Here is a 144,179-nt window from a genome sequence, read left to right on the forward strand (position 1 = left end):
AGTAGTGAGACCTGATATTCAACGCTGATAATACATACATTGATTTGAAGGAATATTTTCATACAACTAAATACTTCACATTCACAATTCGACGATATGCAGTTCTCTACAGTACGTTTTCATCAATGACAATATTTGTAGCTGCAAAGTTAATGCATCAAAGTGAAAAACATTTTTCACGGCCACAAGGAACTAATATATACATGTACACGTGGTTTGGTTCAAGAAGAAACTTCATTGCTATACGCAGAGACTATTAAGTGATGTTAACAAGAGTAAAATTATGGTATTTTACTTGAACTCTTTGTGAGAATCAGAATCACTCAAGCATTAATTTTATGGACAAATGTTAGTGCTGTAATTTTATCTATCGAACACTTTTATATTCTTATTTTCAAATATATAAATTCATGTACATACAGTATTACTCAAGGACAGTTACTGATATAGTGTATATATTTTGATTAACTTCAAGTTTCTAATTAAATATTTACTGTGATAGTTGACATATATTATAAATAAAAACGACAGCGATATTTACATGATGCACTAAAGTCAGAGACGGTGAACTTTACATCGAAAATATGTGTGCAAGTGTAACTCGGATGAGTATCACAAATGTTGCTGATTTTGTAAATATTAACTTCAAAATATTTAATAGTGTTGTGCAGTGTCAGTGTTTATAGGATTGATTAAATACTACCTCGTTAGTGTGTTACTGTGCCACAAACCTTTTAACTAGTGTTTACATATTTTAGGCATGGACAATCATAACGTCAACGTGTGTGACGTGTTTGACGTAAGACTCACAATCATTGCTTGCATGAGTCAGCATAACAAACTCACATGTCAGTGTTTACTTTTCATACGCTGACAAGTATTGTTTATTTATTTTGTTTATTTATTGGTCATTTTCTCCATTCCTTTTTTCTTTTTCAAGAACTATATTAATCAAATTACATATTTTTGGTTATGGTATGTTAATTCAATAATTTTGGGACTATATTTTATAATAAAAAAACAAATCTCTCCATAGAAAGGATCGATATGGAATACAACTTTAAATCTTTCATATTTAAGTGAAAATCAAAAGATTTTCTTTAGGGGGTAGAGGAGCGTATCGTGCCCAAGGTATTGGGTAAGCATAGCATAGCAGGTAACAGAGAAAGGAATGCTGAATAAGTAATCAGGCAAAGGTCGGGTGATTGACTTGGAAGGCGTATGTGGCATGAGTGCTGGAATTGTCAGGAGGTGTGATCAGTTGGCGAGAATAGGAGAGAGAGTAAGGTCTGCGGATTGTGAGAGAGGAGGAAAGTGGAGAACGATTATTGGACGATGGTGTGTGATAGATTCGATGTCTGACAGGGAGGTCAGACAAGTGATAGTTGAGAGGACAAGCTAGGAACAATCTCCATATATTTGTAAGGCAAGTAATATCCTTTCATTAACCAATCCATATCGGTTCAGTCATGGAGAGTATAAAACCCATATTTAATCTAAGCTAATTTCTATCGCCATTCCTTTAAAAGGTAACCTCTTGCATTTATCACATTCAGGCCAAGCGAGTGATAACCATCTGAGAGATGAATGAGGAATAGCTACATCACCCAATTAAATCTAGAGGTTCTTGGTTCGATCCCAAACGCAGCATGGGAGTCGCGTTACGACTATTTCAATTAATTTAATATAATTTAAACATTATTATTTTGAGACAATTGGTTCGGACCCCCCGAAATACATTCCGAGATACGTGCTATAATATATAACTATATTATTGTTATTATATTCTTTGGTATTTTGATGTTTTATATTTTCGCAAACTGTTAGATATTCAAATCAATTTGTAAAATGTAAAGTAGAGATGGTTAAAGTGTAAGAAAAGGCTTGTGCCTTAACTTCGCCATCCAAAAGAATAAATAAATAAATAAATAAATGCATATTTCATACTATATTAACAATTATTTTCTTGTAATTTCAGATATCGGCTGTAAGCTGAAAGTTACTGTGCATGTGGCTGTAACATTATCCTGGCTTCTTGTATTGTGTTGGAGATAGCATTGTGGAAAAGCTACCAAGTTACTTACAAGTGACCACTACAGACAAGAAGCGTGCGTGTGTGTGTACGTGTTTGTGTGCGTGTGATATGCCATCGGCAGTACATGGAAACCTCAATGAACTGTGGCGGCAAAGTTTTAAGACTTTCTGCAAGTCGAGCTACTCATATATACCAAAAGAAAATTTTGTAATGCATCATGTAAACTACGTTTAAAGGTATGTTTTCAATTCGCCCAGCATAATAGCCGAGTGATTCCAAGCACCATACTATCTGGTTGTAAGATTGCATTTGCAGCCTTTCTGTAAAAGGTGCATGGCATGGTGGTAAAAATGTTGGTAAAGCATAAGAAGCATATTCTACATGAACAGCAAGTGTGGCGAATGAAAATATGGATGATGGAAGGGTGTCATGGAAGAATGGGATATGTTTCATAATAGTGTCAATAATAAGACATGTGAAATTTGTTTGGAGAATAACATTGACGTTCACAGTGAAAAGAAAATGTATATTTTAGTGACCTGTGTAGAATTTGTATCTACGATTGCCAGTTTCTATGTTGTACATAGACGGATAACAAAAAATAAAGAAAAAGAATGGACCCACATGATCCCAAGTATATTATGTTGTAAAATACTAATTTATGTTATCTAACCTTAATAAAAACACTTTTATTCTTCCCCCAATACCTTTATCCATTAATGCATGCAATACATTCCACAAGTAGGACTTGAAGACTTTATGTAATTTTTGTGTGACTTGACCCGTAGTGAAAATGTGTGTCTATGGAACTACTGAGGTGAATATAATTACCGTTGTCGATTTGTATAATATTATTTCATATGTAATCAAACGATACATGTATAGGAAAAAATTATAAAGCTTGTGAGAGATATTAAATAGTTATGATACGAGTTATTGAACATAGGTGTATTTGAGAAAGACAAAAAAATGACAAGTTATACCTCGTTTGGCGTTATTTGGCATAAATTCCTTAGCAGATTTGTTTAGAAGATTCTGTATTTTGTGAATAAAAAAATGAGGTCTGTTTATTTTCTTTTGTTATATTGTTGCGTACTACAATGGTTCTGTTGGTACTACTATAAATTAAATAAATGATGAAATTGCAAGCGATAACTTCTTAATGAATTGAAGACTAAAATTGGTAAACGATGTAAGTGCCACAATAATTCAAACACAGTTTTCCACGTTAAACTGTGAAATTTGCCATGCTTTATAATGTGGTAAACGTGAAAAGTGGCTGGTAGCCCTCTAAGTAGTTCAAAGGGTGTGTAAAGAGTGTGAACGTTCTTACGGGCTGATGTACGGAACGATGCGATTTCCCAACACTTTCGCTTTTGGCACTTACAACGTTTACCACTTTTAGTCCTCAATTCTTTCTTTGAATACGTTCGTTCTTCACGAATAAATGTGGAAAATAGAATAGCATAAATTCATAGTAATAGGATTGTACAAGTCGTGCATTCTACAGGATGTACAAAATGATTTGTTAGCTAATAAAGTAAGAAATAGAATTGGTTTGTGAAAGTTATGTATCTGCGTTTTATCTCAATCCGTAACTTTTGATATGTGCACAATTTCAGAAAAATATGATCGTCATAATGTTACATTTCAGAGTTTGTTCAGTAAACATCTGGGTTTAACATGCAAATTCATTGCTTTGACAATAGTAGTCTTGTCTGTTCTGTATTGAACAAACGTTGCTCCAATGGATGATATTCCCCCACAATTCATTGCACGAAAACACACCCCATGCCATATTTCAGGCAGAGATCCTGCGTTGAAAACATGCCGGGTAAGCATTGTGCATGTAGTCTTTGCTGAAGTGATTAAAGGTATGATTATCATGATCATATGAGGAATGTAAACTATATGTTTAGTATGTAAATAAGCGGTGGCTGTGCCCAAGTGTGGAACCAACGATTGAATGATAAATTGGAGCATGTAATAATGACAATTCGCATTGAGATACATGTTTCTTTATACTGCATATTTGCAGAAGATACAATTCAACATGCAATTGTATCAATATCCGCTGTATAAAACACAACATATTACTAACTTCGTTGACCCTACAAGGGGGAGAATGAGTTGCTACAGAAGTCTAGTTCCGAGTTTCAGACATCAGTCTATTCCAGCTTGTAAAAAAACTAATGAACAGATACCCATGCATACCGCTACTTCCTGCAATTCACCAACTAACTAGGTGGGCCTTTCCGATGGCGGCGTAACCCAGATCCTGGCTCAGATAACCTGTTGGGCACATAGTGTTTCGGATTCCACTTTAAACTGTAGGTCCAGTCCCGATTAGCCATCAAAAGGACATAAAACAGAATATCTAAAAAGAGGGTTGTCTGAATTCCAGTTTCCACTTTTCGTAAATGAGGATAGGAATTACCCAGCCTCTTGGACACTACAAACGCATCTTTGATATCTGGTATCTGGGATTTTATATTATTTATCTGAAGTAGTAAAAAAAAAGGTTTTCTTACATACAATAACAGAAAAAGAGCAAATGCTCTCTAATTGTGACGTCCATTCTTCCAAGAGGATAAAATTGACTGACTAACTGTACCTGTTACACACAACTAACAGAACAGTGATATTCTCTTTAGTGAAGTTACTTGCAATGCTAAAGATGGAAGTATAGAATCCTTGTAAGATTCCACTAACAAACAAGTGAATTTGCACTTTATTCGAAATCTCTGGGTACTCTTTTGTAAAGTAGCAATAAACGCTAGTCCAAATTGCACATGTGCAAATGGTCCAACAAGCTAATCATCCCATCAGATACTTACATGTTTCCATCCACAAGTTGTATTACTTCAATTTCCACATTGTGCTAAAGCTAAAATAGCAGTATAAAGTGATTCCCAAGCAAGTGGAAGATTGGCCTAGTGGTTAAGGCGGCTGCTCCACAATCATAAGGTCGAAGGATAGAATCCTCCCATGCATCGGCGAGAACTTTTTCAGAGACATGTGATCATTTAGAAGTTGTATTATTTCGATTTACAAATTATACTGAAGCTAAAATGGTAGTATACAGTGGTTTCCAACCAAGTGGCAGTTTGGTCTACTGGTTAAGACGGCTCCTCCACAATCATAAGGTCGAAGGATCGAATCCTCCCCTCGGCGAGGCCTTTTCAGAGATGTGATTTTTAGTGAAATGACAAGTGACAAATATCTGAACTAACATAAAAAAAATTCTAAAATACCCCTGTTAACTCGCTCGATAAGGGTGTTGCTCACAATTTCCCAAGACCCATCCCTTCAGTGACCATTGTCTTTGATAGGTGATCGGAGATGTGTGTGAAGGTGGTTGTGGACTCTGCGAGCCCCGAAGGCTGCCCCGTAGGGCCGGAGAATGGGGGCTTGCATCGCCCACGGAAAGTTGTGAGAACTTAGGCAAACTGGATGGGAGAGAAGAACAGAGAAAATTCAAAACCAACGATAACCTCTGGGATTCGAACCCGGGACCTCTGAGGTAGGAAGCAACACCCTTACCGATTGAGCTAACCACGGCATTCACTCGATGTTCTTTGGAACTTCTATTTCTATCCAGTTTGACTTGAATGTTGCCTGAAAAAAAAAAAAAAAAAAGATCCAACTTTCTCGGAGTAGATTTGAACTCGCGTCCTTTCGGATTCCAACCAGCGCTCTTACGAACTTTTTTTTTTTTAATTTTCTTTATAAGCTATTACTTACACAGATTTTACATTTGGACGTGAATTTCAAAGGATCACATGTAGGAAATTTGCATACAAGGCTTTACAGATTATCTGATCACTGTGATAATATTGTTCACTGGCATAGAATTTGAATGACAGTTTTTGTACATGAGGTTGGTTGCCAAGCACATAATAGACATAATGTCCTATGAGAAATTGCACTGCACGTGTTCTTGTAAGAGGAAAGTACTGAAACTCTGGAGTTAATATATGGTTCACCGTGAAGTCGTTCGGGGAGCGGCGGCATATGATTCCAAGTAACTTCTAAAGGTGTTTCCAATGTTCCACGACTGTCACACATGTCGTCAGTCGATGCACTAAGGTGTCGTCCTGTGCACATTTGGTACAATGGTAGTTGCCAGCCATAAGGTATCTCTGCAATCGTACTCTAGTGACGATAGCATCGTGTACAGTTAAGTACCATATGGAGCGCACTCGATTGGGGAGGTGGGTCGCAGCTATGTTTCTCCACACGATGCTCCAGCGCACATTGGGGAATAATGGGACAATACACGGAATATGTTTCATCCAGGTTTGCAGCATTTTTGATAAAGATTTGACTTATATCAGAAGGATCCACACTTGGAAGGAGCATCAACATGTAACAAATTTCCACTATGGTTGTTCGTAAATAGAGAAATTTAGTGGGTATAACACCTGGGTAAATTGGGGCACATAGTTCCACTTCATCCAGCATGGAGCATAGCACACGAGCCGTAATGCTATCTTGATGCTGGACTATCATGGTGATATGGCGGTGCAAAAATAAGGTTTGCGCTTGTCGGTCGATACTCAGCAGGTATAGTCCTCCAAGGCGAGTTGGTAGGCGTAGTGTGTTATGAGCTACATGGAACAGGTGACCGTGCCAGCGAAAGCGTGTGATCATTCTCCGGATTCTCGCAGCCGTTTGGGTAGGCACGTGTAGTATTTGCGCCACATACCATAGTTTCGAGAGTGCATAAGTGTTGACATATTTGATTCTAGTGACAGTTGGCGGAGTCGGTTGAAGTGTAACACTGCTTATATTTTGGGCACTATGGTTTGAAATGTGTGGTTGGAAGTCTCGACCAGGTTTCTCGAGAAGTAGATCCCGAATACTTTCAATACGTTCGTCACGGTCATTGGGACAGAGCCTGTCCAGTTCCATGCCATTGTCCCCAAGGGTAGTATTTTTGATTTATTTCAGGTTGAGACACAAGCCTGTATTTACTCGTAATTGTTCCAAGATTTCCAATAGGTTAACATAATCCTGGTGATCACGCACCACCACTGTGACATCGTCGGCGTATGCAAAAACTCGGTAGGTCATGCCATATGCTTATATTCCTTGTAGTCGTTGATTTATTTGGTGTAGGAAGGGACTAAGAGCTGTACAGAAGGCGAGGAGTGAAAAGGGGCAATCTTGCCTAACAGAGCGCTGAAGAACAAACGGCGAGGATAATGTTCCATTTACACACAAATGTACCCGAGCCTGGGTGTATAGGCTCTTTATCGCTTCTACGAAGGATTCTCAGCATCCAACGTGAGTTAAATGCCGAAATAGATAATGATGATACAATGAGTCAAATGTTCCTTTGAAGTCCAGGGCCACTAGAGCTGCTTCCGAGTCGGGGACTTCATTCATTACAGTAACGATGTCTCGTATGCTAGTGAGGGTGGTAGTTATATTACCATTAGTTCCGTGCACAAATTGATGGGGCCTAGTAGGGTAGCTGCATAGTGTTGTAGTCGGCACGTTAATACTCGTGCGAATATTTTATAATCGGCACATAACAAAGTGATGGGGCGATAATGTTCAGGTGTTAAGGGATGTATCACTTTCGGGATTAAGACCATGACACCTGTCGAGCTTGTACGACCTAACTTCTTCTGCGCAAAACATGCATTGAGCCACCGTAAGCAAGTCTGCCATGGTAGGCCAAAATGTTTGAAATAATTCAATCGGTAGTCCGTCTATGCCCGGGATTTTTCCTTTTAGAGCTTGTTGGATGGCCGCTTCCACTTCTTCCTTAGTGAACGGTTGGTTTAAGATGGCTTCATCTTCCCCTGATAGCGTGGAGATATCAGGGTATGACACGTGTTCTTCTTCCGCCTGGGATGCCTTAAATTGTGCTGCAAAGTGTTCATATAGGCATGTACGAATGTCTGAGGGTTGTGTGAGGCATTCGTTCTCTTGTTGCAATCTCGTTATGAGTTTCCTTCTCCCACTTCGTTGTTCTGCGCTTACATGGGAAATACTGGCTTGTTCTTGGGGGTCAATTGTTGGGAGACGACTTCTCACCACGAAACCTGCCATTCGCTCGTGGTGCATCCTCAGTAGGACCGACTGTATGCGTTTCAGTTCCTGCAGGACTTTCTCGCCCCGTATGAGTTGTGTCGTCAACTCGTGAAGTACGCGATAATAGAAATTGTATTTCTTATAGAAATGCGTGTGCATCATACATATGTATGCTATACAAAAATGCTTCATTGACGGCTTCAGGAACGTGTCCCACCATGTAATGATGTCAGTTTGGCATCAGCTTAAAGATTTCCACTTTTGTTTGAAGGCTGTTCGAAATTGTTCATCTTGAATCCGACTATTAACTTTCCAGTATCCCCGTCCCCGAACTGCAGTTTTGGCGTCGATTGCCATGTCTAGTTGCACACTGGGGTGGTAAGTGAAGCAAGTGGGAAAAATCTTTATAGATGACACTTTGGGTAATAAGTTCGCACTTACATAGAAACGGTCTAATCGGCTGGCTGAGTCTGGACGTATGAAGGTGAATCCTTCCACTTGTTGGTGCTTGGTTTCCCAGACATCTTTTAGGTGAAAGGCCGCTACCAGAGTAGTGAGACTAAGGGATGAGTTAAACCCTGGATATTGATCTTGTCGTCGTAACACACAGTTAAAATCCCCAGCAAGGACAATATGTTGGTGGTTGCCCCCTAATGCTGTCGCCACTTCTGTTGCATAGAAGGTGTTTCGTGCCTCGCGGGCCACTGATCCTGAAGGCGCATAGATATTACAAAACCAGATTTTACCTATTTCGACGCACGTAATTCGCCCAGAGGGATGCAGGAAAGTTTTGTTAACAGGTATACTTTGTCGTACCAAAATGTCAGTACCTGTGGCGTTGTATGTAAAATTATTATATATAGTGTAGTCGTGGCCACATGTAAAATCGTCTGTACCGACCTCTTGAAGGAAAAGAAGATCAAGAGCACTTTGCTTTATATAATCAGTTAAGGCATGGTGTTTGACTGTAGAGGATAATTTGTTCAGATTTAGTGTGGCAAAATGATACACGGGAGCCGTCATATAGCACACTAATGATATAAACAACCAAAACATTGCATGTACTTACAGGTTTTCTAAAGAATCAGTATTTAGAATGTTCGTCATCGTGGGGTTGGGGGGTGTTTCCAAAGGGTTGGGCACACTTGGGGTCAGACTTCACTGGCGATGGTGAACGCTGTTCGTTCGTTTTCTTCGCCGGGTGGGTGTGATTCTGGTCTGTGCTACGTGGTTTCTTCCTCTTCTTCTTTCCCAGTATGGGTGAAGATGGGGTCGGCAATGATGGGGGTTCTAGTCAGGTCCATGTTTGTCGTCTGCGAAGAAACTGCATCTACTGGTGGTGAGTTCTCGATGGTTTCCATAGGAGTCATCTGCGTAGTATGGATACTTAGCGGCATGATTGTAGTCTCGTCATTGGGAGATACTGGAACCTCCATGGGATCGACAGAATTTTTAACACTAGGCAGGGTGCTGTTTTCTTCGGTCGGCGTTGAAGGGACATCCTGTATTGTATCGGAACTGGCGCCTACAGTTGATTCAGTTTGCGTCTTGGTTATTGTAACTGGAAGTACTGTCTGAGCATTGTGTATCACTTCTTCAGCGCTGTTGAGGATGAATGGGGTGGGTCGCACTCTCCCTTCGTACGAGTTATCACTTGTGCGTGCTGTTGGCCTCTGGCGACTAGGGCATTGGTTAAAGAAATGATGGACCGCATCACAGTAGGAACACGTACGCTCTTGACCATTGTACGTGACCCAATAACGGCCGCCACTGATCGTAACGTATGAAGGTATCGCACGGGACAAGTTCATCTTTACCAATTTTCTTGCGGTTCTCACTGGTTATATGTGGTCTTTTGAGTACGTTTCGTCATCAAGGAAGATCACCTGTCCGTAGTTAGTTAGTACAGAATATATTGCTTCATCTGACATTTCACTCGGCACGTCATGCAGCCGCACTATCACATGATTTTCATCTGCCCACTTCATTATCACTTCATGTTCGCCGTCATCGTCATTATACATATACACTCCTTTCGACTCGCGTAATAACTATTCACCCGTTACTTTAGACAATAATTTCACAAAAACACATTTTCTATAATAGTCTACTTCTATACTTACAACCTGTTATGGTTTCAGTTTCAATTTCGTACTTATCCAGCGACGAAGTTCATTTGACGAGGGCTTATTTCTCACTTCTCTAAAGTTCAATTTCAACGTGTCCACTCGCTTGATGGCCATTTTCAAGACTTCAGTTTTGTTCGACTGGACGATTACGTAATAAACGCACGCTGTCTCAACTACACGCTACGGGAGAGAGCACCGATTCAACTTCCTCCTTCCGCGGTTCGCGCGAGACTGCCAACTGAGCTACTGTGGTATAACCAACCAAAGGTTGGCTATACATCACCAATTATACAGGTACCACTCCACATCAACAAAAATACAAGGCTATTTCACTCCATATAAAATTAACAGGAGTAGACATTCCCAGATATATTAAGATTAGCAGGAATTAGGCCTAAGTAGTAAAAGCATGCTGAAACACCCCAAAATATTATGTAAATAATAAGTCCCTGACCAAAATTCATTGGTTATCAAAATGACAACATTTTGTGTGTAGGCATAATCCAATGAGCACATGTTGCATTCCAAGCAACTTTTTTATTAGTAAATATATTTTCGGGATAACATTTGTACAAGCACAAATTAACTTGCCTTCCCTGAAAATAACCCCAATTCACAATTATTAGCACAAATAAACCCCAAAAACATAAAAAAATCGATGTTTTTGACAAAAGACAATCGGTCTCACAGCACCAGTGTCATCTGTTGAGAGCCAGTGGAACTAGTCCCGACTAGACTGCCATCTAGCGGATTTCTTAAGGTACTTGGTGAAAGCAAGTAGTCCAAGGTGCTGTGGACCAATCAGATGGCCTCCTGGGTGTGGCTTCCAGACAATAGGACTGGGATAGTATCTATCATGAGAGGACACCATCTTGAACTCACTTGTTGATTAGATCTGAAACAGTACACATCGCTCCAGCAGTTTGGGTCAAAGTAGGCCATTGGAGAGAGGAACAATGGTGCGGCCATTGTGTCCAAAGTGTGGAATACCTACTAAGTGCACAGAACTAGTCCAATAGTGCATAAAATGGACAAAGTGCAGGGTTTAAAGTGTCCTATAGTGCATGGAACCTGAAACCATTAAAAATCGGGACAATTCCAAACCACATGGTATGGACAAAGGGCCTTCAGAGAACCAAGGTGATTTGCATCCAGAGGCATCCATGTTTATTTAGCACATCCTTTGTTAGATATCTCCCTGGAACAGTGCATTTATAATTAAATAACCATCTGCCTTATGACCCGGTTATATTTCTAGTGTAAATTCTCAGAAATCCCCCCCATTCAAAGTTGGAGTAGAAAGTGTGAAATTTTCAAAGACCCATGTGTGATGAATTGGAAGCAGACTATGTAAGTACCATGCTCTTGTTACCTATTTGTTGGTTGTCTATGTAAAAACACACCTATAAGTTTGTTCAGTGCTTGTGTATATTTAAATGTGAGAAATCCAAGAAGATTAAATGTGTCATTCCAACATCTTGGTTTATTAATTCATATTTGGGTGGATAAGTCCGGGAAGCGTGCTACTCGCTCCGGATTAAATAGGCTAAAAGTCCCTATGATAAACCAGCAATCATTCCTCGGGTGGATGCTGATCAGCTGGGGACATCCTCCATGTATATGGTCATAGGAGGACAGTGTAGAGCTCCACGGGGATAAGTACGTCCAGGTTACATAGCCAGGTAGATTTGTAAATTCAATCAAGCCCAAAGTTGGTGAGTAGGTTAGGTTCACCTATCCTATTACCGGCAACGTAACCTGGAGGCACGGATCCCCGGACCATTCGCGTCTCGCGGATCGCAGTGGAACACCAACAACCTTTGATCAGGACTTCTATTTCTACCCAGTTGGACTAGTATGTTACCTGGAAAAATGATCCAACTTTCTCGGAATAGATTCGAACTCGCGTCCTTTCGGATTCCAACCAGCGCTCTTACCAACTGAGCTACGGTGGAACACGAAGAGTCTTGGATCAAAACTTCTATTTCTACCCAGTTTGAATTTTCTGCGATTGTTTACACCTAGATCGTTTGAGATGCATGGTCAGGCCCGTAGACAGTCAGGGGCAAGGGGGCTGAGCCCCTCCTGGAACTTTCTTCAGCGCTCACCCTGGCACTGCCGTCAGGCCCCTTGACGTTAGGTAAAACTATATTTTGTGTAATTTGTTTGCAGTGAAGAGTGAAAATGTAGGCAGCAGATATTATTTTGCTCACAACTTTGGTGAAGGATAAATTCACAGAACCTGAACAGCAGCTATTACATTCGTTCATTTTAATCATAAGAAGTCTTAAATAGCGACAATTATATAGAATATTCTCTTCTCTAGACTTTAGAAAGTTGCTTCATAGGGGAGCTTCTTTATCTGTACCTTCGCTGCCCCTGTTGCGAGTTGCGACCTCCCGTTTAGACAGAAACCTGTAACTTTGACACGTCAACATGCAAATTCCCTCGGTATCTGCGTCAAAGGCCAGTATGGAACGAAGGGGAGTTTTATTGTTTCGGCCTGGGGGTGGAATGTTCGCTAGGCACAATGACTGAATACTGTCCATTTTTCTTGTGTGATATAAATATCTGTATCATCAATTAGTAGTATGGAGTGTGTAGCAAGCGATGATTTCAGTAGCAGTCAATTGACACTTTAAGCGATATTTTATAGGATATAAAAGAATGTAGTATTTGTATGATATCACTAATATATATATATATAACTTAATGACCCCCTACTCCCCGCCCCACGCCTCCCCCCACACACATAATTTACCTTCATTTAATACTGTTAAACTTTTGAAAAATAGACTTTGTTTATAAACCCGTGAGCTGCCCCTGAAGATCAATTCTAGCTACGGGCCTGTGCATGGTATAGGCTGCAATGTTTAGATTGATATTTTTAGTATTTAAATAATGTAGTTTATGAGCTACTAAGCATATCATAGCATTATATTCCATTTCAGGTAATAAAATATGTTGGCTCAATGGTTTCAACCAAATAATGTTTGTTTTGAACTACAGATTATTTACCTTCCGTGGTGAAAGATTGTATACCTCCATCTTAAAAGCGTGCAGAAGTGACCAAAATCACATAAATGTTTGGGGTGGGGAGAGAAAATTGACAAATACTTTTTTATGTGTAATGTAGACACCTTTTAAAGAACTGGGGCTTGGCAGAAAGTGTCTTCCACCCCTTAGGAAAGAGTGATTTTAATATATTTGATTCTAGCGTCGTCATCGAAAATGGTTAAACTACATATTATTTACCTTCCTGGGCAAAAGATTGGATATCTCCATGTTTATAACAATTTTAATATATTTGATTCGAACGCCATCACTGGGAAATTGTTGCACTACATATTATTTATCTCCCTTTGGAAAAGATTGGAAACTTCATATTATAACAGTTATTTTAGTATAGTTGATTACAGCGCCAACATCGCGAATTTGCTGAACTACACATTACTTACCGCCCTTGGGAAAAGATTGCATACCTCCATGTTAAAAGAGTGATTTAAATGTATTTGATTCCAACGCCATCATCGGGAAATGGCTGAACTACAGATTATTTACCTACGTTAGGGAAAGATTGGACACCTCCATGTTAAAAGCGTAATTTTTTTAAAAAAAAACAGCGCCATCATCGGAAATGGCTGAACTACACATTATTTACCTCCCTTGGGAAAAGATTGCATACCTCCATGTTAAGAGTGTTTTAAATATATTTGATTCCAGCGCTATCATCGGGAAATGGCTGAACTATAAATTAATTACCGCGCTCTGGGAAACAATACATGCCTCTATTATCTGTAGTTCAACAATTTCCCGATGGCGCTGGAATCAAATATATTAAAATCATTCTTTTAACATGCAGTGCAGTCACTTTAGACGATATTTTTCGAAATAAAGGAACTAATTCATAACAAGCTGAAATTTGGTATGTAGAGTCTTTATAGCATTAATAACAACATACCAAAAGTCCCCGTCGATCACCCGTACGCTAAGGCCGCCATATTGAAAAAGGGCGGACAATGAAACGTTTCACGAAATAAGAGAACTATGTGTCATAACAAGCTGACATTTTGTATATCGAAGAATGAAAGTTTTCACGGAATAAGGGAACTATAATTCATTACAAGCTGAAATTTGGTGCATAGCTTCCTTATAACATTAATAATAACATATCAAAAGTCCCCGGCGGTCACCTTGCCGTTAAGTCCGCCATATTGAAAAACGGTGGATAAATTCAAGTTTTTAGTAAATAAAGAACTAATTGACAATAGCTTGCTGTTGGATATATATCTTTCTTATAACACTAGTAATATCAATTACAACATGTTAAGTTTTCTGCAGATCATTAGGTAGGTAACGGCGCCATGTTGGAAGCACGGTGGATAATTTCAATATTTCGCATGAGAATGGAATTGACTTGTAACAGAATGGGATTTGGCAAATGTGTTTGGTATGTAAGGTATGGCAGTATTCTGTAACATTTGCCGTCTCGTCAGGCGTTCTATTGTTTTCACGTGACTCGTTCTGTTCACAAACTAAATCACATGGTCACTATCGTAATGTACACCTGTAGTTAACACACCACAAAGACATATCTGATTCAGAGAGTTCGTCGCTTTCATCGATGTCATGTTGGTCATCGTCGTCTCTGGAAACACTGAAAACAAGAAAAGAATGTACTTGGTACGGGAAACACCTTGGCAAGGGACATCTGAAGCCTGCTTGCATGCAACATGCAACTACATTCTCCATCACAGTTTTTGGTAGGGATATTCAAAGATTCACTCTTGCCCCAGTGGGTGAGGTAATAGAAAACAGTGCACGGAGCAAGAAGGAAAGCACAAGTAAACGTCAGACTTTTAATTAAATACAAAACATATTACATTACAATGAGCTCAAATGTTGTATTTGGAACACACATTTTAAAGAAAATTTGACACGCTATTATTATTGTCAATGAAATAATTGGAATGTAACTTGTGGTGACTCTGAATGAGAAAGTCCTAATAATGTACTTAAAAGTATAAACACACAAACACTTATAGAAATAATAAAAGAAGTAGCAGTGGAATGTAAAAATATCACTTTGAGTAGTCGCACCCATACAGAGGATGTGATGGATCAAAGTTTGAGCACTCCTCGTAAGACCACTGCTAGCAAATTGCACAACAGCCTACATTTCACCTTCGTGAGTTTGGGCAAACAATTCAGCACAGAATTGGCACGGTGTATTATGAATGTTTTTAGAGATATCATGTGTTGTTTCATCCACTTGCATAGAAGAGGTTTCACAATGAGATCCATGAAACGAACGTATTTTGATGGATTGTTTACCTGGCACTTCTAGCTCCAATGATGAATTTCTATTGGCTCGGCTGGCACATTTTAATTTACTTGCTCTTTCTACAAGCGTACTCGTATTTTTATGTGGTGGTGCTGTAAGAACAGTTGATTTTTCCCCTCGCCCTGTGTTAGACTGCTGTAAGAGAGGAAGCTAAAATCTGTAGAGGAGGAACAAGAGTGCACGTTCCTTCTTGCCCCGTGCTCTCTTTCCTGGCATTACCATCCTTGATAATTGTGACTACAAGCTCCCGGCTGGGAACGTGATCTTTTTCAATACCATGCCAACGTAATATGATGATGATAATTTGGAACATAATTGATTTATTTTAATTAATTTGTAACAATTATTATTGTATAATAATAATCATAACCATTATTATAATTATTATTGTCATTCATCTACAAGTACCCAATCGGCCAACCCGAAACGTAAAGCTCTCCCTTTTACAGCGGCTTCCCCGCTTATGCAATGACTGTAACAATCGCTAAGAATGTACGTGTAACTTGTGATTGAACTTCTTGGCTGTACCTATAGTGTAGTAATTTGAAGACAAAGAAGCGAAATAGTTGGACCACGTGGTTCTACGTGATCTAATATGGAATAAGGTATTACTTACTGCATCTTCCAAGTGATAGGTGTTTATATCTCTAGTACATATTATTATAGCTCATAATTTGTACTTTACAACAATGTACTTAGTTTACACTTTAATCTAAAGTCCTGTTTATAACGAAGGAAAAAAATAACACTGAGAGGTAAACTCAATGTGGCCTATATAATAATGTATATCATGAAAGACATGCGCAAATGTGACATTTGTTACTTTTATGTTCACGTAGAGTATGTAGGAGTCACTAAGGATGATGAAGGACCTCATTAGCCCAGACTGTAATGTGTAATCCATGGTATTCTGATGACATGTCATTTCCTTGATTATTATTTTGTAAATTATGTTATTTCTTTGTGTAATCTCATTATGTAGTTATGTAAATAAAATGTAAGTGCACCAATATACTTATCTACTATAAAAACAACATTGTAGTGCTTTATTTACAATTTGTGTTGCATTTTTTATGTGAAAGAACAAAATACATTACTAGGCCATATTGGGTACATATGTACCTAATATGACTTAAACGTTACTTTTTAACAAAATCTTCATTGCACCTATGTTATTATTTGGAACTGGCTCCAATTTTCAGTAAACGTCTAGAAATGTTCCCTCTTTGGAATCTTACCATTCGTTTTACCTTTCGGACTTTGTACACCATTAGAAACAATCACATACCTTAGATAGGAAAAGTTGGGTTCAGGTAGCTTAAATAATAAAATGAGAACCATATGAAGGTAATGACATTGATTCACGTTTCTATTTATCTATATGTACGTACACAACTGTGTCCTATCGTCATTTAATATTTCGTCCTCATCGTCGCGATTACCTTTAGAAGTATAGAAAAGCGTTGTAAAAAAAATGGGAACAAGCTGTCTCACTATACCCTACAAGACAGCTTTCTATGAACAGATCACAGGGACGCCAGTATTTCAGACAGCATCGAGAATTTTAAACCTTTTATCTCTGTATCCAATCAAGTCAGGGGGATAGAAATACCCTGACTTTTCTTTGCACCTGTTTTTCAACCGTCTCAACATTTGCCCTCGCCTTGGACAGCTGAATCCTGGAGAAATAAATTGTCAGAACTTTCTTAGCGGAGGGGGAAGTCGAGGACTTTGTTTCAGGCCTTTGGGGTTCACAGAAACACTTGGCTGTTGTGCTCGTTCTGCCCACATCCACATGGCGTTGACTTTTCAATTTAGAGAGCTGTATGCACACGCTCGTCCACACGACCCGCACTTGTTCAGTTTGTCACAGTTTTAGAAAAGCAGAGGTGGGCTCAAGGTGGACGAATATTTTCAGGCGGGCCGAACTTGAATCATCATGACTGCTAGGATCCCCCTTTCTTCCCATGAGCCCCTCCCCTGGCTACGGACCTGGGGGAAGAAAAGTATTAATACCACCCTCCACATAATTCTAAAAGTAAACTGCTCAATAGAGCCTCCCCGATAGCGCAGTGGTAGCGTCGTCGCCTTCTAATCAAGGGGTCTCGGGTTCGATAATCGGTGGAGGCACATAGTGGTTCGGATCCCACTTTCAACTGTAGGTCCAGTCGCGATTAGCCTTACAGTGCATAAAGTGGACTTAAAACAACCAATCAATCAAATTGCTCAATATTTGAAAATACATTTATCATCTATTAAACATACATAAAGTATTTTTTGTAATATATATATACGTGTGTGTGTGTGTGTGTGTGTGTGTGTGTGTGTGTGTGTGTTATTTATAGAGTACAGTGGGATCCACTAGTATTGCTCGGCAAATTGTCCATGACTATTTTCATTAATTTTTCTCTTAACTCCTATGTGTTTTTAAGCGATGGATTTTATGTATGCTGCTGGTGCAGAAGTTGTCAACAGCTTGTTTGAGTTTCCTTTTAATTCTTGAAGCTCTTATTGGGCCAAAGAAAGTGCACGAACATGGTGATGGACAATTTGCACGGTAATATTCAAGTATCCCACTGTACCAAACTAATTCCTTTACTAACTGGTTAAAGTATCAATAAATTATGAAATAGTTTTATATTATGTATAAGTTTTGTTTTCAATTAATTTAAATCAATTTTATAGTAATGTTTGTCTTGTATTCTTCTTTTACTTAAATTGTGCGTAAATTGTTATTAGTGTATATCTCTCGAAATTAGAGAAAGCATGCATGCAGCGCTCACAGCCACACTACTATACTACTATATTTCGATATTATCCACAGTAAAGTATATTTGAAGTTAAAACTAATTCTTATCTTTGGTTGTTACAACGAAATCTCTCCCCCCTACCCGCCCCCTGGTTTTTTTTTATGATAAGGATTTTCATTTACCTTCTTCTAGCCAACAAGCGAAACCAATTGATACATTGTTGTTGTTCTAGCCAACAATCGAGCAATTATTACAATGTTCTAGTCAACAATGGAGACCAATCGTTAGATTATTCTACTCAACAATCATAACCAATTCATACATTGTTCTTCAATCAATTGTTCACAGCAGCCTATTAGTCTTCCCCTGTAACCACAAAGGTAAGAAACGTCAAAAATAGAACCTATCCTGTTCATTAGTTAGTTCGTTAAAACAAACTGGGTATATGAAACTGTTTTGATTAGTATCCACATAATATCGTGGTTCTAATAAAAGCAGCTCTATGCAGATGAATGATTTTATGCACACAACCGACCTCCATGGCGATATGGTGAGCACAGCGCGTTGCGACTTCAGGGCTCCCGTGTTCGAATCACAGCTTGGGCATGGGTCTTTGTGAATGTACCTACACCAATTTCATATCATCACTCATCGTCACGTAGCGATTATCCAAAAGTAGAAGAAATGCGACGCTAAATAACTCAATCAAACACACACCAAAACAACGGCTGAAAATATTTCACATATGCCGCCTAACTTGTGGTAATTTAAGTGTAAATTTGCCCTCCCCCCCTTTAAAACCCACGAGAGAGAAAATAGATGAACCTTTGCGCAGATGCAATGCCATCCAGGGTAAGTATGGCTAGAAACATTGTCTAATTTTTTGACCAGCATGTCCACAAGAATGCAGGAAGTATCCGGACATGTACGTTTTTGTTTGATCCTGTGTCGTTTCGTTAATACGGGTTTGGAAAGCAAAGACTCGCATTTTGTGGTGGTGCCTTGTTCTTCACTTTGCTCAGCAGCTGCTGAGATTAGGGGGGAAACCATCTGGAGAAATCTTACCGACATGTCGCGAGTCTGGCACGAGCTATGGCTTCAAGAATGATGAAGCCCTCTGGCTACAATTAAGGAGGTAGCTAGGATTCGTCTTACACCTGCCCGTCCCTGAAAATCATTTGGAACACCTGCCGCTACTGCGCATGCGCGTGCACCATCTGCCTACCCAAGTTATAGCCTGCTGTGTGGCCCGTGTTGTGTTTTCAGGAGATATCTTGTTGGTGCCGTAGAAAGTTCGGGGTAGTTGGTTGGTGGCGATCGACAGGAGTAAACATGTTTTGTGGTGCGGTGGCTGTTCTGGTGCTTTTCTGTGCGACTACCAGTGCGAATCTTGCCGAAACTGTCGAGTCTTTGGAGAAGCAAGTGCGACAGTTGGTGGATCAACGGGTTCAAGATGCGAAGCGCATGGACTTGCTAGAGCGAGCGCTGGAAAGGACTACTGTTTCCAATCAGCAAATTGTGGAACTGAAGGGCGAAGTGGAAGTGTTGAGGTATGTGCGAGAATCTTTATGTTTTGTTTGTTTGTTGTGGCAAATACTTCGTGTGTTACTTGGCAGTCTTGTGTCTAAGATCTTTCTTTATTTTCCAGCAGTTCGTACCGTTGTAGGTTCATCATAACCTTTTCTGTGTGTATAAATAAAAAACGCCTTGATTTGCAAGAATGTACTAGCTTTATGCAATAGTTGATGTTAAAGGAATGCGAAGTAATTTTAATATTGGGAATGTAAGTAAATTGTACAAATGAAGTGGTAACCAATTGGTTCTAAAGCTTTTTTGTTTGTATAGGCCATATTTTACGTCGCTTTTCCTCCACTTTTGCCCAATCGCGAAGATAAGGGTAAATGATTAGATGAAATTAACGAAGGGACATTTACACAAAGAAATATGCCTATATACAGGATTCGAACCTGGAACTTTTGTCGGCGATATCGTGATTCTACTGCTCAACACGCTTGGTCATCAAGCCGGTTCTTTTTTTGTTGTTGAAGCCATGGTAGAAATGCAAGTATGAAATAGTGTATCGGTTGCTAGTTCTTCTGTAGCAAAGCTGATGTTGACAATTTGGAAATTGTATAATTGGCGTGACCACAAACCACGAAGGGGTGTATGGACGGATGCCTTCTTTTTGAAAAATCGAAAACCACGACCCAGGGCAGAGGCGGTGGGTGCTTACAGACTACCGTGTGGTACTGTCTTGAAACCAGTGGCGTGACCAGGGTTATAACCCCCTCCCCCCTTTGGCTCAATATTCCTAAAAAAAAAAAGAACGTCAAATTTAGGAAAATATAACAAAATTGCTGATTGCATCAACAATGCTACCGGCAACAAGCGATTGGCTTCGTGCATAATTTAGCGAATATCTATTAATGAGGGCTGACTACCAAGAAAAAGTATGCGTAACCCCTCCCTTTCCAAAATCCTGGACACGCAACTGCTTGAAACGTAATAATTTTGCAGAAGGTTCAGAGCGAAAAACGGGATCCAAAACTCCATACATAGCAGCTCTAGTATGAAGAACATCCGTGCCATGTTTTACACTCAAAACGAACAATTTTTCTTAGTTTTTGATCATCGAGGCATCTCTAGGAAAACGGCATTTTATCCAGCATATATGCAACCCCGCGACACATTCAAGATTGCCGCTGAAAAATGAAATCGATAGTATGTTGTGGAAGCAGTAACATACCTGCAGATGCGCTGACATGACAAAGTCGCAGGTTTTAAGCTCTCCCAGTTAAATGATGCACGTATCACTAATTATTCATACCAGTGTTGCATATTCCACTTTATGCTGTACCCTTTCCATGATTGGCTACTGGATATGTCGAATATTTTTTTTTTGTCCTTTTCCGACAGATAAAAGAAAAGTCAGTGGCAACCATGATGCTGAAGAAATAAAAAGTACGTTTTTCGAAGGTTTCTAGGGTAAAACAGAGCAAAACTTTTCACTTTATTTGAGCGATGGAAAAGTTTGTTTGGCTTGTAACACTGCATACAAATATAAAATATAGTTCGTCCCCTAAATTAAAATCCTGCATACTCTACTGCCACTAGAAGGCCATTTTCTTATGCATTATATCCCAAAGGTGCAAGGCCTCCTCGATGGCGCAGTGGTAGCGTCGTCGCCTTGTAATCAAGGGGTCCCGGGTTCGATACCTGGTGGAGGTACATAGTGGTTCGGATCTCACTTTAAACTGTAGATCCAGTCCCTATTAGCCTTACTGTGCATAAAGTGGACTTAAAACACCAAATCAATCAAACCAAAGGTGCAAGATTCAACTACAAGTATTTCTAAGAGCTCCTTACAGAAAAATAATTTATTTTAAAAGTCCATTTATGCTCAGCTAGTCAAATCGCGCCCGCCGAACCACTATGTACTTTCACCAGATGTCGAACCGATAACCCTCGATTGCAAGGCGGCGACTTTACCACTACGGGAGAGAGAGAGTGCTTCTAGAAGATGCTGTTGCGAAGCAAGGAAAAGATTCACCCTGTTTTTAAACAATAATACTCGATCTTATCGACCAAGTTTTCTGTGATGTGCGCCCATGTCCTCGTGTTATGCTCTATCAGTTTGTTTACTTTTCCCACGCGACAGTGTTGCCACAACCAGAAAGTACAATTTCCCTGTAGGAGGTGCAAAATGTTTCCCATTTCATCCAAATATCCCCTTCATTTTAGAAAAATTACAATCATGTAACGACATGGTTTCACATACGAATTACAATTTTATTCAATAGACGAGAGAAAATATGAAGGGAACAATAAAGATTTTTGGCACTTCGTGAAAGACTAATTGATTTAGTTTATTTTACTTCTCTTTTCTTCCACGTTTGGATAATCGCGAAGAAGAGGATGAATGATGATGTGATTAAATTGATGAAGAGACGCTCACAAAGAGCATCCATGCCCAGGCCGGGATTCGAACCCGGAAACACTTTGCGAAATCCAACAATTTCATCGCGGCGATGAGGAAGAATGGTGATATGATCAAATTAATAATTGACACTCATAAAGAAAACCAATATCCACGCTGAGGTTTTTGAAACCGTGACCACTGGCTTGATTGGTTTTATTTTCCCCTTTGACAATTTTCGTACAATAAAAAGTACACCAAAAGAGCAACATATGGATTGAAATATTTCTGATGCTTGTGGTAACGACAATATCCATAAGAAAGCGTAGATCAAAATTCATGGAAGAATATGTTGCTGGTACAGTGGTTGGCGAAGGGCACTGCGAATATAGTTCTGGATTCAAATTCCGAGAATGGGATAATTTTTGTTTGGTTTTATCGTCATACTCCATCCAGTTGCCGAGGGGGGGAAAAAGCATGTAAAACAAACATGTACTCATTCTCAGGAATATATATAAATACAACACTTCAATCCACAATAATATGGCGTCTGGGCAATAGGAAAGGGTGTGCAGCTGTTCACCATAGCCTTAGACCCGCAAGTGGAGAATGTCCATGCATGGTATCTCTGTTGCAAAGTAACTGGATGGGACGTGAAGTCAATTAGGTGATAAGGATTTCAACAGAGTAAATATGAAATTACAGTTGACAGGTTTCCCATGTCACTTATCTCAAACAGTAATGTTAAACGGTGCGGTGGATAAATGTATTCAAGTAGGTGATTGCGCAAACGACAGATAACAAGCATCCAGTGGCAGCAACTGAAGAACAGCTGAACTGTAAATTCGAATCCAGGAAGGGAAAAGACAGTGGCGTGTCCAGGATTTTCAAAAGGGGAAGGGGTATATATTTTCAGTAGTCTGTCCTCATTTTGCCATCATTTCCTGCCTTTGACGTTGTTTTTTTAGTAATACTAGGCCAAAATGGGGGTGCGGTTATGACCCCACCACCACCACGCTGGGAAAAAGTAAGATATGAAGTGCAATTAGATTCATAAATGTTGCTGGGCAAATTCTCAGCTTTTATTCATTTCCGTCTACATCTCGCGTGTTTTTAAGGAACACTATTTTACTGAAAATGGGACAGAGCTTGTCAAATGCTTCCTTGTCACTTTGTTTAAATTCTTTGACTCTCATTGCGCAGAACTTAAATAAATGAGCATGGTGACAATTTACCTGCTAAAATTGATGTACCCTACTGTACGTCAGCCCCATCGCAGAGAAAATACGTCATATGTCACTGCTTCAGATCCAAATCCAGTAATTTTCTTTTACTTCATCTAGTTGATGACTTATATAGTGTGGAACCAATGGGACAACTGATGAACACGTTTCCTCCACGAAAAAATAATTCCTCGAAAATTTCACCATCTTTTCTCGAATTACAACACTGCTTATCGTGAACCGATCCTGTTTCGTGATTTTATTTTTTAGCAATTTTGCAACCGCACTATGGCTAGGAATAGGAACCTTAATTTTTCGGTGTCTTTTTTTCAAAACTGGTTATTACGTTTCCGTAGAGGGTGGAAAAAAGCGGGAAACATCCATTTACATATAGATTCATGTAGCTGCCAGAATTATTTAATGTATAACACGCACTATATTTTGCTTTTGGATATTTTTTTTTTGGAAAACATGCGCGTTATGGATACGTAATTATGATACATTTTATTTTGTTAAGCCTAAAACTGAAGAATGATGTATTTTCGCGGCATTTTTCTTTTTGTAAGCACAAAATGTGTTGAAATTCGCGGAAATACCACAATTCGCATTTCATGCCACGTTTCCGTTATTTCGCGATTTCGAATGGACGAAAATGTGTCATGTCACTGCACATACGCAAATACTTTTTTTTTGTAGCAAATATTTTCGGGGTTTTCGCATTTGCGAAAAATCAAGTATCCGTAATGGGTCTCCCTTATCACATAACGCAATACCAGCCTTGCGTTCTGACGTCAGACGCGGAGTGCCTATGGCAGGCGCGGCTCGTGCATAATTTTCCTGGGGGTTCACCAAAATTATGTAAAGTGGACTTATCTAAACCTTTTGAAACACTACACGCTTTTGTTCGTAGAGATAGTACTGGGAAAATTTTCAAATTTTGGCCGGTAGATTACTGACAAAGTTAATTTGCTTTATGTTCAGATAACAGTGACAGCACCAAGGAGTGTGTGTGTAGGGGGCGATCATTTTAATTTAAGATGTTCGTATGGTATTGTATTTAGGGGTATCTCAGAATTCAGAAAATATTCTCGCCTCAATTTTGCCTCTTCCACTCTTGCCAACTCTTTTCTGGTCCCACCACTGTCAAATAGACTATATTATTGGAACTGGATCCTGAACCTACAGTTAAAAAATACAAATCTCTGCCTGCTAAAATGAGTATGTATCAGTAATCGAACCCAAGACCCCTTGATTACAAGATAATTCTTATATAACTATTCGAAAGTATATCGCTAAATCAAAGCGATTAGATTCCATTCTATGCAATATGTTAACTTCTCGCACAGCAACAACTACACTCCTTCCAATACACAATCCACCTCACTTCACTCAACGTATCACTATGCCATATATATTTCAATCACCAGCCATGCACTTCAAAACAAACTAACAAGTATGGAGACAATGACACGTAACAAAGTTAAATGCGCGCGTCCCTTCGAACACCCTCTCGCGCCAGAGTATAACTGATCGCACGAAACCCAAACAACTTTTTGGTCGTCTTCTGACGTAAGTGCGAAATGCCTTCATTGTTAGGTTAGGCTTGAATAAATAGCAAATATTACATTTTTGGTCAAGCACGGTAAGCCCCGAAAATTGAGTGTATATATTCTAAGACAACTAAACCTAAAAAGCCTAACATGTCAACGAAAGCATTTAGTCTGACGTAAGAAGACCAAAAGGTTGTTTAAGTCTTGTCCGATAAGCAACCCCTCGCCCTCGCGCTATTTTTGACTTTTCGGCTCCTTCCACCTGAAGTGTTTCCATCTTAAAGATGAAAACTCTGAATGTGTAGGCAAGTTGTTTTCTATCATGTTTATCTTATTTGTCCCATCATCTTTACTTCTAGCTTTCGTTCGGTGTTACCTCTACATTTATATTACACCCTCTTCATTAATCTAATAAGTGTTGTAAAATATAAAAATACAAAGAGAATGCCAAATGAATTCAAATTGAAACACATAGTGCAACACTAGAAGAGAGAAGAGCGTGATTCACTCCAGCTCGCTGGTGATCCTACGAACTGCGCATGTCCGTTTTGACTAGACGGCCTTCCTCGAGTCTCAGACTGCATGTATTTTCGCCATATGTACGCGTCGAGCTTCTGCTAGCCGTCCTATGCTTTTAGCATGGTAGGGGTTGCCTTGCGGAGGTTCAGCGGAGGCTTTGCACGAAACGGAACTAGAGGGGAGCTGAGTGGCTCTGGCCCGCGGTTTCTCCTTCTCACGAAGAGAATTTGGCACTCTACGCTTATGAACTTCTCAGTTATTGTTTATTTTGTATATTACTGGGGGTTCACTGCACATTTGCGCTATACAGCCAACCGCGCCTGGCCTATGGTCACCCTATATAATACTGAAACTTGAGATTTATTTCTGGTAGCAAAACTCATGTTTGTCTCCCTAATAGCCATAAAAACAAATGTCCCCGTTTCTTTCCAGGCGCTCTGTACAAAGCCCCACCAACCAGCTGCGTAACGACCACCTAACGCTTCAGTGGCTGCACGAGGCTGTAAGTGAACTCCGACACGAGTTGAACGAAGTTGCTTCAGCCCAAAATCTCTCCGCAGAACTACAGCAGAGGCAGCAAGTGGAATCCGACCTAGCCTTGCTCCGTTCCGACGTAGCAAGTTTCAGGAAGGATTTGGACGAGCTGAGGGCGGAACAGCAGACGACGACGGCGGAATTTTCGGAGCGTGAATCTGAAGCGACGAGACGGTGCGACATGCTGGCTGCAGAGGTGAGCATTATGTTGTTATGGTTGCTGGGGTTACGTTGAAACGTGACCGCTCTGGGGGAAAATGGAAAAATGAATGAAGAGGCAGAGGGGGGGGGGGGGCAGGAATATCTTTCTAAGAGGCATGGGCCTCGAAAGGGGGCGGGGAGGGTTGAACGGGTCGGTGGACCCCCTGGAAATTGACATCGTTCATTTAAAGATACATGAAAGCTGAAAGTTTGTTATTCTTATTGTTAAGAACAGAAATAAGCTATATTCTACCATTTCATCTAAAGAACAAACGTTTTGCAATTTTCAAAATTCTATTAATTACAGTTGTAGGTAAGAGGGCACACAACAAACTTTATGAAAAGAACTTAACATTTAAAGCCTTTTTTTTTTTAACGAGACTTGCAAAAGTTAATATCAAAATGCATTTCAGATACTAACTGCATAAAATGCAAAAGAAATAATGGAAAATAGTTGTTGTGCTGGTATTCATTCGTTTGGTGGATCGAGTCTCCACATTTATATAATTATTATGATTATTTCGAATAAAATTTATTTTGTTAGTTAATAATACTTATTATTTCACGTCAGGCACGTAGCTGATGTGTTCGGGGGTAAATTTGAAATCTATTACATGCACAGCTACCCAAAAAAATAATTTGAAGTTCCTTGCAATCAATACAGAATATCATCGTTATTGCCACATACACTAATCTGTGTTCATTTACAAACTTCTGGGAATTTTTGGATTCAATGTTCTGATCTTGAAAAATCAATACAAAATTCTGCTTTTGAAGAGGCAGCCAGTTTTTATTGCGCTGTGCATTTAGGGGACTGTAGGTAGCCCCATCAGCCCCTGGATTCGCTACGTTCTTGATGCCAGTATCCTCTGGCAGAAATGTGCTTTTTGCCGTATGAGGAAATGCACTCCTTAGCCTTTCAAATGTGGATATCAAAGCTTGAAAGAAAGTGAAACGTAATCTTATTAGTTTTCATAAAAGTTCTAGTGGAAGTCCATTTTAATTACAAAATTCAATGAAATTATTTCGCATTACAGTATAGCAAGATTCTTCAACACTTAAGCAATAAAAGCTTTTCCTTTGTTTTTGTACGTCGATGATCCGTGGCTTATGTTACAATACATTTATACAATAAAAACGTTCTAAATATTAGCTCCGACAAAGTGGTAACACAGACCGTATGTATGGAGTCGTGTAAATGATATCACCAGGTCTAGTTATACGAAATGGACTACCGATTTTTCGCAAAATAGATAGTACGTTTCTGAAGAAGTATTTTTCAGTTCCAAGCTACTTTTTAAGGGAGTTTGTCCCTGAGGAAGGAACGCCACTGGTTATAATTATCCCCGAACTGATAATGCCAAGGTAAACACTACTCTTTCATGTGAAAATTTCGCCAAACAAGTTAATCTAACTGCTATGGCCTTTTAAATTACGAAAGTGCAGTTCAAACATCGTATAACATTTCGTGGCGCTAGCATCGGCACTTGATACAACCTTGTTATACATTCTTCCACGTCTTGCAGGCATATGATCTTGTCATGTAATCCGATAACCTCCAAGAACACACCCAGATGCCGTTGGCATTTGCTTTTCAGCAGATCGGTTTGTAACGTTAGAAATGTCCGCACAGAGGTTTAAAAACCACTTTCCCCAGTGTTGGCTCTGGAATGGTAAAACGAAGGGAGACTAGTTTTCACACTTGATGGTTTTTATATTTGCTTTCTGCGGCCGGCGACTTTGGATTGAGTGGTTGACCTTGATTCACCGGACAGAAAGAAGACTACTTAATCTCAGAAAGTATTTGATGGCACGTTCATGAATACGCAAGCCCATTTTAAACATTAGCAGCTTACAAATTATTGCTACCTCCTAATGTCTTGTTGAATTCTAATATTAACTTTTCTTTCTTTCAGTTAAAAACAGTCAAAGCAAAATGGAATGCTGCTGTGAGGACACGCAAGGTGAGGAATTATCCTGTTTTCTTCGTTAGTTTTTCCACGTATCAACACGGTTTATGTCGATTTTCTCTCTCATGGATTAATCGCGACCATGATGAATCATAAATTGTGAAATGGACGAAATTCATGCCTTTACCAGGATTCAAACCTGGTTTTTGAAGTTTATACCAAAAGTCACTCTATTTTAATATCATAGTTCCAGTGGCCTGCTCGGAGGGTCCTTTGATACAGCATTCCTAAAAAAGGATCATCAAAGGCAGAAAAGGATACCAAAATGAGGGTGGACTACCAAGAGTAGACATAACCCCCTCACCTTTTGAAAATCCTAGGCACGCCACTGGATGGTTCTAGCTTGAGTCTCTTTAAAAGGAAACAATATTTCTATATCTTTTCCCACCAGTAATGACGCCACTGGCGTCATTTTCTAAAGCTGTCTTCCACAATATTCATCAAAGCTTGTCTTACTGTAACTTTTAGATGTCAAAGGGAAGGTGATCATGTAATTTTAGTCATCACCCTTCACACTTATCTTAATTGAAGACTTATTGTCTACCTTCAAGAAGGGGTAAGATTTTCCAGAATATCTTTAATTCAAAATCAAGCTGAGCTGGTATTGATATGTGTTGAGGCTAGTGCCATTGAAAATAGTGTCTGGGGATGTAAAATTATCTTGTGATCAAATCAAAGAAACAACCTGCAAATCTTGGTACTGATTAATAAGCAAATGCTATTAGTGGTTGGTAATGCAAAATTATGAATTTCTTAACATTACTTAACATTGTAGTAAATTTAACATTTGATTATGTCGTGTTTCTGTATGATTATGCAATGTGAGAAATTATAAATTATTTACAATTTTTTCTTTGGCTTTTCAGGGTTCCCAGGTCTTTTCCAACCAAGCTGATAATGTTTCTTCTGATAATAGCAGTAAGTATAACTTTTTATAGTTTATGGGTTTAAACAATGAAAAAATATTCCACATACAAATGCACCAGTTCCTTAGATATCAATGGTAGGCATGCTACTGTGCTATTGATAAGTTTTAAAAGGAGGAGGCAGGGGGTTGGTGGATTGCCTTTTGTTATCAAGCTTCCCCCAAAATAAAAATAAACATTTGGAAAGGGTTCCCATTAAATGGTTCTTGCCTTTGGTGCAAGATGTCAAGGGTTCAATTCCCAGAGGAAACCTCTAAAATTTTGGTGTTCTACCAGCATAGTGCGGTCAAAGCCAGTAATGGGACTTAATGCGCTGACCACACATCACCCAATGGAGAATTCACTTGGCAGTTCTGCCAAGTAAAATTTAACTAAATTCTAAAAAGAAACCACACATCACCTTTACATGAACTTTTTGTGTACATTTTCTAATGAAGTGAGAGTGTAGTGTGAGTCAGTGACATTTGGGAGAAATATTAAAGCTAAGTGTTAATAATATATATATAGTTTTATAACACAGAAATTAGAAAAATAGAGATAATAAAAACTTAACAATTACTTATTGAATTGAGTAATATGTTAAAAAATTTGACATTTTCATGATTCATATGTCATGTATAGACTCCATACAGGCATTTAGATAAGGGGAGGGGTTGGGGGGGCTGATTCCCCTCAAAAAATCTTACAAATATCTAATTTAAATAGTGCATAGAGATCCTTCCGTAGCAGGATTAAACATCTTGTATAATTAGTTGTAGTATGCTGAGAAATTCCTACCTGCACTTTCTCACCTTTAGATGGTAGCTGCTGCTAAGGGCCTGACTGCATACAATGATTGATCTGTAAATAAAGACTTATTACACATTCAATTAACACATTGAGAAGTTCAAAATTACAATGGGGGAAATGAAAAATATGTTGACTATGGAAATAAAAGAATGTGACAACCTAATGTCTATTTCAGAACATGGATCCCGGAGTCACACTGAAAGGAAGTTGCGTCACGGACGAATGTTTCAGCAGATCCAAGATGTTGAAGGGAGAGAAGAGGAACTCTCAAATGCCTACAAAACTTTAGAGAAACGAGTGGATCGCCTGGACAAACAAACTAGATTAGCGATGGAGGACAGGCCTAAGAGCCATGCCATGAAGAGATACGATTACATCCTAAAGGACATTCAAGAAAGGCTCTCAACCATGGAATCAGTCTACAGGAACTCTTCAAGAAATTCTGTCAACGTTTCGCAGAAGACTGAAGATTTAGATCGTCTCCATCTCTCCCTGCTACATTTGTTAGAATCTGTTCAGTCACTGGAAAGTTCAATGGATGAAAATGTACCCAAACTGCAACAGGAGGTCTCCAAATTGAAATTTAATATGGATCAAATGAATGCTAATATGGATGCTGTGAATGAGAAACAGGTATGTTCGTCATTCTTTAGGTATGGGCATTATGAAATTTCAGTCAATACTCAAAAAGAGCCAATAACTTTACTGTTACCGGTAAGTGATATTTTACCAAACCAACTTAAAATTGCAGTTGATCCTTTGGGAATATGAATGATTCATTAACATAATTAAATAATGTAACCAGATGACTGAAATGGATTTTGCTTCGAGAAAAAATTCTACATTTTTAGACATTTACATTACAAAACTGTCCTGCACCGTGGAAGGTATCATGCTTTGGGCTCCGGCTACGGGACACATACAGGTTCAAGTCTCCTGGGGGAAGCGTAAAAACTTTTCTCCTGAGAATTCGGCCTGTGTATGTTACTGGTAGCCACCCACCATCGTGAGAAAATTGATGGTACGAATGAGTACCGTAACCTGATGATAGAAACCTACAACAAAGACTGGGGGGTTTGTCGTGCTGACAACACCTCACACCATAACTGGTTGAATGATCTCCCACATTGGCAGGTGGGAGTGAGGTTCGCAGTCTGTAGGCAAAACCAAGACATATGAATTCATAAAAAGTAGTTTCACAGTAAATTATAGATAAGACAATTAACACTCGTATGAATTCTCTGAAGCAATAACAAAGAGAATTCATCTATTATGATAGATCTTTTCTCTTCTAGATAAAAAACAAAATCTTCCAAACTCAATGAATTGTGAAGTAATTATTAAAGGAAATTTCTATTGTAACACTGTGTATGTATGGTATTGTACAAAACTAACTAACTAACTCCCTAGCCTTCTTAAACCCGAAGGTTCATGGCTGCAGCAACACAGGCCTTCCATCTTTCCCTATCTTGAGCAAGATCTATATACTCTTTTCCATCCCTACCGATTTTCCTTAGGTCCATCTCAACGTTGTCCCTCCATCTTCGTCTTGGCCTTCCTACAGGTCTCTTACCATCAGGTTTCCCAACAAGAATCCTATAAACTCCTCTTTCCTCTCCCATTCGTGCCACATGGCCTGCCCACCTAAGTCTTCTTGATTTAATTATTCTAATAATATCTGGACATGAATACAAATTATGTAGTTCTAAATTATGTAACCTTCTCCACTCACCTGTCTCCTCATCCCTTTTAGGTCCAAAGATTTTCCTAAGGATCTTATTTTCAAATACTCTCAATTTATGTTCCTCTTTCAATGTAAAGGACCAAGTTTCACATCCATATAATACTACAGGCAAAATTACTGTTTTGTATATTTTAACTTTTAGTTAAACGAGAAGACAAAAGTTTATGAAGAGAGAAGTAACATGCATTTCCTGAATTAAGCCTACTTTTTATTTCCTCTTTAATATAATTTTCATTTGTTAATATTACTCCTAAGTATTTGAATTTGGAAACTGGTTCAAACGAGTTGTTATCAATAATTAGATTTTCATTATTACCTAACACTTGATTTCGGCCTGTAAGCATATATTTAGTTTTCTCTTTGTTAACTTCCAAACCTATCTCTTTAGCAGTTTTGAAAAATATTTTAGCATTATTCTTAATTGTTTTCACATCATCCCCCAGTAAGTCTACATCATCTGCATATGCTAACAACTGAGTCACACCATTTAATTTTAGTCCTTCTTTAGTTTCTTTTACCTTCCTAACAGCATATTCTAAGGCAAAATTAAAGAACAATGGAGATAATGCATCTCCTTGTTTTAACCCATCATTGTATTGTACATGTAACACAAAACCATAATCAATCAAACTACAGTTGGTGTTTTTTTCTTTTCAGATAAACCAACAAGATACCATTTTGTCCATAAGTCAGGCTGTCTCTTCAGTGCAACAGCAACTGAGGACTGAGCCACAGGACACAAAAGTTTCATCCTGGACATATCCTACATTTGTGCAAAACTCCACTGAAAATTCAAAATTGAACAAATCGCAACCTCAAACACTGCAACAGTTGATTCAGAAATTACATCATGTGAGAAACATCTATGATGATATTGTTCATCACCTACCAAAAGGTAAGTTCATGGAGTTATTTTCTCAGTTTTCTGCTAGATACTAATTGTAATGATGTGGTGTTGACGGGAGCAAGATGGCAGACCTTGACCATCAGAACCACAGAGTTTATTCTTTTAAAATAATGCAAAAGAAGCTCGATATTTAGACATTTTCTATTTTTAAAAAAGTAAAGCATGGAGATTACATGTTTATATCCATAAAATTGTAACAAAATGGCAGAATATTGAAATAAATTGTAAGGTATAGATATATATTGGATCGGTAAAATTTTATCGATAAACTGTACCACCAATATGCCTATATCGGGCGGTACCGATACAGTACTATTTAATTGGTCCCATCCCTACTCCTAGCTAATGTTGTTACTATCTCCTTATCTGTGAACAACATATACCTTACATTGTTTCCACTTTACCCCTTATCTATAAGGAAATGTCGCTGATATTAACGATGTTGATTGATTTGTTTTTTTTAAGTCCACTTTATGCCACTTGATGCACAGTAAGGCTAATTGAGACTGGACCTACAGTTTAAAGTGGGTTCCGAACCACTATGTGCCTCCACCGGGTATCAAAGCCAGGACCCCTTGATTACAAGGCGACGACACTACCACTGTGCCATCAGGGAGGCCTTAATTACGATGTGATTAATTCTCCATACTATTTGCCTGTATTTGAACCTTAAATCTATTGAGTTCTGACAAACGGCACATCTCCACGTACTATAAATCTACAATCTTTGTTAATACCTATGTAGTCATGTGTTGTTAAGAAATTACATGAATTCAGTTCAAAACTTTAGGTAATAACAGTTGTAAGAAAATTAATTTCCTTTTTATTACTTTAGATTGCACAGCTGTGGGAGGTAGAAGCGGACTTTACCTTGTGGCTCCAAATCCAAATGAACCCCTTCTTGCATCCTGTGACCATGAATCTGGTGCTGGTGGTTGGACGGTTATCCAGAGAAGATCAGATGGCAAAGTAAACTTCAACAGAAAGTGGGATGAATACAAAACTGGATTTGGATCTCCAGCTGGTAAGAATAAGATTTTTGTAGTGATCTTCTCGTTGTAGACATTATTGGGCATAGGCAACACTTTACAAGCACACCAAACTGAATTTGCAGTAAAGACGGTTATTAATACGCATCAGTGACATGGCATTACTTTTTCAAAGGTGTTACCGTCCCATCAGTACGACAATTATTCTGCTAGAAGTTATCATCAACACCCCCCCCCCCAAAAAAAAGATCAACAACATACCTTCGACCTAGATTTTTGTCATTTCGTTCCTTTTTTGCAATCTTCTCAGTGATTTAGCCACAAACACTCCTAGCAAGAACTACCACTCATTTGAAAGTTACCACAAGAAGAACCCAATGAATAGTGGCCAAGCCTTGTCAATTGTTAATTTGTTTCTTTGCAAATGAGGTGGAAAGGGGAAGAAAATGAATGACACATTTCTCGGGCCAGTTTGAAGTTTGTGAGGTGAGCAGAATTCTGCTACTCTAGCCAGTGAAATTGTCTGAGGGAACTCCAGCTGTACAAATTACTGTTGCCAACTTAGTATTTTGGAGCAAGGTTTGTCCAAATTAGGAATTGCATGAAGGAACTACAAGGTAACCAAAAAAGTTCTTGCCATTCTAGAGCAGTGATAAACAAAGAGCAATACAGTGGACGGTACATACCTTTAGGTTTCGAAGTAATCTCCATCAGCATCCAATACCTTTTGCCAACGTTCCTGCAGCTGCACAATACCCTGGTGATAAAACTTGGTGGGCTTGGATGGAAAGAAGTCCGTGAGTGTGTTCCGCAGGTCTCCCTCATTTGCGAAGGATTTCCCACGGAGTTGGTTGTCGAGGGAATGAAACAGATGGTAATCTGTTGGTGCAAGGTCTGGTGAATATGGTAGATGGCACAGTGTCTCCCAGCCAAGTTGCTGAAGGGTCTCCCGGGTGCTCTTTGCCACATATGGCTTGACATTGTCATGCAGAAACAGCACACCCTTGCGATTCACCAATGCCGGCTCGTTCTGCCGCAATGCACGGTGCACCCTTTGCAACTGCTGAGAGTAGAGGTCAGCAGTGATGGTCTGACCAGGTGGAAGGAGCTCGTAATGCACCACTTGCCGACAATTCCACCATACAGAGAGCATAACCTTTCGTGGGTGCAGAGGTGGTCTTGAGGTGTGAGGAACAGGGTCACGTGGTGACAACCAATGTCTGGTACGCTTGGGAGTGTCTAAGAGGACCCACTTTTTGTCACCAGTGAGCAAGCGATCAAATATGGGTGTGTTCAGCTGCCGAGTGAGCAAGGACAAACAGGCTGTCACTCGTTGTTCCTTGTTGGCGGCCGACAATGTGTGGGGTGCCCACTTGCTTAACTCGTATGACTTCCCTATCCCATGCAGGTGCAGTCTGACTGTTTCAGCGGAAACATGGAACCTTTCTGCAAGTTCATCACACGTTAGACCACTGTCCTCCTTGATGGCTGCTTCCAGGGCCTCGTCATCCAACTCATGTAGTCGTCCATTGCGAGGTTCATCCGAAAGGCTCACATCTCCCGAACGGAATTTCTGGAAACAATGCCTGGCAGTGCGTTCGTTCACGGCATTCTCCCCAAATGCCTGGATAATGCAGCGACTTGATGCGGCAGCTGACAGGCCCACTTTAAAGTCATACAACAAACACACGCGAACAAGCTGCTTCGATACCTCCATTTATCTTCGACACTCGACGAGCTATGACTGCTGTGTGTGCGCAACGTGCCTGTATTACTGACAGTCGATGGTCAGACTAACTCCCGATCGCTTGACAAGCACGTGCGTCATTTCGTTTCCTCTCTGTGAGCGCATGATTAATGAGACGTCAAAAACGGCAAGAACCTTTTTGGTTACCTTGTATATTTTCGTCTAGTACTTAACCGGTCTCAGTTGTAGTGTAGTGGTTTTGCAGTCTAGCTCTAGTTGCTTCAGAGAAATAGTATTCCCATTTTAGGTGGGATTTAGATATTTTCTGCCAATTCGATGTGACAACACTGGCATATACTGGCTGGCCTGACCAGCAACTGGGCCCCTGAACAGGCATATGAATAGCCCCTTGGCACACTGTCCCAAAGACATCCCCCACTCTTCCCTTGCATTGGCATCCTCTCCCCTTGTTATCTCTTCAGGGTAGTGGAACTGCCACCCTCTTTGTTTCTGTCAGCTGCAGAAAAATGTCCTCTGCAATATCTACTTGACAGCAACGTTATTGGTTAATTAATGTATTTAACAATGTTGTTATTTTATTCAAAACACTTTTTAATTATTCACATTTGGCTGTTACCTGCAGTAACACCGGTTACATGCAGATACACATTAACCTGGTAGCCTATTTCATGTAACAATTAGTGTTTTTATGTTGAGTAAGGCAATGAAAATAAGTAATTTTCCTTTTCCTTTTTGCATATCAAATTGGAATTGTGAAATAAAAATTAGAGAAGTTGAACTCAGTTGTATGCCTGAGAAAGGATAGGATTATGATCACTCCTTGGCCCAGAATTCCCTAAAAAAATCAAGTGCAGGAAAATATGGCAAAATGTATGACTGACTACTAAAATAGGAAGATATAATACCTCCTTATGAAAATCCTGGACACAACATTGTTGAGTAATATTTTAATTGCAAATATTTACTATTATGTACTACTCACTAAAACTCAAAGAGCAGTTTCAACTATATCCTTACATTTTTCTGTGTGCTCACATAAAAAGGAAATTTTGACTCAATATATTTTAAGATGCTTTTGTATTTTCTATATACCTATTCACTATACTGGTTAAACTCTTGAAAAGTAAATTTGTACAGTCTTTTATAACTAAAAATATTACTCCTTCAGAAGTTGCATTAACACTACTTGAGAAGACATTACCAAGGATTTTTTTTACATCTTGCTGTAAATGGCATATAATATTGATTTTGCATAAAGTACAAAGCTGAATGTGTATCCCTTTTAAAATCTAGAATATTAAAAATGCTAATTTTAAAATGCATAACACTGACTTGCTGGCCAAACATGGTAAGTGGTACACTTTGATCTCACCACCAAAATTCAAATGCATAGCATGTATTAAAGTGCATTAGTTTTAAAGAGTTTATGAATTGTTGTAACTAATTGTGTCTTTTCTTTTCTAGGCGAATTTTGGATTGGTAATGACGTACTTCACATGCTAACACATGATAATTGCTCCATGTTGAGGGTGGACTTACACGATATATATGGAGCATCCTGGTTTGCAGAGTACACACATTTTCATGTTGGTGCAGAAAAGGATGGATATCGATTGCATGTGTCAGGCTATCAAGGAAATGCTAGCGATGCTCTGGATTACCAGAACAACATGCAATTCAGCACTGTTGATTCAGACAGAGATATAAGTAACACAAATTGTGCAGCCAATTATGAAGGTGGTTGGTGGTTTTCACATTGCCAACATGTCAACTTGAATGGACGTTTCAATTTGGGATTGACCTGGTTCGATAGCTCGAGAAACGAATGGATTGCAGTTGCATCGTCGGAGCTCAAGATTCGAAGGAGATTCGATTGTCCGAAAGAGGAAAATACTCAGACATAATTGTCTAGTGTTTTTGTTGAATAATGTTGTTTTCTTGTTGAAAGTTTTATGGATTAGAGGTATTTATAAGAAACCAAAGAATGAATTATTCATACAGTTAGTCAACAATTTTCCATACTATGACCAAATATATGAAAAGACTCGATAGAACTGAGGTGATTAGTGGAAGTGAATAAGTCAAGTGTGAAAACAGGGTTTATTATGTTGCATTATAAGTTTGAAAAAGTGACATAACTTCAAAGTTGTAGTGAAGTGCAATACACTTGGAGCCATTATGAAGTGTCAAAAGATTTTTTTTTTTAAACATGCTTGCCATATAACTTTTGTTACGTGTATCACATTTCAGTCATATTACATATCATTGTGTTTATGAAATTTGTATAAAACAACTGCAGAAATGTGTTGGTCCTTTTATACATTGTCTTTGTACCGGTCTAATTGTAGAAACTGTAGCTTGCTCAAAACATTATTTTGTACAATTTGCACAATCACAAAGTCATTGTTTCTGAAACATATATTTATTGTACGTGTTCTTGAATCTGTCGGTATACGCTGAAAAGCAAGATAATGATACAAATTTCCATGTTCACATGTATTGATAATATTTTATATATTTTACTGAAAGCTACAAGTATAAAATTAAATACTGCTGACAATATTCTTCCAACTTTCGCTCAAATAGTTTCACATTAGTGTTTCATAAAATTGTGTAACATCCTCAACATGCAAGAACAAGTTAACATAGATAGGGATGTGATTAGTGAAAAATAAAGACTGTTATTGGCAGAGCCAAAGCCAATTTACTCAGATAAGTTTGCATTTCATTTTTCTGTGTAGTTTATGTTCGTGATCGGTTTTGCCACTTTTCACTGAAAATTGGCAAAATTGATCGTGAACAAAAACTACGCGGAAAAATGAAACTCGAACTTATCAGAGTAAATTACCTATTTCCACGTAACTGCCAAACAGATATCTTTAGATACAATGTGAGCCAAAGGCATTCCTTACACAGTGTTTATCTGACATACTTAATTCTTTATAATTCAATTCCTTAATTTATTCTTCTTTCTAAAAAAGTAAATGAACTATACAGTTTAGTGAACCATTTAGGGCACTTGAACTGTTCTATTTATCATTGTTCCTTAATAAATGAATGATATATAAAAGAAAAAGTTTTAAAAAAATCACAATTTTTTGCCAAAAGCTGTTACTATACATTAATGTGAACCTATACAATTTTATACGTAGTACTTTCTCAACTGATCGATTCAATTTCATTAATTTCAATTAATCTATTGTTCATTTACAAAATCTTAAAATGCAGTGTCGCTGTCATGACAACATAGCACACTGAATATGAAACAGTGATATTTTTCAAAAAAATATTTTCACATGTTTTATTCCAATAGACAATCTACTAGGAGGATGTGCATATAATGTTACCAAAGATGTAAATATATGTTTGTAAGAGAATTTGATGACATGTACGTGCCAATTCTTTATGGCAAATGCAAAGCCATAGAAGATTGTAGAAGATTCTTCAGTCTTGAGTGAGTGAATGGTTAGTCATTTAGAATTGTTTACCTCGCAGATTGGTAAAGAAAAGGTGTTGTAACTTTTTATTTATGTAATTACAATGATGAAAAGTAGTGTGTGCCATAAAGTGCCTATATATTTGCGCATGTATCCTGCAGGTAATTTGTAAATATATGTACATTTTGTAAAGACAATTTCTAGTGAAATAATAAATTATAAGTTCATAACTAATGCATTTTTAGTGATTAGTGACATCAGCTGGTACACACATCACAATCATTAAGTGCAAATTTTTTTTCCTTCCCTAAAAAGACAAAATTATGAGGATTTTCTCCCAAAATTTACAACAGTTCCATGACAGAATTTTGTAATTCTATTTCTATTTTTCTTATTTTTACATAATTTTTCTGCCTCTTGAGAGTAATAGCACTGATGATGATGAATAATTATTAATCTATGGTACCCTCTTCTGTTTGTTAATTTGCATTGTATTATATTCCCAACCCATTGTACTATATAAAACTGTACTATATAAAGCTTCTTTGGTGTAAATGTGAAATAGGTGGAGCGATGCTTTACATAAGTTTTCCTGTTGAGAATGCTTCTCTGAAGACACTGGAAATTTTTGTCACCTTGTAATCAAATGGCCCCAGGTTCGATACCTGATGGAGGCACATAGTGCTTCAGATCCAGTCTCAATTAGCCTATCTGTGTATAAAGTGGACTCATAACAAAAACTAGGAAATACTCCCAAGTTGTGAAGATGGAATCATCCTGCTCCTCCATTCCTCACATTGCTGATAATTATTCATCATTCTTCCTCCTTCTCAGAATTAGCCAAAAGCGGCAGAACGTGACTTCAGATAAGAGAATAACTAAAAAAACATTCTTCATTGTCGTAATTAGCGAACGTTACAGTGAAGAGACTTAAAAGTAGGAAACATACATAATTTTGGAAACTATATATTTAATAAAGGAAAATTGTCATTTCTGCCCGATGTACGTACTTTTTACAATATCATAAAACATTGAGGAAATTGACGTGTAAACCCGAGTGTTCTAATCATATTGTAATTTTAAAATTTGTGAACAAATATTATGACGGAAATAATTGTAATTCCAGAAACTCTATGGTTCTTGTAACAATAATTTCTTGCTGGTGGGATCCTATACACTGGCAATGATCAATGCTGCTAACATACGGAGCCATTGATTGCTTGTACTATTGTTTTGTTAATTGTTAGTGTAGTGGAAAATGGATCGCTTGTTTTTGCACTGCAAGTGTGTTTTACATAGTAGTTATTGATATTTTGCTGTCTCTCACTCCATGGATATCCACAAGATTTCTTCCGGGACTGGCGCAAACGAGGTAAGTAATTTATTTGACAACTCATCCACATCAGGAAAAATTATGGTAAATATGCGATACCGCCCAAACTGATTTCTTCAAATTTACAGGAGAAACTACATACTGAAATCAGTTTCTGTAGCATTGTCGAAATTCTTCGAGATATTTTCTTTCGCAGAAACTGAAAACTTCAACATAGAATGCTGCAGAACAAGAAATAATAACTTTTTTATGTAAGGAACTTGCATTTTCTGTAAAGTGACAACATTATGTCGTTGTTTCCATTATGTACCTGCAGATGGTGCAAGCGTCAAACATCATGCGGTCTTGCCAGTGTTTCAAAACGTGCCTTTTTTACGAGAATTTTCTTCTTTTTTTAACTATGCTTACCTAACCTAACCTAACCTTGCCAGAAATGGTCCGTGGGGCTATTGTGAATGGTTTTTGGGGCTATCAGTCAATGGTTTTTGGTACTATGATGAGTGCACGCCATATTGTCTGTTACCCAAGTGGAACAAGGAAGACAAATAATGACTCGTAATATGAAAAGTTGACACTATTTTATGGAAAAAGTCATAACTTCACCTTAAAGAATCTTCCGCAATGCAGAATAGGTAAGTATCAATGCTAAAATTAACGAAATGAAGGAGTGAGAGGTGTTCGGGCAATATTGCATAATTACCAAAATTATTGCAGTTGTGACAAATATAATTCTTGCAGTTTCTGCATACAGGTAGGGTGCATACAACACATCTCTGTTATGTACATACTTCTGGTTATATGTGGTTCTGTTAACTGTTTTGCCAGGCACTTTATTAAATTGACATACAAAAATCAACATTTGTAACTAGTCTAAACTTAAATTATTTCCATGTTCAAGGGTTTCTATTAGTTGGATTCAGGAAAATTATTGGCACTGGTAGCCTGGCGGGGATAAATCAGCTTGTGAAAATTATATAAGTAGAAACAGAAAGGGGGCAATATTTTTACTTTTGAAAACCCACCTTTTCAACTTCAAACACAAATTCATTTAAAGGCATTTAATTATATTTATACTGTAACACAACACTTGGAAGCTAAATGACAGTAAGCTGCATATCAAAATTTTGTTAAAAATTATTCATGAAAAATGCAAGTTAGAGCCAAGTAGGTCATTCAGCAAGAACAAAAATACCCATCAGGTAATAACAAATTTTAAAAGGCTGTGTATTCCAAAGTGGAGCCCATATCCCATGTAATAAATTTCCTCTAAACCTGAAATGGCAGGGTGGGCTTGTATACATTGGATGAATGATTTGATTTGGATTGGAGTGATCCCCTACACTACTTCAATTATCATTATAGAAACTGACCTATTTCCAATTTGATTAGGACCTTCTAGCAGTGTACAAAGATTTATTTATGTTGCCTGCAAATACCACATACACATTAGTTTCAAAGAAACAATAGTTAGCCAGAATGTGATACAGTTAGTGAGGCATCTGACTGTCACATGCTAGACCCAGGCCAAGCTGAGAATTTTTCAAACACCATTCCTGCATAAATCAGGTCTAGGGCTCATCCAGCCTCCACTCAGTTCATATACATATTTCTTTTGAACTAAATGAACTTTATTTCTGTTGTAAACAATAAAAATGACCAACTTCATACTTTTTTGTAATTTGAAATGAAGGATGGCAATTATTTCCGGGGGGGGGGGGGGTTGATGGCAAGGATTAACGGAAGGAGTAACGTCGATCCCAGGGACATCTGTTACCGCTTACCAGTCAATCGGCCCGAATTTTGTCTTGGCAGGGAGGAAAAGTACATTTTTAAAAGAACACCGAATTCCATTAACAGGACAGGCTATAAAATCTTTAGCAGCAGCTCCTGCGTTGCAGGCAAGCAGTAGAAAAATGAGTACAAGTCTTGCTTTGGCGTTCATGGCGGGGAAATTTGGGAGCAGTGTTTCAAACTGTAAGCAAAATTTACTGGAGAACAATTTTGCAATATTTGAAATTTACAGTAAAACACCGAAACATTTGTCGGGGCCACGTGGACGTTTGCGAGGCCAGTGCACCCCCTAACGACGTCCCTGAGAAAGATCTTAATCTACAACCCCCCCACACACACACAAACATATGTATAAATTATACGATATACATATTTATAATATTAAAAGTAAAAAAATACTATATTAAAAATATTATTATTATTTGCAAATAAAGAAATCAATTTCTTGCTTTTATATATATATATATATATATATCAGATATTATAAACTGGCAACCTAATTCCTTTACCAACTGGTTAAAGATGTTAATAAATTATGAAATAGTTGAAGTGGTTTTATTATATGTAAGTTTTTATTAATTTTTGCTTCATGTTAATGTAAATCAATTAGATTTCATAGTTATTACTGTCTTGCATTTTTGTTTTACTTTTATTGTGCATATTGATATAGATATTGACATAGACGTACGCAGGATTTTTTCCAGGAAGGGGCAAGGAAGGTATCTTTTTCCAGTTAGTGTTGTTCCCTAAAAAAATATTGCTTAAATTTGAATTTATCATATTCATGCAATAATTAATACATATTATTGTGGCTGGAATGAAATTATATGTGAAAAATATATAATTTTTGGTCGACTTTCATTTTCCAGGGGGGGGGGGAAAGGCCCCCGCCTTCCAGACGCCCATGGATATTTATTTGATCTCTTGAGAGAGAGAAGCATTGAACACTCACAACCACACTAATTTGTGTGTGTTTTCGATATTATTCTTAGTTAAGTATATATGAAATTAAAAGTAATTCCTGATTTTTTGATTGTCGTAACAAAAACTCTCCCCCCGGAAATTTTTGGTAGGGGCAGGTTGAGGCCAAGAGTGTTTGTGGTGGTGGGGGGGAATCGCCCCAGGATTTCGCACCCTGCTGTAGTGTATAGAAAGTAATTAGCAGAGAGTAGCAAGATGTGCAAAATCTTGACTACAATGCTATAAAAATTAACATCTACTACCGTACATTCCATAAAAGAAGTCAGTGACCCAAAAAGTGCCGTGAAGTTCACAGAACCAGTCATAATCATAATCTTGATTTATCCGTTAACCCATTTTTCCGTGGGTATGGATATCATCATTTCACATAAACACTGCGTTTCCTTGTGGGTCTTGGAAAGCGTTTTAAATCCACCAACCTTCAAATGTCGTCATCTCTCGATAACCATTTCCACAGTTGCTGCCCGCAATTGACCTACCTGTACGTTTTCACTTTAATACATCGAAATTATGGTGTAGAAAGACAATAACGCCTCCACCGGGAATCATATGCAAAACACTTTTACTAAAAAGAGTCCAATAGTTGGATTATTGATTTGATTAATGAATTCCCCTGTTTCCTGTGTACAGTATCTAGTAGGTAGTTCCAGAAAGAATGTTTAAAACAAATCGAGGGGAAAATATCTGAAGTAAGTTTAATTTAATATAGAGTAGCTACTAACTTTTGATTATTTTATTCTTTAGACGTACCATACATTAGACGGGTAATGTTTGTTCTATTATTTAAACTTGTATAAGAGTTCACATACTACAATTGCTTTCTTAAGGGATCGTAATCGTATCTATTGCTCAATACAAATACTTTACTGACATTAAACTTACATTCAGTATGTGACTTATTAGTCCCATATATAAAAAAATCAAAGCAAAACAAAATAGCCTGGTGGCCGAGGTAGAATGATAACAGATTTGATAATTAATAACATTATACATCAAGACCAATTGGAATTCATTGTTGTACAGTATTCACTATTACTTTCAAATAAAATACATGATTAAATGTTGTCCAATTCATTCGAAATGAATTTAGTAAAATTAATGAGTGACAACAATCGTAGACTGTTGTAAAGAATTCATTGGGTAACAATCTTCAGGTCACTGAGATGAACTTTGTAGTGTGTCTGTGTCAGATGACGGTTCATTCGAAGGCCTTGTTGCATATCGCATATCCAAATTAAGCCCAACCACAGGTCCCACAGAGCTCAGCCATGTAATAACGGGATTCCAGCTTTTGCCTTTAAACTGTGCCATCATTTCTGCTGTATGGCATGGATGAAGTTGATAAAATGGTGTTCCAATGATAGGATGTTCCTGCTGATTAAGAGTGTTCCATCTTGCCATGTAAACTTCACTTCGAAATGCATCGGGAACTTTCTCCAGAATCTCTTCCAAACTGAGTAGCCTTCCATTTGGCTTCCAGATATTGAAGTAGAGAACGGGAACAGAGAAACTCTGACTGAACAGTACGTGATATTCACACGAGAGGGCTCCACCAGCTGGGTGTGCAACTTTGACAACGCAAGGATCCTCATGAAGTTGAGATTCTTCAAGATTCTGCATTGCTGATTCGCAACCAGAAGGCGATCCAGTAGATTCGTCACAACGGAAGAACTTCTTAACTAAATAGGCCCCTCCAGGCGTTATTTTTGAACCACACAACTTCCAAGTATCCCTTATTCTGTCTGAAATTTCTAGTATTTCTGCAACCGAAGCTAGAAACTCTTCCCAACTTAGCCAGCCAGCCATAAGGTTTGTTTGGAGAAAGATAAGCACGTTTGACGCCGGGGCGAGCGCCCCTTATTGCTGTGACGTGGAATACTTCGACGCACAGATTTGCTTCGACGAAACACAACAGTGAAACTGTCCGAGATAAGAATGCAGCTGGCAAACTCTAGAACTGAAGTGCTGCACAGTCATTTGTTTTCTTCTCTCTTCCCCTTCTCTCGTGCGTGAGACCCGCAGCGTTGCCAACCGTAGGGTCCTAATCGTTAATGTACGGTAATTTCATGCCGTACATTAGACCGTACGCTAATGTAAGGTCCGGGAGAAATTTTAGATAAATGAGTAAAAATGTGCACAGTGGGGGCATTGAACTATAATATGAAAGTTGAAAAACTGGAATAGGGGTGTGCGGGACAGAATTTTTTTCGTCGGGACGGGATCGGTACGGAAAATTTTTAAAATCCCGACATTCGGGACGGGAAAATTTCGCTATTTCCCGACAAAGTCGGGAAATTATCGAGACAGGAAATGTTCGAAATTTCCCGAACCTCTGGAAATCTCGAATTCTACACGTCTTTCACATTAAGTGATTGTTTTTGCAATTCTGGAATGAAAACAAACAATTTCCGATTAGTTCCGGACACTCACAATGCACAAAACGTCGAGAATTAACGACTTTTTAAAATGACTATTCGGTATTTCCCGAAAAGTCGGGAAGCCATTTCCCGAAGTCGAGATCGGGACGGGAAATTTTTTTCCCGATCCCGGTCCCGACTTTTCCTAGTGGGGAAGGACAGTTTACTTTTTCTTTGTAAGGAAGTCTTATCAAGGCCATAGTACGGGTTCAAAAAGAGGTGGGGAAGCTGCAATAGCAGTTCTCCAGAATAAAAGTAGCGACGTCACGAATTCTCTCTCTCTCTAGTTTTGTGGTCGGCCCCGTGGCGTAGTGGTGAGCACATCGCGCTACAACGCCAGGGGTCTCGGGTTCGAATTCTGGCTTGGGCATGGATGTTTGTGAGTGTCCATTTATTCATCAATTTCATCATATCATCACTCATCCCCATCTTCGCAAATTAGCCAAAAAGTGGCACAAAAGGCGAAGTAAAATAAAGTAAATCAATCAATCTAGTTTTGTGATATAATGTGTGTGTATTTGTAACGTAAGTATTTGGCGTATCATTATTCTATGAATTTGGTGTATATCTGTGCCACCGACGTCAAATAAAGTTTCGATACCGCGTTTGTCATAAACGACATACGAGGGTCACTATTTATATTTTGAGCCTAACAATGAAAAAACAGGAATTTGGAATTGAAAACTGCTTTATTGTTTTTCGAAGTATTCTCCTTTATGGTCAATACACTTTTGCATTCGTTCGAACCATTTGTCAAAGCAGTTTTTCCAATCTTCTTGAGACACCTCCATAATATAGTTTTTGAACGCATCAACGGCGTCTTCCGCCGACGAAAATCGTTGTCCACGCAATTTATTCTTGACATTCGGGAACAAGAAGAAGTCATTGGGTGAAAAATCAGGACCGTACGGCGGATGACCCATCAATTCGATTTTTTGACTGTTCATAAAGTCGGTTGTTAGACGAGATGTGTGACAGCTGGCATTGTCTTGATGAAGAATGATCCGACGGCGTTTGTTTGTTTTCCGTATTTGACCGAAGACCTCTGGCAAACAAATTGTTATGTACCATTCAGAGTTGACCGTTCTACGTTCCTCTAAAGGCACAGTTGCCACATGACCAGTTTTCCCGAAAAAACAGCGACCATTTGTTTCGATGTGCTTCAGGCGCGAACAACTTTTGTTGGATTGGGTTCATCTTGAAACACCCATACAGTCGACTGCTGTTTACGTTCCGGCTCATATGCATATATCCATGATTCGTCACCTGTTACAATCTTATATACGTCTTTTGAAGCACCACGATTGTATTTATTGAGCATTTGTTTGCACCAATTGACGCGAGCGTCTTTTTGAGTTTTTGTCAAATTGTGTGGGTTCCAACGAGAACATACCTTTCTCACACCTAAATGATCATGTAATATTTTATATATGCTGGTGGAACTAATGCCTATGGTTGCCTCAATCTCACAGTGTGTCACATGACTATCTTGCAGTATTAGGTTTTGCACAGCATCAATGTTTTCTTGAACAAGAACTGATTTTGGACGACCTTCGCGAATCTCGTCGGTGAGCGAATGGCGGCCACGATTAAATTCGTTATACCAGCGTTTCACAGTGGCAAAGGATGGGGCTTCATCGCCAAATGTGGAAGTAAGTTGATCGATGCACTCTTGTCTTGATAATCCACGTCGAAAATCGTAAAAAAATCATCGCACGAAAATGTTCACGAGTTAATTCCATTTTATTGTTGTCGCGCAATCTCCAAGGCAACATAAACAACACAAATGAAGCTATTGACAAAACATTTGAAGTACGTTATGGTCTATAATGCCAGGCGATTCCGTACAAACGTCAAATCGCGCCTAACTTCAATCAGTGTTGCCAAGGCTGAAAATATAAATAGTAGCCTTCGTATGATATACATCATATCTTTCTCTTTTCAAGAATTTTAAGGGACAGAAAGTGGCCCAGCTCCTTATGGTCTATATTATGTAACGGAGCTCGGATTTGTAGGCACTAAAAACTGCTCAAATAGGCAAAATCACGGGAATGCACCTTTTAAAAAGGCATACGCTAAGCAATATTTTTTAAATAAAAGTTTTGTGAACAGGGCTTGTGGAAAATGTTAGCTGTGAGGAGATTTGCTCGAGCCTTGGGGGTTATCTAAGCCCAAGGGATGTTTTCATGGTTTTAACAATGAAGAAACTGAAATTCGGAATCTCTTATCTGAAATTGAAGCTTGTATAACATTATATAACAAGATATGTTGACACGCATTCTGAAATAAAATTTCTGTTCTAATCTTAACGTAATGGAAGAGTAATTTTGTACATTAACAATCGATTAGTGCCGACCTCGGTGGCAGAGTGGTTAGCGCAGCACGACACGACGCCAGGGGTCCGGGTTTGAATCCAGGCCTGGGCATGGGTGTTATTTGTGAGTGTCCCTTTCATCAATCTCATCATATCACCATTCATTCTCATCGTTGCGATTAGCCCAAGTGGCAGGAAAGCGGCGATAAATAACAAAATTCAAGACAATCGATGAACATTAGCAAGCTCATGGCCATTCTTTTACTTCTTATTTCAAAATACACTTAGTAACTACTATTTTGCTCTTGTAGACACTAATCGAACTAATCACCAACAATGCAGGGTAATTCAAAAATAACTTTGAAAGCATATAGCAATTCATTCAGATAACTTACAGAGTCGGTTGAGGTGCCAAAACACATCAAGTTTGTCGATTTCATTCCAAACCCGATCTTTAATGAAACCCCACAAGAAAAAATCTGCGGGGTTAAATCTGGGGAGCGAGGTGGCCATGCAATTGGACCTGCACGACCAATCCACCGACCTGGAAATCTGGTATCAAGAAAACTCTGACTTCTACGTGGTAGTGTGGTGGTGCCCCATCTTGCTGATAGTAAAGGCGTCCATCTTGGTCATCCTCGTCGAACTGAGGAATTAGAAAATATTGTAGCATATCCAGATACACAATACCATTTATGGTTGCCTCCTGGAAGAAGAACGGGCCAAAACACACAGTGAGCACGTTCCGCACCAGTAAAAGTAGCCATTTTCAAGAACAATGGTGCCAGCGCTACTCGTGTGAGAGTTCGGTACTAATGGACTAACGTGAGTTAAAACTTGATGTGTTTTGCTTCACAATGGCACCTCAACCAACTCTAAGTTATCTGAATAAATTTCTACCTACTGTCAAAGTTGTAAAGTCCTTTTTTAATCACCTTGTACATTCAATGGCAAAGATAATGGTAGGCAAATTGTCCACCTGAGTAGTTGTATTGATACTATTATAAACCCGAGAAAGTATGAACCCCTCCTCAAGCAGATTTGCTATAGTTAAAACAAGCTTAACATGAGCATATGAGCTTTTTGTTCAAGTGTGGAATCTTGTCTAATCTAAGATTTTTGTGAAAATGCCCTCGGGAATTTCCTCAGAAAGTATGACCCTCTCAGATTGATTTGTTTATACTTACAAAAGGCACTTCTGTGAGATTGTTATCCATAAATTTGTTAAAAATATGCCCCTCTTGTGGCCATACTTAAAACTGCCCATCCACACACATACACACACACACACACATATATACACACCCACACACATACACACATACATATTTATTTCTGGTTTAAGTTCAATTGGGCACCAGGTTCAATTTACATATCTAATATTAAAACAATGTAATTCTTCTAGAATTGCTCCGTGACAACAGACCCATCTATGTGCAAATGCCTGAACTCGGTGAATACTTGGGAACAAGTCTATTTTTTTCATTATGTCAACATTTTTAACTTCTTTTGCCAGTAATAGGGAAATGGTAGCAAGCATTAGACAAAGTACTTTGGAGCTGAATATTCCTTTTCTTAGACGTCGTATATTACTAAAATATTTTCAATTCACATATTTCTCATACCGCTGTATCTTGTTCTATTAGGCCTCTTCGAGAACATTGCCTATTAGGACTCTTCGAGAACATTGCCTATTAGTGAAATAATAGGACAAGCATATGGCGGTATGGGGATATGTGAATTGTTGGTTTCTTCAATTCACATAAAAGGATTGAATAGAAACTAGGATATTTTGCATTTGTTATATTCAATTTATTTGTTGTAATCTGTTCATATATAAAATCAAGCCCCGAGAAAATATAAGATCAATACTTGAACAATATGTGCGCATGACGGCCCCAAAGCGGTGGGATCGATACTTTCTGCACAGCGATCAGTTCATTTCGAGCCCAGCACCGGCGTGTCGATCAATATTTGGAGCAGCGATCCTTTACAAATTAGTTCCAGACAATTCCGCTCCCCTAAGCGTGGAGGCGCTGCGGTCGGGATTGCATGTACGCTCAGCAGAAAAACGGGATACACTCAGAAGAAAGTACTTCGGCAAAAATGTTAGAGAATAGCTCATGTTTCTGAATATACCCCTACAGTGTTTCTATTGGCTCTGTAAAACTATAAAAGCCAGGGTACAGTGCAGATTCTTCACCATTGCTGGATTGGCAGTGGGTTCCACTGCTCCACCAAAGTATAGGAGACTTGAAGCATATAATTTGGCGGAATAATCCAAGTAAGGTCATATATACATATACATACAAAGCACAGTGCTGAACTCAACTGATCCAGCATAGAGTTTTGAATTTGAACCCCAAGAAATTGTATATAAATACCAAAGCCAAAACTATTAATACACATACACACATACACACACACACAAAGCACAGTGCTGAACTCAACTGATCCAGCATACAGCTTTGATTTGAACCCCAAGAAATTGTATATAAATACCAAATCCAAAAATATTAAGTGTATACATACATATATACATACACACACACAAAGTACAGTGCTGAACCCCAACTGATATTTTTATTCAGTATAAAGTTTTGAATTGAAACCCAGGAAATTGTATATAATAAACAACAGCAAAAATGCCAAATCAAAAATATTGTAATCAGTGCAATAAGAATATATCCAGCCCCAATTGGGCCAAGCATCAAAAAATTTGTAATCCAGACAAATACAAAACTCCCACAAAAATTTGCCCCAAATGCAATAGAAAATACAACATGGAATATTTCACATATAAACATAAAGATACTTGCTCTGCACAGTCATCTGCATTGCCCTCTCAACCATCCACATCTGCTCAGAAAAGAAGGCACGAAGCACCTGTTAATGCCAGAGCAGCAAAACAGCCACGCCATGAACCTACCCGTAGCAGTTTTAACGGCCAATTAAGGGATCACCAGTTTGTATCAGAGCTAAGATGCGGCATTGAGAATTTCTTGAACAGTATAAATTCTGATCTGCAGGCAATTCTTAATGCACAAAATGGGTCTTATAAGCTATCCCTCAAATTGTTTGTACAATATAAGAAACCAAATGGCACAAAATTTACACAGCCCCACATAACAGAAACTGTACCTGTATATTCAAATTCAAATTCAGACAAAATAATAGGCAATTTGATAGATCAATTGAACATTAAACACTCTGAATTTGCGGCAAAAGAGTCCGGATGGAGCCTATGCGGTTCATCACACAAGCTCTATGTTAATATTTCTGAATTCACTCCATTACAAGGATCCACTTATCTACCTTTACCTGCCAATATTAAAAACAGAAGAGCCGTGGTTAATATAGAAAATACCGACCAGAAATGTTTTCTGTGGTGTATATTAGCTGCTTTGTTTCTAGTTTCAAGGCATCCTGAGAGAATAAGTTATTACAAACAGCATGAACATATTTTTGACGATGCAATGAAGGGTTTAGAATATCCAATGTCAGTTCAGAATATTGATAAATTTGAAAAAAGGGTCAGGCACATCAATGGCAAACAATTATCTATTAATGTTTTTATTTGTTCTACTGGCAATTGCCCGATAGCACCTCTCAGAATTAGTACAATTGATGATGAATCTGCTATTCCAATTGATCTGCTCTTAATTGAAGGAGATGATACATACCATTATACTCTGATACATAATCTTGAAGCTTTAGTGAGAACACAACTAGACAAATCCAATACAATATTCAAGTTGTGCAGAAGATGTTTAACTGTATTTGATGGTCAAAAAATGGTAAATGGGATTCGTGAAAAAAATGCAGAAATTGCAAAAAACAAGTTAAAAGAGCATCTGAAATACTGTGGCAACCATAAACCTGTTCATATGGTGATGCCCAATCCAAGTGAAAATTGCAAATTCAAAAAATTTGAAGCCTTGTTGGAACACCCTGCATATATTGTCTGTGATTTCGAATCGAACCTCAAACCTATTGCATTCTGTAGCCCAGATCCCGAAGAATCTTCAAGTACACCATACCAGCAACATGAACCTTCCAGCTTTTGTTATGTGGTTGTACAGGATGGTATAGCTAGTAAAGAATATTCATACAAGGGACCAAATGCCATCAAAGAATTTGCACATAGAATAGAAAATGTGTGCCGTGACATAGCATCTAACAACTTATTAAAATCAAAGCCTATGTTGCCTTTAACAGAGGAACAGATTGAGGATTTCAACAATGCAGAAAAATGCCCGGTATGTGATTCTGAATTTTCAGATACAAATATCAAGGTGAAACACCATTCTCATACAGATGGTAAATTCTTAATGGCCCTGTGTAATAGCTGTAATATTCAGATCAAGAGACCAAGATTTATCCCCATATTTTGCCACGGAGCATCCAATTATGATTTCCATCATCTGATCAGGTACGAGGGGTTTGAGAAGCAGAATTTAAATATTTTAGCTGAAAATGATGAAAAATATATATCTATTAGCAAGATAATTAAAGTTGATGGTGTTCCTATTCACATAAGATTTCTTGATTCTTACAGATTTTTACCTGCTAGCCTGGATACACTGGCCACTCAATTATCTGATGATCAATTCAAAATCACACGTGCATTGTTTCCAAATCAGGACCTGAAATTAATTAGGCGGAAGGGTGTATATCCATATGACTATGTCACAGATTCTTCTAAATTTGATGAGTGTTCCCTGCCACCACAAGAAGAGTTTTACAGCAGAATCAGAGGATCTGGAATCACTGATGAAGATTATCACCATGCCCAGTTGATGTGGAACAATTTAAAATGCCAGACATTTGGTGATTATCACATGGCATATTTGAAACTTGATGTGACCCTCTCAGCTGATATAATGCAGGCATTCAGAAAATCTTCTATGCAAAATTATGGACTGGACCCAGTGTATTTTTTCAGTGCCCCGGGCCTAGCATGGGCTGCAATGTTTTTCAACACCAAAAAGCCATTGGATCTGATCCACGATCAAGAAAAGTATCTGTTTATGGAGGAATGTATAAGAGGGGGGATGGTGCAATGTTCCCAGAGATATGCCAGAGCAAATAACAAATACATGCCTGATTATGATCCAACACGGCCATCAAATTATATACTGTATGGAGATGCAAACAACCTCTATGGTCACGCTATGATGGATAAATTGCCATATGCAGAGCTTGAGTGGGTCGAAGATTTCAATATTGAAGATCTTAAGGATTTTGATGACAGTGAGTATGGCCTCTTCTTAGAGACTGATCTGACAATTCCTGATCATTTACACAACAAATTTTCTGATCTGCCCCCAATTCCCGAGGTTCAGTGCTCACCTGGCTCTAAACAGAAGAAGCTCATGACGACACTGGAGCCGAAACAGGGTTATGTCATATATTATAAAAACCTCCAATTCCTGATGAAACATGGTGTCCAAGTGACCAAAGTTGGCAAAGTCTTGAGGTTCAGGCACTCAAGATGGTTGAAACCATACATTGATACAAATACGGAGCTTCGAACATCTGCAAAGAGCGAATTTGATAAGGGCTTGTTTAAATTGATGGTGAATTCAGTGTATGGCAAAACAATTGAAAATGTCAGGAAACATACCGATGTTAAAATAATTACTGACCCCAGCCGGAGCAAAAAATTGGTTGCAAAGCCCAACTTCAATTACAGAAGAATTTATGATGAGTACATGGCACTTTTCAACATGATGAAAACAAAGATCAAGTTTGATAAACCTATTTATGTAGGGGCTGTGATATTGGAATTGTCCAAATTACATATGTTAATATTGTATTATGATGTGCTGAAACCTTTTTACGGTGATCGTGTAAAATTATTGTACATGGACACGGATAGTTTTATTCTTGAAATTCAAACAGAAGATGTTTATCAAGATATGTCACAGCCTGAATTGTTTCAATACTTTGATACCAGTGAACATACAAGAATTCAACAACACCACAACAAAAAGGTGCCTGGCAAGTTAAAAGATGAGACACTTGGTGATGTTATTGTGGAATTTGCTGGGTTAAGAGCCAAGATGTACAGTTTTGAAACATGTAGTGGTGCTGTTGCCAAAAAGGCCAAGGGCATTGGCAGAGTAACTGTTGAAAAAGAGCTTGTATTTGAAGATTACAAAAATTGCATCAAATCACAGAGTTCAATCAGAACATCAGAAAATAGAATTCAGAGTGAGGATCACTTGTTGACTTCAAATGTTGTAAGAAAAGTGGCCCTGGACCCACATGATGATAAGAGATGCATTTTGTCATGTGGCACACATACTTTACCTTGGGGGCATTGTGATTTGAAAAATGGAAATCAATGCCCAATTCCAGAGCATGATTTGAAATAAATAAACATGCCTATGAACTTATTTGGGTTCAAAAAACAGGCTATTATGGACCTGCCGACACCACTACCCTCTCCTGATTTACAATCTGTAATGTCTAAACTGAGTGGCTTGTTAATTATTCATCTGAACAGCATACTTACAGATAATGATGAAGAAACAGGCAAAACATTGTACATATTTAACAATAATTTAAATCACTACCAATTACCTGTAGGTGGGCAATTGCAATTTATTACAACCCCCGAGGGTGATGTCAAGATTTCAGTAGGGAGAAATATTTACAGAATTAAGCACTCAAACATGGTTTCTGGCACTGTATATACTGTTTCTGCTGGTGACTGCTTATATATTGAGGTCCCTGGATCCTATGACAAGCTTATACCCTTTTTTATAGAATTAAGAATCAGATACTCTATAATAAATAACCAGTAAAACAAAATGCCTAATGATATATTTGGCCATACAAGGCATGAAGATCACAGTGATGAGATTCTGATGCTTGATGTCAGAGTCAAGAAATTAAGAAGTGATTTACAAGCTTTACAAACTACACTCAATGCCAGTCTTCAATTAGAAATTACAAATTTGCAATCACAATGCATGGACCCTCTTCTCAAAATTGATTCCGAACTCAAAGTGTTGCTTCAGAAATATACTGATCTGGCTACATTGGATAATTTTCAAAGTTTAGAAGAAGCTGTAGCAGCTCTTCAAGCCAAATTTAAGACCCAGGCTAACAACTCTGAGCAATTGAAACAACAATTAGAAGAGCAGATAAATAATGTCCAGGCACAGCTCCAAACAATTGTCAAAAGCATAAAATCACAAGAAGATTTTGATCTAGTGATTTCCACTCTAAAAGAACAGATTCAGTCACTCCAAATACCTAATCTGGACCCTCTGAACAATGCCATAGCCGAGGTTAAAGAAAAAATTGAGACACTTGAAAATTTTATGAACAATTTGCCATCTTCTGATGCTTTGAATGCAATAACTCGGAGTGTTGCCAACATCAAGCTGCAACTTGAAACATATGAAGATTTTGGAAAAATTCAAAGTTCCATAACCCATCTTGAAGGTACAATAGCAGCAGTGCAAAGTGATTTGGCAAATGTACTAGAATCCAGATTGCCTGGGATTGTAGATACACTTGTTAGTGTCCAGCAACAAATCACAAAGCTTGAAAACCTCAACACTGAATCTGAACTGTCTCATTTTCATCACTTGATAGATGATATCCAAACAAAACTTGAAATTTTACAACAATCAACACCCACTCAGGCAGATATAGCCCTGCTCCAAGATGCTATGCAAAATGTGGCTCATGCTTCTGAATTAAACACTGTGAAATTGGCACTTGAATCTTTGCAGAATACAGTATCAAATCTTCCTACATCGCAGGAACTTAAAAATATTAAGAGGGCAGTGAATCGCATATTGAAATCAGAAGATATCAAGAATATCCAAGCAGAGATCAAACATCTCACTCAGACAGTTGCCACTCTACCAACCAATCAACATATTAATGAACTGCATGCCCTGTTTGAGGATATCAGAAGACAGGTCCATGATCTTACTGCTCAAAATTCAAAATTGGCAGTTGTTGAAAATTTGCAGCAAATTGTAGCCAATATCAAGCAACAGCTAGGGACCATGGAATCTAATCAAGCAAATGCTCTGTCTGTTTTTGCCACCCAGCTTCAAGAGATTGTGCAACAATACAAGAGACTTGCTGTGGACATAAAAATCAAGCCAGGCCATGATGATGTTGTTAGGACCATCAATGAGCACCTTGAATCTGTAACAAGTAGATTGCTTATAGCAGAAAAGGAAATAACAGGCATAATCGAGAATCCAAAACATACAGTAATTCTTGAATTGTACAGCATCCCCAACAAAGAATATGATTCTCCATTTACACCAGGTGGCAAAATATATATGCTGTCCCCTGCACAATTTTATTACCAGTTTTTTGTTGGGGGCACATTGAGACCAATCAAGATCAAATATTGGCATCAGCCACAGGCACATCACTACCCTACCTTATCAATAACAAATGCTGATAACAAACCGAAAATCAGCAGTGTCGAGTTAGAGGATTTTACAGACCCCAATACATTAGAAACAGCCTATACTGAAGATGATGGCTCTTTGGAATTTAAAATACAAATAGGGGACAAATTATATTTAGAAAATCCTGCAGTATCAGCTGCTGAACACCCCATAGTTGCAATATTCTTGTTTACATATTATGTCTAGACAAATTATTGTTGATGAATTACACAGACAGGCCCGACATAATTATAAGAGACTCCCAGTAGTTACAAAAGGCATAGATGATTTATGGCAGAGCGACTTGATTGAGTTGTCAAGTGGACAGTTGAAAAACTTAGACAAAATCAACAAGGGCTACAAGTATCTACTCACTGTAATAGACACATTTTCAAAATTTGCCTGGGCTGTGCCACTCAAATCCAAGACTGGAAAATGTGTTACAGAAGCCATCAGGACAATCATCAATTATTCAGGAAGATCACCGCGCTATTTGCAAACAGATAATGGCAAAGAATTTTATAATTCAGTGTTTCAACAATTTATTAAAAGCCAGGCAATAAAACATTATTCGAGTTACAGTGATCTCAAAGCCTCAATTGTAGAGAGATTCAACAGAACCTTAAAAAATCTTATGTATAAACAATTTACCCTCCAAGGTAATTATAAATGGATTAATATTCTTCCAGAACTTCTACATAAATATAACAACTCGGTCCATTCCACAATCAACATGAAACCCTCTGAAGTAACTTCATCTGATGAGCAAAAATTGATCAGGACTGTTTATTATCCTAGATACCAGCCAACAACAAGAAGGGCCAAATACAGGGTGGGCGATCAAGTAAGAATCAGCAAATATAAGCACTTATTCAAAAGAGGCTTTACGAGAAACTGGAGCACCGAATTATTTACAGTGGTTCAAGTTAAACCCGGGACCCTTAACACATATATAATAAAAGACCACCGAGGAGAAATTCTCAAAGGCCGGTTCTATGAACAAGAGCTCAGCAAAACTAAACAGCCTGACACATATCTCATAGAAAAAATCATCCGCAGAAAAGGCAGCAAGTTATTTGTCAAATGGCTAGGACTCCCAGAACACAGCTGGATCGATGCAGACAAAGTGATAATATGAGCACCTGGGATGTTATAAAGAGGCTGCCAGAACCTGAACAACAGAATAAGATAAATGGAGTGCTGCTGCCTGATAATATTAGGTGTCTTATTGTTGGGCCATCGGCTTGTGGTAAAACTACACTAATGGTTGATAATTTTTTATTGGCACCCAACTGGTTAGACTGGAAAAACAGGCACTTGTATGTTTTCTCTAAGAGCTTGGAACAATTAAAATATCAGCAGCTGATGAAGCTATATGATGGATTGGATATTGCCACTTTTGAACCAGATGTTAAGCCACTCCATGAATGTCTCGATAATTCTGTTGTTGTGTTTGATGACATTATATTGGATAATCAAAACAAGGTTAGAAATTTCTTTACACAGGGGCGGCACAAAAACATAGATTGCTTCTACCTGGCACAGACTTTTTCAAAAATACCGAAGCAACTGATCCGAGACAACAGCAATTTTATATGTGTGTTTCATCAAGACCATACCAACCTCAAACACATACATGATGAATATGTAGGTGGGGACTTGAGCTACAATGACTTTTCCAAGTTTTGCAGCAAGTGCTGGAGCCAGGACAGTTATGGGTTTGTCACAATTGATATGACAAGAACACCCAATACTGGCAAATACAGAAATAAAATCAACGATTTTCTAGACGTTGAGACATAAATAAACAACCATGAAACGACCAGTCATTGATGATCTTAAGTTAAGAGATTATCTTGTAAAAAGATTTAAGGGATGGAAATCAGAGAACCGTGGAATTTATGAAAAACACAAACAAACAGAACAGCCTGTCATTGATGCTATTAATAATTTAGGTAAGAATATCAAAACTGTTACAGAGCAAAATCAAGATTTGATCACAGAGCTTGTGCCTGTAGCTGCAAGAAACATATTAGATTATCCATTCACCCCACTTTCCAGTATTCATACACCTAGTCCTGTTGCTCCTAGAAGAATTGAGGCTACACAGGATCCTATTGAATTGGGTCTTCTTGCTCAAAAATATTTAACCACACCTAAAGACAACAAAGATGAGGTCTTTGGCTTATATGCCGACACAGAGCTTGATGGTAGCATCATACATAGAATTGGTAATTTCAGAGTAACTTTTATGGGAGATGATATAATTGTATATTCAGAATCTCGTCTCGGAGAAAAAGGTGCTTTTGTTAAGTACCCCGGAACACCTGGGTTGTGGGAACTGATGACTAGGAAAAGGCCTGGCAGCTATACAGATCAAGATTATGAACATTACAAAGAAATATTAATAAAATCAGATGCTCTATACCAGAACAATGATCCCACACAAAAAAGAGTCAAGTCTAGCAGTGGGGCAAAATACAACAATTTGATCAAGCCCATATGGTCACAGATCAAGACTGGCAGTGGAATCAAACAATACAATACTCTGCCTAAAGAATTTGTGTGGGTTGATGATGTCAGGAAACTTGTAGATAGGTTATTGGTGATAGCTGGGGAGGAAAATGCAGGGAACCACAATTTTTACAATGAAAAGGTTGGAATTATGGACATGATAAGCACAAAATTGTCTAATTTTATAGTGAATGACCCTAAGGGGATTGGATATCTTATAAAAATTATTAATACTCTACCACCTAAATTTTGGAATATTTCTGAGGGTCGGGGCCTGGTTAATGACATTATAAACAAGCTGCCATTTGAACTACATATTCCAGGCTATCAGTATTGTGGTCCCGGTACAAAATTGGACCATAGATTAAACAGAGGGGACCCTGGTGTTAATCCTTTAGATGCTGCTTGTAGAGACCATGACATTGCATACAACACACATACCGACCTTGACAAGAGACATGTTGCAGACAAGAAATTAGAAGAGGCTGCATTTGGTAGATTTGTAAGCAAAGATGCTTCTTTGAGTGAAAAAATAGCAGCATTGGGAACCACCATAGCTATGAGCACTAAACAAAAACTGGGGTGGGGGTTGTGAATATGTATATAATAAACCTACAATGAAGGCCAAGGGTGTTATGTATCAAATACCTTATGCAGGTCTTAAATCTCTTAAAACTATTGACAGTCTCTTGACCAAAAAGCAGCGCAAGAAAAAAAATTCTTGTCTTGCAAAGGGACATGGTATGAAATTGTTGCTTAGTACCCCCCAATTAAAAAAATTACAGCAATCAAGAAAAAAATCACATGTGGGGGGTTTCATATTTACCATCCCTGCCATCTTAGCTGCTCTCGGGGCTGTTGGGAGCTTGGCTGGGGGATCAGCTGCCATAGCAAAAACAGTAATAGATGCCAAGAAAAATAGGGCAGAATTAGATGAGCAGAGGCGCCATAACCTGGCCATGGAGAAAAAAGGCAAAGGTTTTAAGAGAGCCATGAATAAGTTTAAAAAAAACAAGAGCCGCTTACAAACCAAGATATTGAAGCTTTAATCAAGCCATTGGGCATCAAACATTTTAGGGGTGTGTACATGTCTGATTCTTTACCGGAACAACCACTCAACAAAGAGTGTGGCATTGTTAATTTGGATGAGTACAAAAATCAGGGCACTCACTGGATTTGCTATCTTAAATATTTAAAAGATGAGGCATTTGTGTTTGATTCATTTGGAGGTGTTCCACCTGAAAATTTAGTAAAATATCTAAAATCAAATAATCTTTATTACAATAATGCCCGTGTTCAAAATTTCAAAGATGTTAATTGCGGACATTTGTGTTTATCTGTTCTCAGATATATGTCTCAAATAAATAAACCATCAATTGAAAATTTTCAAAAAGCCTTGTGGTATCTGAAACATCATGGGGGTATTCCATCTCACCAGCCAAAATTCAATATTGAAACTCAAATTGCATGATGACATAGTGTATCCCAAAACAATAGCTCTCAGGGCATTTTACGGCATGTACCTGATCCCTAATATTACACACCACAACAACACAATTGCAGTTGGGGATGAAAAAATTGTCATCACTCCAGGGCAGTATAATCTGTCCACTCTAAATGCTCAATTACCCAGAGGTATAGTGTTAAGTCAAAATTCTGTCACTCACAGAGTAGAAATTGTATCTGCCACAGAAACAGTGGATCTGGCTACTATAGGAGAGCTGTTAGGATTTGAGAACAACACAAAACTTGAACCAGGCATCAAACACACTGCTATGAATATACCTAAATTCTTGGCCATAGAAACTCTGAATATTCACTGCAATGTGGCTGAGGGTATGATCACCAAATCAAATGGCATAGGCACTCACAAACAAACCGGCATCATTGCAACATTCAAACCTAATTCCGAATTTATGGAGCCCATCATCTACAATCCATCCCCAACACTATATTTTCCTGTGTGCCATAATAGAATAGATTATATTGAGTTGATGGTCACTAATGAAAAAGAAGAATTAGTTGATTTTGCTGGAGCCACAACAACTGCAATCTTAGAGATTAACATTTAAATAAAAATACATACAATGGAAAATATTGAGAGTTATGAGCTACAATCATTCCCTCCAAACAGGAGGACATTTGCAAATTTAAATCAACCCAACACAGAGATTGAGGTTGATCTTGATGTAGGGGATGGCTTTATACACCCCCACAGAGCAGATCTATACATCAAATTTGATGTTGTAAAGCTCGATGGTACAGATTTTCCGGCAAATTCGAATATAAGACTGGTGGACAATTTTGTGCCGCATCTGTTCTCTGAAATTGAGATCAGAAAGCATGGCGTTGTTATAAACAGAGTGGATTATCCAGGCATTACCTCCACAGCTTTGGCCACTCTAAAATTATCCAAAACCGAAGCTTCATACTACAAAATCGGTGGATTTGAAGCTGGTGATAAAATATTATCTAAGAACCACACTGTGCTGTTCCCGATGCGCCTGTTGCCAGGATTCTTCTCGGATTACAAAGATATCATGTGGAAGGGTGGGTTAAGAATTACATTTAGAAGAGCTGCAAATGATAACAATGCATTGATGAGGTATAGCACATTAAACCCTACGGGGGAAGCTTTGCCTAATACCTTACCAGATGCAGGCAAATGCATTATTCAAACTATGGAGTTAAGAATCCCGGTTGTTGAATATGAGGCCAGTTACGCTCTTAAATACAAAGCAGATATCCTAAAAAATCCACAGGTTCCTCTTCAATTTTACACATATCAATGCGTACAGAAGCCTGCCTCTGGTACTTATTATGAATTTGATGCCACAAGTTCATTCTCCAGTATTCAATTTGACATGCCGGATTTTGTGGTGGTATTGTTTCAGACTGGAAGACACAACAATCAGGAAAAAAATTCAAGTAGATTTGATAACTGCAACATCAAGAACATTTATCTTAAAAATGGCAGAAATGAGGTCTTTCCTAGAGAAAATTACAATTTAGACATGTCCAAGGATGATTTTCTTAAATTATATGAGGCTTTTTCGGCTTTCAAAAGGGTCACTACTGGCAGTACTGATATGTATTACTCACCAGATGAATTCAAAACACGGAGACCCATGTTTGTAATCAACACTTCAAAAAGGAAACAAGTTGTGGTGAATGACAGGACAAACATTAAAATTATCTGTGAATTCCACGAGGCATTACCCGATGACACCATTTGTAGTGTCATTCTCATAGGTGAAAAATCATATGTTTATGATGTAAGAAATGAGAGAGTCACGGAGCAATTCTAGAAGAATTACATTGTTTTAATATTAGATATGTAAATTGAACCTGGTGCCCAATTGAACTTAAACCAGAAATAAATATGTATGTGTGTATGTGTGTGGGTGTGTATATATGTGTGTGTGTGTGTGTATGTGTGTGGATGGGCAGTTTTAAGTGTGGCCACAAGAGGGGCATATTTTTAACAAATTTATGGATAACAATCTCACAGAAGTGCCTTTTGTAAGTATAAACAAATCAATCTGAGAGGGTCATACTTTCTGAGGAAATTCCCGAGGGCATTTTCACAAAAATCTTAGATTAGACAAGATTCCACACTTGAACAAAAAGCTCATATGCTCATGTTAAGCTTGTTTTAACTATAGCAAATCTGCTTGAGGAGGGGTTCATACTTTCTCGGGTTTATAATAGTATCAATACAACTACTCACCTGCTATTTTCACTACCTTTTTATTCTACATCCTGTGTTGTTTTAAGGAATTAAACTATGTTGGTTCGAAGCAGACATTGTTCTCTGCTTATTGACGTCTTTATTTCAATTCATTGTCATCACATTGTGTAATTCACACCGAAAGAAAATGGTGGTGGACAATTCGTCTACTGTTTCTTTCGCCCTTGGGTGTACAATAGGCAATTTTAGGCCCATTAAAATCTACAGTACCCTGAAAGTACTGAAATGTTCCCGGCAACAAAACAGCTATTTAGGGCAATATTCGAGCTCTTAATAATTACTACAAAATATTTGTTACACCCGTTTAACGTGTTTTGCAGGATGTGTGTTAAAATATGGCAGAAGTGGATTTGATTTGCAACTTCAAGAAATGTAGGAAACGACTTGGTACTTCTGCGTGGGTAACCAGCTGCTCACATGCTTTCTGTGAGGAAGATGGCGCGAAGGAATTTTCGAGGAGCTCCCAAGAAAACAAGTGCCCAGCCTGCAACTCTCCACTGCCAGGAAAGTACGACATTGTGAAGGTGGACCTAAACCCAATGGAGCAGTTCAAGTCAGTAAGGAACTGTTCACATTTCAAGTCTGATATTGATTTACTCGGATTGTATCGATATATTTCATAAGCAGTAAAATCATAAAATGTACAGGGTGTTCACATGAAACGTCCCTGATTTCAAACCGAGCCTTAATTGTCTTTGCATCTGGTGGATACCGTTTAAACGAACGTCTCAAATGTCTGGACTGAAGTTGGCGTTTTCGTTTCTGCATATCACACCACACAGGGGAGACTGGGGTATTGCCGAACACTTACGCTTTGAGGTTGTAACAGGCCCGTAGCCAGGCAGGGGCCAGGGGGGGCTGATCGCCCCCTGGAACTATCGTCAGCACCCCCTGGCACTTAGGTCAGCCCCCTTGACATTAGGTAAAACTACTGTGTGTAATTTGTTTGCAGTGAAGAGTGAATATGTAGACAGCCGATATTAATTTGCTCACAACTTTGGTGAAGGATAAATTCAGGGAGCATGAACAGCATTATTACATTCCTTCATCTTATTTATAAGTAGTCTAGTAGCAGCAAGTATTTAGGAGATTCTTATCTCTAGACTTCAGAAAGTTCCTTTACAGGGGAGCTTCTTTATCTGTACCTTCTTTTCCCCAGTTGCAACCTCCCATTTATACAGAAATCTGTGACTTTGATGTCATTATGCAAATTCTCTCCGCATCTTCGTCAAAGGCTAATAGCTCCCAAGTTTTGGAAACGAAGGGGAGTTTTATTGTTTCTGCAGGGAGTGGAATGTACGCTAGGCACTATGATTGAATATTGCCCCTTTTTTGTTGTGTGATATCTGTATCATCAAATATAGTATGGAGTGTGTAGTAAGGGATGATTTCAGTAGCAGCCAATTAACAATTCAAGCGATATTTTAAAAGATATAGAAAAAATGTAGTATTTGTGTGATATTTCTAAACTTTATGTAACTTAATTACCCCCACACACATAATTTACCTTAATTTAACACTGTTAAACTTTTGAAAAATGGAGTTGATTTACAAAGCCCCCCCTCATTACCCGTGAGCCCCCCTGGAGATCAATTCTGGCTACGGGCCTGGGTTGTAAGCATTTTTTTTAGCTTCGTGGATTCTAAAAGAACCTTGATACCTTCTCTTCCAAATTAAGACAGGGACAGTGCTCCCAAACTATTTGCTGTAGGCTACACAAAAAACTATGAATAGGGCCCATTGCCCTGAATTTTGGGGTAATGCCGAACACCGTGTTCGCCATTACCCTCATGAAAAATAACTATGATAAAAACAGTTGGCTTTCGATGTCTTCCTTGGTGGGTTCCTCATCTGAAATGAAATGTTTTGCTGCAGTTAGAAAAATTCCCAAAGTGTCGACTTCGAGATTAGATCTGGAGACCTCAGAACACAAAAATGAAGAGTTCAAGTCTAATACAGACGCAATATGCGGTCTCCCCTACTGCGTTATATCTTGTGCTGTCGTCATCGTTTCCAATTAATCGGCACCTAAGAAAAACTTTTTTGAATTGCTTTACATGATGCCGCAAACCGCAAGGCTCTTATGTCGAATAGTTTCATCTCAATTGTAATTTAAAATCAAGGAGGTTTCATATGGACACCCTGTAGACGCACATTTACAGAGGTTTAATGATCATATGTGGACAATTTTAAGTACATGCGAGTCCACGGCATGTACGAGTAACTTTTCTGTAGAGGGCCTTACCGATTTTTTTAGGGGGAGGGTGCAGATCCGGGTATCTGCTTGGATATCTAGGAGGGAAGATTCTCTGGATATCCAGTAATGGATATATCCCATGGAATTCTAAAGGATTTCCATAATATTCATGGATCTGATATGGGCATTGGCTGTCCATAGCTCTTCGAGAGATGATTTAATTTTAATTTTAACTATTCCTGGAACTAGCATTCTCTGTTGAAGAAGATACAGCTTGCATAGTACACAAATTCAGAAGTATTACTAAATTACCAATCGCTGCTTGAATTTCAACTACATTTATAATGACAGAATATGGAGAAGGGGTGAGAAAGAGATATATATATATATATATATATATATATAGATTCATTCTTAAAATCATTTAGAAATTCTAAATCAAACTTTTTTAATTGGTTGTTTATTGATTTTTCTAATGTAGCATTATTACTAGGTAAATCATCTCTAGTCGAATGAAGGGAATGTTGTTGTTATCGATTAAATTTGAGAAACAAAACCAGTACAGTTTATAACAGGGATAGCCTTCATCATGCTATTGGAAAGGAGGTCATGCTCCGTCACTGGGGGGGGGGGGGGGGGGGGGAGGGAGGAATACCTATACCTACAAATCGGGGGGATGCTTTATGAAAATTTTCTTAACTGGGGGATATAGCATCCCCCATGTTTTACCAATTTCAGGACTGGTTAGATCATGCATTAACAACTAATCTAGAAAAGATGATATAAATGTAAGTTTGTTTAGTATCATTACATTATAATGAAAACTTAAGCTTGTAGTTTTACTTAGAACTTAACAACAAAAAATTCACCACATTTACATTTTCCATTATATAGATGGTATTGGCTGGACTGCGACCAGAAATTGTATTAGATATAGCCACCAGGGCAATATCCTTTTGGAATTATCAAATCAATCAAGAGACGCTCTTTCAAGAAGCAGCTGCCAACCGGTACAGAGAGAGAAACCAACAGCTGGAGGATTATTATGCTGACATTATTACAAAAGTGAAGAATGACAACCATGGCCTCCGAAGGCAGCTAGAATGTAAGGATAATTAATATATTCTAAAGAGAATAAAGTTCTACAAATTGATATTGTCAAGTGCACGCATACTTGAGAATAAATTAATAGTCAGAAGCATAAAGTTGAAAGGCTGTTAAAATGGAAAGTAAGATATTCAAGCAACTTAACGTATATGATAATATTTTAATATATTTAAAACTGATAATTGGCATGCATTGTTCTTAAAAAGTAGTCACAATTTATGTAATACCACATGTGCTTGTTACTTGTTTTCAGAGATTAAAGCTGCGTCGGAATTGGCAAGTGCTCTGTTAAGTTCTTTCCGTCACTTTCCTGTGCCGTCGAAGGCATCCGAATTGACAATTTGGCATGCTGCCTTGCAGTACAGTTGCCACTTTTCCAGCCAGGTGTCAGCTCGAACATCGCCCACCATCCTCTACGGCGCAGGTGCACAGTATGAAAGCAGAAGGCAGATGCCAACGAAACATCACAATTCTTTCCACCTTTTTACTACTCGTATTCAAATCTGGCATGTGGTTTCTTCTTTTACATTTTTCTAAATATAGTGTTATCGATAAAATAGCCAAGTAGTACCGAGTTTTACATAGTCTATTCAGTAAATGTTGACTCTACAAAGTGTAAGTTTCAATATGACTGCCAAGCACAGGGTTGCAGCAAGTCGAAGTGTTCACTTCTCACACCGTCTCCCCTCCAACTCCACCTATGCCACAGATTCAGACCATGTCGGTAAGGGGGATTTTGTGGGTGGAACGGTGTTCTAGGCGACAGCGGCCTAGATGAAGATTTGATTCATAAGGTTTCAGCTGTACTCCTGAATGCAGGTAATATACGCTGTCTTAATTGTTGTCATTGGTTTCTAGATGCAGATATCTTACATATTTTCTCGGCTGTTCTCTGTGGAGACTTGCAATCATCATCAGCAAGATTGCTTGGCAATTATTCTCGGATACTACATACTTGCTTCTACTGACTATGCACACATATAACATTAATTGTGTCCTGCCTCCTTGGAAGCTAAATGCAGTTTACATGTGCAGCTGGTCACAGTCTTGACTGTTCTCTCTCTAGATGGACTTGCACTGTCTCATGACTGTTACGTTTGGAGACTACTGTACTCCTTGCACAATGTCTTTGTCTCTCTTGGTAAATAATACATTGTCTTCTTGTCTGTTCCGAGATGTAATTACTGTTCTCGCCACAAACTGGACACAAATTACGTATGCTGTGTTGTAACTGTTCTTGCCAGGTACTAGTAACTGCTCCTCGCTTTCCACAACTCTGTAAATTATGAAATAGCCCCCTTCTCCATTATCAAAAAGACCATGTCTTTTGGAATTACTTCCATATAGTTTGAATAGGGAAGTCTCGTTTATATTTCCAAAAAAGCTACAATCTTTCAGTTACATTATAACCCACAGTGCAACAGCCAAAGGGGCACAGGCCCTACCTACTGACTGCCAGCCTCACTCCCACCTGCGGAGGTGGGATATCATTCAAACCAGTTACAGGGTGACGTGTAGTCAACACGACGAATCCCCAGTCGTTGTTGGTTTCCATGACCGGATTATGCTACTCATTCATAGCTCCCCAATTTCCTCATGATGGTGGGTGGCCACCAGTCCCATACACTGGCCAAAATATGAGGAGTTGCATTGTTGTTGTTACGCTTCTCCCATGAGACTCGAACATGTGCACGTCCTGTAGCTGGAGCCCAAAGCCTGACGCCTTAGACCACACGGCCACAGTTACATTACATAAAAATAATTGTGAGTTTCTGTGCTGTATGGGTGGCTTTCTTATTGACTGTTCAATTTCAGTAACTGGACAGGAATCATTTTCCAGTCTGGAAATGAACATTTGGTAAGCATTATTTAAATCATCTTCGAACTTTACAAGTAAAATCTATGAGCACACTTATGACTCTGTACATAAACTTGAAGCTGTACCATACGAGGGTCACTATTTATATTTTGAGCCTTGGCAACACTGATTGAAGTTAGGCGCTATTTGACGTTTGCACGGAATCGTCTGGCTTTATTGACCATAACGTACTTCAAATGTTTTGTCAATAGCTTCATTTGTGTTGTTTATGTTGCCTTGGAGATTGCGTGACAACAATAAAATGGAATTAACTCGTGAACATTTTTGTGCGATGATTTTTTTACGATTTTCGACGTGGATTATCAAGACAAGAGTGCATCGATCAACTTACTTCCACATTTGGCGATGAAGCCCCATCCTTTGCCACTGTGAAACGCTGGTATAACGAATTTAATCGTGACCGCCATTCGCTCACCGACGAGATTCGCGAAGGTCATCCAAAATCAGTTGTTGTTCAAGAAAACATTGATGCTGTGCAAAACCTAATACTGCAAGATCGTCATGTGACATACTGTGAGATTGAGGCAACCATAGGCATTAGTTCCACCACCATGATCATTTAGCTGTGAGAAAGGTATGTTCTCGTTGGATCCCACACAATTTGACAAAAACTCAAAAAGATGCTCGCGTCAATTGGTGCAAACAAATGCTCAATAAATACAATCGTGGTGCTTCAAAAGACGTATATAAGATTGTAACAGGTGACGAATCATGGATATATGCATATGAGCCGGAACGTAAACAGCAGTCGACTGTATGGATGTTTCAAGATGAACCCAATCCAACAAAAGTTGTTTGCGCTCGAAGCACATCGAAACAAATGGTCGCCTGTTTTTTCGGGAAAACTGGTCATGTGGCAACTGTACCTTTAGAGGAACGTAGAACGGTCAACTCTGAATGGTACACAACAATTTGTTTTCCAGAGGTCTTATGTCAAATACGGAAAACAAACAAACGCCGTCGGATCATTCTTCATCAAGACAATGCCAGCTGTCACACATCTCGTCTAACAACCGACTTTATGAACAGTCAAAAAATCGAATTGATGGGTCATCCGCCGTACAGTCCTGATTTGGCACCCAATGACTTCTTGTTCCCGAATGTCAAGAATAAATTGCGTGGACAACGATTTTCGTCGGCGGAAGACGCGGTTGATGCGTTCAAAAACCATATTATGGAGGTGTCTCAAGAAGATTGGAAAAACTGCTTTGACAAATGGTTCGAACGAATGCAAAAGTGTATTGACCATAAAGGAGAATACTTCGAAAACCAATAAAGCAGTTTTCAATGCCAAATTCCTGTTTTTTCATTGTTAGGCTCAAAATATAAATAGTGACCCTCGTATCACACTTTCTGTTCAAATATAAACAAATCTGCACTCAGAATGAGATGCGTTTGCTATCCAGTTGTTGGTTTGGGAAATGGGGTACTTTGAAATAGATCTTCATTTACCCTCTATTCCAAATTTTCATACCGATTATAACAATGCCTGTCCTGTACCATAGTCATACGGTCTAAGGCGCCATGCTTTGGGCTCCGAATACGGGATGTGTGCAGGTTTGAGTCTCCTGGGGGATGTGTAACAACTTTTCTCCTGAGATTTTGGCCTATGTATGGGATCGGTAGCCACCCACCATCATGAGGAAATTGGGGAGTTACGAATGAGTATTTTAATCCTGCCATGAAAACCTGCAACAACGACTGGGGGTTCGTTGTGCTCACCACACATCACACCGGTTGGATGATCACCCACCTCGGGTGAGTGAGTAGAATCAGGTGGGAGTCAGGCCAGCAGTCGATGGGTACGCCAAGGCCCTCAATGGACTGTTGCGCCGTGGGTTATTATTTCTATTATTATAGCAATGCAAGGAGCAACATGATCATTTCTTTTTCTAATTGCAGCTACAAAGAGGGACCTTGATAACATTTCTCAAAGAGCAGCTGAACTATCAGAAAAGTTGGGTGAAAAAACTAGACAACACCAAAAACTCCAGGTGAGCATTCTCTTTGAACCTTCAGATTTACCATTTACATAATATTTGTGTTTCAGGGAATGAAAGATGTATTAAAGTAATTTGACTTGCTTCTTGTTATTTAGCATCGCTTTTCTTCCACTTTTGCAACGATGAGGATGATCGATGATATGATGAAATTGATGAAGGGACACTCAACTAAAGAACATTCAAACCTAGGACTTACGGCATCGTAGTGGTCATCGAAATTAATTGAACACACACACACAAATATTTTCATGGATAAGTAAGTATTCATTTTTCCTTTATCAATAATATTTAAGATATATGCACGCAACATGTTCCTTAAACGTCCTCAAATTTCCTCATTTTTAAAGGCGTGACTCGAACCCGGGAGCCCCTGCGTCATAACTTGATAGACCTTCCCCAAGGGATCCGGCTGAAGCGCTGGAAGTACCTTCTTAAAAGTAAACTCAGCTTTATGCAAAAAGCACCGTTAACGGCAGGACGGAACTCGCCCAACGGCTTTAACGATCGGAAATTTGAATAGATCGAGAGAACATTTCTCACCCCCAGTTGTAATCAGAACGTTACAATTCATAGTCTGATTATCGAAAGAGTTACCGCGAGGAGTGGTGCGCTATCGAAGCTTCATTTCAGGGACCGTGCCTGCACATCAGAACCGACGGATATGATCTGCACCTCCGGAACTACAGATAAACGAACATCCTTTTCTGTTGTTGTTATGACCCTGCCAGACCAGTCAATCGAAGTGTTAAATATCGAATGCTAAAGTGTTCTTATTTCACAGGGGCGAGCCCCCTTTACAAGTAGAAGGTAGCTCTCCTATAAGCAAGTTGCTTTAGGCTGGCTTAGCATAAGTTCGATCCCAAAAACCCATAGGGGATTTTATACGGTACACCCTCATGATTGACAATTATTAAAATAAAACATTAAAAGGAGAAAAGTGTAGAACATCAGTACTCAATACAGAAACTTAATGAAATAGGACTGAATGTGAGACTGAATATATAATAGACATTATGAAAAATCGATGTGCAGGATGCAGGACTAAGATTTTCTAACCTAGTGACAGAAGTTGTTCTGTCAGTACAACATAATTAGATTGGATTGGATTGGATTGATTTGGTTTCTTATATTTTGCATTTCTGCCACTTTTGGCTAATCACGAAGATGAGGATGAATGATGATGCGATGAAAATGATGAAGAGACACTCACAAACATCCATGCCAACTTCAGGATTCAAACCTGGGACCCGTGGCATCTTAGGACACTGTATACTAACCACTCTGCCACGGAGGTTGGCAGTAAGACAGAAGAGTGAAACTCTATAGTATTGTTTGTGTTACTACAGTACATTGGAGCCAGTTGACTTGCCTGCTGCTTTTTTTATATTATCTAATTTTTGCAGCTTCAGGTGATGTCAATGCCATGCTAGTCACAAATAATAAAGATGTTAGGTCGACAACGTGAGGAAACTTGCAAACCACTTGCTGGTCGTCGCAGGCAAAGAGAATGTAGGCAACAAGAATTATTATAGTCGACGTGATAGCTACGTTAACGACTGGCTGGCTTTGAAGTCCACAGAGAGTGCCCACCAGCTGCAACAATCGCATTCAATGCACAGGGTTCCCACACCTCTACTCTACGCCACCTTGTCCCTCCACGCACAAGCACATTTCCACGTCTCCACATTGAAGTTGCAAAGTGCGGCAACAGCGTATCCGCAGTCATGTGACTGAGACTCCACGTGGAGTAGACGAGCAGAATGACAGTTGTGCCCATTGGCTGAAGGTCGAGTGTGATTGAACCAAAACAACTCGCCCGCTATTTATCCCCACCCACGTTCGTGGCTGTGGCTTTCTTCAGTTCTTGCACGTTAACGAAGTAAGCACCTGGACTATACAATCAATGAAGAGGAAACAAAACTGCATATATGAAATAAACAATAGTTCAACGTTGCTATTATCATCATCATTACCATCATTTACTATTCCTGCTTGGCATTCACAATTTTATTTATGAGTGACCCATTCCTGAGGTATCTGTTGAGTTTCTGCACTATCTACCACAGATTGTTCACTAAGTGTGGAATTTATATCTTGTTTACACCAACATCGCAACAGAGGGGCCAACATGTTGGCATAATGTGAAAATTGTCTATTTTAATTTTGCTTCATTTTTGTTATTCTCATTGCGCTGGCTCAGTGGGTGAGCGTCTTAACTGCTTGACTTTTGAACTCTTATGTCCAAGAGTGCAGGTTCAAATCCCAGGTTGGGCACAGATGTTCTTTCAAGTGTACCTTCATGAATTTCATGCAATCATCACCCAAGCTCACCTTTCCATTATCTAAAAGTGGCAGGAAAAAGCAATGCAAAATAACAAAATCCAAATTGTTCTCAATGTAATAGTTAATATTAGCATTGTTATTGTATTTCCAAGATTTCATACTTAAACAGATCAATAAATTATGATGAAAATGTATTTTGCAGGCCATGTATGAATCTCTACGTAGATCTACTTTGGTGTCTAAAATGTTTGATCAGCGTAAAATGCCACAACATAGTTGCACGAGAGCACAGTCACCACCAACGCTTGGACCACAGCCTCTCTGCGAGGTGTTCCATCCAAACGTGCCAGAGAGTAGAGCGGAAAATTCAGGTGAGGTGAACATTATTCAAACATTCCACAAAATAAGTTTCACATGATTAGAAACATTAAAAAATTACAATGTATTGATTTGATTTGATTTTTGGTGTTTTAAGTTCACTTTATGCAGAGAAGGATAATCGGGACTTGATTTACAGTTTAAAGTAATGCTGAGCTGATACCACTTTGAACCGATACAGATGCCGACACTCTTACAGATTCCCACCAATACTTAAAAATTGCAATAATTAAAATTTGTTCAAAATATTGATCAATAGTGTGTAAATATTCTTCTCCAATTATATGCATAAATTTACAAAGAAGTTTGCTTTAGAATATTCACGAATTGCATCAGAATATTAAAACAGATGTTACATAATCAAGAAATACAGTTTTTCGTGCAAAATTTGTGCAAAATAAAAAAAAGTTCGAATTTTGTATAATTTCCAGGATAATTAGACTCCGCAAAAATTTCACGTGGCATTTTTGCGAACCCGGTGGAAGACAAATATGCAGTAAAGCAACAGCTGGTATCAGGAGATGAATTACAACTGATATTTTCTGATACTGATACCAGACCGATACCGATAAATCAGCATCGGTTCAGCCTAGTTTAAAGTGGAATCCAAACCACTATGTGCCTCCAACAGGTATTGAACCCATGACCCTTGATTACAAGTCAACAGTATTACCACTACTCCATCGGGGAGACCTATTGATGTGTCACGTTTGGAAAATATAGAAGCTTTGTTAGCATATATACCCGTTGGACAAGGAATATATAATGGGTCATTTCTATCTATTCATATCTCAGCCCTTTTATACTAAAAAGGCTACTCAGGACTACATCTAGTTTAAAACGGCATCTGAATGTTTAATGTACCCATGGGCAACTATAGTACATCGACCTCCCTGGAAATTGACATCAATATTATTTCAAGTTACAAAAAACTCGTAATTTTTCATTGTTAATAACACTCTCTGTTTAGTTATTGTTCTAACAGAAGAACCAAAGTAAAAACTGCACAATATCTAAAACATTGAGTATAATATACAGGAAATACATTATTGTTTCATATTCTGCCATTTAAGTCATGGAATAAGATTCTGCAAGTTTCAAAATTTTAAAAATTAGTTTCATATATATGAGAAGTTAAAAAACACAAACTATATGACAAAAAATTTTCCCTAATTTTTAGAGCTTTTTGTTGAACAAAGTCTATAAAAGTTAATAACCAAATATAATAACTATGCATTTTAGTACACTAACAGCATGAAATGTAAAAAGACAACGAAAAACTGTTGTGTTGGATATTGACTTGTCTGGTGGATCGGGTAGAAATGTTCCCCAAATGATATTATTATTATATAATAATAATAATTGCTATTATTATTATTTCTACCATTCAAGTTTTATCAATGGCCTGACTGACCCCACTACAAAAATTTCAATAAATGTACCATGGACCTCCACTGCGACCCTTTCATTACCAATATGACATCAATACTGCTAGGGACAATATCAGTACTGTAGATAATGACTATGGATATGTTCTGTATTGGGACAGCAAGTTGGAGTTAAAATTTTGAAGTGGCAATTAGACCAGGTCTTGCGAGATTTGTCAAGGTGCACAATTAACCACAATTAAGAAAAATAGATTGAAATTTATACCTTTGTTTTTTCAAGCCAGGTAAAGTTTATCTTTTTTACCTTAGCTTTTGTTTTGAGCCTACTTATATTACAAGAATCAATGCCTACTGGAACCATTGTGGCAGGAATTAATATAGTTTAATTATAATTATTTTAATTTGAACATTTGTATTATTATTATTTCCGAGATATTTTGTTCGAATCCCTTTCAAAATATATTTCTAGATATGTGCCTGACCTGTAAGAAGGCGAAGATGGAATGACAATAAGAAGTTGAGTCGGAGGAAAATTAGTAAAGATTGTCAAGAAAGGATTTATCTTGCCAAGGTGGAAAATATGTTACTGCAGCAAAAAAACCTTCACATTTTAGAATGTGAGACTGTTAGTTCTTTGGAAAAAGGTGTGTCATAAACCTTTGAGGCCTTTCAAGGAGGCATGCTTGTTAGCAATACATTTTTATTGGCCTGAAGGAGGCCAATACAAGTAGGCTCATGTTCCATTGGGTTCCGCTGCTGGACCAGAAACCTTTTTCTCGGACAATTTTAATTTGGTCCAAGTTGCGTATTGTGTGTTTCATTGAAAAAATGTTTCTGGACTGTATTTAAAAGGTTCCTGGACCGTATTTAAATTTATCCGGAAAAAAAGCTCCTGTTCTATATTTAAATTCATCTGCAAAAAAGGTTCCTGGACCGAATTAAAATACTTTGAACGTAAAAAAAGTTTTTGACCCATTTACGTTTGCTGATTTATTTTCTGTCAGAAATTGAATTTATTTTACAATTCCTGGGATTATTTACAACCCTGGGATTGTTAAAGATCCAGGAAACCATACATTCCAATGGGTTCTATTTGGTTCCAGGCGGAACCTTTTTTCTCGCACAATTTAAATTCAGTTGAAGTTATGTATTGTTTCATTTCAATATGGAACTTGGACCCTATTTAAACGGATCCAAAAAAAGGGTTCTTGGACAGTATTTAAATTCATTCGAAAAAAAGGGTTCTTGGGCCGTATTTAAATTGATCTGGAAAAAAGGTTCCTGGACCGAATGATACTTTACAGAAAAAAAGCTCTTGATGGTCCAGATCCCATTTACGCTTGCTGATTTTCTCTCCTGGACAGAATTGAATTTATTTAAAATTCCCGGACCTTTAACAACGATGGCTGAGACAGCCATTTCAGCAACACACACATTCACACAGGTGCAGCTTAATATCAGGGCAACCCAGGTGCTGGCCAGGGCACCATCCTCCTACAGGCATCAAAACCTTATTTTAATTAATAAGCATGGTTACCTGTCTGCTTATTTTTAAGCACTTTATTCACCGAAAGGGTAATCGGAATTGGATCTACAGTTTATAGTGGGATCTGAACCACTATATGCCTTCACATGGTGTGTGGATATTTGATTTATTGTTGACAAAAATTATTTGAAGTTACTGATGAATGAAATAAGTATATTACAAAATCCTGAAGCATTTGAAATTAAGGGAACATGCGACGTCGACAGAATTTTTTCCAGGGATGGGCAAGGCAGGTATTTTTTCCATGGAGTGGGGGACAAAATAGTCGCATTATCCTCCATAATAGCATTGTTCCCTCAAAAAACATTGCTTCAGTTTGAAGTTATCATGTTCCTGCAACACCCTTGCAATAATTAATATATTTATCTGTGACTGAAATGAAATTATATGTGAAATATGTACTTTTTGGTTAACTTTCATTTTCCGGGAGGGGGTCCTGCCCCTCTCCCTTTGCTCCTATTCCAGAGGTCCATGTAAGAGAATACTGTTAGTTTGATGTCATTATGTAGGTATTAAATAAACTCATATCTACAATATATGTGTTCTTTAACAGTAACACTTAGAATAGTATTTTTAAAATAAGGCTATTACTTCTCATCATTAAAACCATAAATATATAGCTTAGTCATGTTTTTTATCGGGGGGGGGGGGGGGCAGGGTGAAAAGAACGAGGAGTGGCAAAATTCCACTTTACCTGTGTAAAAATTTTATCTTGAGCTGTCCCTGCATTCACGATGTTTATTCTATGTAGAAAATAACTTTCCACTAAACCAAAATTACTTTATTATGAATTTCTTACATGCAAAAGAACACCACTTTCACAGAGTTCAGAAACTAAAAGAAATTGAAAAATGAGCCATAATCAGATAGGCTGGCCAGAGAGTTATCCCCTCTGTCTCTTCTTGAACCCATTCCCATATCCAATAAGACAGTGGTCTCAAAGTGTGCACCATGGCACTCTGGGGTTGGCTTACAGTGGCACCAAAATGTTCCAATATTTTCACTGAAATTACAGTGATCTTTATGAATATGATTGTTCCTAATATGTACTCATTTAGTACTTCTTACATGTAAAATGTTTCTGAATTTGAAATTTGTTTATTTTTTAACTTAAGGAATCTAACCACAAAATCTGTGATTTGCAAGTGTTAAGACAGGCTGAGATTCTGACTTGGGCGCAGGATGCCGTGAAACAAAATAGTTTGGGAATCCCTGCAATAAGATATTACAATTTCAAGAAGCTTCTTTGTAGCATTAGGACACACACACATCTGTCTCAAGGTTACAAATTTCCAACAACAGGGGGAAGCTTTTCTAGCATTTCCTCTAGTACCATCCGCACAAAAATCCACTTCAAATAACCTCAAAAAGCAAAAATTCTGTAATACTATGAAGACCAATAAAACAAACCTGTATGCATGTGTCCACATGCATTTTGTTTATACTTAACAATTTTGCATTTACATGCACTTTATCAGTTCAATGTAATCATATGACGTAACAGCATTTGGTTTGGGCAGGTTTTAGATTATCCATATTAACCTTGTGGATAACATTATATTATTTCTATCCTTTATCTATTTAGGTGGATTCTCCTTTCAACCAGTCACCCCAGTTCAAGATGCCCGTATGTTGGAAGAAGTTGGTCGACATTCTCCTCGTAGAGAAGGTTACAGATACAACTAATTGTGGATGACGTGAAAATAGAACTATATTTGCATATAAAATATAATATGAATGAACTCTTGCAATGTAGCTAAGGAATATTGGAATATCAAAGATGTATATGTGGTTAGGTTAACTTATTTATAGAAGAAGTGAAAACTATTTTTTTAGTAATGTAAAAGAGCAAGTTAGGTGGTGACATCATTGTTTATATTGCACTTAGGTAGGTTGATAAGTAGAACAAGAAAAATGCATTCTTCATGGGCTAATGCATTAAAAATGCATACAGTAAGTAAGCAAGCACGTTGAGTGTTTGTAGCTGTATGGTTTGAAGTTTGCAATGAGAGTGTAAATATGAAATGTACTCAAGGATTTAGAATTCAGTTCCTGTAGTTATCAATCATGAATTTGTGTATAATGTATTTTTCCATTATGATATGTATAGCTGTACAGTTTGAATACTTCATGTCCATATTTGTTATCCTTGGAATCATGGATATAAAGTAAAATAGCTTGACTATTTGGACTGGTTTGCTTTATTTTACTTCCACTTTTTGTGCCACTTTTGATTTGCAAAAATGGGGATGAGTGATGATCTAATAAAGTTTATGAATGGACACTCACAAGCATCCATGCCCAGGCCTGGATTCGAACCCAGGACCCCTGGCATTGTAGTGCATAGTGCGATGTGCTAACCACTCCGCCACAGGGGCTGGCAAAAGCTACTCCCATGTTTGAGTTTCTGTATTCTGGAAGATGTGCACAATATATGCAACAGAAATTACTGCTTAAGAGAGCCAACACAACCCATGACATAGGCTGAAAGTCTTATCTGAGTAGCATGCCGAATGGGGCTGAGGGGAGGGGGGTTATAATCCATCCCCCTTTCACATCCAGGAAAAAATCAAATGCTGGAAAATATTGTAAAATATAGTACTGGTCTGACTAAAAAAAAAAAAAACGACTAAATGATCACATCCGCCTCTTTTTAAAAATTCAGGGCATTACATTGCTACCTAACACACTATTACTTCAGTAATACATTATTTCCATTAGTACACTCCTGTTCCCATAAAGTGAACAGGAGTGTACGTTCAGCTTTTCCCTTTTCTGGAGACACCCACCAATAATATTATGGATAGTTTCATATTTCAAGTTGTGAGTATAGTGGTCAACCTCTTTGGATGACCATAAGTTCTGAAAGATCAGTTTTCCCCCCTAATAACCACATGTCAGGTCCACGTGGAGTCCAATAAATTGTCCCTTAAACCTTTCCCACCAATAGCATTCATCCAAGAAATGACACATCAACTCCACGTGGAGTAAATGAGATATTGCAAATTCAGTTTCTTTAGCGATTTCTGAATGTGAGGTTGTGGTTCTTTATCTTTGCTAGGTTGTGTTATTGTATTGTGCTATTTTTTATATTTTTTTTTACAATATATAGACCTTGGGAGTATAACGTCACAGTAAATGAATGAATGTCTAAACACTGCAGGCAAGAGTGACATCGCTTTACAGAAAAACAGGTGCTGGCTCGAAACCAGATACGGGTCCGGTTTCAAGACTTCAGCTATACATTACATATTATAATCATATCATTGTCATGAAGACTGGAACAGTATAATCCTGTATTAAGTCTATGTATTTTGTGACTTACAGATGTGGTGTACACTGGGATGCATAAGTATTACCAAGCAAAATTGTCCATCATGTCCTGAAAACAAAACACCAAACAAACTGCAGACATCCTCTGGATCAGATAATTTTAAAATATTTTTTTTTAAAAACATGTAGGGTGAAAAAGAAAAATTAATGAAAAATAGTCATGGACAATTTGCTGAGCAATACTGGTGCATTCGACTGTAGTACACAACATACATAGATTGATTGCACATACATATTTCATATAGACCTTAAATAACAAAGGAGGCCATGTCTACAGACAAATATTTCTGAATTAAAGATGCTTTTGTGATTCGTAATAACATGCTAATGAATATTCAATAAATTATCTAAAATCTAAACCCTACGTGCAAGAGTTAAGTTTCAGCAAAATCTAACCATTTGACAATGCAGGAGCAGTGATAACCAAGAGGAAAGAATTGTACAAAAACAATATTGTTAATTGTTTATAAAAACCATTTATTTATTTTTATAAAGGAAACATCCAAATACTGTTAATGTTCAATTATAGCTAAGATAAAATAGATTTATGCCAAATGTACAGATACTTCTCCCACGATTTTAATGGGTGGGCACAATTATTTCATTCAAGTATAATTTATTCATCGAGGCACATGGTTCGCACCAACACCTCAGACACCTGGTAAGGATCACAGTTTGATGATGGTCGGCGATCTTCAAGGTAACCTTTTCTTTCTTCGGCAACACCTCGTGGAATACGTATGCTGCAACCTCGGTTTGCCACTCCTGGAATAGCAAGAAAAAATGTTTATGTTTTAAGCACAAGAATTATGAACATTTAGCAAGTTCTAGATGCAGCATTCAGAATGCACAGTCATGTATATACATGACGGAACTGAAAAGCTACATAAGTAGCTATGGATGGAATGGATGAATGGAAACTGCAACTTACGAATAAAACAATGGGCAAGAACTAAAAATGTCCACCAAAATGAGTGTTACAGACGTGGAGGATGTTTGAGTTTTTGTTTTAGTCCACTTTGTGCACAAATAGGTTAATCGGGATTGGACCTACTGTTTAAAATCAACCACCAAGTATCAAACCCAGAAATGGGAGTGGAGTAATACTCTAGTGAGTACCATATGTCCAGTATTGTTTATATTTTTTGGGTATTTATCATATTTTAAACACACTTTTACTTCTTTACAATATTTGTGACAATGAGAATGCATGATGATTAGATTAATTGGTGAAGAGCCATTCACAAAGTAACACTCATGCTTAAGACATGACTCGAACATGGAACTTTCAATAGCAAGATCATTATCATTATCAGTGGCGAAGCATGAAATTTTTACATAGTCATCGCAGGATTTGCCCAACATCAGGGTCTGTCTTTTAACGACGAGGGAGGGGGGGGGGGGGCAGGGCTGGATTAAGACTAAATTGGGCCTGATGCTTGAAATATTCGGTGAACAATACATACAACAATGTTATAGTTACATCACAGTGCCAGGGGTGCCCATCCCCCCCAAGGCCCATGATGCACTCCCCCTCAAAAGATAGAACACCCCCCCCGTTTATGGCGAATTAATTACTCAAATTATTTTTGTCACGAAATTTGCGAAAAAATATACTACCAGAAGTGCAACCAGAATTTTTTGTCTAGGGGGAAGGGGAGTACCAGCATAACCGTACCAATTATAACAATAACATTAATAATATTATTGTTATTACTACTACTACTACCAGTAGTAGTAGTATTGTTATCAAAAACTTTATCGTCCTCTTAAATTACGCAAAAAGGGGGCAGAAGTCTGTCCTAAAGCATTTGTTTGGAACAAACGATTTGAAATATTTTTTCACACAGTCAATTTCACATTAGCTAATAATGGAAATCAAGTACACAAACTGTATTTTTGAATAGCGGAAAATGAATGATAAATGCGTTCTGAAGATACATGTGCAACTTTCATGTACAACATATGAGGCATTGCGGATACGAAGGGCGAACTAGACAAACGTTCATTTACAGGAAAATGTATTTCAAGTTGCGAGGTCCAGGGCGAAAACAACAAAAACGTCTTAACACTGGTTGTGGTGGCTCAGTCGGTAACGCGTCTACCATGCTAAAGGTCCCAGGTTCGATCCCCAGATGGTTCAAATCCGGGAACTTTTCTCATGTTGGAAGTGGCCCCGGCACCCACCAAGCTTCGAACGACATGGGAATCTGGGGGAAACCCTGGGGGGTAAAGGTGGTCAGAGGCGTGATGCTGATCACATCACCCCCACTCACGACCGGATCAAGAAGTGTGGGGCATTACCCCCACACCCCCTATACACCTTCATGGCGTGGTGCTAAGCACAGGGGATTACTTTCCCTTATTAGTAGATCTGAGAGTTTTCCTGCGTTGATTTCCAAAGTTTTTGTTGAGTTCGCCCCATTTCCCACAACTTGAAATGCATTTTCATAAAAATGTACGTTTGTTGAGTTCGCCCTTCGTATCCGCAACACCTCATATGTTTTACACATATGCAATATGGAGAGACAAAATAGAAAATACATATGCAACAGCTAACACTAAATTGTGTACGTATTCAAAGCTTATTCAATACAAAAATACAACACATTATTTAAATACATTACAGAAAAGAAGTAGAATGCGAGCGAAGCTAGCAAGAAAATTTTTAGATCCAATTTTTGCAATTGAAAACAATGTTGATTTAATATGGCGCAAATAATTTCACTGGATGCAATCACATTCTCTCTTTTACAACTTTTTTTTAGATCATTCGGCACCCATGGCCGACTCCCTTAGCTACAGCTCAGAACTTGATGAAAATGAGAAAAGCAGATAATGCGAACGAAGCAAGAAAATTTTACAAAATTTATTTTTATTTGCATAAAATTTGAAATCGAAGGGGGGTAATTGCTCCTCTGTGCTCCCCGCAGGTGCCCTAGGCCTTCAATGTTTGCCCCCCTATTTGCCCCTGTGCAAATAATATCACAGGGCGCCAAGGCATTCTCTTTTTCACAACTTTTTTACATTTAGATCATTCGGCGTCTATGGCTGACTCCTGCCACACCTAGTTACAGCTCTGAACTTGACGAAAACAAGAAAAGCAGACAATGCGAGTGAAGCAAACAAGAAAATATTACAAAATGAATTTATATTTGCATACAATTTGAAATTGAAGGGGTAATTGCTCCTCTGTGACCCTGCAGGTGCCCTTGGCAGATGTTTGTCCCCCCTTGCTACCCTACAATTGACTTCCGCCGAAGGTTCGGTGGGGGGGGGGGGTTGCATCACTGTATAATACAGACATGTTTAAGCAATATACGCTTACTTTAGATACTTGAGGCTCACTGCCATTGTTAGTCAACCTTATTCTGCACAGTTTGTCTGCTCAACTAACCTTGTATTAATGCTAATACCATGCCCCCTCCCCCATCCAAACAGGTAGTGTTTCATTTCAACCAATCGCCGCAATCACCCACAGGTAGGTAGACAAGCTGTACATAATAATCAAAACTAAATATCAATAACAAGTCAATCAAACTAAAAGATTCCCCCAATTTTTGTGTGAAGATCTATAGAATTGGTATAAAATTCTGTCCCCCCCAAAAAAAATTTCATATGATGCAACCCCTCCTGTGGGCACCCCTGCACAGCACAAAGAATAATATGTCTAGGCATCCGAAATTGGGGCTCCAAATTTCGTTCTAAGATTTATTTTCAGGTTAGTATAGCAAGAGAAACTATTCATCTTTCGGCAAATCGCCAAGGTCATTGCCAATTCAATGTAAAGCTCACAGACCTTTTTTTTTTTTTTTTTTTTTTTTTTTGTTCCCCTGTGCATAGCACCACGCCATGAAGGCGTATAGGGGGTGTGGGGGTAACGCCCCACACTTTCTTGATCCGGTCGTGAGTGGGGGTGATGTGATCAGCATCACGCCCCTGACCGCCTTTACCCCCCAGGGTTTCCCCCAGGTACCCATGTTATTCGACGCTGGGTAGGCGCCGGGGCCGCTTCCACCGTTTGAAAAGTTCACAGACCTTACCACTACAAAATACATATAATTCTATCCCATACAACAATGAAACTGAAATGCAAACACCTCAATTGTCACGTTTCAAGGTAAGAAGAACCTTATGGTTCGCCGCCAATTGTAAAAGCAGATTCATTTCCTTCAATGTGTGCTTTTCCTCTTAAGGTTCAGCTGGACCTTTGGCATGCAAATGGCCGATTTTTTTTCAAATTTTCCTCTCCATTCGAAAAACTTCTTGGATATTTCAAAATATGAAACATTACATTAGCTTAGAATTACTTCTAGAGCATTGACATGAATTTTCGTGTAGTTTTCTTTCACTGTTGTCTAGATATTATCAATAGTTTTGTGATTACATAAGTCTATTAAACTATTGATAATATCTAGACAACAGTGAAAGAAAACTACACGAAAATTCAAGTCAATGCTCTAGAAGTAATTCTAAGCTGATGGATGTAATGTTTCATATTTTGAAATATCCAAGAAGTTTTCGAATGGAATGGAAAATTTGATAAAATTCGCCCATTTGCATGCCAAAGGTCCAGCCGAGCCTTAACAAGTGGAAATAGCAGATATTCAAGTAGTGTGCCCAGGATTTTCAAAGAGGGGGGGGGGTCGTTAAGTGTACTTTTTAGTAGTCATTTCTGAAGTCCTCGTTTTGCCATCTTTTCCTGCCTTTTCTTTCTTCTTTTTATTTTCAAAGAATATTTAGCCTAAGCAGAATTATCATCCTCAGCACCCCTCCCTGAGCACGCCAGTGGACACACTGAAGAATCTTGACGACCAGACAAACCCTGCCATGTTGTAAACATGGGGATGGGGTTGAAAAAGGGCCTGTTATGACCTAGACCTTCAAGAGTGGCGGAAAGTACAGGTCGTTGGACCTATCTGCCTGTTGGGAAGTGTTCGGCTGTTCTCTGCACTGGCAGAGACCAGAGATATTCGCACCATTCTGCGATGAGCTGGGCTGACGAACACCATTGCCTTCAATAGGAAACTTGGTGGGAGGGTTTGACCCGAGGGGTAGTACTGGGGCCTCATTTCGATGCGCTAAGATTAGCAAATCTCTTGCATATTTCAAGCTGTTTCATGCTGTCTCTTGGCTTATTTCACACAAATACGCGAGTATTGTGACTTATTATTTTTACTGCTTCTCTAAAATATATAAAATTCAATATTTTTATTATTTTGCTTGGTCATCGCCGCATCTCCCGATGACCGGATGACCCTATTATCTTAATAGGTTAAGTCGCAAACTGCAATTTTCTGTTCCTTCCATTAAGTCGCACTGAATCAATTAAAGAAAATATTGTAAGTATAATTTGTGTAAAGATTCGAAACAGTGATAATTCAAGTTTTATTTCAAGTTTTTATTGTTTGCTATTTAAAGAATAAACTGTACTGTAAAATTAAATTTTTTGACTTAAGTGCTTTTTCCGCGAACAGCTTTGAATTGGAATACGCTGGATCAATTTGCACTAAAGGCAGCAGCATATGCAAATTCAACTACATGAGTACGATAAACCTACTTCTTCTTATCTAATATTTAGGAACTTATTTTAGTAAAAGAGCAAGATGTTGAACCAGATAGAGAGATATCTTGAAAGGGGGGAGGGGTAGAGAGAGCGAGAGAAAACATATTTCACTGAATTCAGATATTTTCTTTTCAATGTGTTTGAAACCCAACAATTCAAATTTCATTTCACTTTTTTCATCAAATCCTAAGTTCAATTTAAAACTTATTGAAAGTATGAAAACTGGGACTCAATCAGGGATACATCTGTGTGCTATAAAACTAATGATACGATTGCAGAACTTTTTTTAAAAAAAAAAATAAGTACGTTACCTGCTGAGAAATCATGAATCGAGGATGTTTCGTGCAAGCCAGTGAGCCTTCTCTCATTGTCCTTGCCTTCATGTGGATCGTAAGCCTTGATGTGGCGTATGTGGTGGCGAGACAGCTTGTCGATGGCTTTCTCAATTTCACTGAAGAAACAGAAAAGGAAAATATAAAACAGACTTATTTATAAAGAGATGGAAATTCAGTAAATACAGTAAGGTTAAAAAATATAAAGTGAGAAATCTCATACCATAAAGAGAAATCACTGCCACTAAAAAAAAATACTTTTCATTTCAATACGGAGTGATGATTTAAACACATTTACTGGTCAAGTGGCAGAAAACTGTCAAATATTGTAGTTGAGGACTACAGACAAAACAGGTCACTTAGGATTTGCCAGGTGTCTTGTTTCCATGCCTCCATCCAACAGTTCGGCATTTCAGAATAACTGCAGAGGCAGAGTGGAGGGTAATAAGAGTGGTTGTTAACTTGTTCTCGTGAGTATTGCAAGGGGAGCAAAAGGTCCAGGACATTCTCCAATAGAGCAATGAACACCAAGTTCTACCTTCCACCCACCCACCCTGCTTTACTCATTTGTAATTCAATCTCAAAACGGGGACATCACTTGAATAATCATCTCCCATCATGCTCCTTGGAGCAGAGATTTGAGAAGCAGTAGATTGTGAAATTGTTACAAAACAGAAAACTTCCAACAATTCTGCTAACACTAGTTTGTAGCCCCCTTAGAAACACAAGTTTCCTTAACTATTCATCTCAGAACAGTTCAATTATTCACCTCAGAACAGTTCAAAATATCTTTACTGTCAAAAGTTTCTCTGAAACAGACATTGAATTACCTTCATTGACTAATATTTTTTTTGTGAACCCAGTTTTCTGCCAAACCAGAAAAACTACACGAGTACATGATCTTTTAGCCCAAATACATAGTATTTATTTGTTGACTGAATGTGACTGCCCCTCCTAAGAAAATATGTTCCCTTCTGTCTCCTCCTTTTCCCTTGTGATGCCACTGATGCTAGACGAACTGACCAGTATACCAAAGTAATATTTCTAGAATAGTGTTTTGCTTCTGAAAGCATTACTACTAAGCATACCCACCTAAGTTTATAACACAAGTCACCCACTGAGGTTAATTTAAGATAGAGGGAAACTTACATTATTCCATTCTCATCTCGCATGGCTTTTGTGGAGAAGTTTGTGTGAGCACCAGCTCCATTCCAGTCGCCCTTCATTGGTTTCGGATCGAAAGTGACGACTACTCCAAAGTCCTCTGCCACCCTGTGCAGAAGGAACCTTGCCATCCACAGATCATCTCCCATCGTGATGCCTTCACAGGGGCCAACTTGGAATTCCCACTGGAAGTTAAAACAAGGAGAATTATTACCTCGATATCTAGTGTTGCAATCTTGGACCTTGAGGTAACATAAAACCACATATTCTCTTCACAAGCATTCTAATAGTGATCGTTAAAATGTCAATAATAAATACTTTACACTTGTAAGCATTTTCAAATTCTTATAACTGTAAATGTGATTCATGGATGACATAAATCTAAAATTTTGTCACTTCATTTTGATTTTATAACATTAATACTATGGTAGATAGGACTAATGAGATGGAAGTGCTACAGTCAGTGGCATCGTGTGCGGTTCGCATAAGAGTGTTCACAATAATGTTTTTGTACTGAATGCAGATTTACTCCTCTTCCTTGTAACATCATCTTCAATTGAAAAGTGAGAATAACAGTTCAATTTATTTTCAACAATTTCCCCCCAAATTAACGCTATATTTGAAGTAATGCAAGAAGGACCTAGGGGAAATTGTCCCTCTCCCCCTTCAAATCTGCCAGGTTTAGCAAATTCTCGCTAAAATTTGCAACTATGAAGCACAGATATTTTTGTAACCCCCTAGACATGCCTTCTACATGCTGCACTCTGGTGCCGATGTAAGAAGTATTTCCGCTTGCATCAGTGTTCGCACAGCAAAGTGAACATCTTCGGGGTATAGTGGTCAACAGCCCCTTAGCTGTCAGCTCTATGCAACATGCACAGCAATTGTGTTCAACGCCCTCCGTGGAACACCATTGGGGTCAGGGTTACCAACTATCTAGAGAAGTTATCAGACGTGAAAGAAGTCGTGTCAGAGTAAATTGTGTGTGTATACTCTTACATCAAACATAGTACGAGGATCACTATTTATATTTTGAGCCTTGGCAACACTGATTGAAGTTAGGTGCGATTTGACGTTTGGAATCGTCTGGCATTATTGACCATAATGTACTTCAAATGTTTTGTCAATAGCTTCATTTGTGTTGTTTATGTTGCCTTGGAGATTGCGCGACAACAATAAAATGGAATTAACTCCGGTTATGACGTGGATTGGCGATGAAGCCCCATCCTTTGCCACTGTGAAAGGCTGGTATAACGAATTTAATCGTGGCCGCCATTCACTCACCGACGAGATTCCAAAATCAGTTGTTGTTCAAGAAAACATTGATGCTGTGCAAAACCTAATACTGCAAGATCGTCATGTGACATACTGTGAGATTGAGGCAACCATAGGCATTAGTTCCACTAGCATATATAAAATATTACATGATCATTTAGCTGTGAGAAAGGTATGTTCTCGTTGGATCCCACATAATTTGACAAAAACTCAAACAGACGCTCGCATCAATTGGTGCAAACAAATGCTCAATAAATACAATTGTGGTGCTTCAAAAGACATACATAAGATTGTAACAGGTGACGAATCATGGATATATGCATATGAGCCAGAACGTAAACAGCAGTCGACTGTATGGGTGTTTCAAGATGAACCCAATCCAATAAAAGTTGTTCACGCTCGAAGCACATCGAAACAAATGGTTGCCTGTTTTTTCGGGAAAACTGGTCATGTGGCAACTGTGCCTTTAGAGGAACGTAGAACGGTCAACTCTGAATGGTACACAACAATTTGTTTGCCAGAGGTCTTCCGTCAAATACGGAAAATAAACAAACGGCGTCGGATCATTCTTCATCAAGACAATGCCAGCTGTCACACATCTCGTCTAACAACATTGTTGGCACCCAATGACTTCTTGTTCCGGAATGTCAAGAATAAATTGCGTGGACAACGATTTTTGTCGCCGGAAGATGCCGTTGATGCGTTCAAAACCCATATTATGGAGGTGTCTCAAGAAGATTGGAAAAACTGCTTTGACAAATGGTTTGAATGAATGCATAAGTGTATTCACCTTAAAGGAGATTACTTCGAAAAACAATAAAGCAGTTTTCAATGCCAAATTCCTGTTTTTTCATTGTTGGGCTCAAAATATAAATAGTGACCCTCGTATTATTTCGAATGAATATACGTATGTGTGTGTGTGTGCATTTAATATGTACTTCATTTAAGACATAACTTACATGAGTGTTCATGTGCTCATGTGAACATTATCAGGCGATGTGCCTGGTTACAGTGACTGAAATGTGATATAGGTAACCTTTTGTTGAGGTAAATTGAATGTGATGTCTTGCCTAACTATTAGCAGAGAAAGTATCTCCATTCTCAAACTTTCAGTTTAATGAGTAGATAAAGTTCTGTCTCTGCTGCCAGTTAGGTACAACTTCATTTTTGAATGGTTCAGGGGTAAAAGATAATGAGTTACATTTTGGTCATTACTGAGTTACACAGTAAAAAGAGCCACCCTTAAATTTTCGTGTGTAATTGTCATTGACTCCTTGAATGCTTCTGAAATTAGTAAACAAAGCACGGAAACAAATTATCTACAATATACTTTCTAATAACCTTTTTGCTTAATACACTAAATAATGACGAAAATGTCACCGTGTTTCATCCCCAAGCCCTTCACTTAACTTTTATTAGTGGGGATACTATTTCACACACTGCAGGCACATGAAAAGCTTGTAAACCTAATTTGTTATTGGTATTAAAACTATATTGTTAACAAACATTATGTACAAATTTAGCTGAGAGAATATTGTCAGTTTACAGGGGATGAGACCGAGTAATCAGTTATGTACCCACTAAAATTTGGTTTTAATTCCATTTTATGCTCAGATAGGCTAATTGATTGCATTTACCACTTCAAGTAGATCTGAACCTCTGTGCAAATGCCTCCGCTCGGGATCTAACCCAAGATCCCTTTGATGCCTAAGCAATAGCATTACCACTAACCATCTAGGTGGGACAATACCGTATATGTATCAGCCAATCAGCATATAATTTTTATCAAGTAAACATTTCCACAACTAGCCTTTAACTTGTGTCCTCCTGTTAATATTGTTATGAATATAAAACTGTTCCAACAAGGATGGTGGCAGTGGCCACTGAAATCAATAGAACTACGAATAAAACAGTTTCACGGAAAAAGTGAATACTAGTTTCTCTGTATTTATCCACTACCGCATCTCTCATTTCCCAATTATGAATAAAACTAATTCATATGCTCTGATTTTATAAATAAATAAATGCTCAAATAAACAGTCTTTCTTCTAAGGTAGATGATGGAAGATGGAGGGACAACGTTGAGATGGACCTAAGGGAAATCGGTAGAGATGGAAAATAGTATATAGAACTTGCTCAAGATAGGGAAAGATGGAAGGCCTGTGTTGCTGCAGCCATGAACCTTCGGGTTTAAGAAGGCTAGGGAGTTAGTAGTTAGTTAGTTAGTTCTTCTAAGGTAAAACATATTACATTCATCAAGTTACATATATTTATTCAGGGCCATGCATGGTCTTCATAGAACATTTGCAATTATATATCTGATTGGTTTGCACAATTTATATTGGTACATAAGAATGTACATTAATTTAATATCAGTCCATGTCAATTAGAAATTAAATTGCTAGATAAATACAATTTGTATTGTAAGAAATTAATCTATCCCGTAGTGTACCTCACATTCCTGAGCTACCGTGGCCTTCGTAGAAAGCATAATATACAAAGAATGTGTTTACGACAGCAGTATAGGTTTCCAGTATCATGAGTTGTAAAAAGGAAGTAGGGGAGAGAAAGGAGGGGAGATGAAGGAAAGGAGATCAGAGGTGAAGGGCAGAAGGAGGAGTCTGTTTTTGGCTTTGTTAGCGAGAGGATAAGAAAGAAGTTTATTGACCAACTATTAAAGTACAAGACAGATAATTCCTTTCTCTAAGTATGTCCCTGCCAGTTCAGTCTTCAGGATCATAAAACCCCAATTTATGTGTTGCCATTCATTTAACAGTTGTATAGATTACCACTTATCTAGGTAGTTCTCCTGATGTGATGATTAAAGATTAAGGCTAAATCTAAGCGAGTAGCTATGAGCTAACGCCAGCTGGGATGCAATCCCAGCACCGCTGAGGTGGTGTTATATGATCCTTACCTGAGCCGGCATAACTTCAGCATTGGTACCACAGATTTCAATCCCAGCATACAGGCAAGCTCTGTAGTGGGCATCAACAATATCTCTTCCGTAAACTTTGTTCGCTCCTACTCCACAGTAATAAGGACCCTGGAATAAAATAATACATCATTACATATTGTACAAAATTTTACTTACGATTCAAACCTAACAGTTCAAAAGCACCACATTCGTTGCAAAATTACTACTTGTTTCTCAGGAACTCATTTGCTATCATTATGAACCTGGAGCCTTTGACTGCAACATAGTGCAAAATAATTATATTCAATATTAGTAGAGAACCAAATTATACTAAGATGAGACGACATTTCCTCTTGGGTGTTTACGTTTTTGGAAAGCAAGGAGAAAGAAAAAAAAAACCATTATCCTAGTCTAATACACCATTCTTGAATGTGGCAGACATTGAAAATTTATCTCCATTTTGAACAGTTGAAAGAATGACTTTTCTATAAACAACAAAGTTCGTTGTGAAATTTCAGTTGTGACATTATTTGCAGGATAACAAAAAGGGACTATACTGGAAAATTAGGACAAATATCCCCCTACCTCACTGGTTACCCAATCTTCCCCCTTTAGCCCCTAATGAAACAACTTCCCTACATAATTAGTATTTTATCCCAAACATTAATTTATTATCTTATGGCATATTAGATGTGACTGGCCACCCACAAAATATACCTCCCGCCAGTGGCATGCTGAAGGGAGGAGAGGTTGGTGGAGGGATCATAACTCCCCCTTCCCATTGGCACAGTATTTCTAAAAAAAAATCATCGAAGGCAGGAAAAGATGGCAACTTGCGAAAATACTACTAAAAAAAAAATGTCCATACCATCTCCCCTTCAGAAAATGTTGGGCCCACCACTGCTACATATTTTTTCTCTTGTGCTGTAACTACTGCCTGATAAGTCAAATATCTAACACAGTTTCTTCACATATGAAAACAAAGTGTTAAATAAAATTTCCAAAGACAGACATGTGATTGATAGGTCTTCCTAATATTTTTACTTAACATTTGCAGCCAATGGTAAAATTTATTTTGTGATGTACTGGCTCTTGACATTTGCTCATTTTTTTGGGACTTTTTTGGCTTAATATGGCAGAATAATTCACATGAATGCAGCACACACATTTTGTTCTGTTTTCATTCATACCTGTGGTCCAGGAAATCCATTTTTGGGCCAGCCAAATGGATGAAGATCTTGATCCAGCAATGTGTACTCTTGCTCAAGTCCAAACCATGGGTGTTGATCAGCAGCACGCTTCATGACTTCCAGACAGGATTTTCGGTGGTTTGAGTCTGAAACAAAGTAACCATATATGTGTTTCAATTTGCAGTTATTTTTTAATTTTCAATATACAACAAAGAAGTGCCAATTGAAATATATACGTTACTGTTGCACTGGCAATTTTATTGTAATCTGATGGGAGACTTTAGAATTTTATTGGAACTTTATAGGTAACTCCAGAATTATGAGATTGTATATGGAAATCATGTATACCCTTCCCTGTTATCACCACTTTCCATTGCCTGTGAACAGATCATAAAAGGACAGTCTTTACAAATTCACCTCTCCATATAAAAATACCATGCATCCTGGCTTCTTACCAGGCATATCCTGCTTAACTAACTTGAGCATCTTATTATTGGATGCTACAAACTGTATATCTGAAAACTACCAATTATTACTACCACCAACAAGCTTGTTTTAACTACTAATACTTATTTCAATTACGAATAAGAAGTAGTAATATGGTAGAATGCACTTCTATAGTGGAACCACCACAGACAAGAGAGCTTGCGCAGATCCAAAACTGTGCATCATACTCCCACATGGAGGGGAGTGAAGTAGGCTTCCTTATGACCTGAGTTGAATCAATGAAGGGGGAAGTGTGCAAAGGAGTTGTTTTTTTTTTTTCTTGTGGTCGCTTCGTAGCACATCACTTCCATATTCTCAACAACAATCACAACAATTCAGAATTGTTACATTTTATCAAGTGATAGTGGGATATATGATTAAAATGGTGGAATAAAGTATATAATTACACTGAAATCTGGTCTAATTATTACTTGTTTTGTGAGATTAAGATTAGCAGGTAATGAGAGCAAATTTTCCGCTGTACATACTAGTTGGCAATTTTTACCCCAAAGCTGTGAATTTCCACAAATTGGAGATTTTTCATGTAACACAGTGGGAGTGCTCAGTCATGATTGTAATGCAATTCTAATAATAATAATAAATTTTCTTTATTAAGCGGGCAAGGTTCAGCCAAGGGCTGCTCTACCACCTAAAAGAATAAGTTCCAATATACTAATTCAGTTATATTCTTATGCTATAATTAGAATCTATAAATCCCTTTTTAACAAAAAATTTCTTACCTGTAGGCTTCTTATTGTATTTGTACGTCTCGCATAATACCAGTTTGTTGTTGCCCAATCTAAATGGATCTTTGTACATAGCCACTGGGTGAAGATAAATATCTGAATTGCTACCCTCGGCTTGGTATGTGGAACTGCCATCATAATTCCAGATCGGGAGTTCTGTAGTAAGAAATATATTAATTATGATATGTTACACAGTTATGTACATTAAGGCCAATAAAATAATGTACAAGAAACAAGTATAGAGTCACTGATGTTATTAAAGGGGAGACTTCAAAGTACTATCTAAATGTCCTACAAAAATTCTGGTGTGTAATATGCTAAGTATTAACATAATTTTTGATGGAAGGAAACTTGATCAATATGAGCTGCATTGTACAATATACATCATGGCACATAATTTCGTAATTACATCATCCTACATAACTAAGGCTCATACAATTTCACTATCATTTGTATTGTACATAAAATCTTGCAAAAAAAAAAAATATATATATATATAATTTTGATGATTATATATCATACAAAATTCTACATCAATGATATAAACTATCTATTGCCAACAAACTCTGAGTAATTCAGTATTCACAATTTTTATTTGGGGAGTGTATGTATGAAATTGGTACCACATTAACATCTTTGCGAAAATTCTTGACAGTGTGGCAAACAAAAGTTAGGGGGTTAGAGCATCCAGAAGTCAGGATCAGTTTCATTGGTTGCAGTTTCTTGGGAAAATTGGGACTAAAATTGGTGATGTTACATAGCCCCACTAACAGGAGTGTGATCATGTTCCTGCAGTGCCCTTACAATAATTAACAAATTGTTGTGAATAAAATGAAATTATATGCCTGGAACACACAATTTTTCGTTGACACTCATTTTCTAAGGGAGCAAATCTCAACTTTATTTCACACACTTCATTTAGAAAAGAGCTGTTCACAGATATAAGTGGTATTGAGTAGAGATGTAATGAGCCCAGTATGACTGTACACATGAGGGAATCCTAACTCATAATTGGAATTTACTGCTTCACATATGAGTGGACTTACATGTAAATTATAGACAAGGGGACATGGGTTAAGACCACTGGTCTAATAGGTGAGAGCGAACTGATGAAAAATGTGCAGAAAAATTATCACCCTCCTGCCAAAGGCAGCTCTGGGAGTGGAAAAATGTGAATGATGAATTTTGGCCACACTCCATGCGAGTGCTGCCACAGCTGAAAGCTTTTTGACCTTGATGTCTCAACACTTGGTTAAAGATCCCGCATGGACAAAGACAAAGAGCAGCTCACAGGACTGGTTCTACTGAACATCCGTTTTGATAAATTTCCAAATGTTGACAAATTCACACATGTTGTCAAGAATAAGAAGAGAATATTTGGCTTTCTTATCTTGATGTAAGACATGGAGCCTCCTGATGATGTATAGGGTGAAATGGTAACATTGTAGACTTGTTGCCATAGACATCTGCAGGATCTTTCCAGAGAAGTGCAACCAACCAACAGGGTGCAAAATCATTGGGGGGGGGGGATTTTCCCCCCACAAAAATCCCCTACCATAAATTTTCGGGGGATAGTTTTTGTTACAACAAACAAAAGATAAACAATTACTTTTAATTTCAAATATACTGTACTAAGAATAATATCAAATACACATACAAATTAGTGTAGTTGTGAGTGTTCAATGCTTTCTCTCTCTCAGGAGATGATTAACAAATCTACATCAATACGCACAATAAAAGTAAAACAAGAATGCAAAACAATAACAACTATGAAATGTAATTGATTTATTTTAACATAAAGCAAAAACTTGCACATAATAAAACCACTTCAACTATTTCATAATTTATTAACATTTCTAACGAATTAGTAAAGGACGTAGTTTGCTACTGTATAATAATATCTGAAAGATTTTAACAAATTTATTTATTTTTGGGTAATTAATAATATATTTTTAATTTAGTATTTTACCTTTAATAACATTATATATTTGTATATCATATAATTTATATGTATGCTTGTGGGGAGGGTGTTTGTAGATTAAGATCTTTCTCCCCCCACCAGTCTTAAATGATTTCGCAGCCTGGCAACTAAGGTATTTTTTTCAGGGGTAGAGAATTAGGTATATTTTCCCACACAATAGTGTTACCCTCATAAAAACATTCATTCCGTTTGATGCAAACGTGCTGCAACGCCCTTAAAATAATAAATTGCTGTAACAAATGAAATTATTTGTGCTAAATATATAATTTTAGGTTAACAATTTTCGAGTTGGGTGACCCCGCTTCTGCACGTCCATGTAATCAAGGGGTCCCATGAGGTACACCGTGGTTCAGATCCCACTTTATACTGTAGGTGGTTCAGATCCCACTTTATACTGTAGGTCCAGTCCCAATAAGATCTGTACATAAAGTGGACCTCAAACAAAAACAAGAAAAAATGTAAGGCTTTTTTTTTTGTCAAGATTCTGAAATATCTTTAACTTCTATTTTGTGTGTCAATGGGTCAGTGGTAATAAGGACGCCATGCTGGAAGTCGGAGATACCTGTAAAGTTCATATAATTGGTGAAATTGTAGTGATATTTTATTACAAAGTATTATTTTCTGCGAATTACAGGCTGTAAGTTAAAACAACTAACTTATACCATATACAATAATATAACAAGAGAACCTTTTCACCAAAGACATTAAAATTATGTTGATTGTCAAATAGTGGTGTGGGACTGAAAATTTTTGGTCAGGAGAGAATTTGACAGGAATTTTTTTTTGTAATCTCAATATTCAGGGGAAAAAACTATTTCCTGACGCAGTGAAAATCTCGAATTCTACACATATTGCTGTGGCACTTCTGGAATAAAATCACTGAATTAAAAAAAAAAATAACAAATGTAGTGCTAAAAGATATTAAGAATTAGCCTAACCATTTTAAAATGAGATACTTTTTCTAGACTGTCAGGAATGACAAAGTGAAAAGTCAGCAAGTAATTTCCCGAAGACCGGATGAAGTATATGTATCTCGGAGGCCCCGATCTGACTGTAAATTCAGGCACAGTATTCTTCGGCTGTGGCATGCCCAAGATTTTCGAAAGGGGGGAGTTATGTATACTTTCTCCTTGCAGTCAGCCCTCATTTTGTCATTTTCCTACCATTGACGTTCTTCTTCTTAGGAATACTGGGCCAAGGGGGGGGGGTTATAACCCCCTTAAAACACCCCTTGGGCATGCCACTGCTCTTCGATATGTAAAAACGAGAGGAGTTTAAGGGGTGACCCTTTGTGGAAACATCCAAATGCTAATCCCTTCCACGCAGTACACCCTGGACTGAATTTTGCAGACTGGCGAGGCTCTGGCGTCTGGATCCACAGCCAGTATACTGTTCTGTGGAGCTCGTGCTGAGTTCTCTCTTTATGCTTATTATTGTCCCTTCATCCATTTCATCCTATCATCATTCATCATCATCATCTTGCGATTAGCCAAATTTAGCAGAAAAGCCAAATATAATAACCTAAGTCAATCACTACGTTTCTATGCCCACATTGAGATAAAATCCTGAGAGCGCCCTTGAGTGGGAATAATAATGTTTTGTGCTTGCGATTTCAATTTTTCTGACGTGAAAGGGGAACTCAAAATGAAATTGTTCACTCGATGGGGAAACACTGAAGCAAGTTAATTGCACGAAGTCTTGCATTGTGCGCTTTCAAACCCGGAATTTTGAAGGATTGAATTTGAACAAGACTGTCACGATATGGTTATCAGTAATCACGTGATCAACACAATCTAGCCACGTGCGGGCCGTTGAAACAGTCTTGGCCAATTGGCCTTTCGCCAAGCAGGTCAAAGGAACTCTCAATTTTTTTAAAAAAAAAAAATGCAAGAGAAAGAAGACGTTGCATTTTTAATGGCACGAGAACTGCAGGGGTAAACAGATGTGAAAGGCCTTCCTTGATATGTCTGGATGCTCGATCCAAAATGGCAACAGGTCACGGGCGGTGCAAGGGGGGGGGGCATGGCCATGTGGTGTGTGTGGGACAGTGATGTGCCCTACACTATAAGTTTACGTCTACACGTAATTACATTGGGTTGTAGTTTACATAGATTACTACGTAGACAATCTAAAGTGAATGAAAGGAAAGTGGCATATTCGACAAGGTATATTGGTTCCTAACAAAATGAAAAGAATCCTATTTACAACAAAATTTCTCTTCTATCATCAACTATAGAAGATAAATATGAAAAAAACAATAGATGGCAGTCGTGAGGCAAAATTAGTCCTTTTTCCCATAAAACACTAGAATATTACCTATGTTGGTTTTTCCCTAGGTGAGAAATTGTTCGAATTTGGAAGGGAGCGTATGAAAAGTTCTCCTCACACATCAGCAACTGATACGCAGTATAATTTTGTTTTACTTCCGGCGCCCTTTGCTAAGTTTTCACCTTTCGCCATGTTGTTTACATAGATTAAGTCATACGTGTAGATTGTAGACTATTGTTGTTTACGCGTAAACGCACATCACTGGTCTCGGATCTTTACTTAGGTATAATGGGGTATAATGGAAGTCCGGATTGTTGACATAAAAATCGTTAAAGAGAAAAGAAATTTCACTGATGTGGGAACTTACCCTCGTCTGAGAAAATAGCAGTTTTCAGGTAATCATTGTCTTCAGCTCAGGATAGCATATTGTGCCTACAAATTCAGAGCGACGGGCAGGATTTGTGAGTTGCAAATCCTGGTCAATTTACACCTTGTACCCATGGAACAATAAACTTTTATATAAAATTTTGTGCACGGCATTCGTAGGAACTTTGAACCCGCACGCTTTTTGGACTTGGAACAAAAAACTCTCGCACTCGCTCATCGCTCTAAATTTTCGCCATTTGAACAGTTTCTTTCTTCTTTATTTTCTTTGACACGGTTCCTGTTTCACTTAGACCACAACAGTGGAGCCTGAACCCAGAGAAACTGAGTTTTCCAACACTTGGCCATAAGTTTCACTCGCCATAAGTTTCACTCAACTTTCAGAAAGTACAAATGTTTGTAATCAGGGAGGATCTTTGGATACCTTGTGTATATTTTTGGGAGGGGGCCTCCTCACATTCATGGAATTCTACTACTGCCTTGCTCACTTGAAACAATCACCCGTGGAATGGAATCAGAATTACCCAAGCCAACTTACCTTCAGGAGTTTTTGGAATGAAATTCAGAGTCCTCGTTTTGGCGCGTACGTTCTCTCCCGTGCCATCTATCCACACATACATAGCCTGAACTTTGTCATCTGGTTGAGGAAGCCGCATAAATCTGTCTAAAACCTGTTTGTTCGTCTGAAAATTGGGACCTACGGTAAGCGCCATCTTTGATTAAGAGTGTCTGGAAAACAAGAAAACCATTTATTAAAAGCAAGCAGCACAAATATTGGCAATAGCCTCTAGACTGGTAGATACTACGAGCCTATAACTGCCACCAATAAAAATAATATAATAATGGCACTAATATTAACAATGGTGGTTATAGAAATAGCAGCAGTACCAATAAGAATAATACAAGTAATATAAATTTATGCTTGCAGTAATACACACTGAGCTAACTAATTGTACATGAAATCAAACTATTTGTTCATTACTGGCATTTCCAAATTGGTACGGGCAAGTAGTGGAATCAAATTCTATGCAAGAGAGTGTAGAAATAGCTATAGGTTCCTACCTACAGTTCAGTGCAAGGAAACTGTGCCAAAGTACATTTGACTACAATTTATTTTTGCAATCACCTGCTAAATAATTTTATTTTCATCACTACGACACGTCGTTAATTTTCTCATTGGGCTAATTGTGACGATACTGATAAATGATTATTGCAAGGAATTGATGATCCACTTGATACCTAGGACAGGACAGGACTCGAACGCGGAACCTTAGAAGCTTCTCCAGTTATTATGTATGTTGCGGGAGAACGATATGTCTTTGGAGGGGCATCTTTTCGAGGAACTCAAAATCTGACCATTCTTTTGGGGATGTCACTGAATTGGGAAGAGGAAGGTGCAGTGGCGATTAGAAATATCGTGCATTGAATTTTACTCGGTGGATACGTGTACAGGCACGGATATTCATGCTCTAACCATGATTCGAACCCACGATCCCGGACTTTGCATGATTATAGAAGTCTAAATCAGTCTTCTCCAGCTATAGAATTGTCACATACACGAGGATGTAGCAGATGTAGCACAATAGAGATTTCGTTATTTTATAAAACTCGTATTTCGCAACACTAAACGACTTTTGAGGCACCCTGTTTTCTACATCTCGCATTCACATGAAATCCAATTCCTCCACTCTAGACCTACCAGCAGACCAATGAACCATATAAATTATTATCGAAGTCTGGAAGACTCGTACGTGAGAAACTTGACTCATTATTCCCTTGTATACACCACAGAACACGCACGATCTGCACTCTTATATCATTCCGAACGAAAACAACAAGATGCACGGAGTTTCCAACAACCTTGAAGAGAGTAACTTGATTCGACACGTGCCCCAGAACAACTCGCGCTGTCTCAAGTATTGATGGTGCTGTTCCCAAGGCCGTTCTCAGAATCGATCGAATCTCATTTCTCTGTTCTCAACGTGATGCCCTCACCACAGTTCAGTGACCTATACCCACCATCGATTTCGCCCACCCTCGCGGCAAGGGTGCAAAATGAGAAAACGTTCCATTTAGAGCTTTCAATCAGGGCAGTTTCATTTCGCAGAGATTACGACGCAGGACGACAGGAATAATATTCGTGAAAGGCATACGATACGATACATGCAGTGTTTTTATTTCGTGCATTAAAGAGAGACAGACCAACGTTTGTTCCGGGTCAAGTACTGGTTTGAACTTCTTGTTTGAGTTTCCGTGCATCTAATCACCTTTCATCCTCATAGTCGCGAACAGACCCAAATGCCAGAAAAAAGTTTACCGAGAGAGAGGAAAAAGGAAAGACTAGATGCAAAATGGGGAAGAGGAAAGCATGGATGTCCACGGGATTTTTTTCGGGGAGGGACAAGGAAGGTATTTTTTTCTAGGGGGGAGGGCATATTTTTCCTCATAATAGTGATGCCCACTAAAAAAAAACACGTCCGAAATTATCATGTTCCTTCAACAACCCTTATAATAATTAACATAATTTAGTGACAAATGAAATTCTGTGTGAAATTATACTTGCTAAGGTGGACTTTTATTTTCCACGGGGGCGTAGCCCTTCTTGCCCCCTCCCCCTTCCGGACGTTCATGGAAGAAAGGGGAGAGAGAAGAAATAGGCTAATCGGGACTGGACGTGCAGTTTAAGTGGGATCCGAGCCTTCCTACGAAGCGACATTGTTTCTACTACCAAAATGGCAGAAAACAGACAAAATAAATATTCAATTGATTGTACCGATACAGTCAAGAGCAAAAGTCACGTAGATTCTTTTCTATATCACACACGTTCGCCGATGAACATATAGAAGGCATCAAGGAGAACCTTTCTTTCTTTCTTTGTTCGTTTCGGCGCTACGAGTATTTGAAAAACTTTTTTTTCAATAGTGTATACACACAGCACTAATGCAACTTCACACTTGATAAGCATCACTTGATCCAAGTTCACATCCATCCAGGACACATGATTTTCTTTATCTGCTGATTGTACATCTTATGCTTGTTGAGATTTCAACTATATCGAGCAACATTAGATTACATTCATTTCAAGAGATTTCTGGTTTTGTAACAGTCTCGTACATAGAGATCAACGAGCACGATAGAAAACATGCTGTCTAAGCTCGGAGGTTATCATGATCTTCAGAAGAATAACTTAACGCGAGGACATAGGCGTAGGGAGACAAGAAGGGGATGATATCCCACGGTTTCCAGCTTTATAAAAAAATCGAAGTTGATAGTATTTTTGTATACCTCCTGAGCAGGCACGTATCTAGAAATATATTTCGGGGGGGGGGTTCAAACCAAGTGTCTCAAAATAATGATGGTAATAATAAACGTTAAATTAAAATAATTAAAATAGTATTAATTAATATTGAATTTTTATTACATGAATTGGTAAAAATATGAGCAATATAACAGCACGTATTCGTTATCTAGATTAAAGATAAAAGTAAAGTTCTCCCCTGTGCATAGCACAACGCCATGAAGGCGTATAGGGGGTGTGGGGGTAACGCCCCACACTTTCTATTATTGGTAAAAAAAACTGCTCTGGCAAAGAAATTAATGTTAAATACACAAAGAATTGAATTATCAAAAGAGGACGTTAGATCCAGTTGACGAAAAGTAAAGTTCTTGGTAATATTTTATGCATATTATAATTAGTAATAGATTTTACGTAAATCTTCTTTGGTGCTGTCTTTCAAAGTCGTATGATCCCAATTAAATCCATTGCTTCCAATTACGAGTTGGGCGGAAATAATAGATTAAACAAGTATATTTTATTATTTAATTTTAGTTATTTTATCATTTAATTTCTTTCATTATTTAATTTTAGTACTTGGTAAATCTTTCGGGCCCCTAAATACGCCCTTGGCCCTTACCCCTCATCTCCTAAATGTGCCTTCATGGCACGGTGCTATATGCACGGCAAAATTTTACCTTACCTATGGCCTAAAAGGAGAAACATTCACATTTTACGCTGTGGTATATAGACATCAATTTGTCATTTTGACTCGTGCGGTTTAAATTTTATTGGAACTGTACCTGAAACAAGTAAAAGCACTATGCAGTTATATTTTTCCTGAACGTTGTAGGACAAAGCCTGGCTCACCTTCAGCGCGGTTAGAAGCTTGCAAAGTAAATGCCTTTATCCCTGAACTCAGATATGCGGTAGGACGAGAGGTTTCCTTGTAAATGTGCAAACTCCTAACATTCGAAGGAGACCTCCCGTTGCGCATCATAATTTATGTCAAGTCAAGGTCTGCAGAGGGCGAAACGCTGAAATCTACGTCAAAATCACCTGATCTGCACGTCTCTGGCAAGAATCCACATCATTTCGTAACCTTACGTGTCATCCCCGCGTCCTAAATATGACCGACTTAGTTTTAAAAAATCCGTATCTTATCAATAGCTGCTTGTTCAGATTTGCCCAAGTTAAGAACATAGGGAGGTGACTGACGTAATGCTCCCACTGTGGAGGTGGAAAATCGGTCAAAACACCGAGGAAGAAAACCTTGCCACCAGCTCCCAACATGCTTTGCGGAGTTCTCTTGACCTTTGGAAATCTCCTTGTGTACAAAATGATACACGCGCTGTTGAAACCAGAATGTACCGGGTGATGTTTACTTGTACACTAGTCACCGTGAACATTGTAAGCTTGTTCTCCAGTGCTGTGGTCCCAACCTTTTCAGACCGTTTACGCGAAGTTCCGTGAAACGGGGGAGACGAGGTTTCCATCAACTTTGGATTACATTTTTCATTAAATACATGCATAAAATCATTAACTTCTACATTTTTTTTTAAAAAAAATCAAAATTTCAATAATTGAATTTCAACGTTAATGAACGCAGTATAGCATGTTATTGTATTTAATTTTCTTGGTATTGCTTTTGTGAATTGGTCAGTTTGCATATTGTTAATAACTTGATCCAATACTGTCAATGACACTAAAAATTAAATACTCTGAAAAATACTTAAAAAGACAGCGCTACTTACATTGAGCAATTGTGGAGTTTCAAGTCCCAACTTATGCACAGATAGGCTAATCGTGACTGAACTTACAGATTAAAGTGTGATCCAAACCACTCTATGCCATCACCGGGTATCGGAACTCGGGGGAGGGTGAGCTGGTATTGAAAAAACTTCTCAGTTAGTGTGTGAAAAGATTGATAGTCATACATACAACCAGAGCTACGTAATGTTTAAAATGTGAAGGAGTACGTGGGTGTTTTGTAGCTACCTATATCCCCCTTTTCCAAGGAAGTGTTGAAACTAAGGATCAGTGATTTATCCACACAAGCCAACATCCACGCCCCCTTATTCAGCAACTCCAAATTCATAAGAGTCAATTTTTGTAATATTTTGGCACTAAAGTTACCTTTACTCCCGACCCCCTTGCAAAAATAAACTCCTGCAAAGGATCATTAGGTAGTTTATCAATAAGAAACTAAAACTAGGAAAACTGGTTCTGTGACGTAAAATTGCACCAGAAAAGTTTCAAAATTACGAAAGTTTGTAGTTTTTGCTTAACACTTCTTCTTAGGTTTTCAGATCTGGTGGTAAAGGTGAAGCTATCCAGACGTGCCTCCCGAATATTTGTAGCAAATGGGAGTGCCTGCAGACCTCATCTCCAAGAAGGGACAAGCCCCGGCACCTACCGACCTGTTGGGTGACAAGTCCAGGCAAATACTGTATAAACCTGTTCCTGCTCCCCCCCCCCCCAAAAGGTTGGAAAGTTCAATTGAACTAACCGGTCTAACTATGCACTAGTAATAAGCTGGCATGCGAACTCAAATGGGAGTGCCACTTGCAAAATCAAGTCTTTTTCAAGACGGAAGTGAGTCAGTTTGAAAGCGATAACAAACTTCCTGCACACGTGACACGTGTACGCCATAAAAACAAAACAAAATTGCATTTCAAGTTTTGTTTAGCGCTGAAAAATGATCGTGGTTGCATAATAGAACTGGTATAATACACCGGCTTCCCAACAGGTGTCTCGCTTATCACACCGTGTTTCCTGACTATGTGAAGCTCCACTTTCCGTTCCAAAACAATACGTAGGCCTATGTATAAAGGCTTCGGTAGAGTGAACTAGTTACGTTTATCTCTGAGATAAACCCCCTGATGAGTTTGTTACGCAAACAAATTACACAAAGCACGAGTGTTCCGAGCTATTTATAGGATTCGCAGTGACGTACCCAGGATTGGGTGCAAGGTACCGTACATAAATCTCATTATTAAACCTCAGATAGAATATCTACAGGGTAGGGTTCTTTGTAGACAACGAAACCAGACAGGATGCCTTTCAATGGAGATGTATAAACGTACAGTGATGGACAAAAGTAATCATACAGTGGAACTGAAAGGAAAAAAGGACGAATTGCAGCAGCTAGGAAAACAATAAGGAAGTCAAAACTGTTAATGCTTGACCATGTATGCACCAAACGATATATTGACAACAAAAATAAATATCAGATGATGCTTGTAGAAAAATAAAATACAATACTTTCTCAATACCCGCTTCTTTGGCTGGACAAAAGTATTCATACACCTACATAAAAGTTCACTTTGAAGAAAAGAAAGAAACAAATACCATGTCGTCATAATTTAGTATGCATTCCTCTGTTATGGAGAATAGCTGTCAGTCTCTTTTGCATAGAATGAACATGAGGCGTGGTTATTTCAGATGTAATATTGTGCCACTCATGCAAAATGACCTCTTTCAGTCTATTCTTGCTTGTTATGTCATGTTTTCGGAGTCAGGTTTCCAAATGGCTCCAAAGATGTTCAATGGGGTTAAGGTCGGGGGACTGAGGTGGAGTTTTGAGTATGTGGGGAGTATTATATAACAACCAAAGGCGGACAATCTCAGCTGTATTTTTAGGGTCGTTGTCCTGCCGGAAGTAAAAATCATTCCCAAGACCCAAATGATCGAGACTCTTCTGCAAATTGTTCTTCAGAATATTCAAATAGACAAATCTATCCATAGTTCCCTCAATAAAGACGAGTTCTCCAACACCTGAGGCTGACATACAGCCCCAGACCATAACGCCACCACCTCCATGTTTAACTGTGCCCAAGAGATTTCGAGACTCAAGCTCAGTATTGGGCTTTCTCCACACCAAACGTCTACCATAACTATGGATAATATTAAATTTGCTCTCGTCCGTAACCAACACTTTATCCCAGAAGTCCAAACGTTTACTCACATACTCCTTTGCAAATGTTAATCTGGTCTTCTTGTTGTTCTTACTGATGTATGGCTTCCTTCTATGTACACTAGCTCTGTACCCTGCTCGGTTGAAAAGCCTTCTAATACTTCTTGAGGACACTTGTTTTCCCAGGTGTTCGTGAACATGTGCCGACACTGCTGACGATGTTAATTTTGGGTTTTTCTTGATCATTCTCAACAGTCCTTGTTTCTCTCTCGAAGTAAGTTTCTGAGGACGCCCAAACCTTTCCCCATTTATCAGCACTTTTGTGTCTTTATATCGTTTGATGACACTTTGCACAGTCGCACGACTACTCCCAAGTATCTCTGCGATTTTAGAATATGATTTTTTATTGTGGTATAATGATATCATAATTCTCCTCTCTTCGATCGTGATTTCCTTCCCTTTGCGGCCCATTTGACTTCCTGCAGCACGCCAACACCAAACCAACCACTTCCTTACACAGGTGCAACTGCAGTAAACAAATATCTGGCACTGAATGATGGAAATGGTTGTTTCACGAACTTTTTTTGGTGTTTATAACGTGGCGTATGAATACTTATGACCATCCAGAAAGCAGCTTATCTAAGGATTACCCATATTTCTCATGACAATTTCAATTGTATGCACACAATTGCTTTGCGTTTCTATTCTTGCCATTCCAATGGAGCATATGTGCTACAGACGTGACTTGCCTTTACGGTCTTCTTTGTATAATAACATGTTTCATTCAGACAATGCCTTTGTATGAATACTTTTGTCCATCACTGTATATATTCGAACACAGGATACATGGAATCAATATTTACATAGGCTACATTTTTCTGTAATTCTCATTTAGTCAATTTTTATCTCAATATGCTTTTTATTATTTCTTTTATCGATTTTAATATTCTTCGGTCTGGACTCGCATCTTAACGCACGGTCTGGACTCTCATCTTAACGCACGGTCTGGATCTGGACTTAACAGAATATCTGGACCTGGACTTCCTTCTTTGTCTTATGGTAATCTCGAGAACGGGCATCCTTCGTTCAGCTAATTTCCTCGAACTTTGGGCATATTTCTAACGTCCGCCCTTGTGGCTGCAATTTTAACGCGCCAACACTAAATAGGTCCAACCTAGTGTGTACTTCGTGGCAAACGACTGAAACGCCAAACCAAAAGTGCTGTGGGGCATCGACTGGAACGCGCCACCACTGGTGTAAACAAAATTTCCACTATTGGAAAGTTAAATCAAATCGGACAGATTCAAGATCTGTTCAAAGACACAAATTTGTATCATTGCCTTGACTTCTTTTAGTTTTCTGATCAATTTACATATGATCACTAGTTTGATTTATCGAGTTTATTAAGTATACTTTTTGTAAGCAGTCAGCCCTAATTTTGCCACCTTTTCCTGCATTTGACGTTCTTTTTTCAGGAAAATTGGGCCACGGGGAGGGGGGAGGGTTATGACCTCCACCAAACCCCACCGCATTGAGCACGCCACTGTACCGTACATGACACTTTAGTATTTCACCAGTCGAATGCAGCAGGCTTGTGTAGCCTGTCATGCCGCTACGGTGTGAAACGTTCGTTCTTGCCCTACCGACAATGGGCGTCCGGGAAAAAAAGGGGGGAAGGGGCACGTCTTCCCTGGACAATGAATGTCAAGCTAAAAATTTATGTTATTGTTAGAAGGACGTTGCAGGAAAATTGGAACTTCAAACTGAATATGTGTTCTTTGAGGAAAACACTAGCAAATATGCCTCGTTTGCCCCCCTTGAAAAATGCATTGACTGGAAGAAATTATACAGAAATTTATTCTCGTTTGTTACAATTACAATACACTGACGGCACATGTCCCGTGTTCGATACCTGGTCATGCATTGTCATTGTCCTGTGATTCATTATTCGTCCTCATCGTCGCGATTAAACAAAAATAGAATAGAAATAGACTATTGCTTTATGTGATTTTACTGCAAGACAAAAAGTCCAGTATATGAGACTACAGAAGATACCATAACGTACAAATAAACTGCACTCGCATTACGATTAATAAGTTCACTAACACTAACAACCTATTCATGTCCCTTCTGATTAGGGAAGTCCTTTGAACCCATACCTTCAAGGCAGTAAATACGCATACAAACATCCTTCAAGTTCAAAAGAACATCAATTCATAAGCACGGTGCATGCTCAGTGCATGTGGAGCGGACAGCTTCAAAGGTTCATAACTAGTACCCTGTTACCTCCTGTGCACCCTATAATCTTGCAGCTGCACGTCTTGCAATGCGCTAATGGGCTGCCACGCAGTCTGTTCGCGGTGTCTATAGGATAACACCAAGGCTGCATTCTTCGCGAGTGCAAAGGCACCAACTTACGCCAACTTGCTAATTTAATTTGGCTACAACTGCCGCACAATCTGAGGAGATTCTTCAAATTAGTGTGTTGGTGTGGTAGAAGTGGCATTGCAAAGGTTTGAGTAGGAAAGGCGGAAAATTATGGCTTGTTGAAAATTGATAAATCGCATTTTTGAAACGTTTCACAAGCAAAATTGGTGGAGACCTTAAATTCAAGAGTATCAAGTTGAAATTTTAAACAATAAAGAAATGAAATTAAAATATTGGGTGCGTCAGCACTTTGGCTATTTTCACCCGTCGCATTATACGAGGTCCGTCTCTAAGGAATAAAATCTCCTTACCTAGGTTAAAAACTTAAAAAGATAAGGCTGAAATGAGCAGTGACGTATTCTGAAAATTTGACCTTTACCGCAACAGTTCTTACTTATTGTATATATATTTATTATACGTATATTAATTACATATAATCGAAATAAAACACCAATGGCATGCAAGTAGGCCTACAAACAAATAGAAAACATATTTCCGGCAATATATAGCGGGTGATCCGTTTGAGATTCAGAAAAGTAACCCTTTACACAGGGTGGAGCATTTTCGACTACACAGTTTGAGGTTGGCAACACTGCAAAAATGCATTGGGAGGGCGGTTTCCTCCTGCCTTGTGTACACTGTGGCCTTGGATTTCAGTAGCAATGAAGCGTTGGCCTCTACAGCAAAGTATATTTTGTGTGGAGCAGTTCGTGTTGACGAAGTCAATTGCAGCGGTGCAGCGTGCATTCCGCAGGGAGTATGGTGATCAGCCAGTGACTTGCACTGAGGAGTAGCTAGTCTAGCAGAGATAGATCAATCAATCTCACATCCCGAATTATATTCAAATCACAATATTTATTGTCTTGTTAAAGCCACCACAGCTCATATGTAACACCTTTTTTTCCACGCTCTTCTCGTCATCGGTGTTCTCCGCGGGCAAAGCTGGCTGGATACCCTAGCTCGCTCTTCTTCCGCCAGACCAGTTTCCAGGTAGAAACGGCCGGCCCAAGGAAAAGGAAGATTTCTACCTCTACCTCCCTTGCCCCCACGCCCCCCGCTGCAATGGTTGAAAGCCCAGGCTTTCAGGTCCCCTAGTCTATCTCCTATAGGACAGATAGGGGATTTGTTTCTCATAATTTTTTGTAAATCCTATAAAGAACACAGGGTAAAATTTTCTGCAGTACTTATGTTCTCTGTATTTACACAACCTTTTACACGTTGTACAATATGTGCGTATGTATAATATGGGATGTAGTTTTATTATTTATGAAATGGGAACGTGTTATGTGCAGACAATAATGTTATGCTTTCTTTCTTTTTTTCTTTTCCAAATATGAAATATATAATGATTAAATTACAAATATGTGCTCAGGCTCTCTCTGACTCTCGTTTTAGTAGTGTTTTATTTAAATATACTACTCTTGGTCTCTAACAGTCATAAATACGGATGTATTTATTTGGGCAAGAGAACGCGTGTTCATGTTGTTGTTGGTTTGGTTTATTTTACTTCGCTTTTCTGCCACATTTGGTAATCGCGAAAATGAGGATTGAGTGATGATATAATGAAATTGTTGAATGGACCTCATATGAACAATCCAGGCCAGGATTCGAACCCGTGATGATGTGCATTCTTGTCCTGTGTGTTGCAGTGAATAATGAAATAATTTGGAATGAAAAATGTATCTCAGAACTCGAAAAGTCAAATGAATATCATTGAAGAAACTACAAAAAAGTGTGTTACTACAAAAAAGTGTGTTGTGTTTTGTTACCTGTCACCAAATGAACCAAGCGTGCGGGAGTGGTTATCACAGCGCACTACGACACCAGGAGTTCCGGGTTCGAACCCCGACCCGGGCATGGGCGTTCCCTGAGCTCGTCGCTTCATCAATTTCATCGTATCATCTTCGCAATTAACCAAATGTGACAAAAAAGCGACGCTAAGTAACAAAAATGAAATCAAATCATTGATTGATTTCTCAATTTGGTTTATTTTACTTCGCTTTTCCGCCACCTTTGGTACGACAAAATTGATGAAAGGACACACACACAAAGAATACAAATGGTCAATCCGAGATTCGAACCCAGGATCTCTGGCTTAGAGTCAAATCAAATAGTTATTTATTTTCGAATGTGGGTGGGAGTTACGTGTACTTTTTTCTAGTACTCATTCATAATTTTGCAATATTTTCCTGTTACTGATATTCTTCTTTTTTGTAGGAATACTGGTCCTAAAGGGAGGAGGGGTGTGACCCACACCAACCCCCCCCCCCCTATTGAGCATGACACTGACTGCTACCCCCAGTGTCGACGTCACCGCACGTCACTGATCAGCAATGCCGTGGACGAGTTCCTAACAGGAAAACAATCACTGAATGGTGGAACCAATGGCGTGAAGTTGGAAGTGTTCAAAATAAACCGCATGGGAGAAAAAGAACAGTCAGAACACCAGAGAACATGAACGTGCGCGCGTTGCTGTGGTTCGCAGTCCTCGGCGTTCGGCATGCTCAGACATTACAAACAACACGTCGAATCCTGCAAAGGATCTTGCATATGGGTGCACCACGTCAATGTTTTTCAGGGTAGCATTATTTCAAGATTTGGTGACATTCCATGGCCTCCGCGATCACTAGACTTAACTGCCCAGATTTTTTCCTTTGGGGCTATCTGAAAGAGAAACTTTTTGCAACAAGACCGGAGCCAGCTGATATCTGAAGGCACGAATCAGAGAAGAGATTGCACACATAAATCCAGATGTTATTGCACGTGTCATGCGTAGCTTTCAAGACAGTCTTGCAAAATGTGTTGCCTGCCAGGGACGCCATTTGAAAGATGTTATTTTCAAGAAATAATTGTGGGAACATTTTTCATGTATACATTTTATATAATCCAAAGGTGCAATGTTTGTTCTAGAAATGAAAAATAAAAGTAAATGTAATCCGCAAATCATCTGTCTTGATCATAGTCGAAAATGCGAGCAGTTTGTTTTAATATAAGCACAAAGGATGTACATTTCGAATGAGTGGAGGTTTAGACTTCAGTCACATGGCGGCGCTACTACGCATGGTTAACAAAGGTGGTGATCACGTCACAACAGCGCACACAGTATGTCGTACGGTATGCGAAATTTTCCGAGTATTTAATGCATGCTACTGCCTCCACGCAGCTGAAGTCTGTAAACCTCCACTCATTCGAGATTTAGTTGTGCTTACATCACAACAAACTGCTCAGAGATACGTAGATTAACCTGTATAAAGGTTTACTTTTCTGACATCTCAAACGGATCACCCGGTATATAGGTTTACGAGTGGTACAGCCGGGAGAATACGTCACTGGTAAAAAAAGGTGCGCGACAAAAAACAGGAACACACACCCTACAGAGGATTATAATGTAGATCCAGACGCCCGAGTCTCGTTCGCCTGCAACATCGTAGTTACCGGGGCGTACAACGTGGAGTGAGGTTCGCTTTTGGGTGCTTTGCCAGAAGGTCACATCTTAAAACACAAAGTTTATTCAACTCCAAAGAGAAGCTTTTAGACATCGCAGAGAAAGAAATTGTCAATATTTTTCTCTTCCTTCTGGGCACAAGGCACTAATATTCACATAAAGACAACGCTTCACCGCAGGATAGGCTAATATGGACTGGACCTACAGTTTCATAGTACCTTCACCGGGGATAGAAACCGGACCCCCCTTCATTAGCTTACCCGTTAAGGGCTGAACCTTGACATGTGCCCCCTTCAGAGCGGGAATCATTTCTTACTAGAGGCACATTTTTGGAAAAAGCAAAATTTTGGTACAAAAACTGAGTCAATTTCGGGTTCAAAAGCGGTAAATAAAATAAAATTTTGGTGTTATAGCGGTGAAAAATTGGGATGAAAAGTGGTACATAAAAATACATTTTGATTTTAAAATTGTGAATATAATACTAAATTTGATTTAAAAACTACTTATTACACCGAATTAACATTTCACTTCTAATAGCACATTTATGTAGTTATCAGAGTATTAAGTTTATTTCTGTGTAAAGGAGTCCATTTTGCTTCTCCAATATTAACAGCAGAATTAATCAATTTTCCGGGAATTGCATAACTCAGGATAATTCAGACCTCAGAAGGTGCCGCGTCGGTGAATAAACCCTAAATTTCGTGTTTAAGAGTTAATTTCGCTTTTTGCAGTTCATTTCGCATTATTTCGTGACAAAACATGGTCACAAAATGCATCTCACCTTTCAAAAGCATGAAAAATTAACACTACAATGTGTTTTTTGACATTTCGTTTTTTTCGTCAAAAACTAAATATGCATGCCCCTATTGATTACAATACGGTAACGTCAAATTAATACATTTATTGGTGGGGCTCGGAAGGTAACAGCTTCAACTAATAAATGGGTTGAAAGTAAAATTGAGCGTAGAAGGTGATTAGTTACACGACTTCTGAGAAACGCTGTTAATCAACATAATCCTTGTTCCTGTGCTAATTTACATCGACCAACCTACAAGCTGAGTGGGGACAGTCCTTTCAACTCCAGACATCCAAAGCAAGACTTTTACCATGGCAACAGTCACATATGAACTTCCTGTTTAAGAGTAAACAAGTCTATGGGGACGTTCCTCAAATAAATTGTGTCCACTCTGGCATCAACGGAGGAATCTACTTAACGATCGAAATATCTTCAGTTACCATGCGCAACTTGTCCCTTGGGAAGGAAATTGAGGAACCATGCTATATCCAAAGTAAAGATGGGGGGAGGGCGTGTTGTGGCCTTGAAATTTGAGAAGTGTTCTGTGCAGGGGGGATAAATGCAGCTGTCCCGTCCTGCAATACAAGGTCGGATATAGCTGGGTACAAGGCCATGAAGACACTTTTTGCCACAAACACACACCCGTTTAGAACGAAACCTGTCCGTTCTTCCCGACCATCGCATATCAGGTGGTTATACCGGTTGCCTGTGTCTGTACCTGTGTTCTGATGCTTGTGGCACTTTTCTGTTGCTAAGCCCGAAGTGATTGCTGGTCTATGAGTGGGTGCGACTTTTGCACAAAAAATTGTCAGAAGGAAAGCTTAGGACATCCAATGGGGATGTATACGAGCATATTTGCAAATTTGCACATCGCTTACTGTGGTCTCGAGAGGACCAGGCTTTATTCGCGACAATGAGGAACTTGTCGCCTTGTAATCGAGGGTTCCCGGGTTCGATACCCGGTGGAAGCACAGTGGTTCGGATCCCACTTTAAACTGTAGGTCCAATCCCGATTAGCCTTACTGTGCATAAAGTGGACTTAAAACAAATCAACCAATGAGGAACTTTAAAAATTGATCGGAAAAACAATGACAGAATTCTAACCTGAAGATTTTTGGCCTCGCTTAGTAAGGGGTGTTCAGGATCTTTAAAAGGGTGGAGGGTTATGAGACTTGCAGTGGGCAGTCGTATATATTTGCACTCTTTTCCATCATTTGAAGTTTTTAATTTAGAAATATCGAAAAGGGGGGGGGGGGTGTTGTTGGGCACACCACTGTCGTGAGATGTTACGCTGACCAATCCGGTCCGGTACACTCAATATGTAAAGCTTACCTTGTTCTAATAGATAATTTGATTTCAGTTTCTAAATCCAGTAGTGTCTCGCTTATCAGACATAGGAAAGGAAAAACATCAATCGGCAACAAGAACTAAGTTGTGAGCGTACTGTGTTTAACTTCAGACAACTATGTAACTAAGTTCATTTTTAAAGTTAATTTTTTCTATAGTGTTGTAAAACATTACTGTATTAGGTTCGCAATGTTTAAAATTATAACATTAATTTGACGTTGAATAGGCTTTTTCTTAACACATCCCTGTTATCAGACGTTCTGCCGCCCCGTTTATGTCAGATAAGCGAGAATCTACTGAATTTCGAGAAATAGTTTACACCGGCCTTAGCAGTCATTCGAGAATCGAATGCTACTAAAGTTTGTGTAAGCTAGCAGGGCCGGATCAAACGAAATTGGGCCTGATGCTTGAAATCCTCGGTGAACAATAAACACTACGACATTATAGTTACGTCACAGCGTAAAGAATAATAGTAACTATAATAAGTAACGCTGTGTTTAGGCGTCCGAAATTGGGGCTCCAAATTTAATTCTAAGATTATTTTCGGGTTAATATAGAAAAAGAAAACTGTTCAACTTTCGGAAAATTCTAGTTTTTTTTTCATCTGGGCCTATTTCAGGAATGGGCCTAATGCTTCAGCATCAATAGCACTCACCTTAATCCGGCCCTGTAAGCTGGTATTCTTAATTCTTTTGTGGTGTGTGAGGCTACATATACCAAAGATATTTCAGATTTATCCTCAACATTACATATCCACTCGCTGCAGACGATTCTAAGAATAGTCCTCGTGAAACACACAGACTAGGAAAGAAAAGAGTTTGAAACACAATGCATAGAAATGATCGACGAATGGTATTATGGTCTTAAGAGCAACGTGTTGACACCCTGTAAATACGCGTGCGAGTGAAGTAAATATTTACCTGTGATATTTACGGACTTGGGAAAGGGAACGGAAAACATTCAAATACGAAGGACGCCCGTGAACAGTTCTATTTTTGAGTCAGTCAGTGTTGCTCGGTTCTTCATGGACAAGAAGGCAGTTAGTTTTTGTCGGCTTGGATTGTCAGCTTCCATCGGCCCATTTTTACGATAATATTCCACGCACTAAAGTTTGTAGCCTCTGCAGATTGTTCCGAAATATACGACCGCGTAAGCACTGACAAGCTACTATCAAATACTGTTGAAAGGTTCATTCATGACGAATTATATAGAAAGGTGTATGTATATAAACTAAGTATAAGGTTGTGGCAGTATAATAGGGGGAGGGGAAGGTAACCAACACATTACATAAGAGAATTATACTCAAAACAACTTAGTGTAGTTTTCCAATTATCAACGGATTATCGCGAGTTCTAATTTCAGTTCCTGGACTGACAAAACCTACGATAAGAAATTACATACAACAGAGCGTTATGTTATTTTTCATACTTTGAAATCAAGTACTGTATTATACGTAATAAAAAAAACGCATTCCCATTGAACTGTACATAAGCAGTCTCGGCCAAATAACAAGGTTGAACTTAATCTCATTCAAGTATACATAATTTTATGGGTTATACTATTGTTATTCTGCACGTCCCTTCCCTTCACAAAAAGAACAATGTTGTTTTTTATAACTATTTCGTGAAGTACTGTTGCATTTATACGTTATAAGGAACACAGAAAATTATATTCTGAGCCACACAATGCGTACTTATCCTTCCGATTCTGGAGGGCGTGTATAATAATACACCAAAATTCTTACATACAATTTATATTTTTACGATTATTGACTGGGCGTATCGCTTTGCTAACATCACCGTACGCGCACATAAAAGTGCCATCTGAAATCAAATGCACCACTGAATTCAAACACTTGGCAGTCTAACGAGTTCGGACTAACAATTTGGGATTAAATCTCATGAGCGGCGGTGATTGGGTTCCAAAACCGTGGGGGGGAGGGGACAAGGTGCCAAACCTGAGGGGCAAAGACAGTATAGATAGTTTAAATAAGGTTTAGCACACTGCGGGGGCAAAAGTTGGGGGGCAAATGCCCTCCCTCGCCCCCCCCTTATCGCCGCCTATAGGGTATATACGCCTCATTCACCTTATATTTGCTTTCGACTGAACACACTACTATTTAGAAAGCGAGATTTCATTTAATAATAGACGCGGTGTTCGTATTTTTAGCTGTCACGATAGCACACACAATAAGTGGTACACAGATTGAATGAAAGATTTTTTTGTAATAATGTTACACAAACAAGAGGAATACATTCTTGCAGAAATACAAAGAAAATCTTTGTTGGTGATGCTTTTAGTAGTCTACAGTCCTACAGAGTCTGATTACAACGCAACTATTGGGTACTTTGAACCTTAAAATATAGCACTGCTGTCATTTTACAACAAATGATATTACATAAAAATTACGTCTACCAGCAGTAACATGTATTCGTCAAGACTTCAAAATCACAGTCGAATTGCACTGATATTTGTTGTTAAACAGTAAGATAGTCTGCAGCAACGGACCTTGGTCTGCAGGCACTGTTTTCTTGCCCCTTCACACTCTGTACGGTAATTCTGGAGACGGTGTCGTTTATGACCCTCTGTACAGGGTCAACGAGGTTAGTAATAAATTGTTTTATACAGCGTACACATCTGTAGATTGAATTGTATCTTCTGCAAATATGTTGTATAAAGAAACAACCTTCCCGAGTATTAATTGAGGTGAGTGTACTTCGCATAAATCTATTATGAACTTCATTAGAGCCATTTTGTACAGCTCAAGCCTGCTCCTTATTAAGATATTACTACCGAGCTTCAAATAACAGTAAAATGTGTATAAGGGCTAATTGAATCAATTGTTGTGGAAGAGATAATATTTTTCAGTCAGTTTTCAGAACGAAAAACATCTGTAGGTGGGACGCCATTCTCTTTTACAAAAAGTTGATATAGAGGGTAAAATAAGACGAATATTTTGCACAACACTTCCTTCCTTATATGCGAATACGAAACATGGTTAGCTGAACTCACTACAATATATGAAATAACATTTTGCACCTACCTTGATCAGTTCACTCTGAAAACGTTGAGTGGGGTTCCTGGTCTATCAGTACCTTTTACACTTTCTCTACTACACCCATAAGCTCCGGAGTAGCACTTCGTCGATTATCAGGACGACGTATACGCGCTTGCGTCAGGCTACAGCGTGTTTATATGAGCAGCAGCGTTGCCAACTAAGGCATCGGAAATTATCATACTACCATTCAGAGGTCAGTCGCATGCACACGCTATTCTCTTGGCACTTGATTCTGCTTCTATCACGTGAGCATGAACTTCTGAACTTTGAAGCCTAGTGAGATGATTCAATAGATTCGTGTTGATCTCGGAATGACGCAGGTTCGAATTTCGCAATAGCTCCCCCATTAAGGCTGCTATTAACTTCTTCCTCCAGTGGCGGCGATTATAAGGGGGGCTTTTGCCCCCACGTTTTGGCACCTTCCCTACCCAGTTTTTGAACCCAATCGCCGCTATTGTCTTCCTCGATAGTAATTCTATCCTTCCATGGTAACACTGGGATTCCGTCGCATTGTTTTCTTTCTTTCCTCCCGTTTCGGTTATTTTACGTCGCTGTCTGCCTCTTTGATTAATCGCGACGATGAGAATGGGTGATGAACTGATAAAATCGATGTCAAGACTCAGAATTCGAATGAGGACCTCCTCCCCGATGGCGCAGTGGTAGCGTTTCCTCATTGTAATCAAGGGGTCCCGGGTTCGATACCCGGTGGAGGCACATGGTGGTTCGGATCCCACTTTAAACTGTAGGTCCAGTCCCGATTAACCTAACTGTGCATAAAGTGGACTTAAAACACCAATTCAATCAATCGAATGAGATACAGTACAAGCAGAGCATACGACGCACAGATAACCCTCCCATCACAGTTTCTATTCACACTTGGGACTGGACAATGTGCAGTATGATACACATTGCTGGTTTAAAGGCTGTTCATCATTAACAATAGCTTCTTCTGGTACTTTGAGCTTAATGTTATTTATTCTGTAGTAGCTTTGACAATTTTTTTTTAAGTTGGCAACAACTTCGTCACTTTAACATAACTTAGCCAAATAGCCTCCAGATAGAGAAAGACAGTAGGGATTAGGGGTTCAGAAAAGTACTTAGCGGGATCGGGAAAAAAATTGTCCTCCCGATCCTGACTCGGAGAAATTCCAAATGATCGTTTTTATAAGTATTCTGCACAAAAAGTGTGTGAAATTTCCAATTCCAGAAATGCAAAAAACAACCACTGGCTGGAGTTGCAGAGTGTGTGTGTGGGGGGGGTAATTGAGACACACATCGTCGGGAAATGTCGATCGTTTTCGGTTCCAAAAATTTCCCGTCTTACTCGGGAAATGGTAAGTTTTTCTCATCTCGAATGTTGGGAGTTTTCGAAATTTCCCATTCCGATTGCGTCCTGACCAAAACCTGCTGTCTAGCATATTTCTAGAAGGCAAGGAAAAGGATATGAGAGAAAATAGAGACAAAGAGGATGTAAGCCTTGTTGTGTGTGATTTCTTATCTATACATGCACAAGACATACAAAATACGTAGGTTCAAATTAAACAATATAACTTCAATACATGGAAGCCATTCACGTACATCTTACACACACTGATACTATAACAACCAATCAATAACATGCTATAGAATACAAATTCTTCTTCTTCCTCTTATCATGCGTCTATCAGAGGAAAGAAAAAAGACAGAACGCGGTAGAGAAATGAAGGTAGAGCAAGAGAGAGAGAGAGAGAGAGAGAGAGAGACAAACCGAAGTAGACACAGATGTAGAAGTTAAGAGAGAAAAGAAGAGCGGATGAGAAAGAGAGCAGATCGGTGTAGAGAAGCAGAGACAGAAGGAAAGAGTGAAAGAAAGATAGAAAGATAATCGAGAGAGAGAAAGAAACAAGCATAAGAAAGAAAGAGAACAAATCAGATAATTAAAGACAGGTAGAAAGAGAACATAGAACAATAAGAGAAAGACAGGGAGTATTGACCCCACTCCAATGACATTATTAACTTCGTTTCCAGAAAGATTATGATATGATATTTATTGATATTGATACAAGCCCTTGGGTTGTGCGTATCCTACAATATTGTTATATAAACACCCCGCCTTAAGCATACACCCCATTGATCATACATTTAGAAACATTTATAAACAGAAACGTTAAGGAAAAAAATGCATATGTACATGTATAAATGGCAATATGGCCCTCATCTAACATTTGAGATTGTTCACTATCACTACCTTCACAACTATGCACTACACGCTCGACCTATGCCTGAGCCACTGTTCCGTACCCTCCCCTTTTTTCTACGCTCCCTCCAAACTATATGTAAATAGGAGACCAGGGTTTTGATGTTTGCATCCGTTACATCACTCCTCTCCTCCCTAGATAATTTTTTACAGCCTGGATTGTCTGCTCAATGCTGTTCCTTGCACTCCCCCCCCCCCATTTACGTCAGAAAGATTATTGGCAATCAGGGGCGCCGACTTGTCAAAATTATTGGGGGGCTCTGATCACTGAAATAAATTAATGAATGACTGACTCCCTCCCTTTTTTTAAATTTTGGCCTCAGTGTTTGGAATCTCGTACAAGCCAATGAATTCCTCAAAAATATTAAACTTTTCATTCACAGTTCGAATGCAGAATATCAATTGTTGTTCACATTCCCGACTTTTAATATCTGCTACCACGGAGCGCAAAACAGATCTCCCTAATATATCAACGATGTCGTTCTGAATTTCATGTGAGAGCCATTTGTAGCCCGAACGTCCAATCCACTCCCCTAGTTCATGCACATCGTCTTTTGAAACTCTTTAGTAAAAATGTTAACAATACTCATAATTATATCCTTACGTTAGTATATAGTAATAAGTCGTGTGTTTTGCTGTTTCTGGTTATACCGCCCCGCCCCAATGTTTATGGTTTAGCGGTCTCAGCCCCCCAGCGTTGATGGTCTAGAACATTTCAAATGTGTATTTAAAGTTAAGTTCATGTGGCGCAATTCAGAGTAAACTTTACAAGAAACTTTACAAGAGAAGCAAAGTAATACATGAGATCCTCTTAAGCAAATTATTTGGGGGGGCTCTGCCCGCACATCGTTAACATTGGGCGGCTCGTGCCCCCCACAAGCCGGTGCCTATGTGCGCAATAGAGGTGTTTCCCTCAAATCGACACGGGCAGAGTAATACACCTAATATTTTCAAAGCAACCAATATGAAAGAAGAAAATAAAGCATGTGAATGCAGCCTTGAGGCATAAATACGTATATCTACATAGGGAACGCGGACCAGTGAAACAAGTTTGCATTAAAATTGGCAGCCGAACAAAATGCACCAGTTGGAAGTAATTATTCGATTACGTAAGAAGCAAGTTATGAAAGCGAAACATTAATGGCGGACAACTACACATCAAAGGAAAAAAATAGTGATTTATAGTTTGATTGGATTCTTATTCCGCGCTGTTTTAAGAACATACACTGTTGCCAAATGTCAATACTTATTTTCCTTTGATGCTGTGTTGGAAATCGCTATTGAACGATAGTCCGATGGGAAGGGGTGAGTTTGAGGTTCAACTCTCCCACGGAATTATCCACGAAATGATAATGCTAACAATAACAATAAAGTGTGAAAGATTAGCAATGTTCGAGGAAAAAGCTGCCACTTCTTACTTTCTATACACAGACCATTTGATTTGACTGAATTGCTTTATTTTACTTCGCTTTTGTGCCACTTTTGGCTAATTTGCGAAGAAGAAGATAGGGATGAGTGATGATATGATGAATGGGCACTCACAAACATCCATGCCCAGTCCAGGATTCGAACACGGGACCCCTGGCGTCGTAGCATACACAGACGATCCCCAATGGAGGAGCATTGTGGTTCGGATTCCACTTTAAACTGCAGCTTCAGTCCTAGTTTGCCTATCTGTTTATAAATTCGCATGGGGGGAGTAAGGAAGCAGTTGCTCCCGCCTACTATTAACAACGGAACAATGTAGGATAAAATATCGTCTTAAGACTACAATAGATCACTCTAATGTTACACCAGCAGTGTTTCATATGCTATTCAATATTTGTAAATATACGCATATGTGCATTCAGTTAGCTAGTGTGTGTGTGTGTGTGTGCCAGGTATATTTATGCCTAAAATTACACGAATTTGAAGGCACACTGCACAGTGGTTCAGATCTCACTTTAAACTATAGGTCAAGTCCCGATTAGTCTAACTAACTAACTAACTCTATAGCCTTATTAAACCCGAAGGTTCATTGCTGAAGCAACACAGGCCTTCCATCTGTCCCTATCCTGAGCAAGATCTATATACTCCCTACCGATTTCCTTTAGGTTCATCTCAACCTTATCCCTCCATCTTCGTATTGGCTTTCCTACAGGTCTCTTACCATCAGGTTTCCCAACAAGAATTCTGTAAACTCCTCTTTCCTCTCCCATTCATGCCACATAGCCTGCCCACCTAAGTCTTCTTGATGTAATCATTCTAATAATATCTGGACAGGAATACAAATTATGTAGATCTAAATTATGAAAACCTGTGCATAAAGTGGACTTTAAGAAAATCAAATTCAAATTACACGAATTGTACAGTCATGGACACTTCTGGTTTGTAACAATTCCATTGACCCTTAATGGGATCATTACAATCCAGAAGTGTCCCGTCCATGACTGTACGCAGGAGTGGAATTTTTGGGGGTCGATACACACTTTGCGTAACATTACAGATTTTGTAAAGCAATTAGATGGTACTTAGTTTTTCTTTTACCCCCCCCCCCCCCACGCACACACACTCACATAAAATAGTGGAACCCTTGTCAATCCCCATTTTCCCCTCTAGAAATAAAGTTGAAAATCGTTATTTCACACGAAAGTCCACAATGGACTGTCAATTTATGCCGGTCAGATTCAGAAATAGGACACCTATTCTCTGTTCGTTACTCTGTAAACATATGCACGTGACTTGCGAGAAATCCTTTTGGTTATTCTAGTGACAGCTGTGCAGCTGTCTTGCGCGTAGGAATACACCATGGTGGAATGGGAATACACTGCATGTCATGAAGCCATACATCTCGACTGCTTATATTGAGGTTGTGGGACTATTTATTATGCCCTACAGCCACTACCAATATATTCATGGGCAAAACAGGTCCAAAATTGACACATAGGAAAAGATCTACTTTTTTTATTTTAGATATGCTATTAGTTGTTCGTGGGCATCTATTCAGGAATCGTGCGCGTAAGAATATAGGGAACGTGACATAACCAAGCCACTCGACGTACAGGTTGTGGGACATTATATAATGAGCTGTGCGCCACAACCAATATATTCCTAGAAAAAGGTAACACCAGAACCAACACACAGAAAAGGAACTATTTCTCAGAAGTCACGTGGTTCTGTTTACATTAACTTCATTCTTGCACTGGACGGAAAATTGATGCCACAAGAAAACTCGGGTCAATGGCTAGCTGAGGAAGACGGGGAGTTCTTGCTTTATACGTTGAGGTGGGAATTCCCCGCCAGCCATTTATATTTTGTGGGTCATAAACTTTCTTTATCGTTTCAATAGAATAGAAATCTCCTTGGGCGTTGTAATTGTCCGTGTTCGAAGGAGATGAGAACCCCTTTTCCTTTCCCACTTAGAGCCTTTGGCCATAAGGACTTTCCACCTTGCCGTGACATGGTGTAAACTACCCAGGAAAGAAAACGGGGAATATCTTAGCCCTTGCGTTCCTTGTGCTCAGTCCCTGAAATAAAGCAATGGCTATATTTAGAGCGACGCCAGAAATATTTGTGGGTGCCGTCAGGCCGTTGATGCGAAATTGATTTGGTTTATTTTACTTCGCTTTTCTGCCCCTTTTGGCTAATCGCGAAGATGAGGATGATACGCCCCCACTTATTGTATCATTTTAGGAGTTTAATATGTTTAAAATGTTAATTGTCTATTATGACGTAATTTGTTTTGTTCAATTGGGTAGTCTTTTATGGTTATGGACTAACCTTAAAACATTTGATTGTGAGTTGTTAGGAGAGAGATATTATGGATGTTTCTGGAATAATGGAAGTGATTTTGAAAATGTGAATGTGGTAATTTGTGTAGTGGAGAAGTATTATGAACTTAATACACTTTTGTTTCTAATAAGGAGTTTAATTGCGAGTGCAAGTTGGTAAAGTTTACGTAAGCATATCCTTATCTCATATCTTATCACAACCTGAGGGCTTCATAGTAGGCTGATAAGTCTCAGGCTCGCCGTTGAGGAATAAAAGTAAGTAGATCCATTGAGACTAAACCGGGGAACGTAGCAGGTGTAAACTTTTTGGCGCCGCAACGCGGGACTCGATAAATGTGTTTGAGTAGGGTATGCAGAAGCATAATTTAAGAAGTGATCGTCGTAAGTTAAAAATGGATACTTTAAGTTGCTGTTCCGATAAAGGGAAAGCTGATGATGAAGAGGTTGAGTGCAACGATTGTAAAAGAAGCTTCCACTTACGTTGTGCTGGTTATCCTTTGCCAAAATCGCAGTATAAGGGGGAAGAATTGAAATGTCTTATTTGTAAAGAGAAGGGTAACAAAGGAAGTCCTTGCTTGGAACAGTTGTTTCAAACTCTGATGGAGAAAATGGAAATGGGAAGAAAAGAAGATAAAGAGGAACAGGAAAGGATAAGAAATGAACAAGAAAGAATCAGAAGAGAAGATAAAGAGGAACAGGAAAGGATAAGAAAAGAAGATAAAGAGGAACAGGAAACGATAAGAAATGAACAAGAAAGAATCAGAAGAGAAGATAAAGAGGAACAGGAAAGGATAAGAAAAGAAGATAAAGAGGAACAGGAAAGGATAAGAAATGAACAAGAAAGAATCAGGAGAGAAGATAAAGAGGAACAGGAAAGGATAAGAAATGAACAGGAAAGGATAAGAAATGAACAAGAAAGAAAAAGGAATGAAGAAAGAGGAGAATTGATGAAGCTGCTCAGCCAAGATAAGGAAGAATTATTATTTAGAATAGAAGAGGGGCGAAAGGAATGTAGAGAAATTAAGGAGACTCTGAGGAAGGAAATTGCGTGTGAGAGGCAGCAAGTAGCTGAATTAATACTAAAGCTGGAAGAAAAACAAAAGGAGGATTATGAAAAGTGGAACTTAGACTTGACACAGGAGAAAACATCTAGAGAAGCTAAAGAAAAGGAAATGGAAAATGAAATTGAGAAATTGAGGGGACGAATAGAGAGTGTTGAAATAATTGCAAGGCCAGAAGCAACACAGGGTTCCTCAGAATTACTTGATAATTTAGAGCTAAATCAGAGAAGGCAAGAAAGGAAACTTGAAGAAGTTACAGAGAAAGTCGCATCTGTAGATAGGCAGGTCGATCAACTACAGATGTTAATGGCAGGCTGTCGGGTTCTAGAACCTTCTCAAAATGTTGAAGCCGTATTTCAACCGGGAATGAACGGTTCAACAACTAGAGGTGATTCCAAGGGGAAGATGAGGAAAAGAAATCGTTACTCGTCAAGTTCTTGCTCTGCAGTTTCCTCTAGTTCTGAGGAAACTGAAACTAGGAAAATTACAAAGCCCAGGAAGATACATAATAATGGAAAGTCCGAGAGATTGGTACAGGATGAGATATCTCGTGACAATGCCTATAAGAATAGCTCCTACAAATCTTTTCGCATGTCTGATGTTAACGCTCTTTCAAAGTTTGCTGGAGATATTAATACTGTCTCTGCTGAGAGGTATTTAAAAGAGCTAATAACATACCTGGATCTAATGAATGTCCCTATGATTTTTAGATTGAAGTTATTGCCCTCTCTTATGGTAGGAAAGGCTAAGGCGTGGTTTGTTGCAAATGAGAAGAAGTGGAAGACTTTTGAACATTTTTGTGCTGCCTTTAGAAAACAATATGCCTCTGCTGATGCCAAGCAAAGGGAAATGCAGACTCTGAGAAACAAACGGTATTCGAGGAGCTGTGGCCTCTCACTTGAAGAATATTGCTGGGACACATATGGCTCTTATTGTAATCTTGTGGATAGCATTGACCAAAGCGAAGCGCTGAACTTGGTTATTAGTCAACTTCCGCTGCGAGTGCGTCAGTTGGTACTTACTCGCGATCCACGCAACATGGATCAACTTACCAGCTTCTTGGGAAGATATGAAGCCTCGGAGCAACTCGACGGATGGAGGACAGAAAACCAGAGATTCGAGGACAGAAGAACCAACCAAGCTAGAGTTAGGCAATTGACGTTCTCCAGTAATCAACCCAATTCAGCAAAGATGCCTGCAGGTAACGGAATATCTGATAATGAGAACTTCAGTGGTAGCGCTCGACAAAGTAACAATCCTTCAGGAGAAGAAAATAAAAGCGGGTTTTACAGAAGAAGGAACTGCGAGGGATCACAGCGATCTTCTGGAGAAGAAAGAAGAACGCCATTCCGAAGAAGAAGTACGTATGTTAATAATAATTTCTCCCCACATCGCTATAACCGGTATAGAGGTAACTACAATTGGAGGAGGAAAGAAAGTGCTACACAGACGGAAGATTTCGATAGTGGAGAAACTAGTGTTAAACAATTAGATGTTACCACATGGAATACGTCTGCCCCGTCCTACACTCCAAGAAACTGAGAAGCAGTTGTTGAGTTGAGTGGATAGCCCTAAAGTTTTGAAAAAGAAAATTTACTCCATTTTCATTTTGTTAATTTTCTTTTTGTTTGTGGGAGGATGCCATGATACGCCCCCACTTATTGTATCATTTTAGGAGTTTAATATGTTTAAAATGTTAATTGTCTATTATGACGTAATTTGTTTTGTTCAATTGGGTAGTCTTTTATGGTTATGGACTAACCTTAAAACATTTGATTGTGAGTTGTTAGGAGAGAGATATTATGGATGTTTCTGGAATAATGGAAGTGATTTTGAAAATGTGAATGTGGTAATTTGTGTAGTGGAGAAGTATTATGAACTTAATACACTTTTGTTTCTAATAAGGAGTTTAATTGCGAGTGCAAGTTGGTAAAGTTTACGTAAGCATATCCTTATCTCATATCTTATCACAACCTGAGGGCTTCATAGTAGGCTGATAAGTCTCAGGCTCGCCGTTGAGGAATAAAAGTAAGTAGATCCATTGAGACTAAACCGGGGAACGTAGCAAGGATGAGTGATACGATAAAATTGATGAAATGACACTAACACCCATGCCCAGGCCGGGATTCGAACCCCGAACCCTTGATGAACAGTTATTTTTCTTTTTGTACCCTTTCATAATGCACAGCAGGGTGCGAAATCCTGGGGGGAGGGGGGATTTCCCTCCCACCAACAATCTTGACATCAAAAATGCCCCACCAAAAATTTCCGGGGTTTTTGTTATAACAAACATAAGAAAAGCAATTACTTTTAATTTCAAATATACTTTACTAAGAATAATGTGGAAATCACACACAAAGTAGTGTGGTTGTGAGTGTTGAATGCTTTCCCTCTCTAAAGAGATCATTAACAAATTACATTAATACACACAATAAAAGTAAAACAAGCATGCAAGGCAAAAGTAACTATAAAATCCATTATTTATATTAACATAAAGCAAAAACTAAATAAAAAATTATACATCATAAAACCACTTCAACTATTTCATAATTTTTTAACATCTTTAACCGGTTAGTAAAGGAATTAGTTTGGTACTTTATGATATCTGATATATACGAGGGTGATTCAATAATTATTGTCCCCGGCATACTTAAAGGATATGAATTGCAATGAATGATGGGGATATTGTAGCCTAATGTCTTAGATGCCTATATGCAAAATTTCAGAACCGTAGGTGCTATAGTAAATTTGTTTTTTCTCGTTTTAAGTGTGAGAGGTGGCACTTAGTTTGAAAAATGGAGAAAACCTAACAACGAGCTGTCATCAAGTACCTCCAGAAAAAGGGGCTAAGCCCAAAGGAGATTCATGAGGACATGGTCAGTGTGTTGGGTGATGGGGCTCCTACCTACCAGGTGGTAAAAAACTGGTGCCGCGATTTCCGTTGCGGCAGGGAAAGCTGTCAACAGGCACCTGGTGCTGGTCCTCCAACAACAGGATCCACCCCAGAAAACATTGATGCTGTGCATGACATGATTATGGCTGACAGAAGAATCACGGTGCAACAGTTAGCAGACATCATGCATATCTCTGTAGGCTCAGTGGAAACCATTGTGCATGAACACTTGGGATTCAGAAAGGTGTCAGCGCGATGGGTCCCCAAAATGTTATCCCGTGAACAACAGAAAGACAGAGTTCAATGTTCAAGGGCTGGTTTGGAGCTGATGGGGGCAGACCTGAAGCAGTTTTGTGATAGATTTGTGACAGTGGATGAGACATGGCTCCACCACTATGATCCCGAGTCCAAACGACAGAGTATGGACTGGCGGCAAAGCAATTCACCTCTCCCCCGCAAATTCAGGGTGCAAGCATCAGCACGCAAGGTTATGGCCACAATTTTTTGGGATGCGAAGGGTGTGCTCCTTATTGACTACCTGGTGGGGCACACTGTTACTGGGGACTATTATGCAGCCCTAATCCCTAGGTTACGCGAAGCAATCAAGGAGAAACGGCGTGGGATGTTGCGGCGAAAAGTGCTGTTTCATCACGATAATGCTCCAGCACACAGAAGCCATGTTACTGGTGCCGCAATCCATGCTGCTGGTTTCCATGTGTTGGAACACCCTCCCTACTCACCCAACCTCGCCCCTAGTGACTTTCATTTGTTCCCGAAGTTGAAGGAGCACCTCAAGGGGACACATTTTCCCTCAAATGCTGCTGTTATGGACGCTGCGGAAGAATGGCTCACGGCTCAGCCACAGACATTCTTTGAAGCTGGCATAGTGGCTTTACAGCGTAGGTGAAAGAAGTGCATTACTGTGAAGGGGGACTTTGTGGAAAAATAATACTGCTTATATGTCAGGGACAATAATTATTGAACCACCCTCGTATAAAAGTAACAAATTAATTTCTTTCTATGTAATTAATAATAATAATAATAATAGATTCTTAATTTAGTAATTTATTGTTAATTTTAATAACATTATAAATATGTATATCGTATAATTAAATGTATGTTTGTGTGGGAGGGGGGGTTGTAGATTAAGATCATTCTCCCCCCCACCAGTTTTCAATGATTTCGCACCCTTATGCACATATATCAATCAGAGTTATAAACCACTTAATCTACTGTCCTTCATGGTACCTCTGATCCATGTTTTTGTGCCGAAGGGTACTGTAAAATAATAATAATAATAATAGCTTATTATTAGCTTATATATTTAAAGTACTGAGAACAGTTAAAAATAAAACCTTATCCAGCACTATGTCACAAAGAGTAATATCAAAGGATTAACTCATAATGGTTTTTACAGTAAACCTCATCTTATACCTAAAGATAATGTTTTAAGTGAAGTAATAGTTGAAATCATCGATTAATATTTTTATAAATTCACCACCATTTTTCAAATTTACTGATAATAATGAATTTTTTCTTGTTTTGTATTTTGGAACGTTGTATTTATAACGCATTCACTATCAATCCTATTTGACAAAATGTTTTGTATCAATAAATTAATTTTATATTTCTTCTTGAGCTCAAGGTTCTTAAATTAAGTATCTCCAACCACTCATATAATTTAGTGATATGTAACTTTTCTTCAATTTCATACAAAGCAACCTAATAATGATAATAATAATAGCTGCTGTAACTTACGACCTGTAAGTCACAGAAGACAATATTTTTGTTATTGTAAAACATCGCTACATTTTCACCTTTCAAATTACATTAACTATTTCCAGAAATCTCAAGGGGTTAACCTTTGATGGAGAGCATATTTTAGCAAACTTAATAAACAGCTATCACATTCTCAGGAATACTAAGTCTAAAATATTTTACACCAATGCGGAACCAGTCAATACTTACAGAATAGAAAAGTGGTGCTCAACAGAATAACACAAGAGCACTCTTAAATAATTACTAGTGTTGCCAACGAGACGAGACTTTGTCCTGTCTCGTCTCGTGGAAATGCTGTCTCGTCTCGAAAATATTCGTTTGTCTTATGACACATGGTCAATCTCGTCTCGTCTCACATTTTTAAAAGCCTGTCCCGTCTCGTCCCGTGGGCAACACTAATAATTACTATCAGTGTTAAGGAAGATATATGGACCAGAAGAGACGATAAATAAAGATATAATGCGTAAGTAAGAATGCTCAAGGTCAGAATATACATAAAAAGCATAACGAATGCTACATCTCAAGCGAGGAGAATATGATAGTTGGCTGAGTGCCAAAAAGATTATTAAGAAAAAGGCTGTATCAGATAAGAATAATCAACATTAAGATAGTGATTTATTCAAACACGAACACCACCCCTCCAAATTTTCTCAACACCCCGCTAAAAATGTTCACAAAGGCCAAATTTATAGACACTTTGGCTATAAAATTAGCATTACACGCCCCTAAAAATGAACTTGCATCTCTCAAATGGAAAAATCTCGATAAACCCCTTGAGTGTTAATCAAGATGTGATAAAAATAAAGGTTAGAAGCTGTGAAGATTAAAGACTGTAGTCTGTCCAGGGCAAGAATAAAGTCTACATAAATAAAATCACATGACTTACAAAAAGAACGCGCTTTCTCATCGATTAATTCTTAATTCGGCTCGTCCACAGATACTTATATACGGTACGCATGTTATTCTTGTCGGCTATGATCCTCTTCTTTGTATGTGCTTCAATATCTATAGATAATCATCGTGTTAATATGATAATTCATATTGTGTGGGAACTTCCTATACATTTGAGCTTTCGATTGATTGATTGAATTTTTTATTTCACGTCGCTTTTCTGCCACTTTTGGCTAATCGCGTCGATGAGTATCAGTGATGATATGATGAAATTGATGAAAGGTCTCACCTAGGAAGAACGCCCATGCCCAGGGTATCACTCATCCTCATCTTCGCGATTAACCAATAGTGGCAGAAAAGAGGAAGTAAAATAAATAAATCAATCAACCAAGTTTGTGAAATCCCAATGATTTTGGGGACTGTAGCAATTTTTTTGACGAAATATGTTAATATTGTGATGGATTGCAACTCTGTTGTCCTTCCGAAAACAGGGAGGGCTGTTGCCAAGCGACGGGTCGGATGCGCGCGCAGCATTGAGTTTCAGGGTGAGAATCGAAGCAACTCCAGCTGGTGATCAGCTGAGTGAAAAGGACAAATTCTTGAAGCTTTTATACGTTTTAACATTCATGCGAAACTCTACTCGTAGAACTCTTCCTTTTCCATGGAAGATCCCCAAGTGTTCCAAAAGCACGGGGTTCCTACCAGGGACAAAAATAACGCCGACGCAAAGTTTATTCGCCCTGGGAGACATTGAACTACGTTGTTTTCGTTTTTATTTCTCTTTAGTCCTTTTTTTCCTTGAGAGGGGATTTGCCAAGCAGTGTCTTCTTTCTCGTTTTCCGCGTAGCTTCGGGCAGGGGACATTTTGGAAAACTTTCCACCTTGTCTTCTACGAATGTATCAACAGTCGACTAATCGATAGTTTCTTGCACGTAAACAATCACTTCCACGTATTCGAGGGACAACCTCGAAACTCCTGGGCTAAAACAAATACGTCTCGAGCCATATTTCCGGTTGAATCGGGTGGAAGGTGGACAGATTCCAGCAGTGGCGTACGGTGACCTCAGCATTTGGGGTAGCAACTGTTTATGGGGAAAATGCCCACGGCACATACAAATGCATTTACGAACGACAGTGTTGATGCATTAAAAATGCATCGGATCAGTAGTTTCGATCGAACTAAGAAAACAACAATTACACGCATGTATTAACTGATGCATTTAAAAATAGATTATACTTGATTTTTCTTTGTGTAGCGCTGGAAGGGGAGGAGGGAGAATGGAAGAGGTATGGGAAGACGAAAATGAACATAGAACGGATGATAAATTGAGAGAGAGAAAGCGAATGAAATGGCATTCAAAGAACTAGTGAAATGGAATGAAAAAGGGAGGAATAACGGATTGAGAGCTGCGGGAAAGAGATTGGGAGCAAGGGCGCCGACTTTCCAAAATTTCTGTGGGTGCATATCAATGGCAGTTAGATCTGTTTTTATCAAGTATTGTATACTTTAAACAACATACATGCACAATGATTGCAAGAGGCAATGATATTATCAACACGTTACTAAAAGAAAATACCACATTCATACAAATTAAAATGAAAAAATCTGCATAAATGCAAATAATTTTAATTGTATTGCAGATAGAACTATGCAAGGATTTTGTTGTGAACAGAAACTACAAAATGACTAACTTTATGTACCAAATAAGAATAATAGTAATCATGACATGTTAACTTTCAATATAAAACACATTCCTTCTTACGTCATTTGCACTTCTGAATATGTTTGCAATTTTGGTAATGTCAATATTTTTAGTAATTTCTTTATGAACATGCAAAATTGCCAAATCATTCAATATTTTTTGGGTCATTGTTGACCGCAAAATCGTTTTCAATCGTCTAAGTGCTGAAAATGACCGCTCAGAGGCACAAGAAGTAACAGGTATAGTTAAAATCACCCGTACAAACTTCACAAATTCTGTGAGCATTTCACGCATGGGACCACTTTTTCTTTGTTCGTTCTGCACACATCTAGAAACATGTCCCTGTGCAATGTTAGCTTGTCTTTATCAAAGTCTGTCCCATCTCAATGTTTTAATTGCTTATTATTTTTTGATAATGGCAAGTGAGAAATATTTATATTATTTTGTTTTTATCAAACCAAAAATCTTGTGGGTGCGCAGCACCCACAAGATTATTTATGTGGGTGCTCGAGCCCCGGAGCACCCACGTAGTCGGCGCCCATGATTGGGAGGTTATGAAAGAAAAGAAAAAGAAAGAGACACGAGGAATGGGACATAAAAGGAGAAAAGAAGAGGCAGAGGTAAAAGGAAATGGAAAAGAAAGAGAGGCAAAGAAGGTGACGACAGTAAAAAGGAAGTAAATGGAAGAGAGAAGATAAGTGAAAAGGAAGAGAAATAAAATGGACAGCAACTGGAAGAAAGAACTTAAATAAAGGAAGTGGGACAGATAGATAGAAAGTAACAGGATGGAATCAAATGTTTGTGCTGCTTATTTCGTTTAATTTGCGACATTGATTGATTGCTTTCGATGCTTAACAGCGCCAGTCCACTCAATCTTACTCTTATAATTGTATTCACCTTGTAATCAAGTTGTTCCTGGTTCGACACCCGGTGGAGGCACATAGTTGTTCGGATCACACTTTCAACAGTAGGTCCATTCCCGATTAACCTGTTTGTGTTTGTCATTTGGGGTCTCTTTTCTGTCACTTTTGTCTATGAGAATGATTAATGGTATGATGAAATTGATGACGGGACACTCGCAAAGAGCACCCATTCCCAGGCTGGGATTCGAACCCGGTACCGTTTGTGTCAAACCAAAAACTCAACTGTCATTATACTTCTTAAATGTAATCAAACGTAGTTCGGAAAACAATTTTTAAACTGATGAAGGCGTCACAGGTAGGGTCAAATACAGCATATAAGCAATCCATAAGTCAGGAAAAATTAGTGACTCTGATACGAGGATGAAACATTGAATCACAACCTCCTCCCCACACCCGCCCCCCGAGAGTTGTGGTTTTTTTTATTAATCAGTGATTTACAAACACCCAACACCCACTAGCACCCCTCAAAATTTCCTGAATACCCCCTAAAAATTTTCTCAAAGACCCAATTTATGGTTATGTTGGCTACAAATTTATATTTACACTACCTAAATTTGAACTTACGCTACCCTCCCAAATGAAAAATTCTAAATAAGTCCTTGGTTATTAACGCCCGTGAACCTGGGCGCGAGTCCAATACTCTTAGCCAATACTCAATATACACGACCTTTGAAGCGACTCTTTATTAGCCTAATGTTACATTAGCAACAATGTAGCAATGAGCAAAGTCGTGATTGTTTTTCCCACTCTTGTCACACAAAAAGAACACCATCGAGACTTTTCCTTCCTTTTTGAACGTTAACTGCCAGCTGAAGGCGAGATCCCAAGGTCAAGTAATGTCGCTTGGCAGACAAATGCTCTTCTCACTTATCTTGGACGAATGCAGCAACCACGTGATTTGCACGGTTTCGAAGACCCTCACGTTACATAAATTCTTTGCACATTTTATCACCATAGAGCACATTGGCGAGTTGAACAGTTGAACTCTGAGTGTGATTAATTCGTATTGTAAATATCTGACCCGGATCTTTACCGCAACAAAGTGAGTTCGTTACTTTTTTTTTGTTTTGAAGAGATAAGACGTCTTGATATAATCGCATAGAAAATAGTAAAATACTCCCGCAAATATGAACTTGAAATCCCAAAATGTGCATTAAGATTACCGATGTATATGCATAAATGACAATGTCAGACGGCAGACAATTTGCAATTAACTAATGAAATAATACCCAAAGTGTGATAACCTTTATTAGAGGTGGACCCATCGTTGTACCGTGTATGACATTGTTTTAAGTGTTCGGCACATCCTTATTTTAATGTCCTCAGACATTTTTCTGACTCCTTGTCATTCATGTTGGGAGAAGATGACAGTGTTTTAACTAATGTTTTTTTTAGCTTTTTGATAAGCACGGATCTTTTACACTGTCTTATGTGGAAGTTTCTAGTGCCCCCTTACCATCTTAACTTGTTGTGTTGATCCTGTGCAAGTCCCTTTACAACTTTGCAACTTTTAACCTTTGTCAACGACAGGCACGTATCCAGCGGAAGGGCTCGGGGGGACGAAGCCCCCGAAATCCTACAAATATTTAATTTAAATAGTGCATAGTGGTAATTAATTTTACTGCTTTAGTAGAATTAAACCTATTGAATAAAAAGTTGTAATATACTGAGAAATTCATCTTCAAGGCTTCTACACCCACTTTGAAAAGCGGTGACCCCCCCCCCCCCTTCCCTCTATGGTTACGGGCCTGCCCAAGGGGCACTTCACACCTCTTCTTTTAACTTTCAAGTAATGATTTTAAATAAGGATATTTTTCCTCGTAATATTTTAAGAGTAAAAATGGCCATGTGTGCCCACGCACCTAGAAATTTTAACTCATTCATTCACTAAAGTAAATCCGTTGCATGGTAATGTGCCGGTTGAGATCATCTAACTTCTGATATGGTAGTTTATAAGTAAAATAATCAATCTTGGATTCGATTTTTGATGAGGGAACTTGCGATTTTCACATCTTAAACTCTATATCCACTTTCGAGTAGCCGATCTTATTTTCATTAACTTTCAGTGGCGGCAACAGACCTTTTTTTTTTTGGGGGGGGGGATCACATATTCAATGAAAAATATCTTTTTATATTCAAGTTGTTATTATTTGATCCAAACAAGAAATTATTTAAAAAATAACAGGAAGTATGAATGTAGGAGTATACATTCAAATGTTGCATTGAACATGTGTCAAATGTGTTCAGACCCGCACGATAAAGAAGTTACAAGTGCGCTCCGAAATCAGAAATTCTGATTTGGAATCTAAGATTTCTCATCGTATTCACCATTATCTTGACTTTTCATTGTGTTTTTATTTTTTTTTTAAATAGCGTGGTTATTGGTTTGTTTGTTTGAGTATTTTTAAGTCCACTTTATGCACATATTTATTGCTGACAAGAATTATTTGAAGTTACTGCTGCATAACACAATAACTACATTTTAAATTCATTTATAGAAATTTAAGCTAAGAGATCACTGTTATTTCGATGTCATCATAAACACATACCTACAGTAAATGTGTTATTTAACAGTAACACTTAAAAGTATTTAAAAATATGGCTATTATTTTTCGTCATTATTTCGTCGGGTGAAATTTTTGTGCCGCCCCTGCTAACAGTAGAAACACTAAGTTATATAACTGTACAGTCAACGGCAAAGATATGGTAGGCAAGTTGTCCACCGCTATTTTAATTCCTTTTTTATTCTTGTACATCCTGTGTTGTTTTAAGGAATGGAACTATGTTGGTTCGAAGCACGCATTGTTCTCTGCTTATTGACGTCATTATTTCAATTCATTGTCATCACAATGTGTAATACAGACCGAATTAAAATGGTGGTGGACAATTTGCCTACTGTTTCTTTCGCCGTTGGGGTACCAAAACAATATACAGGGTGTTTCCGGGCTGATGATACAAACTTTCAGGGATGATGGAGAAGGGCACATGTTTCAATTTGAGATAACGAACCCTGGTCCTGAAACGACTTAGTCGAAAGTTATAGGCGAGAATCGGTGTATGAAGATATAATACTTTTATTACCTGCACAAGTTTCGCAAGCTGCTACATTCATAACAGTTGTTCAAAGTGGCGTCCCCCGGCTTCGCTGCAGGCATGACATCGTCGCACAAAGTTTTGGTGTACCCAGGCAGCGAGAATTCTTGAGAAGAGATCCTCTGCACTCTCGCTTCCTGTGACACTGTTCGAACGACCCCAGGGTTGTTCCAACGGGTACGCCAGAACTTTGTGTGACGATGTCATGCCTGCAGGGAAGCCGTTATGAATGTAGCAGCTTGTGAAACTTGTGCAGGTAATAAAAGTATTACATCTTCATGCACCGAATTTCGCCTATAACTTTCGACGAAGTCGTTTCCGGACCAGGATTCCTTATCTCAAATTGATACATGTGCCCTTTTCTATCATCCCTGAAAGTTTGTATCATCAGCCCGGAAACACCCTGTATACGACCTCGTGAAGCCCAGTGTTTTAAAATGCATGGGGGATAAACCTTAAGGTGTCAGACAGAAGCATTGCTTTCACTTCACTATAATTACATTTATGTCACGTAACTTTCCACTGGCTATCCTTCGAAACAGATTAGAGATACCTGAATCCAAGGCCAAGGTAGCTTTGCTTAATCGAATTTCTAATACTAAACGCGCAGTATTCATACGAACCACGTCACCTGAGGTGGTGTTTTTCTCTTATCAGAAGCACTACGCCATCACGCTGTTTACAGTTTCTATATCCCGGAAGTACCCAGTTCTCTGTCGCAGTGTTTAGAGCCATGCCTCGTCTCTCCTTACCAAATAGGTTAGAAGTCGTGTTGATAAAACAGAATAGAAGAAAACACACAGCAGTGTGCCAGCACGTAACCAATTGTAACTGAGGGAAAAGTCGTGTAATCACCTTTACTGATAAACTCCCAATAATCACTCTATAAAGCAGGCATGTATCTACAAATATATTTCGGGGGGGGGTCTGAACCAAGTGTCTCAGAAATAATAATAATAATAATATTTAAATTAAAATAATTAAATTATAATGAAATTAAATATTAATTAAAATATCTAAATTTGTTAATATTGCACTTTTATTAGTAGATGGATACTTAAAAGGATAGTATAAACATATAAATATAAGGCATATATTTATTATCTAGTTTGCGTGTACTTAAGATCGACAAATTTGTATAAAACAAGGAAATTAATGTCAAATAGATAAAGAATTGCATATTTATTGAACAAAAAGAAGGGTGTTCCTGATTAATATTTTATGCATATTATCATAAGTAGTAGCGTGCATAAATCTTTCGTACTGTTCTTCAAAGGAGCATGATCCCAATATAATAATCCTTGTCTTCCAAGTTCATAGGAAATAAATAACCATCGATTATAGTGCAACAGTCCTCCTCCGTAGTCGAGCGGGTTAAGGCGTTCACTCGTCTTGAGATCGTTCGCTGCGGGACGGCGTAGGTTCGAATCCGGCTGTGGTCGGAATTTATTCGGCCTACGTATAGGGCCGGTGGCAACCCACCATCGTGAGGAAATTGGGAAGCTCCGAGTGAGTGAGCGTAACCTGGTCAAGAAGACCTACAATAACGGCTGGGGGTTCGTCGGGCTGATCACCCGTCACCCCAATACTGGTCTAAGACCTCCACGCTACAACAGGTGACGGAGGAACAGTGTGGGAGGGAGACCAGCAGTCGGTAGGTAAGCCAAGGCCCGCCAGGTGCTGTAGAGCTGTAGGGTTATGTTATAGTACAACAATGCTATGAAGTACATATTCATTATTTGATTTTAGTATTTGGTATTTAGTATTTTTCGAAGGGGGGGGGGGTCCGGACCCCCTTGACACCCCCTAAATACGTCCTTGCTATAAAGTTAATTTGTGTTTATGTTTGTATGCTGGGCGACGAGCGTAAACAGCCACATGTAGCTCTAAGTCAAATAAAATTTTGTTCAGTTTGAGTTGTGGTTGTGTTCTTAATTAAAGTTAATTGTGTTAATAAACACTGAGATCGTGACATTTATGTACTAAACAACATTTATTCAGAATTTGAGTAACGAACAATAAGAGATGTGAATGTGGCTGGGAAAGTGCAGATGTGCACCATTTGTAATAGTGGAATGTCCAAAATATAATAGGGAAATAAATATACACACTGTGTATGTATTATGGAAAACTTTATATAATTTAAAAGTTCAATTTCCAATAAACTTGACAAGTTTGGTGGCCGATCCAGACGTTCGAGTCACGAGTGGGATATAGTTTGTTAACATTCTTAAGAAAATGTAATATGCAATATGTGAAGGGAAATTACTTTATTTTTGTTCTGAAGTAATGGGAAGGGGAGATACAACGATAATTTAAATGTAAAGCAATTATGTATTGCTTTACAAATATAAATATTCTAGAAAGAACACATGGACAAGAACAACGGTTTAAAAGCTATTAGGTGCAAAATAAATGATTGATTGATTCGAGTTTTTAAGTCCATTTTATGCACCTAATCGCGACTGGACCTACAGTTTAAAGTAGTATCCGAACCTCTACTAAGTGCCTCCACCGGGTACCAATAAAGTTCCAATGTTTCAATAAAAGTCACTGTGCTCAGAAATCTAAAAATGAATGATAACAGCAACATAAGTACAGGCCTGTCCGATAGCGTAGTGGAAACGTCGTCGCCTTGTAATCAAGGGACCCCGGGTTCGATAGCCGGTGGAGGTATGGTGGTTTGGATCTAGTGCGGGGATTGTGAAGGTCATACCCCCTTTATCCCAGCATTCCTAAAAAGTAGAATGTCAAATGCAGGGAAATGTGGCAAAATGAGAGCTTTAATAACTACTAAAAAGTATACGTACCCTCCCCTTCGAATGTCCTAGGCACGCCACTTTTCGGATCCCACTTTATACTATAGGTCCTGTCCCGTTTACCCTATCTGTGCATAAAGTGGAATTAAAACAACAATTAAAACAAACAAAACAATAGAGGAGAAGGTCTAAATATGGGCGACGGTTTAAATATGGGTTTTGGAGTTATCAGCGCTCCCGGGTGCTGCAGACTGGCAGAGGCTATTGGAACTGGTTATCTGTCAAGAACAAAGGTTGCGGCGCCAATTCGCAAGAGAAAGTGGTGGTTAGTTTCGGCCTTGGACGCTGTTATAGAATTGCGACCTCCGAAAACTTTTTGCAGGTATGTTTTAACTCAGCGTTTTCTGAACTCTCATCTGCTTTGTATAGGTTATGATATTAATGGTACATAAAACAAATGTGGGCTTTTATAATGCCATGATTTGTTTGTGAAATATGTACCACAGAGAGCGAAAATAAATTGAAGAAGAAAAATAGCGTGATGGTCTAAATATGGGCTATGACATGAGGTCTAATGTTGAGATCACATTTTCAACAAATATTTGGATGTTTTTCTTAATTTCGATTTTTCTCATTCCGCGTGTTTTCAAAACAACAGATTATTCATAAATATGAATTTTATAATGTTTTAGCGATAAATGACTTTTTTTTTAAATTTTATTTGCTTTTTTGTGATATTGCCACTAGTAGCCCATATTTAGACCACAATTTTGAAATACACCATTTTACCATTTTTTGGAAATTGCTTTCTTTTTTAAAAAAATGGAGACCTATAATTTAGCATGCTATTACATTTAAGTATATACTTCATAAATATGCAATTTAAAGGCAGGTGCTTGATATATTTATTTTTTTCCCTCCGAAAATGACAAGATAAAAAGGGGGGGCCCATATTTAGACCTTTTCCTCTATAAATACACAACAAATTTGTAGATATGTAATGGTTTGTATCCTTGAACATTGGGAAATGCAGTTTGAAAGGTTACCAGCAGGCCCATAGCTAGAATTGATCTCCAGAGGGGGCTCATGGGTTATCAGGGGGCTTTGTAAATCAAGTCCATTTTTCAAAAAATTAACAGTATTAAATTAAGTTAAATTATGTGTGTGTGTGAGGTGATCATTAAGTTATATAAAATTTATAAATATCACACAAAGACTTCATTTTTCTACATGTTTTAAAACAGCTCTTTGAGTGTTAATTGGCTGATACTGAAATCATTCCTTAGACACTCCATATTAATTTAGATGATATCACACAAAAAAATGAACAATATTCAATCACAGTGCCTACAGTACATTCCACCCCCGGCCGAAGCAATGAAACTCTCATTTGTTCCCAAAACTTGGGAGCTGTTGACCTTTGATGTAGATGCGAAGGGAATTTGCATGATGACATCAAAGTCACACATTTCTGTATAAACGGGAGGTCGCAACAGGGGTAGCGAAAGTACAGATAAAGAAGCTCCCCTATGAAGGAACTTTCTAAAGTCTAGAGAAGAGAATCTTCTAAATACTTGCAGCTACTTAGACTTCAGCTCATAAACAAGATGAGCGAATGTAATAGCTGCTGTTCATGTTCACTACATTTTCACTCTTCACTGCAAACAAATTATACAAAAACGTTTTACCAAATGTCAAAGGGGGCTGATGGCAGTGCCAGGGGTTGAGCGCCCCCCTGGCCCCTGCCTGGCTACGGGTCTGTGTACTAGTTGTAACATGTCATTCTGTGACAGTTGGGAAGTGTGTGAAGATAAGTGTCGTCCAAATAAAAAATGACGCTAAATGTGCGTTCGCAGCGCCAAGCGGAAAATTGCCTCAACTCAAGGCAAAGAAAAAGTGTTACTTTGCGTGTTTCAAGGACATTCCTCTATTATGTGTTGTAATATCCTTACACTCTGAAGGGGGAAAACAAGTTTCATGGTCGTTAGAGCGATAGGCATATTCTTTGATGTAAACAACAACAAAGGTAGGCTATTTTTCACAGACCAGACACTAATAATTTATTCACATGACACATATGCTCTTGACTATTACCCTTCAAAGCGCCATCACACACAGGGTTCACATAGATTTTCACAAGACTTACGCTGATGACATTTTTGCCTGCGCGTACAGTCAGGGTTATAAATATTAGTTGAGACAAGGTGAACAGTATGTTGCAGGTGATTCGGAACAACGATATTACATCAAACAAAATAGTAAGAGAGAGTAAAATATGCTGTTTCATCAGACATGAAAAATAAAAATAAGTAAAATGTATTTCATATCTTAAGTCTATCAGACAGACATTTTCCAATTTCCTATTTGAACGTTGTAAATTATATTTCTTCCGTCTTTTATTTTTCTATGCTTTGACCGTGTTTAATTAACATTATGTAATTTTTAGTTAACATTAAGTCATCTCTCTTTCCGTGCTGGTACAAACCAGTATGAAACAATCAATCATAATATGTTCTTTACAAATCCGAATTGATAATAACAGCTAATCACTTCATGAGCGCTAATCTTGAAAATGGAAAGATAAAATTCCACAAGATGAAATTCAATTTTTAAGACGAATTCTTTCTATGACCTTCCTTAAACAAAAGCCAACAATTACGTTTGTCTTCTCTCCCTCTCTCTCTCCCTTTCTCATTTTTCTTCTCATTCCGTACCAGTGGCGCGCTCAGGATTTTCGAAAAGGGGGGGGGGGGGTTACGTGTACTTTTTTAGTAGTCAGTTCCCATTTTGCCAACTTTTCTGTATTTGACGTTCTTTTTGTAGGACTACTGGGCCAAAGGAGTGCTATGACCAAGGGCACCCGCGGGATTTTTTCTCAGGGGGGGAGAGTCACAGAAACTTATTATTATTATTATTATTATTATTATTATTATTATTATTATTATTATTATTATTATTATTATTAGTAGTAGTAGTAGTAGTAGTAGTAGTAGTAGTAGTAGTATTGTTATTATTACTGCTATTACTGATTATTATTATTATTATTATTATTATTATTATTATTGCATTACTATTACTACTACTACTACTACTTATGTTTTTCAAATTACATACATTTATAATTTTCATATTCTGTATATCTCTATACAATTTTGCATAACTGTATACTTGACATTCATTTATGTAGGACAAAAAGCTGTTTTTTATAGTTAGAATACCAGTGTAGAAGTTTAAATATAACCCTACTTCAAATAATAATAATAATAATAATAGCTGCTGTAACTTACGGCCTGTAACTCACAGAAAACAATACTTTTTGTTATAAAATATCTCTACAATTTCACCATTCGAAATACATTAACTCTTTCCAGAAATATCAGGGGGAGCAAGTGCCCCCCTGGCCCCTCCCTGCAGGCGCCCATCGCCAGGATCCTCCTGGCCCTGGGCACGCCACTGTTGCTACTTCTCTCTTTCTACAACACTCTGTCTGTATTTTCTTTCTCTTTCGTCTTAAACGAGAAAAAGAAAAATGTTTTCTCTCCCACTCCCTTTGTTTCTGTTCCTTCTTCCCTATGTTCACTTTACCTTCTCTCTTTCCGTTGTGTCCATTTTCTTTCTCATCCTTTCTCTTTCTGAATATCTTACTTTCATTTCATTGTTTCTACTCTCTTTGCCTCTCTGTTTCTCTCTTATTATAACTCTCTTTTTCTTCTCTTCCCATCTAACTTGCTTTACCGCTTTCCTTGTCCCTGACTCTTCTCTTTTTATGTCCTGTTCTTCTTCCCCCTATATTTTCTTCCAAACCCATTCTCTCTCCCGTAGCGCTTGAACTTTTATTCCTCCCGTCTTTCTCTCCATTTCACTGGTTCTCATACTATGTCTATTTTCCTCGTTCTATATTTCTTCCATCCTCTTTCTCTCCCCCTCCTCTGGTGTTACACAGAGAAGGAAATACATACATCAATTGATACAGCCATGCGTGTAGTTGTTTTCTTGGTTGGATCAAAACTAATCACCCGATGCATTGTGAACAGAAAATGAAGCATTAATATGAATGAAGAGATGATGACGATGGATTTCTCTTCCGTGCATGAATCGTAATTTAATGTATTTTGATTTCATTGCATCATTAGGTCATATCATTGGATTACTTTACATGCATTTCTCTGTTAATCTTATTAATATTATTATTAATTTACTGTTCAAGATCTGAAAAAGTGCTCTCAAGCAGCAAGTTCAAAATCACCAACGTACGTTATGCGATAGCGTTGCGAGACTTACAGCCATGGGCGGAGTTTGAGCTTTGCTTTGGGGGGCCAGGCTCTGGGAGAAGCATATGATGTACCTAAGAGTTAATCCCCTAGTTTATAAAGGGTCCGGAGGCCTTCCCCCGGAAATTTTTTTAAAAAAACAACTTAAAAACACTGAGTTTTAGGTCTTTTAGATTTGAAAATGTTAAATATCCTCGCTTAAGTAAACAAATATTAATTAGTATATTGGTTGTCAGTTTTAAAAGAAGCAAAACAGTACGATTATTGCATTTTTTATTGCTACAATACTCGTATTACTTTAAAAAAGTTACGGTACAATAGTAAGCTTCAGAAATTTGAGAAAAATTAAATTGAAAAGTTATTTTGATGCCTCAGCAGTAACTGTTGACTCAACACAAAGTCATTTTACGTTTTTCTTTCTTCAAACTGTACACATCAATGAAATCGTCTAAGACCCGCTATTGCGGCGCAATTACCGCACATGCCATCATGCCAAACGTCAAGATTTGCGGTATGACTTCATAACAAAAATGTAGTAACTGAACTTAATCATGTGTTATTTTTTAGCCTTTTTTAAATTGGAGGAGCCAGGCCCTCCCTGGCCCCTCAGAACTCCGCCTATGCGTTACAGCTGTCCAAGCATGTGAGACTTCTGCGCATGTGCACCTCCGTTCCGACAGGGTTGCCAACTGATATTGGTATGCGCCACCCGTATTAAGTAATGCGTTTGAGTGTAAGTGGTACAGAAGAATGTATTGGCAATCTGCCATTCGAAATAGATTACTTAGCCTTATCCTTCTTGCCGTAAGCCCAGACTGTATGGTATTTTCCCCCTTCCCTTATCTATGAGTTGAATCAGACACACTTCCAAGGAAATCGCAGAGATAACGGACAAGGAAAATACCTTACAATACTAAGATTTCTTTTAACGTGTCAACTATTTTAATTTGAAGGAAATAATATATATGCTATTTCCCTGATTCGGTTTTCTGAGAAAACATTAATATTTCTGTTCCGTACGTGTGTGAATTTCTGTGATTTCCGCATAACTTTGATATTTCGCGAAACACATATGACGTGAAACACAGAGCCAAGGCGTGCTTTGAATTCCATATTATCAATGATTTGGTAGAAAATGTCCCTAAACACCAATCTTTACGCATCAGAAAGCTTAACAAGAATCCACAGAAGTTTCAAGCACAACTCCACATTATTGCAGATATATGTTCACTAGTTTTTAATAAGGTAACCAACTATGTCATACTAAAATAGGACTTTGTCATGAAAATTATTTTTTTTTAAAAAAAAACAATAAACAAAGCACATTTCTAGTCTATGTAACAGTGGGCTTGTGAAAATAGGTACGAAAATATAACAATATTTTTTGGCTGTACTTAATCTTTCCTGAATGGGCGTTTCCAGCTTTTTTATCAGTTATTATTCTTATTGTAAACTGAAAATAATAGACTATTATTTATGCAATTTATTATTATATCCTTGACACGCTCTTCTACTAGATGTATCAGATCCGGCACTATCGTTTTTCTTATTTTCTTTCACATTTTTTACCGTTAATATATGAACGGAATGCAATCTAAATGCTTAGTTCTTGTTTTGTTATTAATTTTTACATATCGCATTAAAAAAAGATTGAAATTTTTATTTATGAAATTTATGTTATGTAATCTTTCCCACAAAAATATCATTTCTGAAATTTTGAATATTCGTGCCTCGTGGAACCATATATTTCTTGGATTCTGTTATCGACTACCAAGATCATAATAAGTTTTTTTATTATTGAAATGAGCAAAGCTCATTTTCCAAGAACGGTCGATCCACCGATCTCTTGATAAGACAAACACAGAATAAAACTCATAGCAGGACTCGAACTTGGAACCTTCGGTGTGAGATCGTGATTCGAGCACTCGATGCGCCCGGCCACTGAGGCGGCAGGTAGCCAAAGAAGAAGGCTTAGAGCCAAAAGATTCCGTTGACCCTCCAAGCTAAATTTTTCCCTTTCAGTCACACAGGTGAAACTTGCCAACAGGTGACGTAAGGTACAATGCCTCCACAACAGATATTTTATGTATGTACACTCGCCTCTGTAAGTAAAGCAATGGTTTGTTTCTTTGTAACCATATTCTTGCAATGGTGCAATCACACCAGATGTAGAAACAGGAGACACGAAATTGCCCATGTTAAATGTGAGCCGGGCAATGTGCTTATTTATCATTCGTGAATAATTGAAGCAGCAGCGAGTTTTATATTTGAAACAATATGGTTAAATACATCAATATCTGTTAACCAGTGGCGTGTCCAGGATTTTCGAAAAGGGGTGGGGGTTATGTCTATTTTTTTAGTATTCAACCCTTCCTTTGATGTTCTTTTTTCTAGAAATACTGGACCAGAGGGGTATGGCCCCCAACCCCACTTGGGCACGCCATTGCTGTTAACATAGTTATGACCTTGGCTTTGGAACAATTGATTACAGCATCCAAGACTTTTATGTAAAGCATGTGTTCTGAAAAAGTGAAATTTCATAAAATCAGTTTTTTTTGTTAATGATTTCAAAATTCTTTCTTTTTTAGGGGGAAGCAAGGGTTCGTGTTTTTTCTTCATTGTTTTTGCCGTCATATCGTTCTAGTAGAACTAATTAGAATATATTTATTTGAAACCCCAAAGGAGGGCAAAAAGAGCTGTTAAACTTTTGTATTTCCATACATCTGCAGCTCAAACTCCAGAATCTAGCACAATGAAAATATTTGCATTTATGGAGATCGCGATGATCACGACGTGATAGATAAACGCTTGATTTGACTGAATGAATATTCACGAACCACAAGCAAGAAAACCTGCGCAGACCCGTGACTCCTGTGCACTGTACTCCCGCGTGGAGGAGAGGGGCAGAGTGGAGCATGCTTCCTTATGGCTCGAGCTGAACGGAGGAAGGAAAAGCTGCGCGGAGACTTTTCGTCGAAGGTTCTTTTCCTTGTGCTCGCTCTATAGAAGCTTTTGACTAATAATTGAAGGTCTCGGGTGTAAAACATGGTAAGTGACATTTTGGTAATTTTTGAGTTACAAAGTAAAACGTGCCATCCTTCAATTTTCGAGTGAAATTGCAATGTCATACAATTTGCATTGGACTCAGTGAAGCCTTCTGAAATTGGTAAACACAACACAAAAACAATTTATCTACAGTATACCTTCTAATAACTTTACCTTTTTTCTTAATAATCTCCAAAATGACCAAAATGTCACTTACCATGTTTTACACCCGAACCCTTCAATTAGTTAATGAAATAATAGCGATAATCGCTAAATGCGAACTTTGAACTCAATCGCGAATATAACGAGCATTTCGTTTCGTAGCGAATTTCGCAGCTGAACTTTCCAGGAAATACATTTAATTATTAAAGTAAAGTAATAATGTAAATTAATCACTGTTATATTAAATAAATAACTATTTTGAATAATATGTATATTTATTTCCTTCTACAATAAATTGTGTTTGGACAAGGAAATATAATTGATCACACTACTGCAAAGAAAAAGTTACATATAAAATTCAACACAAACAATATTCACAAATTCAGAGCAGCAGTAGTTCTCACACTGTCAACATAATAGCTCTATAATTTAAGTAGTGGAGATTATCATCACTTACCGTTTAAAAAGAAAATACATCAATTGTAAGATGTAATTGTACATCTTTCAGCAACTTCCTTCGATTTCCGTCAGTAGTACAGAACATTCTCCAACCGTGTCCATTGGCAGCAATATTATAAAACGCAAATATAGTAAATGTTAATCTACATAATTACCTAAATCAGATTATTTTATCATCGAAAGTCTTCAACAGATGGCA

The 144,179-nt window shown here is 38.4% G+C and overlaps 4 protein-coding genes across 5 annotated transcripts; 2 read left to right on the forward strand and 2 right to left on the reverse strand.

Moving 5' to 3' along the window:
• The first annotated feature begins 19,558 nt into the window (after positions 1-19,558).
• On the forward strand, positions 19,559-38,907 carry sca (scabrous). The gene is made up of 8 exons (XM_083144555.1): positions 19,559-19,853; positions 25,944-26,241; positions 28,163-28,210; positions 29,083-29,134; positions 30,107-30,564; positions 32,333-32,570; positions 33,418-33,606; positions 36,744-38,907. The coding sequence occupies exons 1-8, from the start codon at positions 19,636-19,638 to the stop codon at positions 37,181-37,183; spliced, it is 1,941 nt and encodes a 646-aa protein (XP_083000681.1). The 5' UTR covers positions 19,559-19,635; the 3' UTR covers positions 37,184-38,907.
• Positions 38,908-43,343: 4,436 nt separating this feature from the next.
• On the forward strand, positions 43,344-77,149 carry LOC146005397 (E3 ubiquitin-protein ligase CCNB1IP1-like). 2 transcript variants are annotated; one of them, XR_014444017.1, is made up of 7 exons: positions 43,344-43,510; positions 62,570-62,806; positions 65,341-65,551; positions 69,335-69,426; positions 71,921-72,089; positions 73,954-74,128; positions 76,616-76,741. XR_014444017.1 is itself a non-coding variant. In XM_083144632.1 (6 exons), exons 2-6 carry the CDS (start codon positions 62,585-62,587, stop codon positions 76,714-76,716), a joined length of 795 nt encoding a protein of 264 aa, XP_083000758.1. In that variant the 5' UTR covers positions 43,344-43,510; positions 62,570-62,584; the 3' UTR covers positions 76,717-77,149. The 2 variants fall into 2 exon arrangements, 1 of the variants encoding a protein (XP_083000758.1); XM_083144632.1 differs by lacking the exon at positions 73,954-74,128 and having other exon boundaries at positions 76,616-77,149.
• On the reverse strand, positions 43,914-48,319 carry LOC146005471 (ubiquitin-like-conjugating enzyme ATG10). The gene is made up of 2 exons (XM_083144714.1): positions 48,286-48,319; positions 43,914-44,677 (listed from the first exon to the last, which is right to left on the reverse strand). Exons 1-2 carry the CDS (start codon positions 48,317-48,319, stop codon positions 43,977-43,979), a joined length of 735 nt encoding a protein of 244 aa, XP_083000840.1. The 3' UTR covers positions 43,914-43,976.
• Positions 77,150-78,814: 1,665 nt separating the features above from the next.
• Positions 78,815-115,069, reverse strand: Gs2 (glutamine synthetase 2). Its single transcript, XM_083109940.1, has 8 exons — positions 114,921-115,069; positions 97,211-97,401; positions 92,034-92,195; positions 90,808-90,953; positions 89,618-89,746; positions 85,411-85,610; positions 84,241-84,380; positions 78,815-79,128 (listed from the first exon to the last, which is right to left on the reverse strand). The coding sequence occupies exons 2-8, from the start codon at positions 97,383-97,385 to the stop codon at positions 78,980-78,982; spliced, it is 1,101 nt and encodes a 366-aa protein (XP_082966066.1). The 5' UTR covers positions 97,386-97,401; positions 114,921-115,069; the 3' UTR covers positions 78,815-78,979.
• Positions 115,070-144,179: the final 29,110 nt, after the last annotated feature.

The sequence above is a fragment of the Lepisma saccharinum genome, chromosome 23, assembly GCF_977018435.1.
Source record: "Lepisma saccharinum chromosome 23, izLepSacc3.1, whole genome shotgun sequence".
NCBI lineage: Eukaryota > Metazoa > Arthropoda > Insecta > Zygentoma > Lepismatidae > Lepisma > Lepisma saccharinum.

Excerpts from the sequence above, each read along its gene's own strand:
- sca (XM_083144555.1), top strand. The coding sequence starts at position 19,636 with ATGTTTTGTGGTGCGGTGGCTGTTCTGGTGCTTTTCTGTGCGACTACC. Across the intron at positions 32,571-33,417 it reads TGTTCATCACCTACCAAAAG|ATTGCACAGCTGTGGGAGGT; the intron begins GTAAGTTCATGG and ends TTATTACTTTAG. Across the intron at positions 33,607-36,743 it reads TGGATTTGGATCTCCAGCTG|GCGAATTTTGGATTGGTAAT; the intron begins GTAAGAATAAGA and ends TTTCTTTTCTAG.
- LOC146005471 (XM_083144714.1), bottom strand. The coding sequence starts at position 48,319 with ATGGCTACTTTTACTGGTGCGGAACGTGCTCACT. Across the intron at positions 44,678-48,285 it reads TGGTGCGGAACGTGCTCACT|GGGCGCTCGCCCCGGCGTCA; the intron begins GTGTGTTTTGGC and ends CACAGCAATAAG.
- LOC146005397 (XM_083144632.1), top strand. The coding sequence starts at position 62,585 with ATGGCAGAAGTGGATTTGATTTGCAACTTCAAGAAATGTAGGAAACGA. Across the intron at positions 65,552-69,334 it reads CCTCCGAAGGCAGCTAGAAT|CTACAAAGAGGGACCTTGAT; the intron begins GTAAGGATAATT and ends TTCTAATTGCAG. Across the intron at positions 69,427-71,920 it reads GACAACACCAAAAACTCCAG|GCCATGTATGAATCTCTACG; the intron begins GTGAGCATTCTC and ends TGTATTTTGCAG.
- Gs2 (XM_083109940.1), bottom strand. The coding sequence starts at position 97,385 with ATGGCGCTTACCGTAGGTCCCAATTTTCAGACGAACAAACAGGTTTTA. Across the intron at positions 90,954-92,033 it reads ATACAATAAGAAGCCTACAG|ACTCAAACCACCGAAAATCC; the intron begins GTAAGAAATTTT and ends ACTTTGTTTCAG. Across the intron at positions 79,129-84,240 it reads GATTCATGATTTCTCAGCAG|GAGTGGCAAACCGAGGTTGC; the intron begins GTAACGTACTTA and ends TTGCTATTCCAG.